Genomic DNA, 137,422 nt, shown 5'->3' on the forward strand with positions numbered 1-137,422 from the left:
CAGGGCGGGAGCAGAGGGCACGGCCTTGGAGTGCTCCAGCCAAGCTCCTGGCAGGGACGGCTCCTGCAGCACCAACTGTGCCCAGATGTGTTCAATGGCTCCTGCTCCCGCAGCACCAGCTGTGCCCAGATGTGTCCAAGGGCTCCCACAGCACCAGCTGTGCCCAGATGTGTCCAATGGCTCCTGCTCCCGCAGCACCAGCTGTGCCCAGATGTGTCCAAGGGCTCCCACAGCACCAGCTGTGCCCAGATGTGTCCAATGGCTCCTGCTCCCGCAGCACCAGCTGTGCCCAGATGTGTCCAACGGCTCCCGCAGCACCAGCTGTGCCCAGATGTGTCCAAGGGCTCCTGCTCCCGCAGCACCAGCTGTGCCCAGATGTGTCCAACGGCTCCCGCAGCACCAGCTGTGCCCAGATGTGTCCAAGGGCTCCCGCAGCACCAGCTGTGCCCAGATGTGTCCAAGGGCTCCCGCAGCACCAGCTGTGCCCAGATGTGTCCAAGGGCTCCCGCAGCACCAGCTGTACCCAGATGTGTCCAACTGCTCCTGCTCCCGCAGCACCAGCTGTGCCCAGATGTGTCCAATGGCTCCTGCTCCCGCAGCACCAGCTGTGCCCAGATGTGTCCAACGGCTCCTGCTCCCGCAGCACCAGCTGTGCCCAGATGTGTCCAATGGCTCCTGCTCCCGCAGCACCAGCTGTGCCCAGATGTGTCCAACGGATCCTGCAGCACCAGCTGTGCCCAGATGTGTCCAATGGCTCCTGCTCCCGCAGCACCAGCTGTGCCCAGATGTGTCCAACGGCTCCCGCAGCACCACCTGTGCCCAGATGTGTCCAACGGCTCCCGCAGCACCAGCTGTGCCCAGATGTGTCCAAGGGCTCCTGCAGCACCAGCTGTGCCCAGGAGTCACTACCTGGACTGGTGACACCAAGGGAAGTGCTCAGTGCCCAGGCACCAGCAATGCCCGAGGCAAACGACACCAAAGCACCGCACGGGGCAGCGGTTTGGGGTGTGCAGAATTCAGACAGTCTGTGTTAAAGCACCAAACCCCAAACACAGCTGAGAGTGGCTGTGTTGAGATTTTTTTTAGTCAGCAAGCAGAACTTTTGGTGCAAAAGAAAAAGAACCCAAGTTTCCCAGAAGTGCTGCAGCATCCAGGTACCTTCTGCTCCCAGGTGAACCGTCACCCAGACAACAAGGAGCCCCCCCAAAGAGCAGCACCCTCCCAGCTCAGCCAGTGGCCCTCCTTGGCAAAGGAGTTTCCCCAGTGTGCAGGGCTCTCCTCTCGAGCTCTGCAAGAACAGCAGGGAGTGCTGAGGATGCTCCTGAAGGACCTGGCAGTGCCTCCCAACCCAAGGGATCAGCCTGGCATGCAGAACTGGTACCTGCTGAATCCAGGCCTGCTCTCCAGCACAGGCTGTGGGGACAACAGGAGCCAGCCCAGGGCAAGGCAAACACAGCAGCTTGTGTGGCACAAAGCAGTCTGCTCCTTCAGGGGAGGCCTTGAGTGACAGCCTGCCAGGAACAGCTCCATGGAACAGGAATCCTGCAGAGGGATTTATTCTCTCTTCCCAAGCATTTTCCTAACGAGGAAAAAACCACCATGGAACTCCAACAGACAAACCAGGGAACCTGGAGTGGTGCTGGAGGCAAAGTCCCAGTCCCTCCCTCGCACCCAGAAGCGGCCAAGGGACGGGACATGTCTAAACCAGAACGAGATCCCAGCACACGTGGCTGCCAAAGATGCACGGCAGCAACGAGAGAGAAATTAGCATTAATTACCACTCCTTAAACCTTTTGCAACAGCTTTCTCCTGTTTCCCTCTGACCACCTCAGAGGCAGAGCACAAAGGGCAGCATTGCAGCTCGGTCCCTTCCCAACCAGCCCAGTCCATCCCAGCAGCAGCACAGCCAGAGCTACCCCTGCACTCTAAGTCAGCTGCAATAAATGCAAGGATCTCACAATTAGTCTTGCCCAAGCCATTGCTTGAATGCAAAAGGGTAATTTTTATTTAATAATGAGAGTGCTGGCTGACCCAGGAGACACTTGCACTGGCACACAAAGCCCACTGTGTAATTTGATGGGATCTTCTGATGGGCATATCTAATATTTCTGCATCCATCAGCAGCAAAGTGCAATCTCCTCCCACCACTCTCAGCTCTCAAACTGTGATCCAGCCATTTTCTTTCCTCATCCAGCCTTCCCTAAAACCCCCAAGTGAGGTCAGAGAACTGTCAGATGCAGTAAATCATTGTACCCCTGTCCCATGCTGTCACATACCTCCTGCCTCTAATGCACCTTCCAGGTACTGAAAGCATTTATGGAATACTGGACAGGGGGGGAATCTCCCCATGAAAAAGCTTCTCCAAGGTGATCACACAGTGCAGGGTGTTCTCTGCCTCAATTACCAACAATCATGTTGTTCCATCTGACTGGAAGCCTCTTGATAGTTCAAAAAAAAAAAAATCTCTTCAGTGTCAGTGCAACAGTGAGGATGTTCCAGTCTGAGCTGCATCAGCCCATGGACTGACACGACATTAATGGCCACTTTGACAGAGGAGAAGGGCTTGAACCTCTTCTGAAAAGTGCCACGAGTCAGGCCTTTATCTAAGAAGAAAGAGTGAGCACAGATTGCAACAAAAGATGAGATCCAAGAGTCCTGAACTGACCCCATCCCTGGGCCTGAGTCCCACAGAGCAGAGCCCGACGTGTGGCCCTGCAGCCCCTGCTCAACAGTCCAGTCTGACAGGGAGCACCAGCCATGCAGGTGAGGAGAACACAACAGCACATCCCTGTACCCACTGGAAGGAACAGTGTCTCACACCAGTGTACCCACTGGAAGGAACAGTGTCTCACACCCCTGTACCCACTGGAAGGAACAGTGTCTCACACCCCTGTACCCACTGGAAGGAACAGTGTCTCACACCAGTGTACCCACTGGAAGGAACAGTGTCTCACACCCCTGTACCCACTGGAAGGAACAGTGTCTCACACCCCTGTACCCACTGGAAGGAACAGTGTCTCACATCCCTGTACCCACTGGAAGGAACAGTGTCTCACACCAGTGTACCCACTGGAAGAACAGTGTCTCACATCCCTGTACCCACTGGAAGGAACAGTGTCTCACACCAGTGTACCCACTGGAAGGAACAGTGTCTCACACCAGTGAACCCACTGGAAGGAACAGTGTCTCACACCAGTGTACCCACTGGAAGGAACAGTGTCTCACACCAGTGTACCCACTGCAAGGAACAGTGTCTCACACCAGTGTACCCACTGCAAGGAACAGTGTCTCACACCAGTGAACCCACTGAAAGGAACAGTGTCTCACACCCGTGTACCCACTGCAAGGAACAGTGTCTCACACCCCTGTACCCACTGGAAGAAGTGTCTCACACCCCTGTACCCACTGGAAGGAACAGTGTCTCACACCCCTGTACCCACTGGAAGAAGTGTCTCACACCCCTGTACCCACTGGAAGGAACAGTGTCTCACATCCCTGTACCCACTGGAAGGAACAGTGTCTCACACCAGTGTACCCACTGGAAGGAACAGTGTCTCACACCCCTGTACCCACTGGAAGGAACAGTGTCTCACACCCCTGTACCCACTGGAAGGAACAGTGTCTCACATCCCTGTACCCACTGGAAGGAACAGTGTCTCACACCAGTGTACCCACTGGAAGAACAGTGTCTCACATCCCTGTACCCACTGGAAGGAACAGTGTCTCACATCCCTGTACCCACTGGAAGGAACAGTGTCTCACACCAGTGTACCCACTGGAAGAACAGTGTCTCACATCCCTGTACCCACTGGAAGGAACAGTGTCTCACATCCCTGTACCCACTGGAAGGAACAGTGTCTCACACCCCTGTACCCACTGGAAGGAACAGTGTCTCACATCCCTGTACCCACTGGAAGGAACAGTGTCTCACACCCCTGTACCCACTGGAAGGAACAGTGTCTCACACCCCTGTACCCACTGGAAGGAACAGTGTCTCACACCCCTGTACCCACTGGAAGGAACAGTGTCTCACATCCCTGTACCCACTGGAAGGAACAGTGTCTCACACCAGTGTACCCACTGGAAGGAACAGTGTCTCACACCAGTGAACCCACTGGAAGGAACAGTGTCTCACACCCCTGTACCCACTGGAAGGAACAGTGTCTCACACCAGTGTACCCACTGGAAGGAACAGTGTCTCACACCAGTGTACCCACTGCAAGGAACAGTGTCTCACACCAGTGAACCCACTGGAAGGAACAGTGTCTCACACCAGTGTACCCACTGCAAGGAACAGTGTCTCACACCCCTGTACCCACTGGAAGGAACAGTGTCTCACACCCCTGTACCCACTGGAAGGAACAGTGTCTCACACCCCTGTACCCACTGGAAGGAACAGTGTCTCACACCCCTGTACCCACTGGAAGGAACAGTGTCTCACACCCCTGTACCCACTGGAAGGAACAGTGTCTCACATCCCTGTACCCACTGGAAGGAACAGTGTCTCACACCAGTGTACCCACTGGAAGGAACAGTGTCTCACATCCCTGTACCCACTGGAAGGAACAGTGTCTCACACCAGTGTACCCACTGGAAGAACAGTGTCTCACATCCCTGTACCCACTGGAAGGAACAGTGTCTCACACCCCTGTAACCACTGGAAGGAACAGTGTCTCACACCAGTGTACCCACTGGAAGGAACAGTGTCTCACACCAGTGTACCCACTGGAAGGAACAGTGTCTCACATCCCTGTACCCACTGGAAGGAACAGTGTCTCACACCAGTGTACCCACTGGAAGGAACAGTGTCTCACACCAGTGAACCCACTGGAAGGAACAGTGTCTCACACCCCTGTACCCACTGGAAGGAACAGTGTCTCACACCAGTGTACCCACTGGAAGGAACAGTGTCTCACACCAGTGTACCCACTGCAAGGAACAGTGTCTCACACCAGTGAACCCACTGGAAGGAACAGTGTCTCACACCAGTGTACCCACTGCAAGGAACAGTGTCTCACACCCCTGTACCCACTGGAAGGAACAGTGTCTCACACCCCTGTACCCACTGGAAGGAACAGTGTCTCACATCCCTGTACCCACTGGAAGGAACAGTGTCTCACACCCCTGTACCCACTGGAAGGAACAGTGTCTCACACCCCTGTACCCACTGGAAGAAGTGTCTCACACCCCTGTACCCACTGGAAGGAACAGTGTCTCACACCCCTGTACCCACTGGAAGAACAGTGTCAGAGCAAAGCTGTTGCCAGGCAAACACACAGCCCAGGTGAACACCAGAGCAGGGGTAATTCAGGCAGCCCAGACGAGAGCCATGTTCAGCTTTTCCCACCGAGATCCTGGATTTTTGGAGAATCACATTCACAGGGAACACAGACACACAGCACACATTGCTCACGATGGGCTCCTCCCCACGACCTGTCCATACCAGAGGCCACAGCTGTGGCCACGGGACACTGCCAGGCCAGGAGCCAGCTCTGCCCTCTGGCACAGGGACAGGGCAGGGCCCAGCCCAGGGGTCAGCCCATTCCCACGGCAGGTTCAGTGTGGCCCCAGGGCCCAACACCCCCAGAGATGGGAGCAGGAGGAGCCTGGGGGAGGCAAACCAGACCCAGGACACGGCGAGAACCTGCCTGACCTCGTGTTGGGAGCTGCCCTGGGTCAGACACGCGGCAGCAAGAGCTGACAGCTCCAGTGACCACCAGTCCTGGAGTGCCAGTCCAGGCTGTGGGAGCAGCTGCAGTGCTGCCTCACCGTCCACAAACATCAGGATGCTGAGCCCAGAACACCAACACCAGCCGGTTTCCACAGCAACCCCAGCAATGACACACAGAGAGAGCTTCTGCAGTGCCTTCCTGCCTTAGCAAACAGTGTCGGCATCTGCTCCACAGCCTGCAGTGACACCGGGCTCAGGGTCTGTCTGTCCATCCATCCATCCATCCATCCCTCCATCCATCCCTGTGTGCTCCACAGCCTGCAGTGACACCGGGCTCAGGGTCCGTCTGTCCGTCCATCCATCCCTGTGTGCTCCACAGCCTGCAGTGACACCGGGCTCAGGGTCCGTCTGTCCGTCCATCCATCCATCCATCCCTCCATCCATCCCTGTGTGCTCCACAGCCTGCAGTGACACCGGGCTCAGGGTCCGTCCGTCCGTCCGTCCATCCATCCATCCATCCATCCATCCATCCATCCATCCATCCATCCATCCCTGTGTGCTCCACAGCCTGCAGTGACACCGGTCTCAGGGTCCATCCATCCCTCCATCCATCCCTGTGTGCTCCACAGCCTGCAGTGACACTGGGCTCAGGGTCCGTCCGTCCATCCATCCATCCCTGTGTGCTCCACAGCCTGCAGTGACACTGGGCTCAGGGTCCATCCATCCATCCATCCATCCCTGTGTGCTCCACAGCCTGCAGTGACACCGGGCTCAGGGTCCATCCATCCCTCCATCCCTGTGTGCTCCAGCCTGCAGTGACACCGGGCTCAGGGTCCATCTGTCAGTCCGTCCATCCCTCCATCCATCCCTGTGTGCTCCAGCCTGCAGTGACACCGGGCTCAGGGTCCATCTGTCAGTCCGTCCATCCCTCCATCCATCCCTGTGTGCTCCAGCCTGCAGTGACACCGGGCTCAGGGTCCATCTGTCAGTCCGTCCATCCCTCCATCCATCCTTGTGTGCTCCAGCCTGCAGTGACACCAGCTCAGGGTCCATCTGTCAGTCCATCCATCCATCCCTGTGTGCTCCAGCCTGCAGTGACAGCGGGCTCAGGGTCCGTCCATCCCTCCATCCCTCCCTCCATCCCTGTGTGCTCCAGCCTGCAGTGACACCGGCTCAGGGTCCGTCCATCCATCCCTCCATCCCTCCCTCCATCCCTGTGTGCTCCAGCCTGCAGTGACAGCGGGCTCAGGGTCCGTCCATCCCTCCATCCCTCCCTCCATCCCTGTGTGCTCCAGCCTGCAGTGACACCGGCTCAGGGTCCGTCCATCCATCCCTCCATCCCTCCCTCCATCCCTGTGTGCTCCAGCCTGCAGTGACACCAGCTCAGGGTCCATCTGTCAGTCCATCCATCCATCCCTGTGTGCTCCACCTCCATGGGGTACAGGTACCTGCACTGAATTACAGCTGATGGTTTCACGCCAGTGGGAGACGAAGAAACACAAATTCTGTTACAAGTAGTTCAGAACTGAACTGACCAGATTTCAAATAAAATCAAGCTCCATGACAGCAGCACAAGGGATTAAAGGTAAATTTTTATGGTGTCAGCAGGCTGATGGAACCACACAGGGTTTTGCTAATCAACCCAAGCCGTGTCAGAGGCATTTCTTTAATAATAATGTCAATCAAAAGAGTGACTGAAGTCGTGACTGAAATGCTTTAAAGTATGCCCCTGTTGCAATGCACATTTTGGACAATATTCTAAGGAAAAAGTGACACAGGTAGGCACAAAATATCAGAAGGTCTCCACAAGACTAGGAAACACATTAGCTACAAACTCCACCATCCTAACTCTGCAGACTAAAACATTTTCTCACACATCCTTAAGCTCTCTCAAGGACACGCTGTTTGGGAGGAGCCACCTGCAAGACAGTTTGGAGACAAAACACAGGAAGGTGGCCCAGAGGTCCTGAGCTTCCCCCAGGGGCAGTTGTGAAGCCCTTTGTGGGTGGGACACCAGGGGCAATGAGAGCCATGGTTGGTCACGGGTATCTCGTACGTTAATTGCTGCAGAGGTGCCATCCGTGGTCACGTGAGGGGTGTGTGTGTGTGCAGACTCAGGGGTGCACCTGGAAACCCTCCAGTAAAGGTGTCCCATCTGTCTTTCTCCACTAACACTGTTTCTGAGTGCCATTTCCACAGGAATTAGGCAACAGGCAACAAGGCCCAGCCCCATGTCACAGCTCAGGGCCACCCAGAGAGGTGCCCTGCCCGCCCTCCACACACACCCTCCCCAGGCAGCTCCTGCCACATCCCTCTGCCCTTCATCACCTTTCCCGAAGTTCCTGCAATTCAACAGCTCCACAGAGAGCTGGGATTCTGCCAGCACATCCATACCAGGCACAGATGGTCCCTGGGTGCACCAGGGAAAGCAGGATGTCCCTTCCAGCAGTGCACATCCTCTGGGGTCATGTGGGCTGCCCAAGAGGCCACCAGCACCAGCCCTCTGCTCAGATGGAGGTGCCAGGGAACTGGGGCTCAGCCACAGAGACCACCCTCAAGCACACCTGACCAGCACCAGCTGAACATCCTCAGCACATCAAACCTGCACCAGCTGAACATCCTCAGCACACCAGACCAGGATCAGCTGAACATCCTCAGCACACCAGACCAGGATCAGCTGAACATCCTCAGCACACCAGACCAGGATCAGCTGAACATCCTCAGCACACCAGACCAGGATCAGCTGAACATCCTCAGCACACCAGACCTGCACCACCTGGAGGCCCCTCAGCACACCAGACCTGCACCAGCTGAACATCCTCAGCACACCAGACCTGCACCACCTGGAGGCCCCTCAGCACACCAGACCAGGATCAGCTGAACGTCCTCAGCACGCCCAACCAGCACCAGTTAAGGACCACCTGGTCACCCTCCTTACCGAACTAGTAAAACCTGCAATAAATTTTTTTGAGAAAAAGAAATGGACACTGATCCAGTTTGTTCAGTCCAACAGACAAAATCATTTCAGTGACACGTCTCTGCTTTCCTTTAGCAGCAGCAATGAAACAAGATTTCACAGACACACAAGAGCTGGGAAGAGAAGCAGCCTGGCTGGTGTTCAGTAGAAAGAAATCAAACCCTGACAAAGTGAAGCAATGTCTCTATTGTCATTTCTCATTGACTAGAAAGTCAAATACTTTTGCTGACTTATTTCCAAAGCTGATGCCACTTCACATAAGTTCCTCCATGGTGTGAAGGAGCCCTGACATGCTGACTCTCACTGGAGGAGCTGGATGGCAAGCAGAGCACAACACCAAAAGAAAGAAAAATCCATCTGCTCTATTCCATTCAACATACCCCGAGCCCTCCTCCTTGCTCTCTTGGCAGGTGAAATGCTCCTTCACCCTCTGAGGCACCTGAGCACAGCCAGGACCTGCATGCCCAGCTGACAGGGACACGGGCACGGCTCCCGGGGCAGTGACACCAGGGCCAGCAGGATGGCACAGCCACAGACCCTCCCAACACACCACACACAGACACAGCCCGTGAGGGAGTCACCCCAGGACACCTTCTCCTGGGCACTGTCCACACTCCCATCCCTCCAGAACCCCGCCATGAACGTGCTGTGATCATCCACACAAAGATGCTTAAGGAGAGCCAGCCCTTGAACTGCTCTCAGTGAAGCCCAGCACCGATCACAGGAACACACTCCCAGCCTGCAGCCAGGATTATTCCACCCTGGAGCTGCCAGAGGAGAGGATGGCACGGCTGTGAGCTGATCCAAACTGTTCTGCTCCTCTCCAGCAGATAAACTGCAGGGAAACAGGAAAACCTGTCTCGAGCTGGCAGGACACCAATTCAGCCACGCTGATCCCTGCAGGCAGGCACAAAAACGAGGAGCTGGGGCTTAATGGCAAAGCTCAGCTCATTCCTCATAACTGCCAGTGTGCTCAGAACTGCAGATATTTCATCTGAGCACAGCCCAGGTTCCTAATCCTAGAAACCAGGTTCCTGACAAACACCTACAGCCTGCCAGTGCACAGGAACTACAGTCAAACAGAGGGAGGGAGGGAAAAGTGAACAACTACCAATGTGTACACCAAGTCTGTAGCCCAGGCAGGATATCACCTGGCAGACAGACATTCTGCAATACAGCTCAAGAATCAAGTTTCTGGATTTGTTTTGTTGAAGCTTTGGGGTTGTTTTGGTGGGCTGGTTTGTTTTTAACTATTTGAAATGCAATTAGCTTCCAGGCCTGTGCAATTTAACCACGTCTTATTTTAAAATTAATTACTAGTTAACGGCTGCTTCTCTGCAGAAAACAATCCCTTTCCTAAGGATTTGTTTTTCTTTCTTCTTTCTGGGAGGGGAGAGGAAAAGAGGCGGGACCAGGGGAAGGGAGTGCTCCAGTTCTGGGCACTGGGTGGCTGAGGGCCCCCATGCTGGAAACGCTGGTGTGCAGGCAGGTTAAACACCTCTGAGAGCTGCAGCTCCAGGTGGGCCCTGGCAGGTGTGAGCACTGCCCTGGCAGCAGCTCCAGGTCCCAACACCGGCAGTAAAACCACATTCCTCCCTCGCAGTGTGGGGGCAGGAGTCACCCAGCCCACACCACATTCCTACCCAGCTCACCCAAAATAACAGAGAGCACCACACTGCTCTGCACCTCCTCCCAGAGGGACACGGCTGCCCAGCAGCGTTTCTGCCCTGCCACAGTAACCCCTCCTCCAACACAATGAAACACGAGGAAGCAGCCGTGAAAAAAAAGATGGAGAAATTTATGGAAGTTAATGAGATTTCTGTTCAGCAACACCAAAATTTACCTGTAATTAAACCAAGCTACTCCTGCCCATTGCCATCACATCTCCAACTTCCCAGTGACTGAAGCTGTTAGATAATCCAGCCCTCACTGCTATTGCAAGGCCTGGAGGTTTCCAGCTCGCTCAGGAGTCCCAATTTATGTGCCACAGACTTTAATTAGGCAAAAGGACTTGGCCCCATCCACTCCTCTGGGGCTGAGGAGCTGCCAGTTCGGCCCAATCCAGCCCCCAGGCTGCCTGCACAGCACCACCTGATGTGGCCCCTGGTTCCTGAGGCACCTGCACAGACAGCCCACCCTGCACCAGGCCCTGTGCTTGGCTTAGGAAGGGCAAATACTGCATCCCACGGAACCCTTCCCTGGCTGGAGACACAGCTCCAACCCAGAGGCTGCAGGGGTGCTCTCCTCCTCCCCACAGCACCCCAAAATATGGCACTGATTCCCTTCTGACAGGGAGGCTCATTAACACCCGCACCATGCCTGGTTCTGTGTCCAAAACACACCCCAAAACCTCCCATCAGAGAGCTGCTTACGGTACCCCCAGAGCAGGCTGTGCCTGCAGAGTCACGACCTGCCCCTCAACTGGTGTGGGGCTCACAGTCCATGTTTATCCCCCGAAAATGGCCTCTCCCTGTGCAGGAGCAGAGGAGAACCCTGAGCTCCCATTCACCACTACACAGTGCCCTCCAATGGCCAGCCCTCCTCACAGAGCCCAGGAACGCTCAGCCCCCTTCCCAAAGGCAGCACTGGGAGCGCTGGTCCCACCACCTGCACAGGAGAGACCGGCCAGGGGAGACGGAGCCATCTCTAAACGGGGTATGTCTAAAACTGACACTTCTTCACTCCCTCAGACACACATTTTAATACAAGCCCCCTGAAGAGTCTTTACATCAATTTTACATTAAAACTAGAATTCACTTAGTGTCAGTACTAGTGACCAAAACAGGCTGATAACTCATAAAAGCAGGTTCGAAGTGTAGTCTCTCATAAAAATCTATTGACCTCCTGAGAACCACAGCCTGTTTTGTTATTCTGCCACACAAGGAGATCTGCAAGCCCTGTCATTTATGAAATGCTTCCTTAGCTGGACTTTTTAATCATCATTTAAAGTTTACACACTATCCCTGCAGCCAGTGCACTTAAGAGTCTATAAAGGCAATTCAGGGTTCTTTTCCATTTAAAAAGTCAATAGAGAAGTCACTATTCTGAATTGGGTATTGCCAAGACACTGTGAGTGCTGTGACCAGGGGAGGCCCCTCTCACTCTGGGGTGGCAGAGTCAGCTTTATGTAACTGGAGCATCCAGAGCAGCAACAGCAGAGCTCCTGCGTGAGGGGTCTGTGTTTGCTGCATCTGCTCCAGGACCACCAGGGGCTTCCACAGAACAGGCTCCCATGGAAAGGGTCTGTGTTTGGTGCATCTGCTCCAGGACCACCAGAGGCTTGTCCACAGAACAGGCTCCCATGGAAAGGGTTAGGGTTAGGGTTGGTGCATCTGCTCCAGGACCTCCAGGGGCTTGTCCACAGAACAGGCTCCCATGGAAAGGGTTAGGGTTAGGGTTGGTGCATCTGCTCCAGGACCTCCAGGGGCTTCCACAGAACAGGCTCCCATGGAAAGGGTCTGTGTTTGGTGCATCTGCTCCAGGACCACCAGGGGCTTCCACAGAACAGGCTCCCATGGAAAGGGTCTGTGTTTGGTGCACCTGCTCCAGGACCTCCAGGGGCTTGTCCACAGAACAGGCTCCCATGGAAAGGGTTAGGGTTGGTGCATCTGCTCCAGGACCTCCAGGGGCTTCCACAGAACAGGCTCCCATGGAAAGGGTCTGTGTTTGGTGCATCTGCTCCAGGACCACCAGGGGCTTCCACAGAACAGGCTCCCACGGAAAGGGTTAGGGTTAGGGTTGGTGCATCTGCTCCAGGACCTCCAGGGGCTTGTCCACAGAACAGGCTCCCATGGAAAGGGTTAGGGTTAGGGTTGGTGCATCTGCTCCAGGACCTCCAGGGGCTTCCACAGAACAGGCTCCCATGGAAAGGGTCTGTGTTTGGTGCATCTGCTCCAGGACCACCAGGGGCTTCCACAGAACAGGCTCCCATGGAAAGGGTCTGTGTTTGGTGCACCTGCTCCAGGACCTCCAGGGGCTTGTCCACAGAACAGGCTCCCATGGAAAGGGTTAGGGTTAGGGTTGGTGCATCTGCTCCAGGACCTCCAGGGGCTTGTCCACAGAACAGGCTCCCATGGAAAGGGTCTGTGTTTGGTGCATCTGCTCCAGGACCACCAGGGGCTTGTCCACAGAACAGGCTCCAGGCTCAGGTTTGCAGCTGAAGCCCCCCAGGGCATGCTGGCCCCCCACACTGCCCCTTCCCACCTGGCAGCTGAGGAGCCACCGCTGCCCATGAGCTGCTTCTCTGGCACATCAGCGCCTTCACCCAATGCCCTCCCAGTGCCCTCCCAGTGCCACAGTGTTCCCCCAGTGCCCTCCCAGTGCCACAGTGCCCTCCCAGTGCCACAGTGCTGGCACTCCAGTGCCACAGTGCCCTCCCAGTGTCCCAGTGCCGGCACTCCAGTGCCCTCCCAGTGCCCCAGCGCCGGCACTCCAGTGCCCTCCCAGTGCCCTCCCAGTGCCCCAGCGCCGGCACTCCAGTGCCCTCCCAGTGCCACAGTGCTGGCACTCCAGTGTCCTCCCAGTGCCCTCCCAGTGCCCCAGCGCCGGCACTCCAGTGCCCCAGGGCTCTCCTAGTGCCCCCACAGTGCCCCCACAGTGCCCCCCACAGTGCCCCCCACAGTGCCCTCCCAGTGCCGGCACTCCAGTGCTGCCTCAGAAGCCGAGCTGGGCCCCAGTGCAATGAAGGCCGTGCTCTGGAGCCCCTTCCCCAGCCTGGGCTCAGGAATCACGTCTGGCCGTGCCAGGGCAGTGTGGCAGCTGGTGAGCAGCAGGGACTCCACACACCGAGGCCACGGGGCAGGGAATGGCACCTGAAATCCACTGCAACCATCTGCAACACTGACACTTCCCCACAGCTCAGCATCCTGCTCACTTCCAAAGCTCAGGTTTGCTTGAGACGCAAAGGAGAGAGACGCAAAGCGGAGCTCCCGCAGGCCACTGCTCTGTCACCAAGCCCAGGGAGGAGGGAAAGCCTCGGCCCTTCCCCATCGATGGTGAGCAGGAACCTCCTCCCACTGAGGCCTCCCCAGCCCCACCTCATGGATCTGTTAACGTGACACCCGAGTACAGGGAAGGAGACACCCTCAAGGGAGATCATTCCACAGCAACAAATCCATCAGGAGCACGTAAACACGAGGCACCAAACCAACCTCCCATCCGCCTCAGTCTGAGGCAGTTGGCACAACCAGACAGTTCATCCATCACAGACTGAGCTGCACTCACCCTGGCACCACTGTGGCAAACCTTGGGTTATTCCTTCCCCTGACGTCAGCACAGGTAAGCCTGTGCTTTGCAGGAATTAATCATTTCATTCCTGTCCACAGGATCCATCTCCATCATACCCAGCCCCGGGTTTGCTCCTCTTTCCCCAGATCCCATCTCTTTAAAGCAAAGTGCCACAGAGTCTTCCGAGGCCTGAAACCCTCCAGGAGCTGTTCCTGAGGCACAAGGTTTGCCCACAGGAAGAAAGGTCAGGCTGCAGTGACTACATGCACAGCTACTTATCTGGAGGCATATGGGACTGTATCGCACGCACTGAGATATTTGCAAGAACATAAGGTCCTTTTTGACAAATTCTAAGGCATGACAAAATGTCATCTCAGTAGGAAGCTTCCAATTCCAGTTGATTCAATCACAAGCCACAGAAGTTGAATAGAACTTGAGAAGAACGCTGGAATTGCAGAGAGCAGTTTCAGAGACAAGCCTCTTTTTTCCCCCTAATATTTTAAAATATAAAAAGACATTCCTTCTTCAAGGATTTTGTTGTGAAGATCCATTACAACCTCAACCAAAAGAGACCCAAAGAGCTGCAAGGTTTACTTCCACCCAAGGCCACTGAGAAAGGGCGAGGGAATGTTTGTGAACTTGTTTGGAAAACATTCAAGCACAAGACTCTTGAGAACGAAACTGAAAGGAGAGGTGCATTTCATTCCCAAATATTTTCACTTATGAAGGGCTGTAAGTTTTTAAATATACTGATATTTAAGGACTGCACAAGAGTGCCTAAGCTTCCAGTGGCCTGTATAAATATTATTGCACAGAACCACAGAGAGGCCGAGGTTGGCAGGGGCCTCTGGAGGTCACCTGGCCCATCTGCTGCTCAAGCCAGAGCCGGTGGCCAGGCCCACGTCCAGATGGCTCCAACAGCCCTGAGGATGGAGCTGCGACAGCCCCGAGGATGGAGCTGCGACAGCCCCGAGGATGGAGCTGCGACAGCCCCGAGGATGGAGCTGTGACAGCCCCCGAGGATGGAGCTGTGACAGCCCCCGAGGATGGAGCTGCGACAGCCCCCCGAGGACGGAGCTCCGACAGCCCCCCGAGGACGGAGCTCCGACAGCCCCCCGAGGACGGAGCTCCGACAGCCCCCCGAGGATGGAGCTCCGACAGCCCCCCGGGAGGGAGCTCCGACAGCCCCCCGGGAGGGAGCTCCGACAGCCCCCGAGGATGGAGCTGTGACAGCCCCCGAGGACGGAGCTCCGACAGCCCCCCGAGGATGGAGCTCCGACAGCCCTGAGGATGGAGCTGCGACAGCCCCCCGAGGATGGAGCTGCGACAGCCCCCCGAGGATGGAGCTGCGACAGCCCCCCGAGGATGGAGCTGTGACAGACCCGGGGATGGAGCTGCGACAGCCCCCGAGGATGGAGCTCCGACAGCCCCCCGAGGACGGAGCTCCGACAGCCCCCCGAGGACGGAGCTCCGACAGCCCCCCGAGGACGGAGCTCCGACAGCCCCCCGAGGACGGAGCTCCGACAGCCCTGAGGATGGAGCTCCGACAGCCCCCCGAGGATGGAGCTGCGACAGCCCCCCGAGGATGGAGCTGCGACAGCCCCCGAGGATGGAGCTGCGACAGCCCCCGAGGATGGAGCTCCGACAGCCCCCCGAGGATGGAGCTGCGACAGCCCCCCGAGGATGGAGCTGCGACAGCCCCCCGAGGATGGAGCTCCGACAGACCCGAGGATGGAGCTCCGACAGCCCCCCGAGGATGGAGCTCCGACAGACCCCCGGAGATGGAGCTCCGACAGCCCCCGGGAGGGAGCTCCGACAGCCCCCCGAGGATGGAGCTCCGACAGCCCCCCGAGGATGGAGCTCCGACAGCCCCCCGAGGATGGAGCTCCGACAGCCCCCCGAGGATGGAGCTCCGACAGCCCCCCGAGGATGGAGCTCCGACAGCCCCCGGAGATGGAGCTCTGACACTCCCCTGGGCAGCCGGGCCCAGTGCTGGGGTCACCCTCACAGTGAAAACCCGGCAGGACGTGGACCTGATTTACAGTTCATTGTAACTAATACACTGAACTAAACCCTTTTACAGTTCAGGTTTACAAAGAGGTTGATCTGAGAACACAACATGGTGTGCCAAGGCAAACTGCAATGGTTGGCCTGTCCCCTGTGACTCAGTGATCCCCAGTCCTGAGGGGACACATCCTGAGTGTCCCAGTGCCCATCAGAGTCCCTGGGAAAAGGGAGCAGATGCCCATGTGGCCCCCCAGAGGGCCCAGTGCAGGCCCAGACCCTGCAGACACGCTGGCACACAGAGAGGGCTACCCCACACCCTGACTGTGCAGGCAGGAGGGAACTCTGCCTCTGGTCAGCAGGACACGCTGCTGGTTCTCGGGGAAGTCATTCTGCAGGTCCGACTTACGTGTAAACCACCGTGTTTCCCCATCAGCAAACATGCCAGGAGTGGAAGCCCTGCACAAGGCCAGCTCAGGGCTCTCCAGAAACATCTACAACAGAACTGCAAACTGCATCTCAAACCCAGGCAGGAACAAAGGAAATGAATAGCTTGAATACGTGCACCGACTCAGGCTCTCACAGCTAGAAGAGCTCTGCTTTTCAAAAGAACACGACATGCCAAGTCCAAGTCAGTGCCAATGGGAAGTCCTTACCCACACAAGCCAGCACGCAGTGAGCTGTCAGCACACCTGCCTTCCTCGGCCCTCCAGAGCTTTACCTTCACTGGAGCTTATTTACACTTGCCCTCCCGAGGGAAAACCTCCTCCTGTGCCGTGCTCTCCCTGCCCATCACCACAGACCCGACAGCAGCTCAGGTTCTTGGGATAAGGAGAGTGCAGGCCACCGGGCTCTGGGTATGGCCTGCACCCTTCTCCCTGCCCCTCCTCACCTCCATCCCTTTTCCACCCTATTTCCATTTGTGGGCTCCCGCTTTAGTGTCAGATGGTCACTGCTCCATCCTGAGAAGTGTCCAGTTCTCAGTCATTGCTGCAGCTGAGTGCCCAGAGCCTTGCTGTGCCCAGCAGCTCCTTCTCCAGCAGCTTGGCTTTACCTGGGTAGGTGAGTGGCAGAGGCACTTCCTTGCCACTGCTCCACAGGACAGGTCCCAGCACCAGCTGGCACTGAGCACCATGCCAGGAACAGCCCCTGCTCTCCCAGGATCCCTCCACCTCGGAGCCAAGGTGAGAGCGGCCCAGCCAGTGGGATTCTTTCTCCCTGTATGTGTTTCTCTTTAGCATTCTGTGCAAGTACCAGCATATGTTGAGGCGGGAGGCAGGAACAAAAGGCACAGCGAGCACAGCACAACAGAACAGGCAGTGGCAGCAGCAGCCCCCAGGCTCCAGAGGGATGTTCCCAGCCACCGACCCGGGACTGGCAGGATAGCCCCAGGTCACGTTTTCCTCACAGATCACACCTGCTCGTATGAGCAGGAAAGTGCCCCCAGTCAAATGTTCTGGGCTGCCCATACAGGGACAGCAAGCCCGGCTGGCCTCAGCTGTTCCTCAAGCCTGTGAGGGCCCCCAGCAACTGGGATGCCCTGGGAGCAGGCAGGATCCCCACAGAGCCCCCAGCACCCCAGGAGCAGGCAGGATCCCCACAGAGCCCCCAGCACCCCAGGAGCAGGCAGGATCCCCACAGATCCCTTGGGAGCAGGCAGGATCCCCACAGAGCCCCCAGCACCCCAGGAGCAGGCAGGATCCCCACAGATCCCTTGGGAGCAGGCAGGATCCCCACAGAGCCCCCAGCACCCCGGGAGCAGGCAGGATCCCCACAGATCCCTTGGGAGCAGGCAGGATCCCCACAGACCCCTTGGGAGCAGGCAGGATCCCCACAGAGCCCCCAGCACCCCAGGAGCAGGCAGGATCCCCACAGATCCCTTGGGAGCAGGCAGGATCCCCACAGAGCCCCCAGCACCCCGGGAGCAGGCAGGATCCCCACAGATCCCTTGGGAGCAGGCAGGATCCCCACAGACCCCTTGGGAGCAGGCAGGATCCCCACAGAGCCCCCAGCACCCCAGGAGCAGGCAGGATCCCCACAGATCCCTTGGGAGCAGGCAGGATCCCCACAGAGCCCCCAGCACCCCAGGAGCAGGCAGGATCCCCACAGATCCCTTGGGAGCAGGCAGGATCCCCACAGATCCCTTGGGAGCAGGCAGGATCCCCACAGAGCCCCCAGCACCCCAGGAGCAGGCAGGATCCCCACAGATCCCTTGGGAGCAGGCAGGATCCCCACAGATGGCTCAGCAGTGGGCCCGGGTGACACACGGAGCTGGCCCAGAGCTGCTCGGGGATTGCTGTCAGCCACCCCCGTCCTCACACAAAGGCTTATGGAAACAGCCCAGGGAGGAGAAGGTTCTCCTCTGGTGTGGTGCTTGCTGCCTACATCACCCAAGGCTCCAGCATCGCCCTCCCTTCTCCCTTACCTCCACACACATGCAGAGCATTTGCAATCACTGCCTTCAGCTTCATAAATCAACAACAGAATGAACACACTCCCCTCCTTCAGCAAAACACCCACTCCAGCCCAAAAACCTCCTTTCCAATGACAACTAAACGCTACAGTCCTCTAGACTGGATGCCACCGAAATACAGGTAACAAACACTGTCCATCAGCTACACAAGGCAAAGACTTTTTTTTCCAGTGTCAGTTCCTTCTACACCACAAACAGACTAACAGATCACCCGTCGTGTTCGGCCCCATAAAACCGGATGCAACGCTGTTACAGTTTTTATTCACTCCAGTAAAAACACAAGCGATATGTGCGCTGCTCCCAGCGGATCCCCTGAAGCCACAGCCCAGTAAGGCAGCCTGCCCGCTGCTGATGCTCTATCACACTGGCTGCTCAGGAAAGGCGCGCCTGACCATGGCAGCGAAACAAAAAAGGCATTAAAGAGCCTTTTTAACATTCGCGTAAGATAAACTGGACTGTTCGGCTCACGCCTTGTGATTAGTTTGGTTCTGCAGAAGACATCGGCCGATAAAGCCGGCACACGGCGGTTGGTTATCGCGGGTTCCACCGCGCTTATCGGTGCATCTGCGCGGGGCCAGGCGGTGTCTGACACGGCTGCGGCGGGGCCGCTCCGGCGGGGCCGCTCCCGGGCACGGTAGCGCTGCGGGACCCGGCGGGGCCGCTCCCGGGCACGGCAGCGCTGCGGGACCCGGCGGGGCCGCTCCCGGGCACGGCAGCGCTGCGGGACCCGGCGGGGCCGCTCCCGGGCACGGCAGCGCTGCGGGACCCGGCGGGGCCGCTCCCGGGCACGGCAGCGCTGCGGGACCCGGCGGGGCCGCTCCCGGGCACGGCAGCGCTGCGGGACCCGGCGGGGCCGCTCCCGGGCACGGCAGCGCTGCGGGACCCGGCGGGGCCGCTCCCTCCAGAGCTGCGGGACCCGGCGGGGCCGCTCCCGGGCACGGCAGCGCTGCGGGACCCGGCGGGGCCGCTTTCCCCAGAGCTGCGGGACCCGGCGGGGCCGCTCCCTCCAGAGCTGCGGGACCCGGCGGGGCCGCTCCCGGGCACGGCAGCCCTGCGGGACCCGGCGGGGCCGCTGCCGGGCACGGCAGCCCTCCGGGACCCGGCGGGGCCGCTGCCGGGCACGGCAGCCCTGCGGGACCCGGCGGGGCCGCTGCCGGGCACGGCAGCCCTGCGGGACCCGGCGGGGCCGCTGCCGGGCACGGCGGAGCTGCGGGACCCGGCGGGGCCGCTTTCCCCAGAGCTGCGGGACCCGGCGCAGCCGCTCCCGAGCACGGCCGCTCCCTCCAGAGCTGCGGGACCGGCCGGGCGGCGAGCGGCGGCTCTTTGTTCCCCGCCGGCCCAGGGCCCCGCGGGCCCCGCGGCCACACCTGCCGGGGCTGCGCTGCCCTCCCGGACCGACCCTCGACCTTCGCTCCCGCGGGGCCACGGCGCGCCCCGCACCCCCCGCACCCCGGCCCGGCCGCCGCCCCGACCCACCTCGTCCTCCGAGAGCCCGTACACCGGCTCCGCCGCCGCGGTCGCCATGGAGCCGCTCCGGGGCCGGCCGAGCCGCCGCCTCCTCCTGCTGCCGCCGGTGCCGGTGTCCCACGGGCGGCGGAAGGCGCCGGGAGCCGAGCCCGGCGGGAAGGGGCCGAGGCCGGGGCCGGGCCGGGGGCGGGGCCGCCCGCGCTGCCGCTGCCGCTGCCGCCGCCGGCGGGGCCGAGCGCGGCCGCAGGGACGGGGAGCGCCGGCGGGGCGGGGAGAGCGCGGGGCCGGCCCCGGGGCGGCGGCGGGAGGGGCGGGAGGGAGCGGCACAAGGCGCGGGGGCGGCACAAGGCGAGCCCGCACCGCCCTCAGGGACGGGCGCGAGGGGGGCGCGAGGGGAGACCGTGAGGGGCGCGCGGGGGGCGCGAGGGGAGACCGTGAGGGGCGCGCGGGGGGCGCGAGGGGAGACCGTGAGGGGCGCGAGGGGAGACCGTGAGGGGCGCGCGGGGGGGCGCGCGGGGGGCGCGAGGGGGGACCGCGAGGGGCGAATTGGCGCGAGGGGGGCGCGCGCAGCGGGGGCCGCGCGGGGCGGGGGCGCGCGCGGAGGCGACGCGCGGGGCGGGCGCCCCCCAGCGGGCGGGAGCGGCACCGCTGGAGCGGGGCTGGGAATGTGGCCCGGGATGTGCCCTGGGATGTGTCCCCGGGATGTGCGCCCGGGAATTGTCCCCGGAATGTGCCCCGGGATGTGCGCCCGGGAATTGTCCACGGGATGTGTCCCCGGGATGGGTCTCCGGGATGTGCCCCGGGATGTGTCCCCGGGATGTGCCCTGGGATGTGTCCCGGTGCGGGGCTGTGTCCCGGGCAGTGTCCCCGAGCGGGGCTGCGTCCCGGGCTGTGTCCCGGTGCGGGGCAGTGTCCCGGGCTGTGTCCCGGTGCGGGGCTGTGTCCCGGGATGTGTCCCGGTGCGGGGCTGCGTCCCAGGATGTGTCCCGGTGCGGGGCTGTGTCCCGGTGCGGGGCTGTGTCCCGGTGCGGGGCAGTGTCCCGGGCTGTGTCCCGGTGCGGGGCTGCGTCCCGGGCTGTGTCCCGGTGCGGGGCTGCGTCCCGGGCTGTGTCCCGGTGCGGGGCAGTGTCCCGGGCTGTGTCCCGGTGCGGGGCAGTGTCCCGGGCAGTGTCCCGGTGCGGGGCGGTCCCAGCGGGGCCGGGATGGGCAGGAGCGAAGCCCCCGCTGCCGGCGGAGCTCCGGAGCAGTCAGAGGTTGTCACTCGCCATCACGGTTTTTAGGGAAACGAAACGCTGTGCCACTTGGAGAGAGGGCACTTCTGGCCGAAATCAAGTCACGCTTCAGTTCTAAACTAGGCTTTGATTTGTTTGTGCCCCCGGCCGTGCCCCTCCCGCACTGCACTCCCATCTCCCGGGTCTCTCCAAGCGCAGCCTGACCGGACAATGGCAGCGCCACCACCTTTAAGCGCACAGGGTGTCACCAAAGCCACGTGGGCTCCTGGCACGGGCCAGCCCTGTCGGCACAGCCCAACTCAGGGGTGTCCTGGACACTCTGGGCAGGTTGTGGCTCCAGCAGCACCTCTGTGTGCTCAGACACCTTGTACCTGTTCCTGCTCCACGGGGAAAGGGGAAAGGAGATCCCTTGTCCCAGGGAGATTCCACAGCAGCGCAGAGGCCAGAAAGGATTTCTCCAGCCTTTGCACAGCCCTTGGTGGAGCAGGAGGGGTGTGACCTCTGCCCAGACAGCAGTGCCCTGGAGCTGGGCACGAGCTGTTAAAGTCCAGCCTGGGGAGGCATCAGCCTTTGTACTCCCTCCTGGCTGAAACTACACGTGGGGCAGTCGGTGCTGGCAGGTCTGGGCAAGGGGCTTCCCTGGGCCAGCCAAACTGCTCCTGTTTGCCCTGCCAAGGTACCCCCTGGACGGTTCAGTCCAGAGGAGCACCTGGCACCAGGCTCATTCCACAGGTCTCACGTCAAGATAAACTCAGTTTTAGTCCCAGCCTCAGCAGGTCATTCCCAGCTCCGGATATCACTTTTCCCCCATGCTTTTCACTCACCTACTCAATTGCCTTAACAGAAGTAGCTCCACCACTCCCATCCCCTGGATGCCACAGAAAGCCTGGATTTCAGGAGTCCTTTCAGTCAGTTCCACAAACACATTTCAGTTCTTTGCCTCCTGTATCTCCCTGTGCTGGCAGCTGGCACCAGGAGCTGGAAACCATCGGGATTGTTTCTGTTTCTGAAGTACAGAATGAAAAGGAAACAGGTCAGTGTATTTCAGCAGTGACTGGGCTGTATTCCCAGCACTGTACAGGGGTCATACAGGGGGATCTGGGAATGTGGGTCCTTCCTGCTGCTCCCAGGGCACTGCCAGGCCCCTGTGCCTCTGGAACCACAGCCATGGCTGTTTCCTTCCACAGCCAGCCAGCACTCCCAACAACAGGTGCTCCCCAGGGAAAAATACACCTTAATGAGCAGAGTGAAAGCATCTCTGATGCCAGAGCAGAAAATTAGTGCTCTCTGCCACTAAGAACCTGACTGGATTGCGAAGCTTCAGCACCAAATCTGGGCTGCAGATTACCTGTTTGTTTGCCTGTGAATGTTACATGCATAATTCCTCCTTGGAATTTTGTTTACAATAATGGATGGCCTTGGAGAGATGTAACTGATGTGAGAATGCTGATATTGGAAATCTCCAGGTGCAGCTCAGATGATTTATACTGGCCTCTTTATAGAACAAAGACCCATGAATTATTTACAATTTTTCTGAGAAAAATAGATTCAACATTATATTCTGGCTGGCAATTCTCCCTGGAAGCTGCAGCTCCATCCACCTGTGCTGTGCAGGGCAGGGAGCAGTGGGAGCCACGGGGGTGCAGCAGTGCCTGGCAGGTGTGGAGGGGCAGGAAACTCCCCACCTTGGGCTCAGTAAGTTCTAATAACCCTGCTCAGGGGGCTCCCTCTGTCCCCATGTACTCAGCCCTGTCCAGATCTCAGCAGATGTTTGAAATCTCTTCCTCAGAAATGCACTCCTGTGCTCTGCCTTTGTTCTAATACTGGCCTGATCCCTTCCCAGGTAATTATTTTCCCACAGGGAATCAACGACTTGGTGTCCCAGTCCCTGAGCTCCTACCCCTGCAGTGTTGGTGAGCCCAGAGCCCCAGGGAGGGAATGATTTCCAGTTATTGCATCAATTCCAATAAAATAAACTTTTCCTTTTTAACCTTTTATGTTTCTTATTAGTGAGGAAACATTCCTGGGAGTCTCCTGGCCTGTTCTGTGAGCAGGTTTTCCTTCCCAACCCTCGGGAAGGAGGTGGGAGCCACAGTCCAGCCCCACACTTGGTGCCCTCGGAGCCTAAAGGGGTTTGAACATGTGCAAGAGGCAGCACTTCTGCATTTCCTTGCTGACCCTCAGATCAACTGGATTTCTCTCCATTAACCTGGAAATATTTCCCAAACTATCCTGCATCAGTTGCACTTTAGAAGCAGTTAAACCAACACATCTATTAGTAACAGGAGCAGGTTCACTACAACGAGCAACAGAAAGAGAACTAAGAGGATGTTCCCAGCTCTGCCAACTGCCTTGTGTGGCCAAAAGGTGTGTAAGCACTTCAGTAAATCCTTAATGCCTACAGCAGTGTCCTGTGGGAAAGAATTCCTTACATTTCCCCATTCCAGGAGGCTCCTTTGCTGCAGGGGGAGTCACCCCGTGTGCAATCCCAGCTCAGTCCCTCCGGCTCTGGCTCCCGGGGCTGTGTTGGCACTCTGGGAACTTCCAGACACAGCAGGGAGTTCGTGGCACCTGGGCATGCAGGTAAAATAAAAACATGAAGCAATGCCATGCTGGGACAGACCTCCAGCACCTGCTCCATCCCTTCCCTGGAATTCCCAGGCACACCTGATACAGAAACGTGACCTGAACGTTCCCCAAGGAATGTTCAGAAATCACCAATAAAACACAAGGCTGGTGAATCACTGCAAACCCTCAGCCAGTCCCACTCCTTGCAGCCATTCTGCACTGCACAAGCTCAGCTATTTCCAGCATTTGGGGCTGTTCTCTCTTTTCCTGCTGGACTTAACTGTACCAGCTGTTACCCAAATATTGGGAGGTGCTACTTAGAAGGTCACTGTAACATGGCAGGGCAGAGACTTTACACTGTAAATCCCTCGTACTTTTAATCATCCACTGACAGCAGACACAAAGGAAATCCAAACAAACCATGATCTCCCCAAATACAGATGGTTTGGATTTTAGAGAATTGGCTTGGGCAGATTAATAGAGCCCGGCCTAAGCAGCAAATGCTCTTTAGGAAATGAGCTGGATGCCTCTGGCTCACCAAACAGCATTAGGAGAGCAAACTGCTGCCACAGCCTGCCCAGAATGACTTGCTTTTTGCTGCCCTGTTTATTATTTATTTATTCTGAACAGCTCTGGTGAAATACGAAATGAGAGTGCAAAGGTCCCCAAGCACTCAGGATTTAGAAATCACCCAGACAAGGCTCCCTTTGGTTTGATGTGGCATCGGCTGCTGGTGGAGTTTTATAATTCCTGTGTCTTTCAAATGAGCATTGCACTTCAGTGACTGCAAAGGGGTATTTCAAATGGTCTGTTCACACTCCATCACTCATTCCACAGAGCTTAACAAATCATAAAAGTAATAATGGCAAGGTACAGATTTTACCTGATTGGCTTTTCTGTCCCTGCTTTAAATCAGGGTTTGATGATTTCCACCGAGGAGGAAGTAAATCTGCCTCACACAGAGCTGTGCACTGACACACCTCAGCATCTTCAATATTTAATGCTGTTACTTAACAATCTTTTGCTGGAAAAAAGGCTTTTCTCACTGCAGAGCTTCTCAACGGCGATGATTTTTATCTTTCCTTCTGGAAAAATTTCCTAAGGAGTGTTAATATTTTATCAGGCTGCTGTTGGGCTGCCAGCATTGCCCCGAGTTCCCAGCACACCTTCCTGAAAGCAGGATTGAAATGGCTGGGGGCTGAGCAGGGCTCTGAACACAGAGAACTGGTAAAAGATTAACTATTTAGAGGTATTTTGTAATGTATTATTGACAATGTCATAGGAAACTCATCAAAGGTATAACCCAAGCTGAATCAAGCTCCCACAAAACATGAATTGTTAATCGTTGCTCAGCTCCCAGTGACAAGACAATACTGCAGGCATGAGCAAGAAGAAATGAACCCTGGACAAACTGGGACAATTTCTGTTTCTGTCAGTGATGGGGAGGTTACAGGAAGGGAAAAGCAACATTTCTGGGCTATTTAAAGGGTGCTAACAGAATTGCAGGAGCTGGTCTGGGAGGTGTGGTGCCAGGAGGGCTTTGAAAAGGGGCTGCTGATTGTTCTGCAGGGCCTTTGATGTACTCAATGCCTGTTCTTTGGCAGTCCGGGAACTCTTTAAGGGCTGTCCGTGCTGCGGGCGGGGGGGGGGGGGGGTGAGGAGGGGGCGGTCCCCCGAGCAGGGCCAGGCTGGGGGAGCCCCAGCTGAGCCGCTGTCACAGAGCAGGGGCTTTTGCTCCTGCTCAGGAACAAAGCTGAGGATGTTTTACCTTGCTTAGCTCATGAGCAGCCCGAACACATTGACATTTGCTCTGCAGACTGTTCCTTTCACTTGGATTTCGTGTTCTGCCCGTGTTTAGTTCACCCTGGGCTTGCTGGGACGAGAGTGGTGCTGGGAACACCAGGCAGACAAACCTGGGGAGAGCAGCAAGAAGAGAAAGGGAAAAATAGACCCAAAACCTTTATGGAGGTAAAGTCACTCCAGTTTACCCCGTGTCAGGCTCGGTGAGCAGAGTGACCCTCATCTGTGTGTGACACCCACACCCGGGGGGTGGGGGGCGAGGGAGGGAGAGCCCCCAGCAGCCCTGGAGATGGAGAGTCCCCCAGGAGCCCTCAGAGCCTCCCTGGGATGTGAGGAGAGTCCCTGCTCAGCCCCAGTGGGATGTGAGGAGAGTCCCTGCTCAGCCCCTCTGGGATGTGAGGAGAGTCCCTGCTCAGCCCCTCTGGGATGTGGGGAGAGTCCCACAGAGCCCTCAGAGCCTTCCTGGGATGTGAGGAGAGTCCCACAGGAGCCCTCAGAACATCCCTGGGATGTGGGGAGAGTCCCTGCTCAGCCTCCCTGGGATGTGAGGAGAGTCCCTGCTCAGCCTCCCTGGGATGTGAGGAGAGTCCCTGCTCAGCCCCTCTGGGATGTGAGGAGAGTCCCTGCTCAGCCCCAGTGGGATCTGGGGAGAGTCCCTGCTCAGCCTCCCTGGGATGTGAGGAGAGTCCCAGAGAGCCCTGCTGAGATGTGAGGAGAGTCCCACAGGAGCCCTCAGAACATCCCTGGCATGTGAGGAGAGTCCCTGCAGAGCATCCCTGGGATGTGGGGAGAGTCCCACAGAGCCCTCAGAGCATCCCTGGGATGTGGGGAGAGTCCCAAAGGAGCCCTCAGAGCATCCCTGGGATGTGGGGAGAGTCCCACAGGAGCCCTCAGAGCATCCCTGGGATGTGGGGAGAGTCCCACAGGAGCCCTCAGAACATCCCTGGCATGTGAGGAGAGTCCCTGCAGAGCCTCCCTGGGATGTGGGGAGAGTCCCACAGAGCCCTCAGAGCATCCCTGGGATGTGGGGAGTCCCACAGAGCCCTCAGAGCATCCCTGGGATGTGAGGAGAGTCCCTGCTCAGCCTCCCTGGCAGGACAGATGAGCACACACACAGGTGAGTCACACACAGGTGAGTCAGGCCCAGAGCCTCTAATCTCCAGGGCATCTCCCAAGCAATGCTGTCCCTCCTGTTCCTCTCCACACGCCACCCCAGGGACTCCAAGCTCTCCCTAATGCTCCCAGACTGTTCACCCCTTGAGGGAGGAAGGAATTCCAAAAGACTGGTGTCATTAACATTCAGCTCATCTCTCATGGGCTCTCATCTCTGGCAGTGGCCAGTGTGAAAAATGACCTCCTCCTGTTGGTTTCTTTATAACTTGAACTATTTAATTTGATTTCTCCTGATTCTTATATTATGGTGAATAGGGAATAATTATCAGCTGTCCATCTTCTCCAGAGATTTGGAACCTCTGACCCAGAACTTCTCCTTCAGGCCCCTTCCAGGCTGTGAACCTGTGGCAGACCCAGTTCCCCCAAGCACAGCAGCTTTCCTTCACTTGTGGGACCTTCAGATCCATTTCAGTTCCAAGCAGTGCCTTTGCAGTTCCCCATCCTCTTCCTCCCTCCCAGCCCGTTGCAGCTCTAGATTTGGTGTTTGCTGCTCCAGATTTGGTGGTTGCAGCTCCAGATTTGGTGTTTGCAGCTCCAGGTTTGGTACTTGCAGCTCCAGGTTTGGTGTTTGCAGCTCCAGATTTGGTACCTGCAGCTCCAGATTTGGTACCTGCAGCTCCAGGTTTGGCACTTGCAGCTCCAGATTTGGCACTTGCAGCTCCAGATTTGGTACCTGCAGCTCCAGATTTGGTGTTTGAAGCTCCAGATTTGGTACCTGCAGCTCCAGATTTGGCACTTGCAGCTCCAGATTTGGTACCTGCAGCTCCAGGTTTGGTGGTTGCAACTCCAGGTTTGGTACCTGCAGCTCCAGGTTTGGTACCTGCAGCTCCAGATTTGGTACCTGCAGCTCCAGGTTTGGTACCTGCAGCTCCAGATTTGGTACCTGCAGCTCCAGATTTGGCACTTGCAGCTCCAGATTTGGTACCTGCAGCTCCAGATTTGGTACCTGCAGCTCCAGATTTGGCACCTGCAGCACTGGCTGCCCACTAATGTGGCTTTTCCCAGCACACCCATCCTGCCCAAGCTGCTGTGCCCCCCAAGCCTGGCCCCTGCCACCCCACCACAGGGCCGTGGTGGGACACTGGGTGAGCCTGCAATGTTTGCTGAGGGCACAGCTCAGTTCTGGCTGGCAGATCCAGAGTGATAATCCCAAGGCAATGCTTTGGGAAGGAGGGAGGAGGGAAGAGAGGGGTCAGCTCCAGCTCTGCAGCCCTCCCTGTGGGAAGAGGACCACATGAATTTGGGTCTCATGGAAGGTTCCAGATGGTTGTCTTTACTGCTCATTCTCTGCAGGGATATCAGTAGGGAATTTGCACTAAAATCCCTCTGCAGACCCTTAAGGAGACGTTGCTGTGCTCAAGGGGGGAGCCCAACCTTCCCAAATCCTCTGTCCTTCCTGCCCAGCAGCACCAGCACAACCACCCCACCGGTCCCTGTGGGATTCCAGGTCAGCCATGCATATCTCTGGTTTCAGGGTGGGGATTTCCCCTGAATTTTGGGTTTCACAACACCACTGTTTGGGTTGCAGCTGATAATTATTTCTCCTCCTGTGTCTGCAGGGCATGGAATGGCTTCTCCCACTCCAAGTGCCAAGTGCAGCTCAGTCACTTTGGGAAAGTTTATCCAAGTTAGGACAAGTCCTTCTCTTCCCTCTGGGAGGCTTTGGAAGCACAAGGACATCTTTTTCTCACAGAAGCTGCTGCCAGGGGGCTCATTACCCTCAGCCTCTCACCCTCACCAACATCTTCCACCTCAGTGTCCCTGCTCCTCATGCCCAGCTGGGACTGTGGGATTCATGGTCAGCAGGCACAGGGACCCCACAAACAGCAGGGGAGGAAAGGTCAGACTGTCCATCTCCAGAAAGTCCATTTCCACCCACTCCCATCTACTCAGGAATGTAAAACACAGTGGTACCTCTGTGAGAAATGTCCAGACTGATGGGAAAAGCCCTGGAAGTGGAAGGCAGGAAAGGTAATTTGATAACCCAGCCCTCCTCCAGTGCTGTCAGCTCCCACCAGTGGTGGACACATCTTAGGGCTATCTCTGCTTTCAAAGTCGTCTTTCTAAAGAATTTGTTTACCTCAAATTCAGATGACCTCCAGTATTTGCTTCTCTTAGAATTCAAGGCAGGTCAAAGTCACAGCCCCCCCTGATTGTGCCTGAAGGAGGAGTTTTGATCCCCAAAACGTGACCTTTAGACCCTTGAAGGTGTGACAAACATACAGCTCATAACAGGCAAACTACTTCAAGGGGGTTTGGCAAGAAATTTCAGCTCCCCCATCTTTGTTCCCATCCAAGAGAGAGGTTTGATCTCCCTCTCCCAGCTTCAGGGAGGAGCTTTGCCATTTCTGTGCCTTCCTTCTGTGAGTCAGACAACACTGACAGCTGTTCCTGAACAGAGGGGTAACATCCTGCTCCCAAACAACTTCCAACCACATCCACACAGGGCTATGAAGATTTGGGAAAAGTGACATTTTGTTTTCCCTCCAGGTGGTGTCCCCAAACCAAACATTTCAGAAAATAACTGTTCTTGGAAAGAACACATTCATTAAAAAAGCCCAGTAATAACCAGGGGGCCCTGGCAGATCCTCGGGCACAGAAATGAGCAGGATCCCTCTGGAGGGATGGAAGATTCAGCTCCAGCCCCCCAAAGTGCTGGCCAGGATGTGGCACCACCCCACCAGCTCACACTGAGACATTCACACATCCCTGCTCAATGAGCTGTTTGGTTCCATTCGGGGCTGTGTGGCTTTAAAAACATCTGTGTGTTCAGCCAAGGCCAAGTGTCCCAGCACAGGCCACGAGCTGAGCTTCCCAAGCAATTCCCAGGAATGCTGTGGCAATGGATTCTGCAGCAGCAACACTGCAGAGTGCTAAACAATGTCTGCGTTTCCACGGGATTTCCACGAGGGTGATGCAGCAGGGAAGTGAATCAGCCCATCTGTAGGTTTGGGGAATTGTCTTTACAAACAGTTCCCTGGCAGGAGGAGGGGACTGGGAGGAATACCATGGAAGCAACGATGTGCAAACAGAGCTGGAACATTTCCCTCTGCTTTCTCACCCTGTTTGTCCAACTTCAACTCCAGCTGCCCAGCAGGTCCCCACAGACTGGGTGTGCTCTGGGGCAAGGAGGGTCTCTCTTCAAAACACGAGTTCAGAACCACCTAATGATTAATTCCTTAGCCCTGACAGCACAGGAGAGTTCTGGCATAGGATAGGAAGACCAGCTAAGAAAATCCATATCCCAGAGGAGTCCTGGAAGTGCTCAGAGTCAGCCTGTCAAGGGGCCCAGCAAGGCATTTCCCCCTTGGCTGCAAAGCCCACACAAGACTTGGCCCAGCATCCCCCAGATGGACACGCTGAGCACCAGGGAGGAGGGAAGAGGAGAAGGAACAAACAAAACAGAGCAGAGGGAATTGAGAGGAAGGGATTAGTTAGAGGAGGATGGGAGGAGTGTAGTGAGCGAGAGGGTGAGTAGGAGGAAAATGAATCTGAGCTGTAGGCGGGTGAGAGGTACATAAAGCCATGAAGATGGTACCAGATTAGAGTTGTGAGTCAAACACTGAAGCATGAAACAAGTCTACAAAGGGTATCCCAGATCCCTCTAATTCACACAGAGACTCCTGCAAAGAGCCCCTCTGCTAGAGATCTGTCACACAAAGCCAGTGTTCATCTGCTGGGTTTGGGAATGCTCACAGGAGAGTCACATCCTGAGGCACATGTGGAGGGTGACACACGTTCCAAATGTGCCCAAAATGCAATAAAGGACAAGTGTGGGATTAGACATTGTGCAAAAATGTAAAAACTCAAGTGATTTTGAAAGGTCTTACCGTGGAAAAGGAGGAATTTGTGTGGCTCATGCTTCCAGAGCATGTTCAGGCTCTGAAGAGGAAGGAGCTCCATCCACCCAGGCAGTGAATTACACTCATGGACATTTTGCCTTCATCAAACACAGAGGAGTTCAGCCACTTACCCTGGCAAACAAAAACAGCCAGCACTGGATTGTGTGAAACCTGTGATGTTTTCTCTTGCCTTAAAACCTTATCTGAGTTACTATTTATTTCTGTAAGATTACACTTCTTTATAGCACCCTCTGAACTGCTTGGCCTCAGGGATGACATTCAGCCCTGACTGGCTGAACTCCACGTGGAGACTGTTCTGCTGGTGCTTCCATGTCCACCTCCATCTGGGGTGCTGGGAGGGAGGGCAGGAGGGTGCAGTGGGTGCCCCTGCAGGGATCAGACAGTGCCAGTGGCAGGACACACTCCAGGGAAGGGATCACACACCTCAGGGAGGGGATCACACACCTCAGGGAGGGGATCACACACTCCAGGGAGGGGATCACACACTCCAGGGAGGGGATCACACACTGCCCAGGGAGGGGATCACACACTGCCCAGGGAGGGGATCACACACTGCCCAGGGAGGGGATCACACACTCCAGGGAGGGGATCACACACTGCCCAGGGAGGGGATCACACACTGCCCAGGGAGGGGATCATACACTGCCCAGAGAGGGGATCACACACCCCAGGTAGGGGATCACACACTGCCCAGGGAGGGGATCACACACTCCAGGGACGGGATCACACACTGCCCAGGGAGGGGATCACACACTGCCCAGGGAGGGGATCACACACTGCCCAGAGAGGGGATCACACACTGCCCAAGGAGGGGATCACACACTGCCCAAGGAGGGGATCACACACCTCAGGGAGGGGATCACACACTGCCCAGGGAGGGGATCATACACTGCCCAGAGAGGGGATCACACACCTCAGGGAGGGGATCACACACTGCCCAGGGAGGGGATCACACACTGCCCAGGGAGGGGATCACACACTGCCCAGAGAGGGGATCACACACTGCCCAGGGAGGGGATCACACACTCCAGGGAGGGGATCACACACTGCCCAGGGAGGGGATCACACACTGCCCAGGGAGGGGATCACACACTGCCCAAGGAGGGGATCACACACAGCCCAGGGAGGGGAAAGGATCACACACTGCCCAGAGAGGGGATCACACACTGCCCAGGGAGGGGATCACACACCTCAGGGAGGGGATCACACACTCCAGGGAGGGGATCACACACTGCCCAGGGAGGGGATCACACACTCCAGGGAGGGGATCACACACTGCCCAGGGAGGGGAAAACACACTGCCCAGGGAGGGGATCACACACTGCCCAGGGAGGGGATCACACACCCCAGGGAGGGGATCACACACTGCCCAAGGAGGGGATCACACACCTCAGGGAGGGGATCACACACCTCAGGGAGGGGATCACACACTGCCCAAGGAGGGGATCACACACTGCCCAAGGAGGGGATCACACACTCCAGGGAGGGGATCACACACTCCAGGGAGGGGATCACACACCCCAGGGAGGGGATCACACACCCCAGGGAGGGGATCACACACTGCCCAGGGAGGGGATCACACACCCCAGGGAGGGGATCACACACCTCATGTACTCAAACCATGCTCAGAACAGCAAACTCCTTCTCTGTCACAGAGATGAATCTTCAGCACCAAGGAAGATGCACAGATCTGGTAGAAACCCCAAGTCTGAGGCTACTGAGGTTCAGCAGGTTGGCATCTCTGTGCCAGATAAATGTGTTTTGCTTGTCTGTTCCTTAAGTTCTGGACAGAGCTGGTTCTGCTGACACTCAGGGATGGCACAGGGAGCTGGGGACAGCACAGCACAGCCCCTCTGACACTCAGGGATGGCACAGGGAGCTGGGGACAGCACAGCACAGCCCCTCTGACACTCAGGGATGGCACAGGGAGCTGGGGACAGCACAGCACAGCCCCTCTGACACTCAGGGATGGCACAGGGAGCTGGGGACAGCACAGCACAGCCCCTCTGACACTCAGGGATGGCACAGGGAGCTGGGGACAGCACAGCACAGCCCCTCTGACACTCAGGGGATGGCACAGGGAGCTGGGGACAGCACAGCACAGCCCCTCTGACACTCAGGGGTGGCACAGGGAGCTGGGGACAGCACAGCACAGCCCCTCTGACACTCAGGGATGGCACAGGGAGCTGGGGACAGCACAGCACAGCCCCTCTGACACTCAGGGATGGCACAGGGAGCTGGGGACAGCACAGCACAGCCCCTCTGACACTCAAGGATGGCACAGGGAGCTGGGGACAGCACAGCACAGCCCCTCTGACACTCAGGGATGGCACAGGGAGCTGGGGTAGCACAGCACAGCCCCTCTGACACTCAGGGATGGCACAGGGAGCTGGGGGCAGCACAGCACAGCCCCTCTGACACTCAGGGATGGCACAGGGAGCTGGGGGCAGCACAGCCCCTCTGACACTCAGGGATGGCACAGGGAGCTGGGGACAGCACAGCACAGCCCCTCTGACACTCAGGGATGGCACAGGGAGCTGGGGTAGCACAGCACAGCCCCTCTGACACTCAGGGATGGCACAGGGAGCTGGGGACAGCACAGCACAGCCCCTCTGACACTCAGGGGTGGCACAGGGAGCTGGGGACAGCACAGCCCCTCTGACACTCAGGGACGGCACAGGGAGCTGGGGACAGCACAGCACAGCCCCTCTGACACTCAGGGATGGCACAGGGAGCTGGGGACAGCACAGCACAGCCCCTCTGACACTCAGGGATGGCACAGGGAGCTGGGGGCAGCACAGCACAGCCCCTCTGACACTCAGGGGATGGCACTGGGAGCTGGGGTAGCACAGCACAGCCCCTCTGACACTCAGGGATGGCACAGGGAGCTGGGGACAGCACAGCACAGCCCCTCTGACACTGAAGGGATGGCACAGGGAGCTGGGGACAGCACAGCACAGCCCATCCAGCTCAGGCTCCTCAGAGCTCCTCTGCCAAACCACCATTTGCAGGAATTCTGAGAGCAAGGTGGTTGCCCTTTACATGCAGCCAAAAGAATAGGAAACAGTGATCACCCAGAGCCCAACTGTGCTGTTTCTCCAGGGCCACAGGCTGAACACTGCAGGGAACCCAATCCCAGCCTCCCCAGCCAGGACTCAGGCTCAGCTCTGCAGAGATGTGTTGAATTTTCTCGAGTAAGGCTGATAATGTGGCATCTGTGGGAGCCTGTGCAGCTCCTTTTCCCACTGAGTGGGAGGAGGACTAGTAGAGAGAGAAAAAGACATCAGTGAGGTATTCTGTGTTGTCAGAAGCTCAGGCATGTGTAGCTCTGGATGGCTGCACATCCTCAGGAGTCCCCAGTGGGGCTGTGCTTTGGGCAGCCAGAGCTGGATGCACTTTCTGTGGGCACACACCTACCCTATAAATACATTATGGAACAGTTTTTGGCCCAAATAGCAGCATTTTTGGAGAGGCTGCACAAATTTAATGCAGATGTGTCTGCATCAAAAGTGCTGGCATTTTTATAGCCCACCACACATGAAGCATAAATCCCATTTACCAGCAATGCAGAGCTCAGGCATTTCCACTGTGCTCACTTGGGGAGTTTAATCAAAGCAATGTTGTCACCATCTAACATTATCAATCAGCCATTTTAAGAAGTAATGGGGGCTTAAAGTAGGATGAGTGGATGGATTTCCAGTTGGCTCATGCTTCTCTGCATATTAATTTTCAGTCTTGAATAGAATCCTAAAACATCCAGAGCTGGAAGGGACCCACAGGGATCAGCAAAACCCAACTCCCAGCTGGCCAGCACAGCCTCTCCCTCCCTCCCTCCCTCCCTCCCTCCCTCCCTCCCTCCCTCCCTCCCTCCCTCCCTCCCTCCCTCCCTCCCTCCCTCCCTCCCTCCCTCCCTCCCTCCCTCCCTCCCTCCCTCCCTCCCTCCCTCCCTCCCTCCCTCTGTCTGAAATCAACCTTTCCCACAGCTCCACAGGAGCTCTACTTTGTCATTTCTTTTCTGGAATAACAACCTCCCCTCAGTTTCAGGCCTTGAGCCAAGTCTATAGGGAGCAGCACTAACTTCATAGGCACCTTTCTTGGTACACAGCAAGAGAACAAGGACCAAAGGAATTTCTGTTCCCTGTGCATGTGCAGCCTGCAAAAGAACCACGGAATGTGTTGGCCAGGAAGAAAAGCAGGAAGCTGTGGCAAGCCTTTTAGGAAGGCTGTATGTGGTCACTGCATTGTAATGCCTCCAAAATATGTAAATATAAATGTACATATACACACAGCCACAGCTGCTGGGACAGGCCCACTATGAACATGTTACTGAAATGATGTGGAGAGGTGGCTCAAAGCAGCAACTTCCCTCCCAGCCAACCAAACTGACTCACTTTCAGGTGTCTCTGGCAGAACAGAGGGATGCTGAGCTGTGCTGGGTCCTGCAGGACTGAGTGTCCCAGGGCAGGACTGGCTGCTCCCAACCACCAGTGGCTCCTTGGCTGTGCCCTGCTGGAAACCTGCACCTGGAGCTGGGTGTCCTCCTACAAACTGCCCCTGAAACAAGGAAAGAACAACAAGTCACACAACCTGCTGCTCCTGTGGGGTCTCAAAGCTGTGCCTGCCTGCCCTTGCAAGGGAGCAGCTGCAGGGCAGGGTCAGTGGCAGAATAACCCATCAGGGGCACGTGGATGCATCGCCTGCAGCCACAGTTTGTCCCTGGAGTTCTTCATTCCTTCTCCCTAATGGTATTCCCTGTCTGCCAGAGTGCTCAGCAGCATTTCAGTCACTGCAATCTCTCCACTAGCACATCTCTCTTGGAATGGCTTCAGAGATGATTCAGTCTTTGCACAGAGCTTTGAATTTGTCAGTATATCACAGAGCCCTGCTTTCCCCTCTAACACCCTGCTGTACCACCTGGCCTTCCCCTGGGGATCCCCTGGTGCCACGGATTTCCATGGCATTGTGGCTGGCATTGCCTGGCACACTGACTGGTTTTCCCCAGGTTTTCAGCCAGTCAGGAGAACACTGATCATCAATGTGCCTGATCTGGAACATCATCCCAAAGCAAACCCCACACGAAAGGCTCTGAGGGATGTCTCAGGAATTCCTGATCCCAGAGGTGCCTCCAGGGAAGCACCAGACATGCCCTTTGTGAGCCACAGAAAATCATAGCAGGGTTTGTTGCTGCCTCAGTCAAGCCAACATACGTTTCCTTCCATCAGAAAGTATAAAAGCAGCAAATTACCCCAAATGGGCCCAGCTTTGTGCAGCCAACAATGCAAGTCATAGAATCAATAATATCCCAAAACAATTGCTCAGAGCTGAACAAAGGGATGCACTGGGTGAAAGCTAAGCAGGAATAACACTCCCTTAGGGAAAGGCTGGTGACAAACCACAGAGGACAGCTCACTGTACAGAGTGCAGGAGGGAGAGTGACTGCCAGGAATCCCGGATTCTGAGCTGTGGCAACACAGACTCAGAGGGAGAGGGAAGTGGAAAACCAGCTTTCTATTGTAAAAAACAATAAACACAAAAAGGTGACTTCCTAAGTGTACTGTGATGGGAACATTTCAGTCTTCAGAAGGGTCTGGAGACCAATCTGTGAGCAAAACTCACCTTTCCAGTGAAGTTCCAAACGGGAACCTGGGAAGGAATGAAGTGCTTGAACACCTGCCTGGCTCCAGAACTAAATCACTTCAGCTCTTCTGGGGGAAAAGAGAGAGAAAGGAAATCAAGCACAAATACAATGAAAACAGGCAGAGAAATCAGGTCACTCACTTTTTAGTTCCTTGGTCTTATCCTTATTTTCAGCTATCCCTGTGAGGGTGTGAGTGTGTTCTGCTGTTCTGAGGTACCATTGACCCCACCAGCACTTGTAATTCCCAGACCCCAGTAACTCTCACAAAGCCCTGCAACAGGTGAAGCTTGGGCAAAACTTATCCATTTTTCCATTTCCTCCTGCTTCCTCAGCAAGTCCCGGGTGACAGCACAGAGAGCTGAAGCTTTCAAAGCATTACTTTGAAGCCAGATGTGCTCTGTAAGGAGCTGCAGCCACCGCGGGGCCAGCCAGGCAGTCCATGCTGCTCCACACCCGGGCTCAGGCCGGGAATTCCGCGGTGTGGCTCCCCATCTGTTGGCAGGAGCGAGCAGTGACAAGGCAGCTCCTCAGGAACACGGACCCGGGCTCACCTGGACTCGAGGTCTCCTGCTGTGTCCTGATCTAACCCCTGGTTTCACTCCTAGTGCTCCCTGCACGGGAAACATCCCTGGCGTGCTCGGTGCCAAGAGGCTTTGCAGGAGCAGGGGCTGGTTCCAAATCCCTGGGCACAGGATTGAGGGGTCACAGCCAGAGAGGGAAGGGATGGGAAATAACACTTATTGAACACTCGGGGTAGGTTAAAGCTCCACAGTCCACATCCATGCCACGGATTTGCACTGGGATGTGTGTCCATAAGGCAGAGAACATCCCTGAGCCAGGCACGCTCCAGAGCAGGCTCTGCTCCCTCTGTGTGGAATTCCCTGTGGAGCTGAACTCACCCAGCACGGCCAATTAACAATTCACTGGAAAGGAGCCTCATTTAAAGCCGAGCTCTCCCTGACAGGGGCCAACCTTGAGCAGGAAAGTACCTGGATAGTGAAATCCTTCCCAGAGAAACCCGTGTACAAACACAGGGGCCAGTGGCTCCTCTCTTAACATTATTGTTAAGGTTCTGCACAAACCACCCCTCCTGTTGATTTTAGTGCCCAGTATTGCATCTGAAATCCCATCACTGTGTGAGGGGGCAGGAAGGCACAGGCATCCTCTGTCCTGAGAGCTCCCTCCACAGTTCTGCCTGCCACTGATTTGTTGGCTCCTTCACTTGCAGATATTGACTTCAGGAAACTGAAGGCTCCCAAAGATCTGGACTCAGCCTCTTTGACACCAAAGCAGGGCCTTAGCCCAGGAAGACCTCTGATATATCAGTTTGTCTGAAAACTTCTCACTTAAATGGGGGAAAAAAGGAAAAAGAGGAGAAACCCATATTTTCACATAGAACTCTTCTAGAGTACAGCATGGCCAGTGTGTTTTCTGCCCACAAACTACACAAATTGTAGCATCTGCTCTCTCCTCGAAATAACAATATTCAAAATTGCCACCTAAATTACTTTTGATTCCAGAGTAGCTTAAAGGTATAAAGAACTAAACTGTTTTTGCCATCAGGGTTAATTGATGGAGAAACCAATGGAAAGATGAACAGGGAGAGGATTGAAGGGAAAGAGAAGTTGCATCAATTATCTCTTTTCTGCATGGTAGGAAATGATTCAAATGAATGAATAAATAGGTGTTCCAGAACTGCTTATATATAGAATTACTCTCAGATTGGGTGTGGTGAGTCCTAAACCTGACAAAAGGGGACAAACAGGAGCAGGGGAAGGAAAGGAGAGAAGGAGAGTGGGACAGAGGAGTGTGGTTTTCACTGGGACATGTTGCTGTTTTGAGGCACAGGGGCCCGTGTGAAAGGTGAGACTGAGCAACAAGGGAGAGGAAGGAAGGATAGAGGAGAAAGATCCAGAAGCAGAACTGGAGATACTGCTGGGACTGAGCAGGACCAGGGGCTGTGAGGGGCAGTGGTGGACGCTCCTCCTCACGGTCCTGACCCCCAGAAGAGCTGCTGTTCCCCTCAGACACTCACCTGAACTTCAGTAAGTGTAAAACTAACATTGGGCTGGGCCATTAATCACTCTACAGCCACTAATCACTGTTAAGGAGCCTTTTTATCTCCAATAAACTCCTTCCTGTGCAAGCAGCTACCTTGTGGAAATTGAGGCTGAAGCCAAGTGTTCAGCCCCAGACAGGAATTAATGTCCTGGGCACAAATGGAATTACCAAAAGGCACGAGAAACCTCTGCTGTTTTGTTAAGCCAAAATGTTCCCGATTTTTAATTAACTTTGGTTTTATTCCTGAGTGAAGAATTCGAGGCAGGCAGTAAAAGAGAAAAGTGCTGAAAGACACAGCACTGGAACCCAGCATCTCATTTTAGGCCGAGGTAAAAACAACCCTGTCTGAACAAGACTTTTCTGGCACAGAAAAATTGAGTATTGTTGCTGCTGAAAAGTAAACCAGGAGATCTCTCCCATACCTGTCAGTGCACAACAAAGATCACTTTTAGTACAGAGCAGCAGCCCATCATCACTGTGGGAGACAGTGAATAGCTTTCATTTTTTCTCTTTAATCAGATCAGTAACCATGACTGCATTTCACTTGCCCCAAATTGCATTATTTGTGAGCAAAAGTGCAGATGGCAGGACTGATTTATTGCCACCCCTGAACATAACCACTTTGGCTGTTAATTAACGAGCAGAATCATCGGTCTCAGTGTTAACAATGACTCCTGAGCATCCTCCATCTCTCCAGTCCTTCCACAAAAGGATTTGGGAATCAGGAGTCCATTTGGACTCTTTCAAAGGCCAAAATGTTAAATCCTATACCCCTTCCAGAGCTCTCTGCAATGTTGAACAGTCCAGCAGGTAATGAGGGATAGAACAACCCTGTGATTCCAAACAGTGCCATGAGGGAGGTCCCACCTAAGGCCGGAGCTGGACCACATCCTGCCCCGGGCTGGGGCTGGGGCTGGGGCTGGGGCAGGGACCTCCGGAGCCACCGGCCCCGCACACAGCATGTCCCCTGGGTGACACAGGCACGGCATCACGGCACCCCCGTGGGTGACAGAGCCCCCCACCCCGCACACGGCATGTCCCGTGGGTGACAGAGCCCCCTACACCGCACACGGCATGTCCCGTGGGTGACAGAGCCCCCCACCACGCACACGGCATGTCCCGTGGGTGACAGAGCCCCCCACCCCGCACACGGCATGTCCCGTGGGTGACAGAGCCCCCCACCCCGCACACAGCATGTCCCGTGGGTGACAGAGCCCCCCACCCCGCACACGGCATGTCCCGTGGGTGACAGAGCCCCCCATCCCGCACACGGCATGTCCCGTGGGTGACAGAGCCCCCCACCCCTCACACGGCACCCCCGTGGGTGACAGAGCCCCCCACCCCGCACACGGCATGTCCCGTGGGTGACAGAGCCCCCCACCCCGCACACGGCATGTCCCGTAGGTGACAGAGCCCCCCACCCCGCACCACGGCATGTCCCGTGGGTGACAGAGCCCCCCACCCCGCACACGGCATGTCCCGTAGGTGACAGAGCCCCCCACCCCGCACCACGGCATGTCCCGTGGGTGACAGAGCCCCCCACCCCGCACACGGCATGTCCCGTAGGTGACAGAGCCCCCCACCCCGCACCACGGCATGTCCCGTGGGTGACAGAGCCCCCCACCCCGCACACGGCATGTCCCGTGGGTGACAGAGCCCCCCACCCCTCACACGGCATGTCCCGTGGGTGACAGAGCCCCCCACCCCGCACACGGCATGTCCCGTGGGTGACAGAGCCCCCCACCCCGCACACGGCATGTCCCGTGGGTGACAGAGCCCCCCACCCCGCACCACGGCATGTCCGGGGTGCCCGGAGCCGCCGGAGGGTCCCGCCGCCCCTGCCCTGCCCCTGAGCGGGGAGGTGGCGGCGGGAGCGGCCCCGCCGAGCCGTGCCGAGCCGAGCCGTGCCGAGCCGTGCCGAGCCGGGGCTGGACACGGGGCCGGCCCCTCCCCTGCTCCCCGCCCGGCGAACCGGGGGAACCCGTCGGGCCGGTCTGGCGGCGGCTGCCCGAGCAGTGCGAGGCCGGCGGGGCGCGGGAGGCGCCGGGAGCGGAGCGGGGACCGCGGGGACAGCGCGGACAGCGGGCACAGGTGCGGCCGGGCCGGGCCGGGCCGGGGGGCTCCCGCCGAGGGGCGGCTGCGGGGCGGGGGCTGCCGGAGCGGGGCTGCGGGGCCGGGGGCGCGGGGTTGCGGTGTGTCCATCGCATCCAGGGACACCCATCGCATCCAGGGACACCCATCGCATCCAGGGACACCCATCGCATCCAGATGCGTCCATCGCATCCAGGTAGCCCATCGCCCCCGCAGCTGCCGCGCTCGGCGGTCCGGGATCGGGGCAGGGCTGTGACCCGCCCGCCCCGCCGCACAGGAGGGGTCGGGGCTGGCCGCGGGCACACCCGGAACGCCTTCCCTTCCCTACCCTTTCCCAGAACATCCCCTGCTCGGAGCGGGCAGCGCGGCGCGTTGTTTCGGGGATCGAAGGTGTTCGCAGCCCGTGCCCGGCGGGACAGCCTGGGGGGCAGCGCCGACCCGAACCCTGCGGGATCCCCGTCCCGCACTCCCACCGCGGGTGCCCCGCCGGGATCCTCGGGCTGAGCGCTCAGTCCCTCCGGCCGGGAAAGGCAAGGAGAGCGCAGGAGTTTGGTGGGAGGAGAGGTAAGACACGGCACGGGCAGCTCGGCTGTCCCGGCCTCCCGAGCCCCGCCGGGCATCGCTCCCGTGGCCTTGGGCTCCTGGCCCTGCTCCCGGCTCTTTTCCCATCATATCTATAAATGATAAAAACAGCCTTCAGGGCTGAGGGGTCATTACTTATTAGACAGTGTTTATACAGCCCTCAGAGCAGCAATAGGTGTCTGCATTAAGGAATAGTAATTCTGCAACAGAAAATACTGGAAGAGTCACTTGTGAGGTCAGTGACTCGCTCGGAAAGAATATTTTGACCTCAAAGAAAAGCGGTGTCTTGGACCTGTCACCTCCTGGTTCGTGCCTGTAGCTTAAACAGCATCCCCTTCTCGGAGTGGGGATGGAGCTGTGCTAAATGGAGCAGCTAATGGAGCATTTCAGCGCGGGCTCGGGTGTCAGCAGGAGCCGTTTGAAACCGAAGAGGCCGAAGGAGCCTGACAGGGAGCGGGGCTGCGATGGGGAACAGCGCGGGGTGTTTGATCCCCACTCCGAGGGGTCGGGGATGGGTAGTGCAGAGACCTGGGAGTGTCAGTGGGGTTTGGGGTGACCTGGTCCTTGAGCAGCCCCCACCTGTGTGGCTGCTGCTGCTGCTGAGCCCGGGCTTAACCCCTGAAAGTGCCTGTGCTGGCTCAGGCTTGCTCACAGTTTTGTCTCGTTCTGTGTTCAGATTTGTCTTTCTCGTCAAAGCCTCGTTCAGGACTAGAGTGGCATTTGGTCATTCCGTGGTTTCCCTACTGATGTGTGGATGCTCTGGTACCTGTCCCAGGCCTGTGTTTGTCTCTTTGTTAACTTGTAGGTATCATAGAGACTCTTTCTGGTAACTTCTAAACTGTTCTCACTTCCTTTGCCATGTGAGGCAGCCTGTCACTGTTCTGGCCCCTTGCTTTGCAGTCTGGGATGGTGAATTGCAAAAGCCACTTGCTCTCTTTGCACTGAACCTATTTTTAAAGGAGCCTCAAGGTGTTTCCCTGCTCTGCTGTTGTTGTGGCTGTTGTTTGAGGGCAGAGGAATCCCCTTGGCCTGAGCAGGAGGTGCTGCCGGCACTTGAATGTGGGGAGGGGGTTGATTGGTGTTGTTTCAGTTCTGAGGGGTTCTAATGTCCCTCCTGGCCTGTGTTAAAGGAGGTGTTTTGTGCAGCTGTAACTGAAGGCAGGATGTTGGCCAGGAGCTTCTGAAACCCAACCCCGGCTCTGTCAGTGACTTACCCGGTGCCTGGGGCAAATCACTTACCCTCTCTGTGTCTCTGTGCCTGTCGGGTGAGGAACGTGGTTCTCATTAGGGACCACAGGAGCTCTCAGTGCCCTGCTCTGTGCCACCTCTGCCTTTGGCAGGCTCACAGAATTCCTGGGTCACGTGTGCTGGGTCTTCCTCACGTGTGCCTATAGAAATTAGAAATAGGCTTTAAATTTGATGGTAGAGACGGGCAATTTCAGCAAGTTCAGGGTGCTCTTGGTTACAAAATGCCACAGAGTGATGCACAGGGAGATGTAAAACTAAAGCACATAACTGGAAACTGAAAAAAGCAGTGTAGAGAAAACAGGAAATAAATCAAGGAAAGAAGTATTAGCTGAAGTGATTTTGTGCCTGAGAGGAGGGAGAGGAGCAGCATGGAAGGGTTTGGAAAACTAACCAGAAATCTCTTTTCCTTAAGAAACTTTGTAAGGCAAATTAATTTCACAATTTGCCTAAAGAATGTTTTTGTTATTGCACGCACATGAGGTGGAAGTCAGCCAAGAAACCATTTTCTGCGTTGTTTTGTTGCAGATGGAGCCTGATCTGAAGCTGGGGACAGGATTCTCCGTGGGCAGCCAGTGGCAGCATCTGTAATGCAGCCTCTGCCTCCATCACAAACTCCACTGGATAAAGGTCAGTTCAGGAAAACAGCTCCCACGTCCATGGCAGATGCTGCCAGAAAAGGTGTATTCCTGTAATCCCCAGCCTTGGGAGCAGGAAGTAACCCTTATTTTTTCCAGATAAAAATACCTGGTGTTTTTGATGGGGAAGGTGATATCCAGGAAGAGAACTCTATTTAAAGTTTCAAAAGTCCTCCATGCCAAACAATGTGATTTAAGTGTGCACAGAAATAATTCTTTCTCTATTAACCCCAGGATAGGCTGTTGTATAACACGAACCTTGAGAGCAATGGAACACCCTTGAAAAGCAGGTTGAAACCCCTTCAGTGCATTGGAACCTGCAGCTTGAGCAAAGGTTACCAGGTGTCTTATCTTCTGCAAAGATAGTGTGTCTTGCCTTGGACTTTAAATGATGGGGTTCTGCTGATCTGTTAATGAGAAATCCTAGGGCAGATAATGGGTAAAATGATGATTTTGTCCCTGCAATGGCCCATCTTCAGCCAGCCTTGTGTAACCTCAGGCACCTGGGCTGGAGGCCGTGGGCCTCCTTGCTGGGATGATTTCATGTTAAATTCTTGGTGACCAGTTAATTTCTTCCTTGTGTCAAGCCCTGTTGGCTCATAGGGATCAATTGATTATATTGGAATGTCCTTCATAGTCATTTTCATGCACAAAAATGTAGAAGTTTTAATAAGTAGCTACACTGGGGAGTTCACTGTGGCCACTGTTTTTTATTTTTATTTTTTTCCCCAGGATTGGTCTTGGTCACTTGTCAGTGGCACAAAACTTGTGCTCTCCTTTTCCTCTCTCCAGAGGGGCTCAGGGTTTTGCTGCCTCAGCTTGCTGGGCTGGGTCTGCAGTGTGTTCAGTGCAGAAACTGCCACTTCCCTGCAGCCAGGTTTGGCCAGAACAGCTTTTGGGAGTGAGATTTTCAGAGCCTGGTGGTACCAAAGTGCCCCAGTTTTACAGTGGTGTTTGTCTCCTGATGGTGCAGATAGTCAGGGTGTTTGTGGCATCCAAGGAGGGATGGGAGGTGGTTCCCCCAAAGAAAGAAGTGTGGACGTTACAAGGCTGGGCACAATTAAAAAGTCTGTTGGAGCTGGAATTGGTCCTTGATCCCTGCAGCCTCCAGGGCAGCTGAAGTGTCTGTGTGAAGGTGCTGTTGGGTGTCAGAACAGCCACTCTGTGTTTATAAATGGAGTGTGTGTTTGCAGGCACACACACGTGTGTGAGTGAGGGGCTGGTGCAGGGCAGCCCCTGGGGACACAGCCAGGCTGGCTCAGCCCACACCTGTCACCTGCAGAGCAGGATCCCCAAGGCTTCTGCTCATGGTGTGACTCTGGAAGGACCGTGTGACCCTGTGTTGTCTCTGCTGTGAGCAGATCCTGGGCTCGTGTGACCCTGTGGTGTCTCTGCTGTGAGCAGACCCCTGGCTCGTGTGACCCTGTGTTGTCTCTGCTGTGAGCAGATCCTGGGCTCGTGTGACCCTGTGGTGTCTCTGCTGTGAGCAGACCCCTGGCTCGTGTGACCCTGTGTTGTCTCTGCTGTGAGCAGATCCCAGACTCGTGTGACCCTGTGGTGTCTCTGCTGTGAGCAGATCCTGGGCTCATGTGATCCTGTGTTGTCTCTGCTGTGAGCAGACCCCTGGCTCGTGTGACCCTGTGTTGTCTCTGCTGTGAGCAGATCCCTGGGCTCGTGTGTGACCCTGTGTTGTCTGTGCTGTGAGCAGATCCCTGGCTCATGTGACCCTGTGTTGTCTCTGCTGTGAGCAGACCCCTGGCTCATGTGACCCTGTGTTGTCTCTGCTGTGAGCACATCCCAGACTCATGTGACCCTGTGTTGTCTCTGCTGTGAGCAGACCCCTGGCTCATGTGACCTTGTGGTGTCTCTGCTGTGAGCAGATCCCAGACTCGTGTGACCCTGTGTTGTCTCTGCTGTGAGCAGACCCCGGGCTCATGTGACCCTGTGGTGTCTCTGCTGTGAGCAGACCCCTGGCTCGTGTGACCATGTGGTGTCTCTGCTGTGAGCAGATCCCGGGCTCGTGTGACCCTGTGTTGTCTCTGCTGTGAGCACATCCCAGACTCGTGTGACCCTGTGTTGTCTCTGCTGTGAGCAGACCCCGGGCTCCCCAGGTTTGGGATGTGCTGCCCTGGCATGTGCAGGTGCACAACTTCACCATGAGCATTTTATCTGCAGCCATGCTGTGAGTTTCAGAATTTTTGGGGTGACTCTGAGTCAGGTCACCCCAGGCACGTGCTGGCAGGTGCAGGTCACAGTGCAGGGAAGGTGTGTAGGGTCAGCAGCTCCCAGGGTGGTTTGGGCACACTGATTCCAGGAAAGCAGGTGTGGCCCAGGGTGCCATGGACCTGTGGGGCTGTGGCAGCTCTGACAGATGGGCAGAGCTGTGCTGATTGCTCAGCCCTGTAGAGGAGGGTTGGCTGGAAGCTGCCCCACGTGCAGGGCACGGTGTGAGCTGGGCTGTGCCTCTGTCAGCTCCAGGAACCACTGTCTGTGTGTCTGGGCAGAGTCTGCGTGTCCATGGCACCGAGCTGCAGGCTGTGCCACTTCCCCATGGCACCAGGAGTGCTCAGGGAGGTATCAGGGGCTCACACCGGGTATAGACCACAGGCTATGTTGTTTTTATAGCTGAAAGTGCAAAGTGCACTCAGGTGGCCTGGAGGAGCTGAGGTTTGAGTCTGCTTTGGTTTACTGATGGAGACTGTGTGGATGAGCAAGAGCCTGTCTCCAGCCTCAGCTGGCTCCCAGCAGGTACCTGAGCTCCTGAGCCTGCCTTTCTCCAGGGCACTCCATGGATACAACAGCCAGTGTATTTCAAAGCAAATGACTGAGGGAAATCACCCCCTTGAAGATACAGGTTTTGGGTGTTCAATTATTTTAAAGGAGTCATTCAAGGAAGTGACTGAACTGTTGTGTTTGAAGTAGCTGTACAACTTGATCAGCTTCAAGCAGGTAATTTGCATGGCAATCTCAGCAAAGCTCAGTGTTTGGAGTGAAGGTTATTTCCTTGGCCTGTTGGTGCTGATTCATGCTATTTTGAGTAACTGCTGTTTTCTTTGCCTCTCCAAATGTCATAAAGATTAACTGGAAGGTTTGGTTGTTCAGCAGATCCTTCTATCTGCCTGTCCAAGCACTTGTAACCAGCATCATCTTTGAGTAACATGTGCTCCATCCCATCTGTGGGAAGCAAATGTGGTTTATGACTTGCCTGTTTCCCTGTAAAAGCTCTGGTTCCAGGAGCTGAGGATACATTTCAATGAAGGCTGATACTCCCTGAAAGCCTTTGGCAGGGATCACTGAGGGGACAACAGAAGGCAATATCCTGCCTTGGGAGGGTCAAAAGGAGCTGGGGAAGCTGGTTGGGTTATTGGGCTGGAAGGTGGGTCGTGATCCAAGAGTGGATCCTGGGCTGCCTTTGCACTTCCAAACTTCAGTTCTTAAACACTGTTAGAGCCATTCCTTAAATGTGTGTCCACAGACAACCAACCACTGTGAAACCTCTCAGGGCATCAGGTGGGGTGTGGACTCCAGCCCCCCAGATCCAGGTATCTGCTCTGTGGAGCCATCCCAGCACTGTTTGGGCTCTGATCTGTCTTGGGTGTGGGGGTCACAGCCCTGCCAGCCTCCATTCAGTCGCTGCTCCCTGCCAGGCTGTCCTTCCATGCTCCCTTTCCAGCTCAGACTCTCCATCACTGGTGAGGTGAGCAGTGTGGTCCAGCTGGAGGTGGCAGAATAATTACTGCTGTCTCTTAGGCAAAGTGTAATTGGGGTAATTGTGCATCTGCCAGAAGGTCCTTGGGGGCCCCCACCCCAGAGGGTGATGTCAGACGTGGTTTTGTGGTAGATTTGGGAGCTGGTTCTCAGCCCTCCTGTGAGTTGCTTTGCAATGTTGGTTTCTCCAGTAGTACATAGTAAATAAATAAGTCTGATATGTCTGAGGGTCAGACTTTGCTTTTTTTAGTACCTGGTTAAATCAGAGAAATATCTTGCAGTAGCTCTTTTGTCCTAAGGCTTGAAGTGGTTCAAAAGAGTCTCTCTGAGATGCATTTTGTACTATTTGAGTTTGCTTTGTGACTCTTGCTTAAAATATTGGTGTTGCTGTGTTGAGAAAGAGCAGTCCATGGCCAGGGTTGAGCAGCTGTTGTACCTGGCACTGTGTGAGCGTGGGAGGTTGTGCAGAACAAAGAGGAGCTGAACGTGCAGCTTGAGAGGGCTGACAGGTGTGCAATGGTTTGGCTTGTTCTGCCTCACTTGGTAGGTCTTTAGAGCCCTGACAAATACAAATAACAACTTCAGTAGCCTTTGAATCCTCTTGCTGTACGTGTCCCTTGTTCTAGATGGATCTGTGAACTTTTAGGGCCACTTTGAGTGGTGATCTGATTTGCAGCATTAAAGTTACAGTCCTGGTGACCCCAAGTTCTCTGAGCAGTGTCATGTTCAGTGACTCTCCAGAGGAGAATTTAGGGTAAGATTGTTTTTGCTTGTTGTTTATGATTAAGTGGGTTTTTTACAAGGTTTAAGTTATTCCCAATTAGCTGGTCCTTGCCTGAGGCAGGAGCAGACACAAACCCTGAGTGACTGAAGCACTGTGGAATTTGTCCTTTCCTAAGTAAACTGGGGCAGGTACAGTTAAACTGGTGTTTAGTGCTGCTTCCATCTCCTTCACCTCCCCATATATCAATACTGCCCTGGGATCAGCTGGATTTTCCAAGCTCAGAGCCAGAGCTGGGAGCTGGGCAGGGTGACCTAATGCTGCTCTAGACTGAAGTGTTGGTCAGTGGAAGGGTTTCTGCTTTGTGACTTACCTGAAACAGAGTGAAATCCCCTGTTTTCAAGCTGGGAACTAGAAAATGAGGGCCATGCAGCCAAGAACCAGCTTTTATAAGTGTTCTCTGAGCATTTTATCAAGCATTATCTAACAACTATGTTGCTCCATCCCAGGCCCTCCATGACCCGTTTCCACAGTCCTCAGAACAGTGACCACATCAAAAATCAGCCGTGGCTGCCTCTCTGCTTGCCATGTTCATTCACCCTTGGTTTCTGCTGTGCTTCCTGAGTCCTCTCTGCTTGCCATGTTAGTTCACCCTTGGTTTCTGCTGTGCTTCCTGAGTCCTCTCTGCTTGCCATGTTCATTCACCCTTGGTTTCTGCTGTGCTTCCTGAGTCCTCTCTGCTTGCCATGTTAGTTCACCCTTGGTTTCTGCTGTGTTTCCTGAGTCCTCTCTGCTTGCCATGTTAGTTCACCCTTGGTTTCTGCTGTGCTTCCTGAGTCCTCTCTGCTTGCCATGTTTGTTCACCCTTGGTTTCTGCTGTGCTTCCTGAATCCAGCTGCTGGTGGATGTGCTCTCTCATCTCTTCCCTGCTGCCCCAGGATTAGTTGCCATCTCTGCTGCTCCTGCTCTGTCCTGTCAGTTCCTCCGTCTCCCCTTTCACGTCCTGATCGCTCTCCACCTTCCTCTGAACTTCTGACATGGCTCTGCCATCCCAGCCAGCCCTTTGCTTCCAGACAAGGTGTCAAGAAACTTAACTCTAAGCCAATTTGTCGGCTGTCCCTGGAGGGCTGCTCCTCCCTGGGAGCCGCAGCACCTCCGTGCTCTGCCGGCTCCCAGCCAGCCCCGGGCGATTCCTTTGTCTCCTGCAGGAGATTCCTTTGCCTCCTGCAGAACGCTGATGGGGCGCCTTCAGCACAAAGCACTTGTGCTGCCTGCAGGGCAACATTTAATGACATCTCTATTAGTTTTCCAGTCTGTAGTTAAGTTCTTGGAGGAGGAAAAGTGCCTACAGTTAGTTTAGTCTTACCCCAGCAGATCCGAGCCCTGCTGTCTGTCTGTTCCCAGTTTGTTCCCACTCTGTTCCCACTCTGTTCCCACTCTGTTCCCAGTCAGCACCACAGGCTGCTGCTGGTGGCGTTGTAGGAATTTCCATTTAGCCACGCATCTGTGATGGAAAACAAAAGCTGTGTGGTTTTGACATCTCATCTAACCCCTTGCATGATTAATTAGCTCATTAATCATTAATCAGTTAATCAGTAAAGATTAATAGACTAAGGGCTGAATCTCTGTGTGCCAGGGTTATGAGCTTGTTCTGTTTGCTGTAGAGTGAGTCAAAGATCCAGTGGCATTCTGTGTTCCCCAGACTGTGTGTGAGGAGCTCCAACTGCTCCCCCAGCAGTCCCCACGTGAGGTGTTAATAGGGCAGAGAGAACAACGGCAGCAAAAAGAGGAGAAATAAACCAAAATACCACAGTGAGGTATTCGGGGGCCTGAGTTGGAGCTTGGATTTCCTGCACCTTGAGGTGTATTCCCTAACTCCAAGGCTATTTAAGAAAACAAATCATCCTCTCTGTAGAAGTGTCAGGTTCCACACCTGTGTTAGTGACCAGCTGTCATATTCCTGGCTACTCCCACCACGGAGCAGCCTCCGACAGCTTGGGTGGGTCTTGGGAGAGGTTGTGTTAGTTCCTGTTCAGTCAGCCCGGGGGTTTGGTGTGTTTGGGCACTGGCACAGAGCGTGGCCTGCCCGGGCTCCCTGCCAGCTCCCTGTCACTGGAGCAGCACAGGCAGTGCTCATTAATATTTATGTCTCTCTTATAGGAGGTATTAAGGAGGGGAGATGATTCAGCGTTGCAGAACCAGAGTGAGGTGGATGTCAGAGGGTTTGGTGTCAGCCCCACTGGCTGCTGGGTTTGTTGGCAGAGGCAGTGCCATGGTGGGGAGGCAGGTCCAGGGGCACGCTGGGAAGCTCTGGTGTGGTTCAGGGTTAGGATCGGGCCCAGCGACAGCTGGAGAGGTCCAGAGTTGAGGAAGAGCTGAAGGGACATGGCCATGGCCGCAGCTCAGCTGGAGACTGGCCCTCCTCTGGTGAGCCTCAATGTGTCCCACGGTGTCCTCGGGTGTTTGGACACATTTGGAGATGTGGGATGTTGTAGTGACAAACAGTGACATTCAGCCTGTGGGGAGCAGAGGCGAAGTGAGGCTGGGCAGGCTGGGATGGAGGACCAGCAGTGTGAGCCCTCGAGGTCTGGCCTAGGGCTCAGTGCCCAGTTCCATGTCCCACTGTGACTGAGCAGGGCTCCAGCTCCTGTGGCCAAGCAGGGCTCAGTGCCCAGTTCCATGACCCACTGTGGCCAAGCAGGGCTCCAGCTCCTGTGGCCAGGCAGGGCTCAGTGTCCAGTTCCGTGTCCCACTGTGGCCGAGCAGGGCTCCAGCTCCTGTGGCCAAGCAGGGCTCAGTGCCCAGTTCCATGACCCCCTGTGGCCAAGCAGGGCTCCAGCTCCTGTGGCCAAGCAGGGCTCAGTGTCCAGTTCCGTGTCCCACTGTGGCCAAGCAGGGCTCAGTGCCCACCTCTGAGTCCCCCTGTGGCCGAGCAGGGCTCCAGCTCCTGTGGCCAAGCAGGGCTCAGTGCCCAGTTCCATGACCCCCTGTGGCTGAGCAGGGCTCCAGCTCCTGTGGCCAAGCAGGGCTCAGTGCCCAGTTCCATGACGCCCTGTGGCTGAGCAGGGCTCCAGCTCCTGTGCCCCAGGGCTCAGTGTCCAGTTCCATGACCCCCTGTGACTGAGCAGGGCTCCAGCTCCTGTGCCCCAGGGCTCAGTGTCCAGTTCCATGACCCACTGTGACTGAGCAGGGCTCCAGCTCCTGTGCCCCAGGGCTCAGTGCCCAGCTCCGTGTCCCCGTGTGGCCAAGCAGGGCTCCAGCTCCTGTGCCCCAGGGCTCAGTGCCCACCTCTGTGTCCCACTGTGGCCAAGCAGGGCTACAGCTCCTGTGGCCAAGCAGGGCTGAGTGCCCAGTTCCATGACCCACTGTGACTGAGCAGGGCTCCAGCTCCTGTGGCCAAGCAGGGCTCAGTGCCCAGTTCCATGACCCCCTGCGGCTGAGCAGGGCTCCAGCTCCTGTGCCCCAGGGCTCAGTGCCCAGCTCCGTGTCCCCGTGTGGCTGAGCAGGGCTCCAGCTCCTGTGCCCCAGGGCTCAGTGCCCAGCTCCGTGTCCCCGTGTGGCTGAGCAGGGCTCCAGCTCCTGTGCCCCAGGGCTCAGTGCCCAGCTCCGTGTCCCCGTGTGGCCGAGCAGGGCTCCAGCTCCTGTGGCCCGCAGGGATGATGTGATGTGCCCAGGAGACAGGTGTTTGTGGCTGCCCCATTCCGGTGTCCCGCTGGAGGTGTGCTGCCTCTGGAGCACACAGTGTTCCCTGGGAGGGCACGTGTAATTACATGTGGCAGAATGGGAATGAAGGACTGGCTGGGACAGTAACCGCCCTCTGGTCTGTGCTGGAGAACTGAGCCCGTGCCCTGCGCTGTTCTGGGGAAACTGTTTCAGATGTGGGGTGAAATGAGAGGCGAGGTTTGCAGCCCCTGCTCCGGGCAGCCCTTTCCCTGACCTGTCCAAAATGCTGGCAGGGCATTAGCAGGATGATCTCGGAAAGGGACTCGGAGACCACCCTGGATGAGGACTCGCAGCCCAACGATGAGGTGATGCCGTACAGCGACGATGAGATGGAGGATGAGCTGGACAGTCGGCAGCCCGGGGCTGAGCCGGGGCAGAACCAGAGCCAGAGGGGCCCCGCCGAGAGCCGAGAGCCCGGGAGGAAAGGTAAATGGTTTGGGGAGCAAATATCCTGGATGGGCCCCGTGGATCCACTGGGCCTCTGTGCTGTTGTCAGGCAGGATTTGGAGCAGCTTCTCTGACTCTGGAGGAGGAATTGATGGCAGTTCAGTTTAACAATGTCAGAACGAAACTGAGCTCCATTCCAAACTGCAGCCAGAGTTCTGTGCCACAGGTCCTTGTGTAAGCTAATGAGCTGCCTTGTGACCTCCTCTTAATTAAGGCAGGCCCTGGATGAACATGTGCTCTGGGAACTGCTCGAGCAGAGCTCCAGATACTTGTCTTTCCCATCCTCTGGAAACTGGCACCATTTGCTGTGTTCAGTCAGTGGTTTCCCTGGATTTCTGCTCTCTACGGCTTGCACAGAGCAGGTTTCCACCTCATTTCATATTTTGTAGCCTCATGAGATTCCTGAAAGGTGAAAGGTGAGTAGGAGGAGTTCAAAGGAACCAGCAGGTGCAGCCTGTGGTTGCTGCCAGTGTAGGAACATCAGTGGGAGGAACCTTTCTGCTTCTGTCCTGCACCTCTGCTCAGGGACCTGCTGTACCTCCCCTAAATACACCTTTGTCAGTGCTTTTAATTTAACCAAGGTCTGATTCATTAACACAGATCCCTTCCTGTTTGGGTGGCAACAGGCAGCAGTTGATCACCTCTTGTTTTATAACCATCTATAATGTGATTGCATTTTATAACCACCTATCACATGTTAAGTTTTGGGGTTTTTCATGATGACATCCTTTAAAGATGATGAATTACCAATGCAGTTGCCCAAATATTAGGTATCAGTACCAGAGTTTAAAGTAATTTTGTGGAACTTCCTTCCTGCAGTTTTATTTCAGACCTAATTACCCAATTTCCTGTCGGTTTTACCAAGACTGCAATGTTTTTGGAACGTGGTGAAGAAATGTTTGTGTAGACTTGTTTACAATTTCTTCAGTCCTGTCGTTTTGACAGAATTTAATAACTTTCTCAATTCATACTTTTTGGTAATGCTTATAAACTTTTAACCCCGACCCTGGTCCTCCAAGGTAAATATTTTTGTTATCTCCGGGGCTTGTGAAGAGCTTGTAGCTTTCACTTCCAGCGTGTCTGTTCCAAGCCTGGAAAAAAGGGGCTGTGTAGTCCCAGGAAAGGTCCCGATCTGTCAGCCCAGAACTTGCTGTAAGGTGGATGGGAAACAAAAGGCTTTGCACGTGGATGTGAAGTGTTCCTCAGGCACGAGGCGCTCCCAGGGGCACCTCCAGCACTCCCAGCGGTGCCAGCCCCCTCCTCTGCCCCGGGGAGTTTCACCCCTGCACCGGGAAGGGCTCCCATTGAGGGAAGGGGAGATGCTCAGCCAGTGAGTCAGGAAAGCTGCATTTCAAAACCCTGCCTGTGTCACCCTTCCCAGACAGACAGAGCTCCTGGGAGCTGCCTCCAAACCCATGGAATGGGATCCACTCACCCTTCCCAGACAGGCAGAGCTCCTGGGAGCTGCCTCGAATCCATGGAATGGGATCCACTCACCCTTCCCAGGCAGGAGCTGCCTCCAAACCCATGAATTGCGATCCACTCACCCTTCCCAGACAGACAGAGCTCCTGGGAGCTGCCTCAAACCCATGGAATGGGATCCACTCACCCTTCCCAGGCAGGCAGAGCTCCTGGGAGCTGCCTCAAACCCATGGAATGGGATCCACTCACCCTTCCCAGGCAGGCAGAGCTCCTGGGAGCTGCCTCAAACCATGGAATGGGATCCACTCACCCTTCCCAAACAGGCAGAGCTCCTGGGAGCTGCCTCGAATCCATGGAATGGGATCCACTCACCCTTCCCAGACAGGCAGAGCTCCTGGGAGCTGCCTCAAACCCATGGAATGGGATCCACTCACCCTTCCCAGGCAGGCAGAGCTCCTGGGAGCTGCCTCAAACCCATGGAATGGGATCCACTCGCCCTTCCCAAACAGGCAGAGCTCCTGGGAGCTGCCTCGAATCCATGGAATGAGATCCACTCACCCTTCCCAGGCAGGCAGAGCTCCTGCGAGTTGCCTCAAACCCATGGAATGGGATCCACTCACCCTTCCCAGACAGACAGAGCTCCTGGGAGCTGCCTCAAACCCATGGAATGGGATCCACTCATCCTTCCCAGACAGGCAGAGCTCCTGGGAGCTGCCTCGAACCCATGGAATGGGATCCACTCACGCTTCCCAAACAGGCAGAGCTCCTGGGAGCTGCCTCGAATCCATGGAATGGGATCCACTCACCCTTCCCAGACAGACAGAGCTCCTGGGAGCTGCCTCCAAACCCATGAAATGGGATCCACTCACCCTTCCCAGATAGGCAGAGCTCCTGGGAGCTGCCTCGAATCCATGGAATGGGATTCCTTGGTGTGGGCAGCCCCGAGTTCGTGGCTGTGGGTAGCAGGGGGTCTGTCCTGCAGCACTGAGGGCAGGAGAGGCAGATGAAGGATCTGGCAGGAAAAGAGGTGGCCTGTGAAAGAGAGGGCATGGAAAATTACCTCAGTAGTGCAATTCCTGTTCCTGAGTTTCCATGCAATCAAACAAAACTGATGGCTGAGGAAATAAAATGAGCACTTTAGATTTGTCCCCTATTTATGGGTGTAAATGGAAACCATGGCACAATATATCAAATTATTGCTTTCAAAGATGACCCGACCTCTTCATTTCTAGAAAGACAGAAACCCGGAGTGTTTGGTGCTTCTCAGGTGTCACAGAAACAAAGCAAAAGAGGGGAGAGAAGGGAATTCAGCAAGAGTAAATGTTACTCTGCAGGTTTTCGGTTTCCCACAGAACTTTCAAATTGTTAAGCAACACTTCTTCCTACCTCCGATGGTTTTTGAATTGCTAATAAAGACAAATAGCCTGGAAACGTCTTGAATGGCTTTTTTTAGCACTCCTCACTAAAAGCAGGTACCAGCCTTTCTTCAATCGAAAGTGCCTTTAAAAATGGATTTGAGAGAAAGCCCCAAAGCGACAGATTGTGACTTGTTTGTAACAAGTTTTGACCCATTTTGTCACTTCCAGACTGCAGCTGGCAAGTGAAAGCCAACGATCAGCGCTTCTACGACCAGCCCGGCTTTAAGAGAACAATCTTCCTGTGCTTCAAAAAAAGCAAATATGCCGTAAGTGTCTTACCCCAATGAGGTGCGAATTGCCAGGGGGATGTTCCCTAATCCCGGCGCGATGTCTGGAATGGCTGTGAGTGGGGTAAAAGCCACCGGTCACACTTCCTTAGGGGTTGGGATTTGTGAATTCTCACGTGGTCGCTTTACCTACAAATGTGCGGCTTTGTGATGGAAGAACCCGCTGTGTGAGTGACATCTGGGTTTCTCCCACAGGGCAACGCAATTAAGACGTACAAGTACAACCCCATCACTTTCTTGCCTCTGAATCTGTTTGAGCAGTTTAAGAGAGCAGCCAACTTCTACTTCCTTGTTCTTCTCATTTTGCAGGTAAGGCAGACAGAGAACACTCACTGAGAGGGGAGTTTGGGCTCAGTAATATTCGTGGCACAGTTCAGGGCTGTCCTGTCAGGGAATTGAGGGGCAGCATCTGCTGTGGAGACCAACAGAGACCTGCAGCAAATCTGTGTTGGCTGGAACGGGCTAATGAAGAGTTCTGGGATGGGCTGTTACAGAGCTCATGAATTTCATGAGGAAAAGACGTTTCTTGGGTTCAACCCGTGAACCAGAAGCACCAGCAGAGTATATGAGTGCCTGTAGTTTTTCAAAAGGAGCTGCTGCTGAAATGGGGCAGCACAGCCAAACTTGTCCCAGAGAGTTTTGTTAATTTTCTCAGCCTCAGTTAAAATTCCCTCTGATGTGTTGGTTTCTTTCTCATGCTCTGGTCAGATCACTATGAAATGCCTCTGAGCTGAGCTTGATTGATGCCCCTGTGCGGAACTGATTTAATTGCTGTTTTGCAGTCGATTCCCCAGATCAGCACCCTGGCGTGGTACACGACGCTGGTGCCCTTGCTGTTCGTGCTGGGAATAACGGCAGTCAAAGACCTGGTGGATGACATTGTAAGAGCCTGTGCTGCTCCTGCGGAGAGCAAAGCCCCCAGCGTGGCTCCTTCGTCCTGCTGTGACACGCGGCAGGCACGACATTCTCTGCTCCCTTTCAGGCTCGGCACAGGATGGACAACGAGGTCAACAACAGGACATGTGATGTCATCAGGGACGGCAGGTTTGTGTGTGCCCTCCTGAGCTCTGTGAGTGATGACTGGTTGCCCTGTTACTGAGCTTTGCCACAGATCTGAAGCTGGAGGTGACAGCAAAGGTTCTCTGATCTCTGCTGCTGTGGGAAAACCCAACTGAAAGTGGAAGAGAATTGCCCAAAGGAGTAATTCAATATTAATCCTGGGGCACTAAATCTGTGCTAAGAGCAACTTCTTTGGAGAGAAGGACAGGAATTCACATCTAGGGGAAGTGGGAAGAGAAGAGGTAGATCAAGACTTCTGAGCTACAGATCTCAAAAGAATTGCAGTTTCCAAAAAGGAAACCCACCCTCTCCCAAGAGGGGATGTTCTTGTCCTAAGGGAAGTTCAGTATTGTAAGATATATAGACTGCAGAGTGTTCTAGATAAAAGAGCAATAATTATTAAACTATCTTGATATTAGGTTCAAAACCACAAAATGGAAAGATATTAAAGTTGGTGATATCATTCGTCTGAAGAAAAATACTTTTGTTCCTGTAAGTGCTTCAGATACTTTTGTTTTCTATTTCTAGAGTTCTGTGGCAATCTTGACCTGGATTCATTTCATGTCTGTTTATTTGTCTTCTAGGCTGACATTTTACTGCTGTCCAGCTCAGAACCCAACAGCCTGTGCTATGTGGAGACAGCTGAGCTGGATGGGTGAGGCTCTGCTTGGGGATGTCGTCAAATGTTGGACAATGTGACGTAGGAAGAAAGGGGGAAGGACATGGATTTATTGTTTCCCTTTGGAAAAGGTTGCCCAGAGAAGTAGTGGCACCTGTGGCACATTGATTGCCTTCATTTACTGTTGTTCAAACGTCTCTCCTGCCCCTGTGGTTGAAATAAAATCACCTTTTTATCCTTTCTTCTTAGTGAGACTAACTTAAAATTCAAAATGGCCCTTGAGGTGACACACAGGCAGCTTCAGGAGGAAAGTGCCCTGGCAAGCTTTGATGGTTGGTACAGTTCTGTCCTTAACCCTGTTCAAACACAGCTGAAACAGTTCACAGTTCAGTGAAAGTAAAGTAAAGCTGCTCCTTCTTGTGAATTAAACATATTCCCCTCCAAATTTTATAGGTCTCATTGAATGTGAAGAGCCCAATAACAGACTGGATAAGTTCACAGGAATATTATTCTGGAGAAACTCAAGTTATTCCCTGGATGCTGATAAGATCCTGTTGCGTGGGTGTAAGATCAGGAACACGGATTTCTGCCATGGAATGGTTATATTTGCAGGTGTGTGATGTTTTCTCACAGAGAGCACACCTGTAGAGTGAAAGGCATCTTCATCCCATAGACATCCACTGCATTTCCTGCCTGAGTTTGCTAGAACAGCAATACTGGCACTGCTGTTTTTAGCATATCTTTCCCTTGGTGTAATTTTTTGCTCTCTCTTTGTAGGTGCTGACACAAAAATAATGAAAAACAGTGGAAAGACGAGATTTAAAAGGACAAAGATTGACTCCCTTATGAACTACATGGTTTATACTGTAAGGCTTTTTGTTTCACATTCCGATGGCTGGGTTTGTTTTTGAGTGAGTAGTGAATGCAGAGTGAGCTGCCTTTTTCCTCTGTGTGTGTAATTAGGATGTCTCCAATTGTTTTGCCCTGCTGAGCTGGGGTGGGGTAGGAGGAAATCTGAAAAGGTGCTTTTGTAGGAAAGGTTTGCTCCTTTTCTTCTGACAAACACCCGCCGTGGGCCGTTTGGACTCGGGGATTTGGGATTCAAGCTGAGCAGATATTTCTGGAGCGTGACAGGCCCCTGTGCCCCCTGCAGATCATCGTGGTGCTCATCCTGCTGTCGGCTGGGCTGGCCATTGGACACACCTACTGGGAGCAGCAGATCGGCAACTCCTCCTGGTACCTCTACGACGCACAGGACTTCAGCCCTCCCTACCGGGGCTTCCTCAACTTCTGGGGGTACATCATCGTCCTCAACACCATGGTTCCCATTTCCCTCTATGTCAGGTAGGGCCACCCCTGGGGAGGTGCCATCCTTTGGGCAGGGGAGCTGCAGCTGGCACTGAGATCGTTCCCTCCCTGCCATGCAGTGTGGAAGTGATTCGCTTTGGCCAGAGCTACTTCATCAACTGGGACCTGCAGATGTACTACCCCGAGAAGGACACGGCGGCCAAGGCCAGGACCACCACGCTCAACGAGCAGCTGGGGCAGATCCAGTACATCTTCTCTGACAAGACTGGCACCCTCACACAGAACATCATGACCTTTAAAAAGTGCTGCATAAATGGCCAGAGATACGGTGAGTCTGTGCAAAGCCTGTGCAGAGGAGGAGGAATTTTAATCCTTAGGGGAGATCAGGGGCATACGAGTCCTCTTAGTTCCAACCAAACTTCCACAATTTAGCCCTGGCATTGAGTAAAGCTCCAGAACAGCTGAATTGTTGGGGTTTTCCCACTGTATTCGCGTTTACAAAGTGGAAGTTGATGGACTTGAGTGGAAACTTCCCAGCAGAAAAGCCAAAAGTTGGTTACCTACAAAATTATTTACTTTCACTAAAATGCTTTGGGGACAAACTCAGGAAACAGACAGGGAAATTTAGTAAGAGTGGCAGCTTCTCCTTTTGCTGTTGCTTCCATTCCTGGTGCAGCACACACTGCAGAGCTGTTTCACTCTCCTGCGCTGTAACAGCGCTGTTCTGGTCCCTCTGATGGCCGGTGCTTGCCTTGCAGGAGACAGCCGGGACAGAGCGGGGCAGCCCCAGAGCCACCCGGAGGTAGGTCTGTGGAACGGGAACCCTCCCTTGGCACAGCACGGGGAGGTGCAGGTGGGCACCTGGGGTAACTCAGACTCTCTCTTGCCTTGGTCTCTAAGCAGCAAGTGGATTTCAGCTGGAATGCGTATGCAGATGGAAAGTTCTTGTTCTATGATCACTACCTGATAGAGCAAATAAAGGCTGGAAAGGAGCCCGAGATTCACAAGTTCTTCTTTCTGCTTGCCATTTGTCACACGGTCATGGCTGACACTTCTGATGGTCAGTGTGGGCTTTTTGTTGGTTTTTTAACTTGTGTAGGGGGAAACAATTATTGAGATTCAGGGATTGCATAGGGGAGAGGTCAAAAATTAATGGTTAAGAGAAAAGGAGTGTTAGGCTGCTCTTTGAAATGAAACAAAACCAAATGTACAGGTCATCAGCTATTGAATTCATGGGTATGAAACATAAGGTTGGAAGACTCAATTAATACATGGAAGAATATTTTACTCCCACCTTTGTGAGATCAGGAAACCAACAGTGTCCTGTCCTTTCTTGCCCTTGGGGTTGTGTCCACTCATTGCATTGGTGTCTGTGGCCAAGGACTGGTCTTTTGGAGCTTCTTTTGAAAATGCTTAAATGGCTGTATTGAGAAGTCCATATACTGAGGCAGAGCAGCTTTTGCCTTGGTCCCTGGAGGGAGGCGGGTTCAGGGCTGATCCTGGTGGCCAGAGGGGTCCCCAGTCCCTGTTCTCCGTGGGTGCTGCTCTCGGGGCTGCAGCAGTGCCCAGGTGTGCCCTCAGGTGTCTCCTGGCTCTCCTCCAGGTCAGCTCAACTACCAGGCAGCGTCCCCAGACGAGGGGGCCCTGGTGGCGGCCGCCAGGAACTTCGGGTACGTGTTCCTGTCGCGCACCCAGAACACCATCACGCTCAGCGAGATGGGGGCACGCAGCACCTACGAGGTGCTGGCCATCCTGGACTTCAACAGCGACAGGAAGCGCATGTCCGTCATCGGTGAGCTCTGCCAAGGGTCACTCGGGTGTCCCGGGGAGAGGGGTCAGAACTGACAGCTGGGGACACAGTCCTGAGGCACAGTGGAGTCACTGAGCAAGAGCTGTGATCTCGTAGCTTTGGTGCTTCACTGTAGGCTGAAATGACTCTTCTCTACAAGTGTGCTCTAAGGTTTTGTGCCACCCCTCCTGTTTCCCTGCACAGTGAGAGAGGCCGGAGGGAAGATCAGGCTGTACTGCAAAGGGGCTGACACGGTGATTTATGAACGGCTCCACCCCAGCAACCCAAAGAGAGAAGCCACAGAAGAGGCCCTCGATGTATGTTTGCATTTTCTGTGCCCTGTTTAAATCAAAACTTGTGTATTTCTGGCAATAATGGCATTAATTTCCTATTAACACAAAGACAGACCTGCAGTTATTCTGCAAGTTGTGCTTGTTTTGTCAAACTTACTAAATGCTCGTGGTCTTAGCTCTTACATTTGGATTGCAAATGAGGAGTTTTCTTTTGTGCATATGTGTGGGCTTTTATCATTTTTCAGGTCTTTGCAAATGAGACTCTCAGGACTCTCTGCCTGTGCTATAGAGACATAAGTCAGGATGAATTTGACGTGTGGAATAAGAAGTTTGTGGAGGCCAGTTTAGCTACAAGTAACCGAGATGAAGCTCTGGACAAAGTGTATGAGGAGATAGAAAAAAACCTGATTGTAAGAAGCTGTACATTTTTAGTGTACTCCTATTCTTATATTAAAAGAAACAGATTTTCTTTTTGCTACTAAACACCTGTATTGCAAATTCCTTCAGCTGCTTGGGGCAACAGCCATTGAAGACAAACTGCAGGATGGAGTTCCAGAAACTATCTCCAGACTCTCCAAAGCAGACATTAAAATCTGGGTGCTTACTGGTGACAAAAAAGGTGGGTTTCCTTACAGTCAAAGAGCTAAAAACATGAGGAATTTTTCCTGTTCATCCACACTGTGGTACTGAAAGGGATTCTCATACTGAACCAGAAAACAAAAATTACTGAGGAGCACTTCAGTTGCTTCTTGCTGCTCCCAACAGTTCCTCATGACAGAACTTTCAGTAAATACTTCCCTCTCTTTTTTTTGTTTTTAGAAACTGCTGAAAATATTGGCTTTTCTTGTGAACTCTTAACAGAGGAAACAGCTATCTGCTATGGAGAAGAAACCAGGCAAGTGAAAACACAGATGATTTGCTTTCCAGGATTTGCAGCCTGAGACTGGCCAACATTAAAGTTTTTCCTTGGTTCTCTTGTAATAGACTCCCCCTGTCTTTCCAGTGCTCTCCTTCAAACTAGGCTGGAAAACCAGAGGAACAGGGCAGGATCCAGTACCCATTCCTCTCTCAGAATGAATGAGCCCTTCTTCCAGGGCAGCAAGGATCGGGCTCTCATCATCACTGGCTCCTGGCTGGTATGTACAAAGGCTGGTGGGGATTCTGGGGGCACCACCAGGCCCCGGTGCTCCTCCCCAAGGACTCTGTTCCTTTGTCTGCACAAGCAGTTCATCAGAATGCCAGAAGTGAGTGCTGGGAGCATAAACCTCAGGAGTGTTGTTGGGCAGTACCTGGAGTGGGACTGGACACGGTGCAGAAGGGAACACAATATCTTTTGTTACACAGAATGAGATCCTGCTGGAGAAGAAAAAGAAGAAAAAGAAACTGAAGCTGAAATTCCCCAGAACAGCAGAAGAGAAGAAGAAGCAAGCTGAGAAGAGGAGGAGGGCTGAGGCCTACAAGGAGCAGCAGCAGCAGAACTTTGTGGACCTGGCGTGCGAGTGCCGGGCCGTGATCTGCTGCCGCGTGACGCCCAAGCAGAAGGCCATGGTGGTGGAGCTGGTGCAGAAGTACAAGAAGGCTGTCACCCTGGCCATCGGGGACGGCGCCAACGATGTCAACATGATCAAAAGTAAGGCAGCTGCAGCACCCTCTGGCTGGGACACATCTCCTCTGCCCTGCTCCTGCGCTCTCTCCACTGTCCCTCTCTGCTCAGAAGACTCTTCCATCTGTGTCCCTGCCATGGGGCTTTCAGCTTCCCTTTCTGAGGAAGCCCTTTAGGAAATGGTTAGTGATTTTTCCTGATCTATTTTTTCTTTTACACATTCCCTGAGAAGGGACCTGAATTCCATCATTGTGGGTGGCAGCAATGTAATAAAAAGACCAAAGCAACAGCTTGGCTGCCCTTCTCTGGAGGCATTAGCAATGCTGGGTTGCAGCTGCTGCTCTTCGAAGCACTTCTCAGGAGATCCCACTGAGAAGAAAACCTCTGGAATAGGGTTTATGTCCCTCAACTGCCTGGCCAGTTTGATCAGGGCTTTGCTTGCCGTGTCTCATTACTTGGCTCTCCCTTTGCCAAATTTCCCAGGTCCCTTCTGACAGAACAAGGACTGAGAGAGAATCCAGGTGACAGTAGAGACGTGCCCCTATTCTTGTTGTTCCTGTCCCTTTGTCCAACCTGTGGTGTGGTGTTTGTGTCTCCCAGCTGCCCACATTGGGGTTGGGATCAGTGGCCAGGAAGGGATGCAGGCTGTCATGTCCAGCGACTACTCCTTCGGGCAGTTCCGGTACCTCCAGCGCCTGCTGCTGGTCCACGGGCGATGGTCCTACATCAGGATGTGCAAGTTTCTGAGATACTTCTTCTACAAGAACTTTGCTTTCACCCTAGTCCACATCTGGTACTCGTTCTTCAATGGCTTTTCTGCCCAGGTAGGAAGGTCTCCTCGTGTGGGAAAACAACAAGCAGATGCTCTGTCAGGGTGGAACAGCAAAGGCTTAACCTGGGAAGTGGTGGGAACCTGGAGCTGTCCCCAGTGATTTCTGCAGGAGAGGAGGTGATGAATACTGAGTTAGTAACAAGCAGTTGGGTGTGATTGCAGAGCTTCAAAGGCAGGATGGTGGTTGGAAGGTTTGTGAGGAGTGAGGCAGCATTACACAGCAGAGCCTTGAGCCAAGGTGCTGCTGCCTTTGGGTGAACACCGAGCCAGGGAACTTAAAGCCACAGGAGAGCATGGGGGAGTTTCCTCAGGAACTCGAAGGGAAGGAAGGGATAGAAAGAAACCACTGACTGCTGCAATTCCCCCTGCTTTGCAGACAGCCTACGAGGACTGGTTCATCACCCTGTACAACGTGCTGTACTCCAGCCTGCCCGTCCTGCTCGTCGGCTTGCTCGACCAGGTATTGCCACGTGGTTACACCGGATGAGTCCAAAGCCAGCTGCCATCTGGTCTTTAGTTACATTGACATGGTCGCCTTGTCCATAAAACAAGGGGAGTGTGTTTGGCTTTGTGGCTTTTAAAAATGTCTTCCTGCTGCATTACTCTGTGCAAAGCCCTGCTATTGGAAAGGGAAGGGGATCTGCCATTCCCTTGGGGACACTGCATAGCTGAGCTTCTCACTCTGAGAACAGCACATTGCACCAACTTTCCTTTTCTTCCCCCTTTTATTAAGGACGTGAGCGACAAACTGAGCCTTCGGTTCCCCAGATTGTATATTTTGGGCCAGAAGGATTTACTTTTCAACTACAAGAAATTCTTTGTAAGTTTGCTTCATGGAGCTGTAACATCACTGATCATCTTCTTCATCCCCTACGGAGCTTACCTCAAATCTATGGGACAAGATGGAGAAGCCCCTGCAGATTACCAGTCCTTTGCTGTCACAGCAGCATCTTCTCTGATATTTGTTGTCAATCTGCAGGCAAGTAAACTCGGTTTCCTGAGCTCTGGTGCTCTGAGAACAGTTTCTGCTCATGGTTCTAAATTTCTCTAATAAAAATGTAACTATGCTAAAAGTAGCTGACATGGTTTGGAGTTAATAAACTCATTTGGCACGTTTGTTTGCTCTCAGATTGGCCTGGATACATCTTACTGGACTTTCGTTAACGCTTTCTCAGTATTTGGGAGCATTGCACTTTACTTTGGGATCACGTTTGATTTTCACAGTGCTGGCATCCACGTTCTCTTCCCTTCTGGCTTTCAGTTCACAGGTCAGTCCTCCTGGTTTGTGGTTCTTGGTCCTGTCTCACCCAGCTTTGTCACAGACTAACCCTGGCTGTGTTTAACCGCAGGAACTGCTCCGAATGCGCTGCGACAGCCGTACCTCTGGCTGACCATGATTTTATCCATTGCTATCTGCTTACTCCCTGTCGTGGCCCAGCGTTTCTTATCCATGACAATCTGGCCTTCAGAAAGCGACAAAGTGAGTGAAGTCTGTGTTATTTTGGGGAACTTGGCAGGTATTTACTTTCAGGAGTTGGTGTTGGTGCTGAAACCCGGGCTGGTGGAAGGTGTCCCTGCCCATGGCAGGGGCAAGTTGGGCTTGAAGGTTCCTTCCAACCCAAACCAGTGTGGGATTCTGTGATTCCATGAGAGACAAATAAGTGATGGTGCCCTTGGGAGAGCAACACAAGCCTGGAGCTTGGGTCCTGTGGGAAGGGAGGGTGGTCTTGGGGCTGGCCAGGGGCAGCAGCTCAGTGAGGGCTGATTCATTGCGTGCTTTGCTCAGACCTGGTGACAACACAGAGACCCCACGAGGGTACTGAGATTCCCCAGTATGGGCTTAACTGGGCTGGGCTGCAGCGCAGGGTGAGGTGTCAGTAGGGGTCAGGTTTTGGCTGTCTCTGCCCTGCCTTGGGCTGGCACACAGGTGTCAGTAGGGGACAGGTTTTGGCCACCTCTGCCCTGCTGTGGGCTGGCACAGGGGTGTCAGTAGGGGTCAGGTTTTGGCTGTCTCTGCCCTGCCTTGGGCTGGCACAGGGGTGTCAGTAGGGGACAAGTTTTGTCTGTCTCTGCCCTGCCTTGGGCTGGCACAGGGGTGTCAGTAGGGGACAGGGTTTGGCTGTCTCTGCCCTGCTGTGGGCTGGCACAGGGGTGTCAGTAGGGGACAGGGTTTGGCTGTCTCTGCCCTGCCTTGGGCTGGCACAGGGGTGTCAGTAGGGGACAGGGTTTGGCTGTCTCTGCCCTGCCTTGGGCTGGCACACAGGTGTCAGTAGGGGACAGGTTTTGGCTGTCTCTGCCCTGCCTTGGGCTGGCACACAGGTGTCAGTAGGGGACAGGTTTTGGCTGTCTCTGCCCTGCCATGGGCTGGCACAGGGGTGTCAGTAGGGGTCAGGTTTTGTCTGTCTCTGCCCTGCCATGGGCTGGCACACAGGTGTCAGTAGGGGACAAGTTTTGTCTGTCTCTGCCCTGCCTTGGGCTGGCACACAGGTGTCAGTAGGGGACAGGTTTTGGCCACCTCTGCCCTGCTGTGGGCTGGCACAGGGGTGTCAGTAGGGGACAGGTTTTGTCTGTCTCTGCCCTGCCATGGGCTGGCACACAGGTGTCAGTAGGGGACAGGTTTTGGCCACCTCTGCCCTGCCATGGGCTGGCACAGGGGTGTCAGTAGGGGACAGGTTTTGTCTGTCTCTGCCCTGCCTTGGGCTGGCACAGGGGTGCCAGTAGGGGACAGGTTTTGGCTGTCTCTGCCCTGCCTTGGGCTGGCACACAGGTGTCAGTAGGGGACAAGTTTTGTCTGTCTCTGCCCTGCCTTGGGCTGGCACAGGGGTGTCAGTAGGGGACAGGTTTTGTCTGTCTCTGCCCTGCCTTGGGCTGGCACAGGGGTGTCAGTAGGGGACAGGTTTTGTCTGTCTCTGCCCTGCCGTGGGCTGGCACAGGGGTGTCAGTAGGGGACAGGTTTTGGCTGTCTCTGCCCTGCCTTGGGCTGGCACAGGGGTGTCAGTAGGGGACAGGTTTTGGCTGTCTCTGCCCTGCCTTGGGCTGGCACACAGGTGTCAGTAGGGGACAGGTTTTGGCTGTCTCTGCCCTGCTGTGGGCTGGCACACAGGTGTCAGTAGGGGACAGGTTTTGGCTGTCTCTGCCCTGCCATGGGCTGGCACAGGGGTGTCAGTAGGGGACAGGTTTTGGCTGTCTCTGCCCTGCCTTGGGCTGGCACAGGGGTGTCAGTAGGGGACAGGTTTTGGCTGTCTCTGCCCTGCCGTGGGCTGGCACAGGGGTGTCAGTAGGGGACAGGGTTTGGCTGTCTCTGCCCTGCTGTGGACTGGCACAGGGGTGTCAGTAGGGGACAGGTTTTGTCTGTCTCTGCCCTGCCGTGGGCTGGCACACAGGTGCCAGTAGGGGACAGGGTTTGGCCACCTCTTCCCTGCCGTGGGCTGGCACAGGGGTGTCAGTAGGGGACAGGGTTTGGCTGTCTCTGCCCTGCTGTGGGCTGGCACAGGGGTGCCAGTAGGGGACAGGTTTTGGCTGTCTCTGCCCTGCCGTGGGCTGGCACAGGGGTGTCAGTAGGGAACAGGTTTTGGCCACCTCTGCCCTGCCTTGGGCTGGCACAGGGGTGTCAGTAGGGGACAGGTTTTGGCTGTCTCTGCCCTGCCATGGGCTGGCACACAGGTGTCAGTAGGGGACAGGTTTTGGGTGTCTCTGCCCTGCCTTGGGCTGGCACACAGGTGTCAGTAGGGAACAGGTTTTGGCCACCTCTGCCCTGCCTTGGGCTGGCACAGGGGTGTCAGTAGGGGACAGGTTTTGGCTGTCTCTGCCCTGCCGTGGGCTGGCACAGGGGTGTCAGTAGGGGACAGGGTTTGGCCGTCTCTGCCCTGCTGTGGGCTGGCACAGGGGTGTCAGTAGGGGACAGGTTTTGGCTGTCTCTGCCCTGCCGTGGGCTGGCACAGGGGTGCCAGTAGGGGACAGGTTTTGGCTGTCTCTGCCCTGCCGTGGGCTGGCACAGGGGTGTCAGTAGGGAACAGGTTTTGGCCACCTCTGCCCTGCCTTGGGCTGGCACAGGGGTGTCAGTAGGGGACAGGTTTTGGCTGTCTCTGCCCTGCCATGGGCTGGCACACAGGTGTCAGTAGGGGACAGGTTTTGGGTGTCTCTGCCCTGCCTTGGGCTGGCACACAGGTGTCAGTAGGGAACAGGTTTTGGCCACCTCTGCCCTGCCTTGGGCTGGCACAGGGGTGTCAGTAGGGGACAGGTTTTGGCTGTCTCTGCCCTGCCGTGGGCTGGCACAGGGGTGTCAGTAGGGGACAGGGTTTGGCTGTCTCTGCCCTGCTGTGGGCTGGCACACAGGTGTCAGTAGGGGACAGGTTTTGGCTGTCTCTGCCCTGCTGTGGACTGGCACAGGGGTGTCAGTAGGGGACAGGTTTTGTCTGTCTCTTCCCTGCCTTGGGCTGGCACAGGGGTGTCAGTAGGGGACAGGTTTTGGCTGTCTCTGCCCTGCCGTGGGCTGGCACAGGGGTGTCAGTAGGGGACAGGGTTTGGCTGTCTCTGCCCTGCCGTAGGCTGGCCCACAGCACAGGCCAGGCAGTGGTGGTGCTGTGCTGACCCAGCCCCGCTCTGTGCTGTGCAGATCCAGCGGAACCGTCGGAAGTACCTGCTGGAGGAGCAGCAGTGGCGGCGCCGGCACAGCCCGTTCCGCCGCGGGGTGTCCGCACGCCGCTCTGCCTACGCCTTCTCGCACCAGCGCGGCTACGCCGACCTCATCTCCTCGGGCCGCAGCATCCGCAAGAGGAGGGCCCCGCTGGACGCCGTGCTGGGCACAGCCCCGGGCGCCGGAGACTCCCGGGAGACGAGCTGAGGGACTGTGGGATGCGGATTTTATCCCAGTTTATCCCAGTGATTGCACAAAACTGTTCTAGGCAAACTCAGGATCTTTTTTAACCAAATGGCATAAGGATATGAGGATTTTTATGTCTTATCACAGAATTTTCAGCGTTTGGACTCCTGGGAACACAGAAAGGCCAAGAGTTCTCCATGGAGCTACTGATCCTTGTGTGCCTGCTCCGTGTGGCAGTGAAGGACACGCATGCTGGGAATGGAAACCCAGCAGGGTCAGTTTTTAGGAATTGCAGACTTTTCCCTTTTTAATACTATCTTGGTATGAAACTGCAGCTACATTTCATATTTGCCTTTGAAAGCTCTTTCCCTGGTGTGCTCCATTTCATTAACTGCTGAGACATCGTGGCACGTGGGGTGCTCAGCCTTGGGAGAGGGCCCTGGACACTCCCAATGGAGCTGGCACAGCTGAGCTGAGGATGTATCTGGTGATAAACTTCAGCCAGTGTCAGACTGGATTAGAAATTAGGATAGATCTGGTGCCTGGGAGCTGCCCCTGGAGCCGGCACAAGCTGTTCATTTCAGTTCTGGATACAGTGATGGGTAACTGGAAATCAGTCACTTCCATTGGAACACACTGTACTTGCTGGTGCCTCAATTCTTACCGTGTAAAAAGTGTTTTTATCACTCTCTTTACATTTGCACATTCTTTACTCGAGTCGAGATGTTTGAAGGTTTCATCTACTTCCCTCTCCCGGACTAAGGTTGATTATTGAAACGGTTTTATAGTAAAAATCATGACCCACAGCTCGCGTTCAATGGAATGTACATTTCAGAAGTGCAATGCAATAAATACTCTCAAGTTTAGTCGTGTTGCAGCGGTGGGGTGCGGTGGGCGGCGCGGTGGGCGGTGCGGGAGCGGTGGGCGGTGCGATGGGCGGTGCGGTGCGGGAGCGGTGGGCGGTGCGATGGGCGGTGCGAGCGGTGGGCGGTGCGGAGCGGTGGGCGGTGCGGGCGGTGGGCGGTGCGGGGAGCGGTGGGCGGTGCGATGGGCGGTGCGGTGCGATGGGAGGTGCGGTGCGGTGGGCGGTGCGGGAGCGGTGGGCGGTGCGATGGGCGGTGCGGTGCAATGGGAGGTGCGGTGCGATGGGCGATGCGGTGCGGTGGGCGGCGCGGTGGGCGGTGCGGGAGCGGTGGGCGGTGCGATGGGCGGTGCGGGAGCGGTGGGCGGTGCGATGGGCGGTGCGGTGGGCGGTGCGGTGCGATGGGCGATGCGGAGCGGTGGGCGGTGCGGTGCAATGGGAGGTGCGGAGCGGTGGGCGGTGCGGGGTGGGGCGGCTGACGCAACCCGGTGCGGGGTTGGCTCAGCAGCGCCGTGATGCAGTTCCTGTGTCGGGCGGCCATGGCGGACGAGGTGCTGGGGCGGACGGCGGCGATGGCCCTCGGTGAGAGCCCGGCCGGGCCCGGCATCCCCCGCATTCCTGCCCCTGTACCCCTCGCACCCTTCGCATCTCTGCATCCGCCGCACCCCTGCATCCCCCGGATCCCCCGCATCCCCCGCATCCCTTGCATTCCCTGCATCCTCCGCATCCCCTGTACCCCCTGCATCCTCCGCACCACCGCCCCTGCATCCTCCGCATCCCCTGTACCCCCTGCATCCCTCGCACCCTCGCCCCCGCTTCTCCTGCGGGTCTCGGTGCCCCGGGGAGCGGCCGTGCGGGGCCCAGGGCGGTGCGGTGCGGAGCAGCCCTGGCAGTGCCGGTGCCGAGCCCAGGGCGGTGCGGGGCGGGTATGGGAGGTGCGGCCGCTGAGCAGCCCCGGGGAGCGACCGTGCGGGGCCCAGGGCGGGGCGGGCACGGGCCGCGGTCTCTGCGCTCCCGGTGCGGATTCCCGGCCGGCAGAGCCCAACGCTGCTCTGCGCCCCGGGCGGTGCCGTCCCCACCTCTCTGCCCTTCCCTGCACGAGGCAGGAAGCGGAAGGGATGCTGCGTGTTCCCGATGTGCAGTTCAGCACCTCGGGAGCGCTTAAGGCTTAGGGAACACACTGCAGGGATTGATTTTACAATGGAAAATGTGAAATAATTCTGGTCCTGTCTGACCAGCTGGTGCCTTTGAAGATGTTGTATCCTGGAGAGGTTTGGGGCGGGAGGGACCTTTAAAGGTCACTTTGTCCAGCCCCCTGCAGTGAGCAGTGTCCAGTTTCCTCCTCATAATTTAGCTAATTGCCCGTATTTGTCGTGTATCCCAGAAGAGCTGTATGTGTCTGAACGAGAGGGCAATGACTCCACCGGTGATGGGACACAAAAGAAACCGTTCAAGACTGTGTTAAAGGTAAGTGTGGAAAACACCTGCTTTGTTTGGAACAGTGTGGAATATACTTCGGGCCAGTGATGGCCCTTGTATTTTTAATGTGGATTTCATACCTGTTTTTGCAGCCTGAGCAGGAGCAGGATGCCTGCTCAGACTCTGTGAAGATGATTTGAGTTCACTTCTGTTATTTTCTGCTGCTTTTTAGGCACTGATGACAGCAGGAAAAGAGCCATTTCCTACGATTTATGTGGATTCCCAAAAAGAAAACGAGGTACTGTGGTATCAGAGCTTCCTAGTGGGAATTATTTTACTGCTTCTCAGTGTGAATGGACACAGTGTAATGTTCTGTGTTCTGCTCTCCTTGGATTCCTTAGAGATGGGCCATCATTTCCAAGTCACAGATGAAGAATGTCAAGAAGCTGTGGCACAGGGAGCAGATGAAGAATGAAGCCAAGGAGAAGAAGGAGGTATGCTGCAGAGGGAGCAGAGCACCTTTGTTTTGCATGAACATTACAGTGTCATTGTCACTGTGTGTCACTGTCATTCCTGCCCCTCCAAAACAGCTGCAGTTGGTTCCTGACCCCAGTGCTGTTGTTTCACATGTTATTTACAACTGGCCTGGTTACAGCTGCTTAATAAGTTCCTGTTTTTAACCAGGCAGAAGATCTCTTGAGAAGAGAGAAGAACCTGGAGGAAGCCAAGAAGATTGTTATCAAGAATGATCCCAGCCTTCCAGAGCCCAAATGTGTGAGTATGATCCTGTGCCTTGGCACACAACCTGTGCTGCAGCATCGGCTCAGCACAGGACTGTGTGTGCTCTGGGGTGGGCCTTCATGAGCCCTGTGTGCAAGAGGGGACAAATCACTGCCTTGTTTGATGCTTTTATTCCTGACAGGTGAAAATCAGTGCTCTGGAGGCTTACAGAGGGCAAAGAGTGAAGATTTTTGGCTGGATTCACAGGTTACGGAGGCAAGGTAGGGCACGAGCATTACTGAGCCTGTGCAGGGAGATGGAACAGGACAGTGGCCTTCAAAATTTGGCCACAGGATGAGTCCAACAGCACCTAGTCCGAAATTGTTAACCATCATTTAGGTGTCCTCTTTGGTTTATTGCCATGGTCACTGAAATGCTGACAGTTGCCCTGATGTGTGAGCATAGAGACATTTCTTAGCTGGAATCCTGTGGGATGTTTGGTTTGGAGTCTGGTCCTGCAGAATTCCCTCAAAACACTTGTTCTGTGTTTTGAGGTAAACCTACCAAGTGAGGAGCTAACCAGCAGCTGCTTGTAGTGAAATCAGCAAATTTCTTCTCTTTTTAACTAGGGAAAAATCTGATGTTCATTGTCCTGAGAGATGGCACAGGGTTTCTTCAGTGCGTTCTTTCTGATGAGCTGGTAAGTTGTGATGGTTTCATTCTGGTCTCTCAGTAATTGAAGTGTTCATACCTAATCTGGTTTTCTTTTATGTGGGTGTTGGGAAGTTCTAAACCTACTGACTCAGTTGTGTTACTGTTCAGTGTATCTCCTACCACTGCAGTGTGTCAGTGTGGGAGCTGTTTAGAAGTGACTGTGAGTTAATTTGTCTGTGCCTCCAATAGATGCCACAGGAAATGTAGGACTAAAAGCCTCCTTACCTGTGCCTGTGTCTCTTTCCCTGCAGTGCCAGTGCTACAATGGGCTGGTGCTGTCCACGGAGAGCAGCGTGGCAGTGTATGGCACACTGAACCTCCTGCCCGAGGGCAAGCAGGTATGGCAGCTCCTGGGGGTTCTGCTCCTCCTTAACTGGGCATCGCTGTCCTGGGGGGAGCAGGGGCAGAGGTGGAAGGAATCTTAGATTATTGCAGTGGGAATTCAGTTCAGAGCAACAACAACCCTCCCAAAGCTGCCCTGTCACCCCTGGTCTGGAGTGGGACAGGTGACCTGTGTGACTGTTCTGCTCTTACCTGAAACAATTTTCCACTGATGGGCATTTCCAGGTCTGTAACAGTGGAGAATTAGGTTAAGTAAACTACATTAGTTTCACTTTCTCTAACAGATTCATTCAGTTTTTGTTCTGTGAGTTAAGAACTAGGGATTTTACTGAGCTGAGTTTGTAGGCCCTTTACCCTGTCTCAAGAAACATTACACTTGGAGTGTTACATTGCTTCAGACAGTGTTTCTGAGACACATTAGTGTTCGAGCAAAGCAGCCCCTCACTGTGTCTGCCTGTGTGTGCAGAATAAGGCCCAAGTGTGAACCTTTGGTGGTGCTCTGTGGATAATTCACTTTTCTGCTAAGCCATGCACCACAGGCCAATTCTGGCACGTTTTGCCAGTGAAATTGGGGTAGGCTGAGTTGTTGTAGTTGTCCCTGCCACTGGGTCCTGTCCCCAGGAGATCAGCCCGAGGTGAGGGCTGAGCTCAGTTACTGTAACCCCACATGATTACATTTGTGGGTTAGCCTTTGAAAATCTGAATTCCTACCCTGAAAATACTGCAAATGAATGAAAAATGCCACTTTCAGGGATGTAAGGTGGCTGTGACCCACATGGGGGAGATCGTGGGAGCAGAACTCAGAGTCATCCAGTGCCACCCCTACCATGGGCAGGGACACCTCCCACCAGCCCAGGGTGCTCTAAGCCCTGTCCAGCCTGGCCTTGGACACTCCCAGGGTTGGGGCAGCCACAGCTGCTCTGCCCAACCTGTGCCAGGGCCTGCCCCCCTCACAGGGAAGAATTCCTTCCCAGTATCCCATCTAATCCTGGCCCCTGGCAGTTGCCCTTGCCATTTTTCCTGTCACTCCAGGCCCTTGTCACAAGCCATCCTGTGGCACACAGGGGACGTTTCGCCCAGTGTTTGTTTCTGTGCCCCTGGCAGGCTCCGGGAGGCCACGAGCTGAGCTGTGATTACTGGGAGCTCATCGGTCTGGCCCCGGCAGGAGGGGCTGACAACCTGCTCAACGAGGACTCGGAGGTGGATGTGCAGCTCAACAACAGGCACATGATGATTCGAGGTGAGAACATGTCCAAAATCTTCAAGGTGCGCTCCATGGTCGTGCAGGCCTTCAGGGACCACTTCTTTGCCAATGGGTACTATGAGGTGAGTGTGTGTTCCACGGTGTGCCTGCTCTGGTGCCCTGACTCTTGGGTGCTGTCACCCGTGTCCTTGCTGCTTCCCTCAGTGACAGCCCCTGTTCTGCCACAGATCACACCACCGACCCTGGTCCAGACGCAGGTGGAGGGAGGCTCCACCCTCTTCAAGCTGGATTACTTTGGGGAGGAGGCCTATTTGACCCAGTCCTCCCAGCTGTACCTGGAGACCTGCCTGCCGGCCCTGGGAGACGTGTTCTGTGTGGCTCAGTCGTACCGGGCAGAGCAGTCCAGGACCCGCAGGCACTTGGCAGAGTATGGGCACTGACAGCTGTATTTCCTTTACAAATGGGACAGAAGTGTGTGTTTGGGTGTGGGGTTTTTTAAAGAGTTTATTTCGTATAGATGTGTTGCTTGTACGTGGCTTTGTGATGGTGTGACTCTGTGTTTCAGGTACACTCACATCGAAGCTGAATGTCCTTTTATAAGTTTCGAGGATTTGCTGGACCGTCTGGAGAACTTGGTGTGTGATGTTGTAGACAGAATCTTGAAATCACCTGCAGCAAGTCTCCTGTACGACCTCAACCCGGTAGGCAATGGGAATAGCCAAGAAAATAGGATTTTTAGCCTTTTCTGATCAGTGTGTTCCTTTGGGGAAGGCAGTACAATGAGAATATTAAGTAACATCAAAAGAATGAAAATGCTGCCAGGCTGGTAATGACTTCCAGAGCAGGGAACTGTGGGGCAAGCCCTGTTGGTGAGCTCCAGGAGCCAGCAGTGTGCCAGGATTTATGGCAGTGTGTGCAGTACCAACATAATGAAACCTCCATCCCAGAGCCTGGAATATCAGTCGGCTGGTGCTTGTGGGTGGAGCACAAGGGAGTGGTGAAACAACTGGTGTTTCACTTCCTCCCTTCATGGAGCTCTAAAGCTGCCCTTGTTTGGAAGAGCCCCTTTTTCTTCTGCCTTTGCACAGAAGATTTGGCTTTGAGAAAACCCTGATCTCCATCACAGTGTGCACAGACTGTCTCATCCCTGGTGTTCTGGCCTGTTTTACTGATAAACAGAAACCCAATAAGCAGAAATGTCCTGTTGTGGCTCTTTGCTAACAGCAGTGAATTCCTACAGAGCAGGAATTAGCTGGAAATATTCTGTCAGAGCTTTGCTGGGGTCAGAAGGGTTGTGTTTTGTTCTCGCTTTTCAGTACTGAGCTCAGTTTGTTTATTTAATAAGTAGTAATTTGATGATGTGTGAGCTGGGAGAGGAGTGTGTGTGCTTCAAGTCTGGACATGCTGACCAACTGGAAAAGTATTCTTCTTTAATGTGGTGCTCAGCCACCGGTGTTTGCTCTCGCCCACAGGGCTTCCAGCCCCCCAAACGTCCCTTCCGGCGCATGAACTACGCTGAGGCCATCGAGTGGCTGAGGGAACACGATGTGAAGAAGGAGGATGGCACTTACTACGAGTTTGGGGAGGTACGTCCTGCTGGGAGGTGTGTAGTGTCATGCAGGAATGCAGGTGTGAGATGGTATTTCACCTGATGTCCCTGAGCTTTGGAATCACAACCTGTGTTGTCACCTGCCATCTGTTCCCTGTCCTCTCTTCTCCAACACCTGAGACAGTTGTTTGAAGGAGCTCCAGAGAACTTGATGGTGTAGCCAGGATTTTTTTCCCTCAGTTTTCTCTCTGAGACATTGGTGAGATTAGATTTTAACTGAACAGATTTTTTTCCCAGGACATGTATGTTTAATATATAAATGTATTTCTTTTAAGATAAGTTTGTTTTAAGAATTCAGATCCATTAGGATAGTCTGAAATTACCTTTGTTTCGTGCCTGATTCATGTGGGACTCGTACATGGGAGTAGTTTTGGTGTTCAGTATCAGCAAACCCTCCTCTACCCGTAGGATATCCCCGAAGCCCCCGAGAGGCTGATGACAGACACCATTAACGAGCCCATCCTGCTGTGCCGCTTTCCCGCAGAGATCAAGTCCTTCTACATGCAGCGCTGCCACGACGACCCGCGGCTCACCGAGTCTGTGAGTGCTGTTTGCCTGCTGCTCTGGGCTTCCTGCAGCGGGGAGCGTGGCTCTGAATAGTGCTCCAGGCAGATCCTTGGGGGATCCTTGCCTTGGCACGGCGTGTTGGGGCTGTTTGCCCTCCCCTCCTGCAGCAGCTTCCCTGTGAGTGTTGGACGCGCTGTGTGTGCCTTGCAGGTGGATGTGCTGATGCCAAACGTGGGGGAGATCGTGGGAGGCTCCATGCGCACCTGGGACGGCGCGGAGCTGCTCGAGGGCTACAAGAGAGAGGGCATTGATCCCACCCCCTACTACTGGTACACGGATCAGGTCGGTATGGCAGGGACGTGCTTCTTGGCACATCCCACGGGTGGGGCTTTTCCTCTTAGGAGGGTTGGTTTGTTTCTGGTGGTGTTACTGCAGCTATAAATAACAGGAGAATGTGCACTACGCACTCTCTGCTCTGAATTTCACAGAGAAAATACGGCACGTGCCCTCACGGGGGATACGGTTTGGGGCTAGAGCGGTTCCTGACCTGGATCCTGAACAGACACCACATCCGAGATGTCTGTCTCTACCCACGCTTCGTCCAGCGCTGCAAACCTTAACAATCCTTGGGAAAAACTCCTGGAAAATGAGCAGCTGATGTCTGGGAGAGAATGTTACATTCTGCTGCACTACAGCCTGTCTGAGAACAGCACTTCCTGCAACCTGCTGCTAGTTCAAATACCAGTTTAGGATGTGAAAAGGAAAAGAAACAACTCTCTTTTTTAAAAGAAAAATGCTACTAATTAAGTGGAAGAAACCTTAGAAAAATTGTTTAGCTGCATCTGTGCTCTTGAATCCACACAAAACAAAGATCCTGATAAGTTATCATTTAAAACACAAGATAGGCTTCTGCTTTTAATTTCTGAGACTTAAAATATGCTGGGCATTTGATTATTTTGTTTTAAAATTTGCTTTAATTTTAATCTCTTGGCGTTTCTTGTTGGGGAAGTCAGGAGTTCAGGCTCTTGAAGTTCCCTAATAGTGCTCTCCGAGAATGATATGGAGAGACACGAACAAAGGATTAAAATGGGAATGATTACGTTGAGCTCTGCACTCTTTAAGCTCCTGCTGATTTTAATGGGGGTTCTCTGAGCTGATTCAGTAGCAAGGTGTGGAGAACAGTGCACAGAATTCCATTGTGAGAGGTGGGTTTGGGGTTTTTTTTTGTTGTTTCAGATTATTTATTGCTCAGCAATGCTGAGGCTTTGCTCCCTTTCCCAAGAGCTGTGGGTGAACCACTGCGGTGGGTCCAGGCACACCCAGCCTGGACTTGGGTGTGTGGGGGGTTGTGGTGCCTTTTGCTCCCCATTTCAAACTAGAAATGACTAAAGATCCAGAGGAACTGGTACCTGAAACACTGTTGGATTTCCACGGTGTCCAGGCAGTGCTTTCCCACATTGCACTGAGGTGTGTACACAGAGCAGCTCCCTGTGGTCCCCTGTGCTCCTGCAGCTGAGCAGCCTCTCTGGCTGTGACCAAGTTACCAAACAGGGTTAATGAAATACTTCATGTCTTCACTCATCTGTATGGGGTTTAGTCATAAATAGAGCAGTTCCTTTTACCAGAGAGACAAAAAAGGGTAGAGGCATCATGTGCCACCTGCACTGAGACTTGAGCTGGGTTTGCCATTCACTCCTGGAACTGTTGAGCTGTGGATATCCATATTTTTGTAGTAAGTGACTGGTTTTCCTCATCTTGCATGTTATATTAGCTGGTCTAAATCAGCAGTGAATAAATGATGGCAACAGAAGCTGGTGTGCAAGACATTACTTGATGTATAATGTCTGCAGCTTTCACTGAGCCTTCAGAGCCTATTGCTTGATATGGTGTGGACAAAAGCCCACAAGTTTTCAAGTGCAGTAAACACATATCCCAACAACTGGCATGCACTTTTTTTTCTTTTTAAACTAAATCCCCATGGATTAACTTAAAGGCATGAATTTTTGTAATTAGGAGGGTCACTTCATCTGTCCAGTTGTAGAGGAATAAATGAGAATAAATGTGCTGCTTCAGTGAGGACTTGCCAGGACAGCAGCTGGGGGAGCAGCTTGGGCTTCTGGCACCATGTAAAGACTTTATAAAATAATTTCCTTCTGGTGCCTGAAGTGATGGGATGGGAAAAGGATTGGGAAAACATCATTGGCTGCGATCACTTTTCAGTCAAACGTGGCAGGGCTGAGCTGCTTGTAAAGGTTTAAAGCCTCTGTATCAAGGGAACTACTGGAGGAAGGACTGGGGATTTAAGAGGTGCTTGTGGATGAGGCAGATCAGATAAGGAGCTTAAAAGGTGACTGGGATGAAAGATGCAGTGGAGACAAACCTGCCAGAGACTGCTGTGGAGTTCTCTCTCTGGTGGTGGAGAGGAGGGTGTGGGATCTTGGAAAGGTGCTGCAGCTCTTGCAATACAGGAGTGCTTGGACTGACTTTCATTAGAAAGGGAAAATAAGCCTGCAGAAAAGGAGAAAATATGCAATCAGAGCTTGGATTTCTCATCCTCCCTTTGATTTTCTCTCATGGTATGTCCATGCAGTTGGGAACTGGTTACACTGGGCTGCCAGCACTGGCTCCAGGACTTGTCAGCCTTGTCCTTGGCAGCTTTGAGATGACTGTCCTGTAGCTTTGATTAGATTCCCTCTCCTTACATGCACTATTTTATGTTTATCTATGTTCAAGCTCACCTGGTCCCCCTTGGTAAGGACTTCTGGAGGAGAAGCACTGAGAGCTGGCTCTGCCCTTGGCCCTTCCATGAGCTGCTGTCAAAACTGCTGCTGAGGAGACATGGAATGTAAACCACATGTTACTGTGCAGGGTAACTGCTGTGGTGTTGGCTTATTTGTGTTTAGAATGATAGTATCATAGAATTACCAGATGTGGAAGAGACCTTTAAGGTCAACAAATCCAACCATCAGCCCAGCACTGTAACTGCTAAACCACTAAACCACATCGCCCAGTGCCAGATCCAGATGCATCAAACACCTCCAGGGATGGTGACTCCACCACCTCCCTGGGCAACCTATTCCAATGCCTTTTAAAAATCCGTTTTAAATCGTGTTTTTTCAAACGTTCTGCAACTCGGAGGTTACTGTGCAAACCGAGGGTCGCTCGCCCTGGCTCTGTGGGAAGGTGGCACGGGGACTGCGGAGCGGAGCCGGGGCCAGGCGGCCTGAGGGGCGCGGGGACAGCTTGGGGACAGCGTGGGGACAGCTTGGGGACAGCTTGGGGACAGCTTGGGGACAGCGTGGGCACAACGCGGGGCTTCGAGGACAACCGTGCGGGGCGGTGTTGGAAGTCCCGGGGCGGTCCCTGAGGCGGTCCCGGGGCGGTCCCTGGGGCGGTGCTGGCAGGCCCTGAGGCGGGGCCGGGGCGGTGCTTACGGTACCGGGGAGGTGCCGGGATGGTCCCTGAGGCGGTCCCGGGGCGGTGTTTGCGATGCCGGGGCGGTCCCTGAGGCGGTGCCGGGGCGGTCCCGCCAGTCCCCGAGGCGGTCCCTGAGGCGGTGCCAGGGCGGTGCCGCCAGTTCCTGAGGCGGTCTCTGAGGCGGTCCCGGGGCAGTCCCGCCAGTCCCCGAGGCGGTCCCGCCAGTCCCCGAGGCGGTGCCGGGGCGGTGTTTGCGATGCCGGGGCGGTCCCTGAGGCGGTCCCGGGGCGGTGCCGGCAGTCCCCGAGGCGGTGCCGGGGCGGTGTGAGGCGCTGCGAGGCGCGGGCCGGCGGCGCTGGCGCTGTCTGAGGGAATGCGGGCGGCCAAGATGGCCGCTGCCGCCGCCGCCGCTGCCGCCGCTGCCCGTCACGGTGAGTGCGGGGCCACCGCGCTGTGTGCGGGACGGTGCAGGGCGCGGAGGGGCCCGGCCCGGTCCCCGCGGGGCTGCGAGGGCGGCGGGGCGGCCGCGCCGCGTTACACAACGCCCCAAAGGCGCCTTTCGTAACGCTGACCCGCACCGGGGCCGCTGCTCTGCCGGGGCCTGCGGCGGGGCTGGGCACGACCGTGGTGGGGCTTCCGTTGAGGGCTGAGTGCGATCTGTGGCTGAGGGCTGCGGGACTCGGGGATGCCCTCACTGCGGGGTCTCTGTGGGGCTGCGGGGCTCGGTGTCCCCTCACTGCGGGGTGTCTGAGGGGCTCGGTGTCCCCTCACTGCGGGGTCTCTGTGGAGTTGCGGGTCCCGGGGGTCCCCTCACCTGCGGGGTCTCTTTATACCTGAGGGCTGCGGTGCTCGGTGTCCCCTCACTGCGGGATCTCTGTGGGGCTGCGGGGCTCGGTGTCCCCTCACTGAGGGGTGCCTGAGGGGCTGCGGGGCTCGGTGTCCCCTCACTGCGGGGTGTCTGAGGGGCTGCGGGGCTCGGTGTCCCCTCACTGAGGGGTGTCTGAGGGGCTCGGGGGTCCCCTCACTGCGGGGTCCCCTCACCCGCGGTGCACGCGCCGTCTGCTGCCGTCAGGCGCAGCTTCTCGTTGACTGTGGTTTTATTAATTTTCCCTCTCTGGAGTGCAATTTCAGCGGAGCCGCTCTGCTGTTTGAGGGCGGTCCTGGCACAGCCCTGCCCGCTCCGCAGGGACTGGCGGGGACTGTGCGGGATCTATGCGGGCACAGGGGCAGTGCCAGGCGGGGTCTGTGTGGGCACAGGGACAGCGATTGTGTGGGGACTGTGCGGGCAGAGGGGTAGGGACTGTGCGGGCACAGGGCAGGGACTGTGCGGGGACTGTGCGGGCACAGGGCAGAGGGGCAGGGACTGTGCAGGGACTGTGCGGGCACAGGGCAGGGACTGTGCGGGGACTGTGCGGGCACAGGGCAGAGGGGCAGGGACTGTGCAGGGACTGTGCGGGCACAGGGCAGGGACTGTGCGGGGACTGTGCGGGCACAGGGCAGAGGGGCAGGGACTGTGCAGGGACTGTGCGGGCACAGGGCAGGGACTGTGCGGGCACAGGGCAGGGACTGTGCAGGGACTGTGCGGGCACAAGGCAGAGGGGCAGGGACTGTGCAGGGACTGTGCGGGCACAGGGCAGGGACTGTGCGGGGACTGTGCGGGCACAGGGCAGGGACCGTGCAGGGACTGTGCGGGCACAGGGACAGGGAATGTGCGGGGACTGTGCGGGCACAGGGCAGGGACCGTGCAGGGACTGTGTGGGCACAGGGACAGGGAATGTGCGGGGACTGTGCGGGCACAGGGACAGGGAATGTGCGGGGACTGTGCGGGCACAGGGACAGGGAATGTGCGGGGACTGTGCGGGCACAGGGACAGGGTCTGTGTGGGCACAGGGCAGGGACTGTGCGGGGACTGTGCGGGCACAGGGCAGGGACCGTGCAGGGACTGTGTGGGCACAGGGACAGGGAATGTGCGGGGACTGTGCGGGCACAGGGACAGGGAATGTGCGGGGACTGTGCGGGCACAGGGACAGGGTCTGTGTGGGCACAGGGCAGGGACTGGCGGGGTCTGAGCCGGGGCTGCAGTATCTAACCATTTTTTTCATTTTTTTTTTTAAGTAAATATTTGAAAAGAGCCTTTCAGGCATCAGCAATGCTTGAATGGAGGTTCTTTAGTTGCAGCCTTTTATATCAACTCATTCACAGCCCTCCACAGCTACACACTTGTAATCCCGAGTCGGCAGCTGGATTGTCATTGATTTCCGCAGGTTTTGAGGCCGTTCAGCGCCTGTTCAGGAGGTTATTAGGGAACTGTGAGCCGTGAGAGGCTCAGCCCAGCGGGTGGGTCGCTCTGTGCTGTCGGGGCTCAATTGCCGCGGAGCTCCCGCGGCCCGACGGGGCAGCGTCGCACGGAACAATGGCCGGGGAGCCGGGGCTGCAGCGTCCAACCATCCTCTCCAAAGGGAGCAATCCACACTATTGTTACACTAAAAAAATGTCACATAATGACTGTGAACTCCCGAGGAGAAGGAAGTGTACTTTTCAAAGGACAGGCTGTGACCAACATGGAATTGCATGGAAAGGGTTGGAAGCAGCCTTAAAGATAATCCAGCTGTGTTCAGCTCTGGGGCCTCTGACACAAAAAGGATGTGGAGCTGCTGGAGTGAGTCCAGAGGAGTTCGTGAAGATGTTCCAAGAATTGGAGCCCTTCTGCTCTGGAGACAGGCTGGGAGAGCTGGGGGTGTTCAGCCTGGAGAGGGAAAGCTCCAGGGAGACCTTGGAATCCCTTCCAGAGTCTTAAGGGGCATCTAGAGAGCTGGAATGGGAGGTGGATGTGGGAAGACTTTACTTGTAAAACCCTGGGTTTTGGCTGATGCTTAAATCCAGACTACTCCCCATCACCTGGCTGGGTAGTGAGAAAGGAGGTGGCCACATCTGCAGGTAAACGGATTCTGAAATTGCTGCTCAGTGTTCCTGACACAGGGGCAAACAGGAGCAGGGGTCCAACCTACCCTGTGGAGGTGGTGCAGGAATGCAGAGCTTGTGTGGGGTCAGCCCAGGGGTGTCTGTCCCACCAGGAGTCACAGCCTGACACACTGATTCCTTGCTGTCAGCACTGGTTGCTCTGTGTTGTCACCAGTTATTTTGGACTTAGGAGTGGAGCTTAAAGGTTAGGGAGGTTTTGGTTGGGTTTTTGGTTGCTGCCTTGGATCTGCAGAGCTGTAACTATACAGAGCACTCAAGGAAAGGCAGAAGCTTTGATTTCCTGACTTCCTTTGATTCCAGGGCCTGGAGCTGAAGGGAGAAAATGCTCTGAGTGTGTTTGTGTGGCTGGGGAGGGATTAGTGCTGTCCTGGTGAGGAGGCTCCTCAGCCAGGTTGTAAGTGTGGTGTGATCTCTCCTGCAGTGCTGAGGAGCTGCCCCAGCTGTGGGTGCCCCTCAGTGTGATCTCTCCTGCAGTGGTGAGGTTTGGGTGCCCCTCAATATGCTGTTCTGTCTCCTGCAGTGTCAGGAGCTGCCCCCAGCTGTGGCTGCCCCTCAGTGTGCTGTTCTCTCTCCCGCAGTGCTCAGGAGCTGCCCCAGCTGTGGCTGCCCCTCAGTGTGCTGTTCTCTCTCCCACAGTGCTCAGGAGCTGCCCCCAGCTGTGGCTGCCCCTCAGTGTGCTGTTCTCTCTCCTGCAGTGTCAGGAGCTGCCCCTCAGTGTGCTGTTCTCTCTCCCGCAGTGCTCAGGAGCTGCCCCTCAGTGTGCTGTTCTCTCTCCTGCAGTGTCAGGAGCTGCCCCTCAGTGTGCTGTTCTCTCTCCTGCAGTGTCAGGAGCTGCCCCCAGCTGTGGGTGCCCCTCAGTGTGCTGTTCTCTCTCCTGCAGTGTCAGGAGCTGCCCCTCAGTGTGCTGTTCTGTCTCCCGCAGTGCTCAGGAGCTGCCCCCAGCTGTGGCTGCCCCTCAGTGTGCTGTTCTCTCTCCCGCAGTGTCAGGAGCTGCCCCTCAGTGTGCTTTTCTCTCTCCCGCAGTGCTCAGGAGCTGCCCCTCAGTGTGCTGTTCTCTCTCCTGCAGTGTCAGGAGCTGCCCCAGCTGCGGGTGCCCCTCAGTGTGCTGTTCTCTCTCCTGCAGTGTCAGGAGCTGCCCCTCAGTGTGCTGTTCTGTCTCCCGCAGTGCTCAGGAGCTGCCCCCAGCTGTGGGTGCCCCTCAGTGTGCTGTTCTGTCTCCTGCAGTGCTCAGGAGCTGCCCCTCAGTGTGCTGTTCTCTCTCCTGCAGTGTCAGGAGCTGCCCCTCAGTGTGCTGTTCTCTCTCCCGCAGTGCTCAGGAGCTGCCCCCAGCTGCGGGTGCCGGTGCGATGGCAGGGCCAGGCCACGGCCGCGGTGGTGACAGAGAGTGCCAAGCCACAGATCCAGCCCCGGGAGCGGTAGGTGTGCTGGGTGGGTGCTGCTCCCAGGCCCTCTGGCTCTCCCTGATACATGTGCTGCCCTCCCTGCTGAGGGGCAGCCACGGGGCCTGGGCTGGGTGGGGTGGGTGTGATGGTTTATCTGCCTGGCTGCACTTGCCCAGCCTCGTATGTGCAGTCCTGGGGCAGGGGCAGCCCTGTTCCTGCAGAGCTCAGTGGGGCTCTGGCCCACGACAGGCCTGAGACAGTGCAGGAGCAATGCAAGAGCATTAATTATGGTTATTATTTGAGGTTCTGGTTCCCGCTGCCTGGGTTTTATTCAGCAACCTCCTGACAGACACTCCAGGAGGCAGGGATTGGAAGCTGAGATCCCAGACCATTGCCACAGGCCTGGGCTCCTCTCAGTGCCCTATTGTAGGACTTTGGTTTAAAAAGATGAGGGCAGAGCCCTCTGGACAACCTTGGCTCTGTTCACTCAAGAAGTGAGAGATCCTGGTCCTTGGATTTCCTCCAGCAGGGGAAACAATTCCATGGAGAAATGGGGGGAGAGGTGTGATCAGCAGCCGTTCTGTAAAGGCTGATTCCTCCCTCTGCTCCATTGAGAGGGACATTGTCCTTACAACAGAGTGCCAGACCTGCACCTGGGTAGAAATTCCACTGGGGGAAACCCAACCCAACCAACAACCCAAACAGAACCAGCCCTGCCATGACTTTGTGTGCACAATGGCTCCTTGCTGTGTCACTGCTGCAGGACATCAGATGTGTCCCCACAGGAATGAAGACAAAGACCTGTGTGGGTGGCTCATCTGTTTTCAGAGAATGCTGCTGTTTGTTTGGGTTGGAATCTGCAGCTGAGACCATTCCTTAGACCCTGTTTTGTAACCACCCTCAGGGCCTGCATCCTGAGACAGCTTTGTCAGTGTGTTTCCAGCTAAACTCTGTTACAAAGTGGGTACTTTGTAAAAAAGCAAAGATCGTGTAAATACTTGTCTCAGGCCGTTGTAGTTCATGTGTTTATATAAGCAGGAGGAGCCTCTGAGTAGGAGCTGCCTTTGCAAAGGAGAAATGCAGGAGAGTAAGATTGTTTTGTCATAGTGATAAAAATAGAAGGATTTGAAATCTCTCTTGCTTCCATAGGAAACCCAAAACAGGGATCTTGATGCTGAACATGGGAGGCCCAGAGCGGCTGGATGACGTCCATGACTTCTTACTGCGTCTCTTCCTGGACAGAGATCTGATGACGATGCCGGCTCAGAAGTGAGGAGCCCTGGGGTCTGCTGTGGCACAGGCAGGGTTGGCTCTTGCCTACAGGCATTTACCTTCTGTGCAGAGCTGCAGTTCCTGGGACAGTGTCATCCTGGGAGCAGTCAGTGCAACAAACAGTGTTAGAAATAGTTGTGCCCAGGTCGTTCCCTTCTAATTGCAGATCGAGGTGTGGGAAGTGGGATGGGGTATAACATCCAACAAACCCCACAGGTGGAATGTGGGGTGATTGCCACAGAAATCTCGCTCAGCAGAGGTGTGGGGAGAGGGGAGGTGTGTGGGGAGAGGGGAGGGGGTGTGGGGAGAGGGGAGGGGGTGTGGGTTCTGCCACTGACTCCTGTGCCTCTGGAATGCTGCAGCAAACTGGCCCCGTTCATCGCCAAGCGCCGCACTCCGAAGATCCAGGAGCAGTACAGCAGGATCGGGGGGGGCTCCCCCATCAAGAAGTGGACAGCAGTGCAGGGAGAAGGCATGGTGAAGCTGCTGGACAGCATGTCCCCTCACACAGGTACTGCTGGGATGAGCTTCCAACAGCTGCTGTGGCTCCCTGTGTTCAAAGGGTGTGCTTGCAAAGCAGCTTGGGCCTCCTGGTTTTCATTGTGGGATGGTGTGGATCTCAGTCCTGCTGGGGAATCATGGCAAGGATAGTGCAGAAGGCTTGGAGAGAAAGGGACTCAGTTAATTGTAAATTCATTAGTGAAGTGTGAGCTCACAGAGTCACCTCTCTCTCCTTTGGTTACAGGGAGAGGACTGTGACAGACAAAGTGTGTTACTTTCAGGTGTCCAGAGGCAGGTGCCAGCAGTCTCTGTGCTTGTGCACCACTGCCAGGTGCCACACCTTGCCCTGTGAACCCTGCCTGAACTGAAGACAAGTGGTTGAACCTTAGATGGAGAGAAAGGGGAATGTATTTCATGTGAACAGCTAAGGCAGCCATGGGAGAAGGGGTTGAGAGTGGTGATCTCAGCAGCACAGTTTGCAGGCTGGAGAGAGGTCAGCTGGAAGGAAAGACAAGGCTCTGTACATGAGCCCTGCAGGGCCTGGCTCAGTGATAGCAGAGCCCCACGTGGGGTGCAGCAGGAGATAAGGCCAAACAGTTTGGCTGGGGTGGAAGGAGATGCTTTCCTTGCCAGTCCTTCATGATGAGAAAACTCAAAAGGTGCAAACAACCTCCCTCCTTTCTCTCTGGGTCACAGAAACCCTCTGAACTTTGCTCTCTCCCAGCAAGGAGCTGTGACTTGTGTGTGAAAATGGGAGCACTGAACATTTGTAATAGAAAAGCTGCTGAAGTGAGAGAAGCCAAAGAGGGGAGAGATCTCTCCATTCTCTTCAGCTCAGCAGCTTTACCAGGTGTGGTGCTGCAAGTCTTCTGCTCCCTCTGGTGTCCATGACCTTTGCTGATGTGCTGCTGCTGTGGCAGGGAATCCCCTCCATGTCTGACAATACAGGTTATTTCATTCCAAGCTGGTTTGTAGTTCTTTGTGGCACATGTCTCAGGCTTGGACAGAAAAGGTTAGAACAGGAGTTTGAAGTCTGCTAGAAGGGTCTGAAGGGTGAAAAGTGAAGCTCTTGGAAGGCTAGAACCAAATTTGTTTCATTTGTTCAGCATGTAACATGTCAGTGGTGCCTTCATTCGTGTGATGTTTAGTCCATTTTTCCACAGATGAGACTCTAGCTTAGTTCCAACTGTGGTCCCTGCAAGTACAGTCAGAGCCCAAGGCCTGCTGTGGCTCCCAAAGCAGGACTGTTCTTGGAGCAGGAGGCCCTGAAGGCTCAGACTTGCAGCAGGTTCTGCAGATAAAGCTGGGAAGGTTTATCTGCTTCTCCCAGTGTCCCACTCCCACTTCTGTTTGGTGAGCACTCTCTGTGCAGTCACACCCACCTCTGCTCCTCTCACACCTGATAAGTCCTTTGGAGGCTCCTTTTTTACCAGCTGCAGTTTAACGATGGGATGTGCTGAGCTCTGCTAACCATTTCCTGCAGCATTCCAAGTGTCCTTGCAGCCCTGCAGCACCCTGTGTTCCCCCAGAATAGCTTGGAGCAGCTGGATGTGCTTCCAGGCTGATCAGATTGGAATGTTGTGTGCTCACAGGTCGTGCTTTGGGAGTGCTGAGCCCCACTAATGAGTAACTGGGTGCTGGTAGGATGTGAAACGTGTGGCAGAGGAACAATTTTAGGGTCATTTTGCCTTGATCTGCAAGAGTGCTGCTTCCAGGTTGGCCATGTTTTTCCCCAGAATGCCCTTTTTAGGTTAAACTCCTACTGTCCCTGCTGTGGTTAGTCAGACTTTTGTCCTTAATGCCATTCAAAAATGTTAATGAGGTTACTGGCTCCAAGGACTCCTGAAGTTGGGTTATTATTTGCTGCTGCTCCCGGCTGGGAGCTCTCCTGCCTCCTGCAGAGAACTGGGGCTGACTGAACCTGTTTGCTGAATCCTGCATTAATGTATGGAGTGGAGCCCAAGCATGGGACATCTGCTTCCTTCAGAAACCTGCTAAATGTTATTTCAGAGCCAGTGACCCGGAAACCCTGAAAAAGAAACTTTGCTTTTGTTCTCCTGAGAACCTCTGTCTTCTGCTTAAAAAAGGAAAGCAGCAAACCTCCCCTCCCTGCCCTTAGCCAGGCCCTGCTCCCAAAACTGACACCCAGAAGATTAGAGATGGAAAACCCTGAAATATCCCTGAAGAGCATAGTGTTGCCTCCAAAATAAAGTGATTAAAGCCATGAAGATTTCTGTGAACCTCTCCCAGAACCAGGATGGAAGAACACGTGTCCCTGTTTCAGTGTCACTGCCCTCCTGCACCAAACAATAGTCCTGGTCCTTGGGGGTTTGGTGCCACTGGGGCAGGGGAGGCAGCTGGAGCTGTTGTGTCTGTGTGAGGACATCCAGGTGTTCATTTAGTGACACTTTTTACCAATGCATCCTTGAAATCAGGACTTACCCAGTGCAACGTCACCTCTGCTGAACTCAGGAAAGGCAGCAGAGGCAAACCACAGGATAAATCACTTTTAAATTCCAATCACAGCAAAAAGAGGTACCAGAAAATTGCTTGGCCTTATCAAGATGGGTTTATATGGCAATGATTAGAAAAGTAGCCGGGAAATTATCACAGGTTTATTTCAGCAGCTTCAGCCTGTCTGGTTCTTGCATGTTTTACACATGACTGGTGTGTTGCTGTGGGTTCTCATCTCTGTTGTGCCATCCCCTTCCCTGTGGCAGCACCTCACAAATACTACATCGGGTTCCGCTACGTGCACCCCCTGACGGAGGAGGCGATCGAGGAGATGGAGAGGGACGGCATTGAAAGGGCTGTGGCCTTCACCCAGTACCCCCAGTACAGCTGCTCCACCACAGGTGAGAATCTGAGCAGGGCAGGGGCAAACGTGGCTGTGACCTCTGAGAAATCGTTTGCACTTGGTAAGATGGGTACATTGTGAGACCCTGGATACAATGGCTCCCATTTGAGGCTCTCAGCTCTGGTTTACAGTTGCAGTTTAATTATGCAGCATTTTTAACTGTGTTAATGCCTTGCTGCCAAGCTGTTCCAGCCTTACAGGTGGCTGATGGCCTGCCTGAACTTGTGTTCTCCATCCTGTGTTTCAGGAAGCAGTTTAAATGCCATTTATCGCTACTATAACGAGAAAGGGGAGAAGCCGAAGATGAAGTGGAGCATTATTGACCGGTGGCCCACACACCCCCTTCTCATTCAGGTGTGGATTTGAAGCCTTTGAGGTTTTTGTATTTTCTGTTAAAAGTAGAAAAAGTGCTGGGGAGGGATAACAGGAAGGCTTCAGAAGGGTGGTGGCACTCCCCAGACAAGCTGCCTCAGCACGGTGCACACGGAAGGGAATCTGGGAGTTCTTAGGGAAATGTGCTGCCTGTCTGGGTCACTGAGAGCAGTAATGCCTGCCAGTGTTCCTGCCTCAGGCCTCTGCTTTTTGTTCCTCTGAGCAGTGCTTTGCTGATCACATCCAGAAGGAACTGAACCTGTTCCCTCCGGACAAAAGGAAAGACGTGGTGATCCTCTTCTCGGCTCACTCGCTGCCCATGTCTGTGAGTTACCTCAGGCTTTCCTGCCACTGTCAGCCTGAGCTGTGCTGGCTGAGGGGAGGGCGTGGGCACACACATGCCAGGCACGTGTGTGTGCCCTGGCAGAGAAAGGCCTGGTGTGTTTGTGCTGCAGGTGGTGAACCGTGGGGATCCGTATCCTCAGGAAGTGGGAGCCACAGTCCAGAGGGTCATGGAGAAGCTCAACTACTCCAACCCTTACAGGCTCGTCTGGCAGTCCAAGGTGAGTGCTCAGGGAAGCTGAAGCAGAAAAACCCTGTGCAGGGTTTTACTGAACTGAAAACACTACACCTTTATTTATATTTTAATTTATTTTAACCAAAGTCTTGTTCAGGCCTGCCCAGGTTCTGTTCCTTTGGGGTTTAATGGTGAGAGTGAGAAGTACAGTCAAAAGCAGAGACACACCAATAACTCTCTGTCCTACCCATAATCTGGTCTGTGTGGTCCTGCCTAAGAACACAAGAGTGTTCTTTGTAAGGATGATTTAATGAGGGTTTTTTCTTGATTTCCCCGTTTTTGTTGCAGGTTGGACCAATGCCTTGGCTTGGCCCCCAGACAGACGAGACCATTAAGGGGCTGTCCCAGCGAGGGAAGAAGAACATGTTGTTGGTCCCAATAGCATTTACAAGTGACCACATTGAAACCCTGTATGAGCTGGATATTGAGTATTCCCAGGTTTTGGCGAATGAGGTGAATGATTTGTGGGTTTTGTGCCTGTCTGGGCAGTGCTGCTCTGGAATTACTTCTCCTGGGTTGCAATTTGCTTTGTAGCTGCTTCTTGCAATATGATTCAGGGCAAGCTTTATTTTTGTGCAAATTGAAAACTAACCTGAACTGGCTTAACCACAAAGCAGGTGGGAATTTGTCTTTCTAGATTTAACTCTTTAAAAATGTTTCTTTTTACTGTTATTGCCAAAAAAGAGTCACTGATTCTTGGCAGCAAGGAGAAATGTTACATGATAGTAATTATGCTTATTAACAAAGCATGGTACTGCCCTTAATTTGTCATTTTGGGGAAAACTTCTGAACGAAGTAGGAAGAATTTGAAGCCTTACCTAGTGAAGGATCTAGCAGATCTAACTTTTTTTTTTCTTTCTCATTTTGATTCAGTGTGGAGTTGAAAACATCAGAAGAGCAGAGTCTCTCAATGGAAACCCGCTGTTCTCCAAGGTATGTGCTGTGTAGCAGTGGCTGTGGAGGGTCTGCAGTTGTGTTTCCTGCTGCAGTATGGATGTTTTCTTGTAGCTTGAGCTATTTTGAGCTTGGGAGCAGCAATGGAACGCCCTGTCCCTGCCCTGTATATCAGAGTGATTTCCTCTAGCACAGTGTGTGGAGTTTTTGCTAGGAGGGGGTGTGCAGTTTGGCAGCCTGGCTGGTGCCTGGGTTGTGAGGCTGGGACTGCCCCCTCTGACTGTGCCCCCTGCCCTGCAGGCCCTGGCAGACCTGGTGTGCTCCCACCTGCAGTCCAACGAGGTGTGCTCCCGGCAGCTGACCCTGTGCTGCCCGCTCTGCGTCAACCCCGTCTGCAGGGAGACCAAGGCCTTCTTCACCAGCCAGCTGGCCTGAGCCCAGCAGGGCTGCCCTGCATCCCATGGGAGCTGCTCTGGACTGGGAAACAGCCCCAGGGAGGGGCAGGGCTGCCCTGCATCCCATGGGAGCTTCTCTGAGCCCAGCAGGGCTGCCCTGCATCCCATGGGGGCTGCTCTGGACTGGGAAACAGCCCCAGGGAGGGGCAGGGCTGCCCTGCATCCCATGGGAGCTGCTCTGAGCCCAGCAGGGCTGCCCTGAATCCCATGGGAGCTGCTCTGGACTGGGAAACGGCCCCAGGGAGGGGCAGGGCTGCCCTACATCCCATGGGAGCTGCTCTGAGCCCGGCAGGGCTGCCCTGCATTCCATGGGAGCTGCCCTGAGCCCAGCAGGGCTGCCCTGCATCCCATGGGAGCTGCTCTGAGCCCAGCAGGGCTGCCCTGCATCCCATGGGGGCTGCTCTGGACTGGGAAGCTGCTCCAGGCAGGGGCAGAGCCACCCTGTGTCCCATGGGAAGCTGCCCTGGACTGGGAAGCTGCCCCAGGCAGGAGCAGAGACCCCCAGCCCCTCTCTGTGACTCACTCACAGGCTGGTGGTCTTGCTGCTGTGGACCTGGGACAGCACAGAGAACTTGGCTTTGGTTTAATTTTTCTTATGTATTTTTTGTTTGAGAAGAGTTTGTAGGAAGTAGGGAAATAAGGGCATTCCTCCTGTCAGGTGTGAGGAGATCTGGTGTCCCCAGAGCCTGATGGGACTCAGCCTGAGCCCAGCAGTGCACACTGAGCTTTGTCACAGGTAGCTTCTATTTCTATGCAGGGTTTATTTGTGTGCAGGTTGGTCATGAGTGCACTAACTTCAGCTTGCCAGTTATTTGGGGTTTGCTTAAGGTGCAGTCTGACCAGCACAGTCACCAGCTGTCTCTTCTGAGAGGGACTTTGCAGCTGTCTTTGGGGACTCTGGAGATCAAGTAACTTCTAATGCTTTTTAATCATGTGTATATATATATACTTTTTTTTTAGGGCATAAAGATAAGGCTTTGTTTTGTTTGGTTTCTCCTGCCAGAAACTTCCAGTGAAAGCTTAGCTGGGATTGTAGAACGCACAAAAATTGTTTACATTTTATAGGAAAAACATTTTCATTGTCTGCAGGAAAGCATCTGAAGAGCATGAATTGAAAGGAATTGGGCTGTTTGGGTGATACTGAAGAACATGCTCCATTGAAACTGAGTGTTCCAAATCTAGCAGGAGCATGTATGGAAACATGCTGGCTTATCTGTTAAGCAGAATGGCTTTTTAAATTATTTTTATTAAAAAGGGCTTTCTCTGTTTGGTTAAGTAAATTTAGGAAGTCAGGCTTGCTCTCCAGAAGGTTTATAGATCTGCTCTGTGCTTTCTACTGTGCCACAGTGCTGTGGTTTCTGTGGGATACCTATGGAGTGCCATAGGTGGGATTGATCTGACTTAATTGCTGTTATTTAAATGGAGATGATCAGTCAGGAGAGATTCACATTTGTACATTGCAGAGGCCTGGGAGGGCAGCCCCAGCCCCAGGGGCTGTCACCCCTCAGCCCCCACGCTGGGCAGAGGGACCCTGGCACTGGGTGTCCCCTCGGGGGCACAGGGACCTCCCCTCCAGGTCAGGGCAAAGCTGTGACCCTGCTCTGTGGGACTGAGCCATACCTGTGGGAGTGCAGCTGTCACCCCTTGGGTGCACCTTTACTTGAAGTCCTTAGCACTGAACTGCCAGGATGGGGCAGTGCAGGCTGGTGCCTGGGAACTGCTGTGGCTGGGAAGCCACGCTGCTCATGCAGGTTGGTCTGCTTAGGTAAAGGGATGAGCAGTTGGATCTCTCAAGGACAGTGTGGAAGGAGAGAAGAGGCCTCTCGTGGTGTATCGAGGGTTTATCTTGTTCTGTCCTGCTGGAAGGACTGAAGATGGGACACTGAAGGACTGGATGGAGGCTGTGCTGAGCAGCCTGTGGGCCAGGTCCTGTTGTGGAGTGGTCTCAATCCCTCCTAACTCTGGAGAGCTGCTGTCCCCACTGCCCTGCTGCTTCCCAGGGTGAGACAGACTGAGACTCCTGCGGTGCCAGCACCTCCTGCACGCCGCTGTCCCTCGCAGAACTGTCTTCCTTCACCCTTCATGCCAGTGCCTGTGTCCGTGGCAGGGAGCCAGAAGCATCTCTTCTCCCTCTCTTGCTCCATCCTCGCTCTCTGCCTGCTGCCTTGGCAGGAGAAAGGAGCACAAATGTTCAGTATTTCTGGGAACACTGGCCTTACGTCTCTTCTTGGACAAAGAACTTTCTCTGTTCCCCCTTCTCTGTGTGACTCTTTGTTTTCCACTGACCCCTACCCATGTTATCAAATCTTTCCCCTTACTCCTGTTTCCTCCCAGCTGGAGGGAACATGGACCTGTGGGTGGTCCAGGCACATATGCAAGTGTGGAAAGGGAAGGTTACCTTCACGTGAACCTTGTGATGCTATAAATACAGACTGGCTTTTCATTTCCAGGCTGGAGAGAGCCCTGAAAGTACTAACTGGCACTGATTCTGAGGCATTATGTTTGTCCCCACTAATAAAAGGTACTTAAAATTCACTTTTGGCTTTTCTAACCACAAGTGGCATAATCACTGTGTTGCTGCTGTTAGACCATCGTGTAGGAATCACTTAATTGTCGAGCTTTTAGCAGATGGGGCCTGTCTCCAGGAGCTGGTGGTGCTGTTTGTTGTCACAGCATAGTTTTAACAGAGGTTTCTGAGGAGTTCTTCTCTCTCCCACTGGGCTGGGTGAGTGCCTGTCCCGAGGAGGGGTGACTCCCATCTCTGCATGTGCCTTCCTCAGCCCTGTGCCAGTGGTGTGTGTGCAGCTCCTCAGTTTGCAGTCCTGCTCCTGCCTGTGGGTGTCCCATGTCCCCCCCTGCCAGGCTGGACCCCTTTGGTGCTGCTCACTCCAGCCCCAGAGCCCTTCCCACACCTGCAGCATCTGGGACACCAGCCCAGCAGGATTGGTGTCACCAGTGACACTCCTGTGGCAGCACTGCAGCCACAAGTGCTTCTTGCCTGTGTGTCCCTGACAAAAAGCAGGGAGTGGAAGTGGCCCTGAGGGGTGGGTGAGGCAGCACTGCATGCCAGGGCCTGGAAGGAGCTGAGTCTGTGTCTGGGGTGGAGCAGTGGGGGGCCTTGGGGATGGTGGGGTCACTGTCCCCCTGTCCTGGCTGCTGCCACTGGCTGGGGTGGCTCCTGAGCGCAGGTGGATCTTCCCACCAGCACTCCCAGCATTGTGGAGCTCTGGCCTCAGGATATGGACTGGGAATGGAGGAGTCAGGAACAGCCCTCAGTGTCCTGAGGGAAGAAATGGAAAGTAAAGGGGGTGAGGTTCTTCTCCTGATTTCATTCTCTGTTGTTTGGCTTTTTTCTCTTCTTTATTGGATTGAAGTTTTTCTCTTTTGAGTTCCTCTCTAACCTCTCCCTCACTCCTGGCTGCATTTTGGAAAAGGTGGAAGCTTCCAAAAGGTGCTGTGACACCAGAAGGTGTGTGGATGGTGCCTGAGCTGGTCCCCTGTCCTCTCCTGGAGAGGAGACTGGCACAGCTGAGTTCAGAAGGGCCAGGCTTTTCCTAGGAATACCTGAAAGCTCAGTGTCTTCTCCCCTTCCACCACCCTCAGAGAGCTGGGATTCACCGTGAAGTGTAAGCTGCAAGTGAGAGCAGTTCCTTTGATTCTGTTACTGCCAGATGTGCACAGATTGTTGCTTTTAGCCCCACATATGCATTTCAGATTAACCAAGGACTTCCACTGATGTAACAGCCAATCTGGAAAATCCTACTGTGTGTTGTTTGCCATGAGGATGGAATCTCGATTAAACTTTTTTGGAAGAAATAACTGAGCCATGTGTCTTTCTAACAGCCCTTTTTGCCGGTGTTTGGGGTCCTCTCTGCACCCCCTGAGTCAGGCTGAGGGGAGTTACAGCCCCTGAAGAGGCTGGAGAAGACAGTGACTCAGGGATTTGCCCTGGTTTGGATCCCACCTGTGTGGATAATTTATTCCGTGGTCTCTGGGCAGCTCCTTGCTGATGTTACAAATTAAGTGTTTGATTGATTATTTTCTGGAGCAGTGATTGGAGCTGTTGGATGCTTAAGCTGATCCATTAGTGAGCTCTTGTTACTGAGTTGTGATGGAGGAGGGTGAGATGGATGGAAGGTGGGAAGAACGGAGGGCAGCAGTGATGGTCCTTCCTTCCTTTCCTCTGGAATCTCAGCTTTGCTGTTCTACCTCTGAACAGGGATTGGGCTGTGTGAGCGTGGCAGAACTTTAACCATGTCATGTTTGAATCCAAAACGATCTCTGACATTGTGGGAGCACTTTTCCTTCCCTCCTTCCTCCAAAGGGCTCACTCTCCACCTGCCTTCCCACCTGGCCGTGTTTCTCCTTGTGTTTCCACGAGCAAATTCCCAAGGGTGTGTGGGCTGTGCTGTGTCTCTCATCCTGTGTGCAAGTACTTGTCTCCAGCAGCACAACCTGGGGAGCACTGGGAGAGGGATTTATTTGTGACTCAGCATTTCAAGCCCTCAGGAGCAGGTTCTGCTCCTGCCTGTGGGGCACAGGGATTTGTAAATTTGTAAAACCTGCCCTTTGTTTTTTTCTCCTGCTAAATGTGTGCTCAGCAGTAAGTGCCAGGAAAAGGTTATTTAATTTGAATGCACTGGCCTGGCTGGACAGCATCCTTCTCATGACTGCATGAGATGGATTGTGTGTCTGGAGATGGATCATCTCCAGGATGCACGGCCTTTGATCCCCTGGGCTCAGGGGTTGCTCCAGGAGTGCTGCCCGAGACATCTGAGCCTCAAAGGCCAAGAGATCATGAGGCCATGAGGCAGGGAGGGGGTGCCAGGACCAGGCTGGATGGGGCCTGGAGCAACCTGGGATAGTGGGAGTTGTCCCTGCCCGTGGCAAAGCACATTGTCCACCAAGCACTGGAGAGCGACATTACCGGGATGCTTGGAATGCACAGGAAGGCTCAGGTACCCTCCCTGTGCCTTGGAAAGCTGGACCCGGCAGCTGAGAGAGCAGGAACACTGGGCAGAGCTGAAGGCAGAGCAGTGCCAAGCCTGGCAGGAGCCATTAGGAGCAGCCCCCCTCCCTCCCTCCCTCTCTCCCCAGGCAGTGCTGGGACACCGAGAGGACTGGGAAGGCCTGAGGCTGCAGCAGATGGATCAGCTGGGGCCGGGATCAGCTCCAGGGCCGGGCTGGGGCTCACAGGCACCGCTGGACATGCAAACACACCTCTGGAAAGGGCACTGCCAAGCTTTGTGGGGGCACAAGGTCCTGCTCAAGGAGTCTGGAATTCGTGCTGGGCTGTGAACTCAGTTGCTGCTGTTTTGGCAGGAGGATGGTGTGGTCTGGAACCCCTGGGAGGGTCGGGAACCTCTGGTGCCCTGGCAGGGCTGGCCTTTGGTGCTGTCCACGCAGAGGGGGCACACAGGACCCTGCCCTCGCTGCCCGTGCCCGTGGGGACAGGGTGGCTTTGTTGCTGGGGGCTGGTTTTCCTCCAGGAATGATGGAGAGGGAGCTGTCATGCCGAATCCGGAGCCCTCGCTCATTCTTTTCCTGTCATTTTTAAGGATGATCCATAACGTGTGAACATCACCCGCAATCGAGGCCTAATTGCATTTCTCCAGCGAGCAGGCGGCGCTTCCAAGGAAGCTTAAACGAGCACTTAAGGGATAATGCTCGGAGCGGGCCGGGCTGGGAGGGCTCCTCACAGCCAACTCCCCCAGCGCTTTTATCCCGGAGTTACCGGCCCTTTATGGGCTACGATTGTCTTTTACTGCCGTGGATTTCTTTGCTGTCAGGCGGGAGGGAAGGGCTGTGTAACATGACCCAAAGTGGTCTTGTTTGTTTTAATCTGCTGGTTTAATATCTTATGGCTTCCTGCCATTATCCCTTTCTGAGCCGGACCCTGGAGTGGCTCGCGGAGGTTCGATGTGGCGGCTCCCCGTGGGCGCAGCCTGTGCGGGCAGAGCTGCCCTTGGCTTGTTCTCTGACTGGGGGCATCTCCTGCCCTGCCACGCTGCCCATCCCAAGTGTTTTTCCCTCCTGGTTGGTTGGTGAGGCACCTGCATCCCACGCGTGCTGGGGATGTGTATCAGTACAGCAAAAGCTCCTGCTGTTTTCCCGCAGACAAACGCACCTCTCCCATCCGAGCCCTGGTGCGGGTGTGCGGCTCTCCCTGCGTGCGGGCAGCTCTCCCTGCAGGCCGCCTCCCAGGCAATTCCCGAGGGAATTCCCACGGGGCTTCAAGCGCTGCAGGGCGTTTGGATCGGGAGAGCTGCCGGCACTTCATCTGCATCAGCCGGGCCCGGCGCGGCGCTCCCTGCGGGTCCCTCCCGGCACATCATTACTGTCAGGTTCATCCTGACGGATGCGCTGCTGTTCCCGGCACTGCCCCAGGAGGAGCAGGAGGAGGAGGAAGAGGAGGAGGAAGCGGCAGCCGCTCCTGAGGGCTGGGCTGCTCTGCCCTGCAATGCGGGGAAGGTTTTGGGGAGCGCCCCGGGGAGCAGGGACACCATCCAGCCTGGCTGCCCTGGGGTGTCCCTGCACCTCTCTCATGGAAGTGCTGGTTTGGTGGTTTGTTTTTTGTCACTGGTGACAAATCCGAGGGGTTTTAAAGCATTTTAACGTGGAATAATCGTGTGATCCCTGGCAGGGTTAGGAAATGGCGAGTTGAGGGGAATTCACAGAAATGAGCTCCAACGGGACAGGGAAGCTGATCCCTTCCCCAGGGGTACGGAGTCAGCCCTGGCACTGGGAAAAGCTGGTGCTGGTACAGCATCCCAGCCTGGCTGCACTCCTGCCGCCCACCCAGCCCATCCTTCAGCTTTTTGGCAGCTTAATGAAATGGTCCCATTTCCCTCTTCCAGCTGGGCCCAGTGCTAAGTGCCTGGAAAATGCATTCCCAAGGGAACGATCCCGCAAGTGAAATGGAAATGACCCGCCGCGGCTGCATTAGTCTCGGTGTCACTGCCTTTCCCTCTGCTCTTACAGTGATTTCACCCTTCCTGTGCTCAGCTGCCATCCCTGGGCTCCTGCCCTGCCCTGGAGGAGGCTGGAGCCCTGCATGGAAGGGGGTTTGGGAAACCTCCCTGAGCCAGAGTGTCCCTCCATGGGAAACATCCCTGACCCAGAGTGTCCCTCCTGGCTCAGCCCTGGCAGTCCCTGGAGTTTGGGGGCATGGAGGGCTCAGGGCCCCCCTGTTCCCCAGCAGTCTCCTCCACACCCCAGCCAGAGGGAGAGGGAAAGGAGCCTGGAAGAGCCACATCCTGGGCTCTGCCACACGAAGTGCTGAGGAGGCAGCTCTGCCTTCATCTGTGCCGGTGGCCACTCAGCAAAGTGAAAGGGAGCAGCGTAAATCTAATTAATGGCAGAGTCTGGCTCGGTGGCGAGAGGGGGACATGAAGGGAATGAGCATGAAAACAGATTCTTTTAGTGAGTTTATTAACCCCAAGGTTAAACAGTGGTGCCAAGGTTAGATCCCAGATAATAAAGCCTGCAGTGCCTTTTGCTGTGCTGGGGATGGGACACAGCAGGGCCCGTGGGGGTCGGGGGTCCCTCCCGTGCCCTCCCAAGCCTGGCCCTGCCCCTGGCTCTGGGTGGGCAGAGGGATGGAGCTGGAGAGAGCTGGGGAGGAAAGGATCGGTTGTATGTTTGGGGTTTTTAAGAGAAACACAGGAAAGTGCTTTTCCTTGTGAATTTTGTTTTGCTTTTGGTTTGCTTATGATGAGATTAGTCCAGGAGACAAAACAAACCAGACTTGGCCATAGCTGGGGTGAATGAATGACTGACTGACTGAATGAATGAATGAAGGCAAACCTGCTACATCCTCCTTGCTGTGGAATTTCAGCTCCAGGAACCTCCTGCCTCCTCCTAGAGCTACTTCAGGTAACGAAAGTGCAATAATGTACTTAATTTGATGGTAATTACATTGCATCATGTAGCTCCATGACTTACAAAAATATAAAGGGATTTCTCCTTTACCAAACATCATTGGAGAAGATGCCAGATCTTTTTCCAAGATCTGCTCACACTGGGCCAGGCCCTCCGTCCCAGGTAGCATTTTGGGATGTGCTCCTGTGTTGGGTCCTGCATTATTCTGGCTGTGCTCAGCTCTCCTCCCCCCCTGAGAGCAGTCACAGCCCGAGCCCAGCCTTGGCTCCACTCCCACCACGTGTGGGACTGGGCTGTGGTGCAAAAAACCCTGGAAAGAAACAGGAACTTTTGATTGCACAAGGAAGCAAAAGTGTTGTTTTCCTCCTTTATTGAACTTTGGCAAATAATATGTGTGTGGGGGTTTTACATCAATAGCTATAAATAAAACTTTGAAAGCAATGTAATACTTGTCATTGAGATAAAGGACATCTATTGGCACAAATCAGTGAGTAAAAACCCTTTAATGATAAAATAAGGTTCACTCTTTAGCTACTTCATTTGTCTGAAAAACTCAGCTTACACTCAGTTCAACATATCACCTTCCACAAAGTTAAAAAATGACATAAAATGACATAATAAAATAGACCTTAAATTTCATAATACAAGTACCTTGGCAAATTCCAGCCAGCTGGGGCAGCTCGTGCCCTGCTGTGCCCTTGCCACGGCCTCACATACCCCTCGTTGCCTTTGGACTGAGAAATGCAGGTGTAGGTTTTACAACAGCCACGTTTGGTGAGGAGTGGTGGGATCTGCCGGAACCATCCCGGGTCTGCTTATTGCGGAAGAACATGGAAAGCTTTCTGGAAGATTAACCACTGTTACAATCATCACCTGTCTTACAAAACCCCTGTTGAAAGTTCTCGTGGCCGTTACTGTCTTTGGCAGAGAAAAAAGGAAAGAAAATAACCCGACCATATTACACAGCTTTCATTATCATCACAACCTACCCAGTAAGGCCAAACCAAAACGTCTCTTTGCACTAATGAAAGCACATCTCTAATAGACCCTCAATGACAGACGATAGAAACACTCTAAGGATGGACTCAGACGCCTCCTCAGAGGGCTGTGCCTCCCCTCCCCAGGACACTCTTCCACACAGAGTGAAGTATACGGAGCAGTTGGTTTGGCTTTATGTCCAGGGTGACTCAGGGGGACAGCAGGGCTTGGAAACTGGACCCAGAGGGGAAACACAACCCATTTGGAAAGGGGGGCTCGAGCCTGAATCCAGCTGTGTCATGGGGGACAAATCAAAGGGGTATAAAGCACCTTAATAAATACGTTAATAAACCCGACCCCATGGCAGAGGGGGTGAGGGAGGGGCTGCTCTCCCCTCTCCAGCAGGAGCAGCGTGGGAGTCTGCCTGGACTGCTGGGATGGACACCCATCTCAGGCCTGACCCCTGGGACAGGGACAGGGACACCCATCCCAGGCCTGACCCCTGGGACAGGGACAGGGACAGTGACAGTGACACCCATCCCAGGCCTGACTCCTGGGACAGGGACAGGGACAGTGACACCCATCCCAGGCCTGACCCCTGGGACAGGGACAGGGACACCCATCCCAGGCCTGACCCCTGGGACAGGGACAGGGACAGTGACACCCATCCCAGGCCTGACCCCTGGGACAGGGACAGGGACAGTGACACCCATCCCAGGCCTGACCCCTGGGACAGGGACAGGGACAGTGACACCCATCCCAGGCCTGTCCCCTGGGACAGGGACACCCATCCCAGGCCTGACCCCTGGGACAGGGACACCCATCCCAAGCCTGACCCCTGGAAGAGGGACAGGGACACCCATCCCAGGCCTGACCCCTGGGACAGGGACAGGGACACCCATCCCAAGCCTGACCCCTGGGAGAGGGACAGGGACACCCATCCCAAGCCTGACCCCTGGGAGAGGGACAGGGACACCCATCCCAGGCCTGACCCCTGGGACAGGGACAGGGACACCCATCCCAGGCCTGACCCCTGGGAGAGGGACAGGGACACCCATCCCAGGCCTGACCCCTGGGACAGGGACAGGGACACCCATCCCAGGCCTGACCCCTGGGACAGGGACAGGGACACCCATCCCAGGCCTGACTCCTGGGACAGGGACAGGGACACCTATCCCAGGCCTGACCCCTGGGACAGGGACAGGGACACCCATCCCAGGCCTGACCCCTGGGACAGGGACAGGGACACCCATCCCAGGCCTGACCCCTGGGACAGGGACAGGGACACCCATCCCAAGCCTGACCCCTGGGAGAGGGACAGGGACACCCATCCCAGGCCTGACCCCTGGGACAGGGACAGGGACACCCATCCCAGGCCTGTCCCCTGGGACAGGGACACCCATCCCAAGCCTGACCCCTGGGACAGGGACACCCATCCCAGGCCTGACCCCTGGGACAGGGACAGGGACACCCATCCCAGGCCTGACCCCTGGGACAGGGACAGGGACACCCATCCCAAGCCTGACCCCTGGGAGAGGGACAGGGACACCCATCCCAGGCCTGACCCCTGGCACAGGGACATGGCTGGGAGAGCACTGCTGATCCCACACTTGTGTGTCCTGCTGGGCACAGTGTTGGCACAGCAGGTGGGATGGTTGGGCCGAGCAGGAGTCCCCGGTGAAGCCAGGGCTGGGCACCCATCCCAGCCAGTCCCCCTGCCATGCCCAGCTCTGCCATAAAGCCAAAGGAACTCCTGAGCCTGGGGACAAACGCACAGTCGGCTCCGTGTATTTTCACGTGACTGAACGAATCAAATGGGCTGGGAAGAAGCTGCCAGTTGGCCAAAGCTCCTCAAATAGAGTTTCATGGAACTGGAGGTGAATTTGGGTCTGTGTTGGACACAGCCAGAGCAGAGCTGGCCTGACAGCAGCCCTGAGCACCCGCCGGGGTGGGACCGGCGCGTTTCCCAGCACCAACACAAACACAACTGCGAACAGGGAACAGGCTCCATGCACAAAGAAACACCACCAACAGAAACACCTCGTCCCAAACCCAAAGGAAGAAGTTGCCATTAAGAATCACGATGCATCACACTGCTAAGGGTTTGCCTCATGCATAAACATGGCAGCGCTGATTGGCAGTTGCTAATTATAATCATAATACTACACCGTCACACAGGACAATCAGCTCTTCAGACCAAGTAGCACAAATGTAGAAAATAATCTTTTTTTTTTTCCTCTTTTTCCTTTTTTTGCCTTTTTTTTTTTTTTCCCAACAGAGCAAATGAACACAGATTGTTTCTTCAGCAAAATCTGAAACTGTAAACTTTGGGCTCATTCTGCAACTTTTCCCCAATCCATAATAACAAAAAACCCCAACGGGAAGAAAGACCGACGTACATTTTTAAGCGCACCTTCTCCGTCTAGTACAAAAGCACAACCTAAAACGTATAAAGCTTTTTTCTTCCTTTTTTTTTTTTTCTTTTTTTTTAAATCACAGTTACCAAAAAGAAACAGTGAATAATTTATTACATACGCTATAATAACATTACTCTAAACAGCTACTCTCTATGAGGTATATCTGAGGAAACTCGGTGAGGGATTGCACGGTCTGCGTTGCCAACATGCCCAGTTTGTGATAAAGCTTTGGAACCCTGGAGAGAGAGGGATCAGGGAGGAGGAGGAGGAGGAGGAGGAGAGCCTTTGGTATCGTCAGGAGTCTGTTCTTTGCAGGGCTGCATTGCAAAGCACCACAGTACAAAGCCCACCAGGTACGATTCGGTGGCCCAGTTAAGCCGAGGTATTCACAGGAAGAATTAAAAAAAGCACAGAGAGGTCTAGACTGGCAAAATCGTTGCTTTGGTTCAAGCAAGGCACTCGTCCCATGGTAACGTCACTCTGCAAGTGAGGCTGAGTCTGGAGAGAGCCGCGGGGCTGTGGGGACCCTGCGGGGACCTGCCAGCTCTGGGGACAGTCTGTGTCCCCGGGCACGGGGAACGGGGGCTCCCCCTGCCCAGAAGGCATCCTGAGAATCATTATAGCTTTGTGGTGAAGGGACACAGCGAGGGAGGGGAAAGCACACTGGTCAAGCCCAACTGCTGCCAGTACAGGCTTAAAGCCCCAAAGAAATACAAAATAAAAGGCAACACTTAATTAAAGCGCAGTGTTTGTGAGGGGCTGTTGGTGACCTCTGGGAATCCAGAGGCAGATTCCTTAGGGAAGGGCTCTCAGCAGCTGAGCCCCCCTGGGCTGGGTCTGGGGGGCAGAGCAGTGTGGACTGAGCAGAGCCCAGGGCTGGAGGCAGCTCTGCAGAGCAGGGGTTCAGTCCCATAACCAGCTTAAAACAGGCTCCAGGGCCCAGATGCCAAAGGGCACCACTAATTCCCCAACCAACCAATCAACTTGGAAATAATCACTCAGGAACTTGATGCTAATGGAGCTTAATGTAGCCTCACTTCATTGCTAACTTGAGAAAAGTAATTAATTGATTTTTATGTGAAAACTGTAATTGCAAACAACCACAGGTGAGGAGGAGGAGGAGGAGGGAGCAGCCCCTGGATCTGCTGTGTCCACTGGGCTGTGTCCCCATGGAGGGCACAGGGCAGGAGAAACCCCTCCCTGGAGCCCAGGAGGGCACAGAGCAGGAGAAATGAACCCCTTCCCCTGCACTGGGCTGTGTCCCCATGGAGGGCACAGGGCAGGAGAAACAAACCCCTTCCTTCCCCTGCACTGAGCTGAGTCCCCATGGAGGGCACAGGGCAGGAGAAACCCCTCCCTGGAGCCCAGGAGGGCACAGGGCAGGAGAAACCCCTCCCTGGAGCCCAGGAGGGCACAGGGCAGGAGAAACCCCTCCCTGGAGCCCAGGAGGGCACAGGGCAGGAGAAACCCCTCCCTGGAGCCCAGGAGGGCACAGGGCAGGAGAAACCCCTCCCTGGAGCCCAGGAGGGCACAGGGCAGGAGAAACCCCTCCCTGGAGCCCAGGAGGGCACAGGGCAGGAGAAACCCCTCCCTGGAGCCCAGGAGGGCACAGGACAGGAGAAACCCCTCCCTGGAGCCCAGGAGGGCACAGGGCAGGAGAAACCCCTCCCTGGAGCCCAGGAGGGCACAGGGCAGGAGAAACCCCTCCCTGGAGCCCAGGAGGGCACAGGGCAGGAGAAACCCCTCCCTGGAGCCCAGGAGGGCACAGGGCAGCAGAAACCCCTCCCTGGAGCCCAGGAGGGCACAGGACAGGAGAAACCCCTCCCTGGAGCCCAGGAGGGCACAGGGCAGGAGAAACCCCTCCCTGGAGCCCAGGAGGGCACAGGACAGCAGAAACCTCTCCCTGGAGCCCAGCCCAGCCCTGGGCTCTGCTCACCCCAGCCCAGCCCTGGGCTCTGCTCAGGCAGGAACACAATAATTAGTGGTGCTAATTGCTCACAGTGGCTCAGGGCACTGCAGAGCCTTTCCCAGGGCTCAGCCCGGACTCAGCCCGGACTCAGCTCCGGGTCAGCACAGCCACCCCCGGGCCACCACCCGGCGTGGGATGGCTCAGCCTCCGCCCCCTGGGCTGGCAGGAAGGCAAAGGGAACACAGACAGGGCGTCACCAGAGCTGGCAGCTGCCAGGGCAGCGTTTCTTTGGGAATGTGGGCTCAGCTGAACGTTACTGAGGGCGGGAGGGGGCGGAGGGAGCTGTCAGAGAGCACAAGCAGAATGCAGACCGCACAGAGAAAGAAATCTTTGGTATCTTTGGTATCATCCACACGATTAAAATTACAAATGGAAAAGTCAGTGAGGTAGCCTCTTTGGTTCTCACTAGAAATACAAAGGTTTTTTCTTTTTTTTCTTTTTTTTCTTTTTTTTCTTTTTTTCCTTTTTATCTTTTTTCCACACACAGAAGTTCATTCTTGGAAGCAGATAGTTTAAGGGTTTCTCTCTTTTTCCTTGGCATGGATTATTTTCCTCCCAGCTTAAGTTTTAAGAAGCCACAAAGTTCAGGCAAAGTCTCCCAGTGTCTTTTTTTTTTTTCTCTGTTTTTCCAAGCAGTTTTAGGTTTGAATATTCCTTGCTTGTCCTCAAAGTTTGCTCTGCTGTTCTTAGAGGAAATCAGCTGAAGTGCTTCATAGATAATTCTAAATCAAAAATAAAAACTCTACAAGGGCATCCTGGGGTGATGATGAATAAGTTAAATAAATAATTATATTATAAAAGCTTCACATGCCATAATAAAGGTTGCACTTTCCAAACGGATGGGAAGAGATTAACTTAAATAATTTAACCTTTGACACTTAAATAATTAAAATTAATTATAAGAAGGCATTAAAACTAAACTCCTGTTCCATGGAACGAGTTGTTTCCCCTGTCTAACAGAGCTTGGCTGCAACACCAACTCTTCAGTGTATTTACCACCAGGCTTGGCATCTCTGATGCACTGCAACAGTCAGATGGACAAACAAGCAAAATGAATCCCAAATGAGTTCATAAATGGGTGAATTAAATAGTTAGAAACAGCTGACATGGGAGCCTGACCCTGCAGTGTGCACTCAGGCCAAACTCCCACTGAAGGTGAAAGCTCAATGAAACTCAACGGGATTCAGAATGAACAGAGATCTCAGGACCTGCCCTAAGACAAAATAAATAAATTACATTATTGACAGATAATATAGCGGGACAAAACCCACAAGTGTCTGGAAAAAAAAATAAAACCATCTTAAGCTTTGCCTTTTTAAAAAATTTAAACAATAAAAATTCCCCTTAATAAATATAAAGGAGGCGAAGTAGAAACTTTCCCCATGTCTTAAAAATACTTAGGAATTGTGACAAGCAAGAAAAGCATTGGCTGTGTCCAAGCCAGCACACTCTGTCATTACCATGTCTTCCTTTGGGAGAGGAGATTCCCATTCCCTCTGCAGGGCTGAGATTCCCAGGGCTGGGATCCCCATTCCCTCTGCAGGGCTGAGATTCCCAGGGCTGGGATCCCCATTCCCTCTGCAGAGCTGGAATTCCCAGGGCTGGGATCCCCATTCCCTCTGCAGAGCTGGAATTCCCAGGGCTGGGATCCCCATTCCCTCTGCAGGGCTGGGATCCCCAGGGCTGGGATCCCCATTCCCTCTGCAGGGCTGGGATCCCCATTCCCTCTGCAGGGCTGGGATCCCCAGGGCTGGGATCCCCATTCCCCCTGCAGGGCTGGGATCCCCATTCCCCCTGCAGGGCTGGGATTCCCAGGGCTGGGATCCCCATTCCCTCTGCAGGGCTGGGATTCCCAGGGCTGGGATCCCCATTCCCCCTGCAGGGCTGGGATCCCCATTCCCTCTGCAGGGCTGGGATCCCCAGGGCTGGGATCCCCATTCCCTCTGCAGGGCTGGGATCCCCATTCCCCCTGCAGGGCTGGGATCCCATTCCCCCTGCAGGGCTGAGATTCCCAGGGCTGGGATCCCCATTCCCCCTGCAGGGCTGGGATTCCCAGGGCTGGGATCCCCATTCCCTCTGCAGGGCTGGGATCCTCAGAGCTGGGATCCCCATTCCCTCTGCAGGGCTGGAATCCCCATTCCCTCTGCAGGGCTGGGATCCCATTCCCCCTGCAGGGCTGAGATTCCCAGGGCTGGGATCCCCATTCCCTCTGCAGGGCTGGGATCCCCATTCCCCCTGCAGGGCTGGGATCCCATTCCCCCTGCAGGGCTGAGATTCCCAGGGCTGGGATCCCCATTCCCCCTGCAGGGCTGGGATCCTCAGGGCTGGGATCCCATTCCCCCTGCAGGGCTGGGATCCTCAGAGCTGGGATCCCCATTCCCTCTGCAGGGCTGGGATCCCCATTCCCTCTGCAGGGCTGGGATCCCCATTCCCCCTGCAGGGCTGGGATCCCCATTCCCCCTGCAGGGCTGGGATCCCCATTCCCCCTGCAGGGCTGGGATTCCCAGGGCTGGGATCCCCATTCCCCCTGCAGGGATGAGCGAGGTTTGCTGGTTGAGTCCTTCCCAGGTCTTTGGATTCAGCTGTGGGTAAGGGAGATCCAGAATAAAGCTATTCAACCGAAGTCCTCGAGCACATTCCTTGTTCCCTGGTGGGTGAGTGAAGCAACATCCAAGTTTCTGGACAGTTGAATCCATCTCGGCTGTGCCCGTGGTTGTAACTCCACGTCCCCGCTCTGGGAGATGTGGGACACTCTCTGCACACACCAGTCTTTTGCAGCAGGATAAATAAAGCAACAGGTTACATTACACAGCTCTACAGATTCATAAATACGTGGTATAGAAAGGGGACTTATCTGTTTGGGTTTGGTTTGGGAGCAGGGAGCTGCTCCCACATCCCGGGATTCCAACGCTCCTCCTCTCAGGGAGCTGCTACATAAAGGCCTGTGAGGGGGACAGTGAGATGGAAGATGCCACATGGGCCATGAGAGGTGCAGGGATAAAAATGCAGCAGGATTTGCAGATGGAAATGGTCTGTGACTGTTGATACATTTGAGTGCCCAGCCCAGAGCAGCCTCACCAGTGTTGTTTCTTCCCCAGCCATGAACAAACACTTCCACCATTTGGAGAGAATGAGTGACTTCACTGAGGAGAAACTGGTAAATAATTGTAAAAGAAATCTGTAAGTAACTTGTACCTGATCCAGCTCCCCTGTGCTGGGGCTGTTGGGCTGAACTCTGGGCAGGAATAAGAAGCCCTCAGGTGAGGTGTCTGTCCCACAGCCAAGCACGTGCTCAGAGCATGACCTGGGCTCACTCCCTGCTGATCCAATGCCCTTCCCTGCCTGGCAGCTGCAGGAAGGGAGGGTGAGGAACGGGCACGGGGGTTTGCACTGGGCTGTGGCATCTCCTGCCTGAGGGAAGGGATGGACACCTGGCAGCCCTGCAGAGTCTGGGGGCACTGCCAGCATCAGACACCTCCCCTGAGGGCAATGCCATGTTCAAAATGCACATGGAGAGGCTGCTTTGATGGACACCTGGGTGGGAATGGAGGGGAAAGCTCAACCACCTCAGCTGGGCCTGCTCCACAGCCTGCTGGCTCCAGGCTCCTCTCTCTCAGATACTGGGTTTGGGTGAGGAGCCCTTGGTACACCCTCAGCCCGGACCTGAGCCACATTTTGGCAGCTTTGCTCCATGGCTGGCCACGGGCTCCTCTGTGGAATCACTCCCTACCTGCCTGGAAACCTCTGCTGAGGGATGCCTTGACTTCCAGGGCAGGCACGTGCTGCCAGTTCAGCTGGGAGGATCCTGAACTGCTCTCCAGAAACCTTCCCTGCCCTGAGCAGACAAGGCTTCTGGACTTACTTTCTTTCTTTTCTAAGTGCAATCACTGGGAAATGACAGCAACAGTCCTGGGAAGCAGTTAAAAAGCAGCCCTTGTTTAAAGGCAGAGAGGAGCAGGATGGTACCACTGTGGTCTGACTTGGGGGATAAATTTGGATGATTTGGATCATCATGACCTGGATCAACAAACATTCCATGTCCAATATGTCAAAGCCAGCTCCTGAACTGCCACAGGAACTGCTGAAAACTCGATTTTGGAGCAGGGCTGTGGTGCTGCCCAGCACTGACAGGGACAGAAATCACACCCATTGCAAGGGGAAGAGCAGGAAGGGGGAGGTTTCTGTGCCCATGTCACATACAGGAGGGTGGCTGTTCACACACACAGGACACAACACTCAGGTCACACCCAACCCACGAGTTTTCCTGGAGGGAGGGCACATACCAGTGTAGTATCCCAGCATCTGGCACTTGGAGTCCATGCAGCTCTTGGGGAGGTGGGGCAGAAACAGGAGAACATAAACAACCCACGCCTGGGCTGCACAGACTCAGAGGTGTTACCTGTCCAGAGAGCAGTGGGGCTGTGCATTCGTGTGCAAGAGGAGAAAACAAACAGAAACACGAGGAGTGAGGATCCTCATCTTTGGTATTGTAGCTGTTGAGGTTTTGGTTGCTCTGTTCCTTGTTCTTTTGAAAAAACTGCATAGGCACAAATTAAAGACAATCTTCAACTTTGAGATGACTGGAGTTGTCAAATGAAGCAGCAATTGTATACTGGCTTTGCTTTGTCCTCCTTCCTGTCAACCCTTTCTTTGAGATCTGCTTCCCAAAACGTCCGAGGTGTCTGTAAAACAGTGTGGGACTTGTTTGCTTCCTGACGTGCTTCCTTGGTTTGGTTTTTTTTTTTTAAATTTTAATTTTTATTTTATCTTTCAGTGGAACAGTTTGTTGCAGAAGAATTAGGTGCAGAAAACGTTTCTTTGGTTTCGATTAAGTAGCACATAAAAAAAGTCTCAAGTGTCTCTGGAGAGCCAGGACCGCGCTGGGTGCCCGGTCGGGGGCGGCTCCGCTGCAGGGGCACAGAGAGGGCTCGGGGCTGGGGGGCTTCCCAGCACCACCCACCCACCCACCCACCCCAGCCATGGCGAGCAGAAAGGGCAGGGGTAACATCTTTGGCTTGCAGAAATCCTTTCTTTGGTGTGCTGTTCCCGCCGGCGCCGGCGGCGGGCGGGGAAAAGGAATTGGGGATGTGATGGAATCGCTGCGGCACGTCTGAAACGGTCAGTGGCATCTGGAGGGCTTGTCCTGGGGCTTGTTCCTGCTTGGAAGTACCACAAAATACCGAAAAAATGAACAAACCCACGGTGAGCACTGAAAAAGGTTCAGCAACAAGGATGTTGCCAAGGAGAAACCAAAAAGGGTGCAATAATGACCTAAAAAAACCAAAACTTTTCAAAAGGTTGTGTTTGCTCCAGGTCCTGTAGCAGTTCCATCGACCTCCTGAGTGTGCATGAGGTACAAACACAGCCCCTGGGCCGAGCTGACAGCTGTGCTTGGGGCTGCCGTGTGCCAGGCTGCAGCTGGCACAGCGCCGGGAGCCGGGGCGGGCCCAGCGCCGCAGCCACGACTTTGTGCTTGGTGCTCCGGGCTCGAGGGAACTGAATCTGATCCAACGACAAACCGGTTCAATCAAACCAACCAACCAACCAAAAACTGGAATTTGATCTTTGCTTTCCCTTAAAACACTTAACAAAAGCCATGCCTGAGTTTCAAAACTTGGGTTCTTCAGTGCCAGCCTCTGCTCCGTCCTCGCGGGGCGTGTGGCCAGCACACGGCAGGGCCGGAGCTGGAGCTCCTTCCAGCCGGGAATTCCGGGCTCAGGAGGAACTCTCCTCCTCAGGAGCGACTGCCCTGCGTTTCAGACCTGCCTCGCCTGTCCTGAGCTTTGTGTTGTCCAGAGGGAGGTTGGGGTGGGACTCGCCTGCTGAGACTGACGGGAGCTGCGGGATGTCCTCGGGGACAGCCGGGCCGGGGGTGGGCTGGGAGGATTGTGCTTTAGAAGTCACCAGTGAAGGGCCCTGCGGGAAGCCGCCCTCTCTGCCGTGCCAGCCGTGCCAGCCGTGCCGGCCGTGCCCCTCAGGCTTTGGGACAGGAGCCGGGGGCCGAGGAGGAGCCCCCGGAGCTCAGGTCGTCCTGCCACTTCTCCAGGCTGCGCCGGCGGGCGTTCATGAAGAAGTTGCTGACGGTGGTGAGCTCCAGGCCCAGCTGCTGGGAGATGGTGATCTGCATCTCCTTGGAGGGGCGCTTGTTCTCCTTGAAGATGGCGAAGAGCGTTCGGCGCTGCAGGTCCGTGAACACCAGGCGCGATTTCTTCTGTGAGTTGTTCCGCTCTTTGCTGGGCTCCTGCTCTTTGCGTTTGCAGGCTGGGAAGGGTGGGCAGAGAACAGAGAGAGAGAGGGTCAGGGTGGGCCCACAGACCCCTCCAGCCACCCTGGGGACGGGCACACGGCGGGTGTGACACCGGCTGGGACGCGGCAGGTCCAAGGGCTGCATTGGCACTCACACCCCCAGAACCTCCCAGCAGGAGACTTTTATCCCTCTAAACACTCCAAAGCAAACCCTGCTCAAAGGTTGGGTGGCAGCAACTTTGTGTGACCACCACGGGGAAACCCCAGTCCCATGGCATGGGTGGCCCCACGTGGGCCAGCTCAGCCTTCCAGAGGGGGGTCTGGCACCAGCTCAGCTCAGTCCTGCCCCTCCAGCCTGACTTCTGCAGTGCCATTGTCACCCCCCAGGGCACTGCTCCTGTCCCCTGCCCAGGGTTCTCCCAGGGCTGAAGCCAGAAAGGCCTGTGGGAGCTCAGGTCAGGCCATCGCTGTGCTGAGAGAGGCTAATGGAGCCTGAAACACCCCCATTAACAGCTCCCTTATTTATCAGCACAGAGAGCACAGCCGGTGCTGAAACCAACCCCGCTGACAGAGCTCAGCCACACTTAAAAATAGCCCAGCCAGGCTCCTGCACCGGGCACGGGCAGAAAATCCATATGTTGACATGGCTGGGTAATGTGCCTGCACAGAACAGGCCCAGAGAACTGATGAGTGGGCAGGGTCTAAACAGCCCTGTTAAATAATTCTGCAGGTCTGGAATGTGGAATGAACCTGGCCCAAAAGCAGAACTCAGACAGGGGAAAGGTCTATAATTAACCCCAAGTGAGGGCAGAGTGTGGCCCAGTCAGTGCCCACTGAGCAGCTCCCTCTGTGCAGGGAAACTGCAGGAAACTGGAGCATTTTGTTGGAGTGGCTGATCCCAGCCCTGAATTCCAGTGGCTGCAGCAGAGGGAGGTCAAGGTCAGACTCCAGAATACCCCAAAGTGCAAGAGAGGACACTGTGCAGTCAGGTCCAAGCCAGAGCCAGGGGCTGGGGGGTGTCCCTGGAGCAGCTGCCGGGGCACAGGGCACTGGGAGCTGTGGGAACAGCAGCAGGGAGGGGATGCTCCTGCCTGGACACGCTGCAGGTGTCCAGGTGAGCCTGTTCTGTGTCCCAGTGGTGGCCACAGCCAGGGCCCCGAGCTCAATAGCCCAAAGGCATCAGGAGGGAGGAATGTGGGCTCTGACTGCACCCCTAACACCCCACAGAGAACATCCTGCTGCCTGTCAGAGCTGCAGAAGCAGATCTGAGGCTGGATTTACTCTGCCATGTGTCCAGAATCCACAAGGGGATGTCCCCAGTGCTGGAGACGTGACGAGCACCAGCATCTCTGCTGCAGCTTCTAAAAGGTTCCGGGACACTGGGACGAGTGGAGTGTTTCTACCATCACTAATTTATGTCCAGAGATACTCTGGGTTTTACAGTTATTGGTATCTGATCATAAATAATGCAGAGGGATGTGCTTTTCGATGCATTCAGTAAATACTTTCCTTGAACTGTTGAGGTTGCTCTCGAAAGGCCCCCCAAAGGCAAAGGCTGTGCCTCGTGTGCCTCTCTCAGACAGAAACCTGGGGGAGCACTTTAATAAAATCAGGAGCTTTTCTGGGAAAAAAGAGAAAGGTTTGAACAGTGGAGGGAAGGGAAGGGACGGTCTGGATTCCAAGCACAATTTGATTTATCAGCTGTGGTTAAAACTGAACATGTTCTATGGAAGAAAATGGACAACTGGTGAGAACTGGAAGCCAGAAGTGTGGAAAAAAAGAAATGTAAAAAGGTTCTTTCTCCTTTTACCCCAGACTAAAGATGCTTTTACACTGAGACAACAGAGGAAAAGCTCAGCAATGGGCAGTGCTGCCTCCCTTAGCAGGGACTGAAGTGGAACCCCATGATTTGAGGGGTGTTCAGAGGGACCTGATGCTGCAACACAGTGAGTATCATCACACTCCATGTCCCTACTAATAGTTATCTGTCTGATGGAACCAAAGCTGCTCCTCGATTCCACCCCCTCAATGTGAGGGAAATGGAATTACTCTGGTAATGCTGAGCACAATGAAATGACCATCAAAACGTTTTCCAAAGGTTTAAAATGTTTTTCTTTCGCTGTGATTCACTTAAAGCAGCCCCTTGTATATGCCTGTTACTACAATCTCTCAAAAACTAGGCCCCAGCAATCAATTTGATTACCTCTCTGAATTAAGTATGCATGCAGGAGGGAGAGTGGGATCAATACAAATTAGGTTAAGTACTCCACTGTGTACAGAATCATTATGGGACACGGAACAGTCGGAATGAAGATGCAAATAATCACATTGTCGGGGTGGGCAGGGGGTGCTGCCCCTCCCAGCTGCACACACACCACACTCCTGGTCTCTGGAACCCCAGCAATGCCCCTGATGGCATCTCCCCCAAAAACCAGCTGGGATGTGTGGCCCCAAGTGCTGATTCTGTCCTTCCACAGAAGATCTGCCTTTACTGGAGGTTCCTTTGCTCGCTCACTGAAAGCTCCTGTAACAGTGAGGTGTTCCCTGCCTGGAGATCCAGGGATTCCTGCAATGCTCCAAAACCAGGGCCCAGCCTGCCTGTTTCCCCTGGTGTTTGTGTCCCTCTGATTTTCCTGTCCCACAGGGAACACTGACCCTCTCCAGGCCCTGCATCCTCAGCTTTGGGAGAAGCAAAGAGGAATTATTTTGGGCATGTGGCTGGTTTATGTTTCCCCCTGACACACAGAGCAGCTCCCAGGCTGTTTGTGTCCAGCCTCCTGTAAATCTGCTGGAGGGCTGGAATTGGGCTGTAAATCCCTGCAGGGCTGCAACACCCCCCTCAGAGAGGGGGCTCTGACAGGGGCTCTGAGCACCTCCCTCACTAATAAGGAATAATAAATAATAGATGGGATAGGGCCAATCTACTGCACTCCAGGGCGAGGATGGGAGCGGGAGGAAGCAGGACCAGGGAACAGCCACCCCAGGCCATGCCAGGCTGCCCAGGAACCCTCTCCAGGCTCAGGATCCTCCCAGCTGAGCTCTCAGAGTCCTTCATGTGTAACCCTGGGAGATTTATGCTTCCCCTTCTGCTGGAGACTCTCCCTTTGAATCCCCAAATAGTTTCCAGCTGAACTATAACACTGAACAGTGACAGGGATTTATATTCCCCTTGCCAGGGCTCAGGGATGCAGCCAGACCTTCCCCATTCCCACATTCCCAGAGCTCTGCAGCTCCAAGGGATGCACCAGCACAGCCCTGAGTGCCACACCAGCTGGGACCTTCTCCTCTGGAGAAAGGGATGTGCCTCAGGCAGCTTTTCCAAGAAAGGGCTGGGGATGCAAAGCTGAGGTGGGTAAGGCAGCCCTGAACAGGAGCCTGAAATCTCCCTGCAAGGGGAAGGAGGATCCAGCAGGCCCTGTGTGTGCTCCTGTTTGCAGAAATTCTGTCCCGTGGGGGAAAGCAGGACACGACTAGTTCCTCTCACTGGCTGTTATTGAGAGGGTGGGTTTGAGGAGAGGAGAGAGAGGGAGAGGGAGAGGGAGAGGGAGAGGGAGAGGGAGAGGGAGAGGGAGAGGGAGAGGGAGAGGAGAGGAGAGGAGAGGAGAGGAGAGGAGAGGAGAGGAGAGGAGAGGAGAGGAGAGGAGAGGAGCAAAGCTCTGCCAGCTGACCTGGGACAGCCTGGCTGTGCTGCCATCCTGGCTGTGCTGCCATCCTGGCTGTCCGTGCCCTCCTGGCACCTGAACACACATGGCAAGAGCAACCCTGGCAGAAGGGATGGATGTTCTTCACACACTCAGCTTCCCATTCCCTTCCTCCCAGGGATTCTGGAAGCTCAGCAGAGGGAAATGTCCTTCCTTTGCCCACGAAGGTGGAGGTGAGGAAGGTGGGGAGAGGGGCCCTGGATCCCCCAGCACAGCAGGGGAAGGATAAGCAGGACCAGCCCAGGGAACAGGGACAGACAAACAGGTGTGTGGAAGCTCCCTGAGGATTTCCTGCTGCTCTTCCTGCCCCTCCTGCAGCCAGAGCTTTAATGCCTCACACAGGGCCCTGCTCCCTGCCCATTATGGGGGATGAGAACTGCTGGAAAATCACCACAGCTCATAAATATGTTCCCTCTTACTGAGAGATATTTTGGTCTCGGAGACAATTTGTGTTTTGGGAACCTGCCAGCCTCTATTGCTTGCCTAATAATTCCTTTGTGCAGCATTTACCAGTGGCTTGAGGTCCTTTTTCACAGTGGAGCAGTTTGATTTTATAGCTCAAAAACCCCAAGCAACCCCCAAACGCTCCAATTTCTTTTTTGATTGCATTTCTATCAGCCATCAGCTGATCTTATCACTGAGCCCGTGTGAGATCAGCCTGTTTGGTGTGATTTCTGTGGGCCAAACCCCTCTCTAAATCAGGGGGCCTTTTATGCAAAGGCTGCAAGATTGATAGAGCTGGATAGAAAATCCTTTACCTTGGAAAAAGAGATGGACACGAGGCTTTCCTGCACACTCAGTGCCAGAGCATGACAGGCTTTTTTTTTTTCCAGAGGAGACAAGGTGGGAGCCTTAAATACAAAGTTAACAGGAGGGGGGTCTCCTTTTTTGCTGTGTCTGGTGGGGATAAGATGAGCCCCTTCAAAGAGAGAGGGAAGAACCAGCACCAGTTGCTGGAAAATAAAGCCCTTTGGCAAAAATGCTTTCACCTTGCCAGAAATAAATTGTGGCAGTTTTCACCTGCAGAGGAGTATTTGAGTTTGGGGTACCACAGTTCAGAGGGTGACAGGCAAGAGGTACAGGAAAAAACAAGATGTAGGAAAATATTATAAGGAAATAGTGAAGAAAAGCTTCAGAATGAGTAACATCAAGTGATCAATTAACTGTGTCTTTAACAACACAGAAGGAAAAATACAGAAGTGAATTGAATGACAAATGTGCTCAGATTTAACCTTATCAAATGATCAAGAAACTGATAAAAGCTGTTTGCTGCACCAAAACAGGGCTCAGATTTCTGCAGGGCAGAAGAGCCTTCAGAAATGGGAGTGGAGCAAAAAAAAGCAGGGGCAGGTTATTATTTTGGGAAGTTGGTACAGGAGAAATATAATTAATCACCTGGCACCACAATTTACTGCTTGGATTGTTCAAACACAACCACTAATCTATGGCTGAAGAGAGCACTAATAATTCAAGCCACTAAGCACCTTTCAAAGAACCTTCACGTACCTGTACATTTAGTTCAACACTAAGAAATAGTTTTATATAGAGATATATATAAATAACATGCTTGATACAGATGTTATTAAGCCTCAATTTTTAGCTGTGGCTACAGACAAGGAAATAGTCTCAAAACTCAGAGAGAGAAGAGGCAGAGGAAGGGTGGGTGAGTGCCCACAGCCCCCCTGGCATCAGCTGCTCTGGGACCCCTCTCCCTGGCGCTGGGGTTTGGGGTTCAGGGGGTCTGGCCTGGGGGTTTGGGGTTCAGGGGGTCTGCCCTGGCACTGGAGATTTGGGGTGCAAGGGGATCTGCCCTGGGGGTTTGGGGTTCAGGGGGATCTGCCCTGGGGATTTGGGGTTCAGGGGGTCTGCCCTGGCACTGGGGGCATGTGGAGCTGCCCCCCTTGTTTCTGTCGCCCACGGCTCGCCGGGGTCTGGGACAGGGACAGTCCCTGGGGGTCCCGTCTGGCCCCTGCCCCTTCTCTCCTCCCTCTGTCCCTCCGTCCATCCGTCCCTGCCCCGCCGCTGTCCGTGGTGCTGACGGTGCCGCCGCTCGCTCGGCCGGCTCTGGGCCCGGCCCGGGGCTTTGCGCGGCTGAATCCCCGCCGGTGTTCGGTACCAGAGCGATCCAACATCATCGCTACGGTGGTTCCGCCTCGGGGAAGGGAAAGCGGCGGCGGAGCGCCCTGCGGAGCCCGCAGGGACGGAGGGACCCACGAGCAGGGAGGGAGGGCGGGCGGAGGGCCCGGGCAGAGCCCCCAGACCCCCGGCCCGAGGGGCTGCCCCGGTGGGGAGGAGCAGGAGCGGCGTCAGCAGCGCTTTTGGGGACGGGGCCTCGTCCGGGCAGACCGAGAGCCCGGGGGCGCTTCTCGAGGGTCCCTTTGCGGGACAAGCGTTTGTCCGACCCCCCAAACCCCCGTCCCTGCCCCGGGGCAGCGCAGAGGACACGGGAGGGCACTGGCCGCTTCCCCCGGGGGGACACAGGGACCCCAAACCGGGAGCAGGGGACACGGGAGGGCACTGGCCGCTTCCCCCGGGGGGACACAGGGACCCCAAACCGCGAGCAGGGGACACGGGAGGGCACTGGCCGCTTCCCCCGGGGGGACACAGGGACCCCAAACCGGGAGCAGGGGACACGGGAGGGCACTGGCCGCTTCCCCCGGGGGGACACAGGGACCCCAAACCGCGAGCAGGGGACACGGGAGGGCACTCGCCGCTTCCCCCGGGGGGACACAGGGACCCCAAACCGCGAGCAGGGGACACGGGAGGGCACTGGCCCCTTCCCCCGGGGGGACACAGGGACCCCAAACCGGGAGCAGGGGACACGGGAGGGCACTGGCCCCTTCCCCCGGGGGGACACAGGGACCCCAAACCGCGAGCAGGGGACACGGGAGGGCACTGGCCGCTTCCCCCGGGGGGACACAGGGACCCCAGAACGGGAGCAGGGGACACGGGAGGGCACTGGCCGCTTCCCCCGGGGGGACACAGGGACCCCAGAACGGGAGCAGGGGACACGGGAGGGCACTGGCCCCTTCCCCCGGGGGGACACAGGGACCCCAGAACGGGAGCAGGGGACACGGGAGGGCACTGGCCGCTTCGCCCGGGGGGACACAGGGACCCCAAACCGCGAGCAGGGGACACGGGAGGGCACTGGCCGCTTCCCCCGGGGGGACACCGGGACCCCAAACCGGGAGCAGGGGACACGGGAGGGCACTGGCCGCTTCCCCCGGGGGGACACAGGGACCCCAGAACGGGAGCAGGGGACACGGGAGGGCACTGGCCGCTTCCCCCGGGGGGACACAGGGACCCCAGAACGGGAGCAGGGGACACGGGAGGGCACTGGCCCCTTCCCCCGGGGGGACACAGGGACCCCAGAACGGGAGCAGGGGACACGGGAGGGCACTGGCCGCTTCCCCCGGGGGGACACAGGGACCCCAGAACGGGAGCAGGGGACACGGGAGGGCACTGGCCGCTTCCCCCGGGGGGACACAGGGACCCCAGAACGGGAGCAGGGGACACGGGAGGGCACTCGCCGCTTCCCCCGGGGGGACACAGGGACCCCAGAACGGGAGCAGGGGACACGGGAGGGCACTGGCCGCTTCCCCCGGGGGGACACAGGGACCCCAAACCGCGAGCAGGGGACACGGGAGGGCACTGGCCGCTTCCCCCGGGGGGACACAGGGACCCCAGAACGGGAGCAGGGGACACGGGAGGGCACTGGCCGCTTCCCCCGGGGGGACACAGGGACCCCAAACCGCGAGCAGGGGACACGGGAGGGCACTGGCCGCTTCCCCCGGGGGGACACAGGGACCCCAAACCGGGAGCAGGGGACACGGGAGGGCACTGGCCGCTTCCCCCGGGGGGACACAGGGACCCCAAACCGGGAGCAGGGGACACGGGAGGGCACTGGCCGCTTCCCCCGGGGGGACACAGGGACCCCAGAACGGGAGCAGGGGACACGGGAGGGCACTGGCCGCTTCCCCCGGGGGGACACAGGGACCCCAGAACGGGAGCAGGGGACACGGGAGGGCACTAGCCGCTTCCCCCGGGGGGACACAGGGACCCCAAACCAGGAGCAGGGGACACGGGAGGGCACTGGCCGCTTCCCCCGGGGGGACACAGGGACCCCAGAACGGGAGCAGGGGACACGGGAGGGCACTGGCCCCTTCCCCCGGGGGGACACAGGGACCGCAGAACGGGACCCCTCGGGGCTCCAAAGCCGCACTGACCTCCCGCACCTCCCTGCACAGAACCCCCGACCACCGGCCCTGGTGCAGCAGCCTTGAAGACCCCCAAGAAGAGCTAACAAGCACAGAAATAACGAGATTAAATGAGATCAGAAAAGAATAACAACATTATTGTATATCTTCTCCAACAAGAAGAAATGCTAAGCACACCCCTCTGCTACAGCTCCCACAGGGAAAGAGGGATTTCCCTCCAAGGACAGCAGATTTTCACCCCATTTGGGAAAAATGTCCAGCACTATGCGGCAAAAAGCTGGTGGGGATCTTTTGTTTTTCAGAAATCTGAAATAGCTCAGGTTTTTTCCCCGTGCTCAGAGGGATTTAAGCAAGCGAGTAAAGGAAGCACCGAGGCAACGGGGCCGCTTATTCACACGTGGTAATAAAAGGAAATTAAAATAATCGATTTCCTGAAGGGAAAGGTAATTTGCAAAGGTCTTTCCCACTCCACGGGGAATCCGTGCCCACTCGGCGCCTGAGCTCTCTCCAAACTTCACTCCTGGATGCAAAGGCATCCAGGGGGACTGGGAAAGGGCAGAGCCAGAATTCTACAGGCACAACTCTGTGTGTAGCTGCAATCCCCGATTTTCTGCCCTATATGTAGGGAACCCCCACCCGGGACCGGTGCTGGGAAGGAAAAGCACCAGCATCATTACTGGAAATGAGCCGGCTCAGGTTCCAGATCAATGAAAACTGGGTCCATGCGTTGATGCTCCTGTTGCCAACATTAATGCTCTTTTAATCATCTAAACATTATCTGCATCGATTTCCCCCTGGATACGCGTTTGTTTGTGAAGGCGACATCGCCGCGTGCCCGGCAAGATCCCCAAACCCGTTTTGTGTCTCTGCTGCTCCTGCCACAGCCACCCCTCGGCTGCGAACAGAGCGGGGCCGGTGCCCGCGGCGCTGGAAGGGACGGGAGGAGCGTGTCTGACCCGCAGCACCGGGCAGGGATTGCGGCCATCCATCATTCCCGGCTCCTCGGCCCCTTCCCCGCCGCATCCCATCCCCGTGTGCGGGGACTCTGCGCCCACCGCCCCACCGCAGAGCCCCCCGTGTGCCCCTGGCCACCACTCCGGGTGCGCCACAGCCCCTGCCCACGGGGGTCACTGTGCGCGGGGGTCACCCTGCGCGGGGGTCAGTCTGCGCGGGGGTCAGTCTGCGCGGGGGTCAGTCTGCGCGGGGGTCACTGTGCGCGGGGGTCACTGTGCTCGGGGGTCAGTCTGCGCGGGGGTCACCCTGCGCGGGGGTCACTGTGCTCGGGGGTCACCCTGCGCGGGGGTCACTCTGCATGGGGGTCACTGTGCGCGGGGGTCACTGTGCGCGGGGGTCACTGTGCGCGGGGGTCAGTCTGCGCGGGGGTCACTGTGCTCGGGGGTCACCCTGCGCGGGGGTCACAATGCTCGGGGATCACTGTGCTCGGGGGTCAGTCTGCGCGGGGGTCACTGTGCGCGGGGGTCAGTCTGCGCGGGGGTCACTGTGCGCGGGGGTCAGTCTGCGCGGGGGTCACTGTGCTCGGGGGTCACTGTGCTCGGGGGTCACTGTGCTCGGGGATCACTGTGCGTGGGGGTCACTGTGCGTGGGGGTCACTCTGCGCGGGGGTCACTCTGCTCGGGGCGGCATCAATCGCAACGACAGAAGGACGGGCTCGGTGACACAACTCCCCCCGGGGTTGGTCTGTCGGAGCAGAGAGCCCCGGCCCCCGCACGCCCCGCGCTGTCCCACTCGTGTCCGCCGTGCCACAGCCCACCCCGTGCCTGGTACCCTCCCCGCGGTGGGAGGCAGAGCCGCCCTGCCTGCCCTGCCCGCAGTACCGACCTGGGGGCACCCCCCGCGCTGCGGGCACCCCGCACGTCCCGCCCCGCTGTGCCCCGCACATCCCGCCCCGCTGTGCCCCGCGCTGGGCGCTGCCGGGGTCGCTGCGCGGGTCGGTGCGGGGGTCTGTGCCCCGCAGAACAATGGGGGCTGCGCTGCCCCGCGGCCGCGCCAGGGGGAGCCCGCGCTCCCTCCGCGGACAATGCGGCCGGGCCGGGGCTGCGGGGGCTGCGCGGGGGCTGCGCGGGGTCCGGCCACCCGCTCGGCCCCGCCTGTCCCGGGACGCGGAGCCCCCGCAGCGCCGGGAGCGGCAGGACGGGATGCTCGGGGAGAGCGCGGGGACGTGCGGGGCGCGCAGTTTCAGCACCGGGCCCTGGAGAGCAGCCCCGGCCCCGCCGCCCGCAGCGGAGCTGTCCCCTCCGCCGGTCCCGAGCCCCGCATAGCCCCGCACAGCCCCGCACAGCCCCGCCGGCCCGGGCCGCGCTGGCTGCGGGAGACGGGGACCGGCCGGCCCCGCACTGGCCCGCACAGCCCCGCGGGGCACGGCGGAGCGCGGGCCGGGCCGGTGCCGGCGGGGGACGCGCTGCGGGGCCGTGCGGACCCCGGGGGTCGCGCTCCGCTCCCCGCACTTACCTGCGAGCCTCAGGGCCGACATCCTCTGGAACTCCGGCTCCTGCAGCCACTTCCACATCCTGCGGAACGTCTCCCGGCCGGACTTGAGTTTACTCCAGGGCTTGGGGTTCCGCAGCAAGTCCGAGAGGGTGCCCTGCGAGCGGCACAGCACGCGCTGCGCGAAGATGGCCTGCGGGATGCTGTAGCGCTTCAGCTCCGCCGTGATCCTTTGTGCCACCTCCTTGGTGTTGATCTCCTCCAGCTGCCCCGCGCCGCTCCCGGGCGGGCCGTGCGGGGCGGGGGGCGGCCGCTCGCGGTCGCGGTCGCGGCCGGGGGGCAGCGCGGGGCCGTGCGGGGCGGGGGGCGCGGGGTGGTGCGCGCCGTTGAGCGGGGGCAGCATGGCCGGGGGCGTGCCGAGCCCGCGGGGCACGGGCAGCGGCGGCAGCGCCTCGAAGTTGGGGCTCAGCATCTTGTCGGGGCCCGGCGCGCCGTAGCCGTGCAGGGCCTGCTGCGAGCCCAGCCCGGTGCCCAGCCCGGTGCCCAGCGGCGACAGGCTCTGCCCCACGGCCGGCACCTCCTTGTAGGGCCCGTACAGGCTGTTCACGGCCGGCAGCCCGCGCTCGTCCCGCATCAGCGCGAAGCCGCCGCCGGCGCCGCCCGGCAGGCGCTGCTGGTGGTGCGGGTGGTGGTGCGGGTGGTGCGGGTGGTGCGGGTGGGCGTGCGGGTGGTGGAACTTGTCGGAGACGGCGGAGATGGGCGGCAGCGGCTGCAGCGGCGTCAGCGTGGTGTAGGTGCCGCTCATGCCCATGCCGGGCGGCGAGGCCTCGCAGGGCACGCTCATGGCGTGGTGCAGCGGCACGGGCAGCTCGGGCCGGTACTCGGCGGCGCCGTCCAGCAGCGCGGCCATGCTGGGCACCATGGCGGGCCGGGCGGCGGGGGGCAGCTCCTGGTGCGGGGGCGGCCCCCGCAGCGGCCCCGCGCCCCGGTGCGGGCTGGGGCTGCCCATCAGCTCCGGCTCGTGCCCCGCCGCCCCGTGCAGGGGGCCCAGCGGCTCCATCGCCAGCTCGGGGTTCATGGCGCACGCTCCCGGCTCCCCGCCCAGGCAGCGCCGCCCGCCGCGCCCGCTCCTCATCCGCTGCTCATCGGCTCCTCAGCGGGGCCGCGGGGCCGCCCCGCACCCGCACCCGCACCCGCCGGCCCCGCGGGCAGCGGCGGCTCAGCCGGGCCCGCCCCGCGCCATGTCCTCCCCGCGCCGCCGCCGCCGCCGTCTGCGGGCGGCCGGAGCAGCTCGGGAGCAGCTCGGGAGCAACGCCGGACCCGCCCCGGCCTCGCACGGACCCGCCCCGGATCCACCGCCCCGCCCCGGCCCCGCCGCTCCGCCCCGGTCCGGATCGGCCCCGCCCCGACCCCACCGCTCCGCCCCGGTCTGGATCGGCCCCGCCCCGGCCCGGATCGGCCCCGCCCCGGTTCCACCGCCCCGGTCCGGATCGGCCCCGCCCCGACCCCACCGCTCCGCCCCGGCCCCGGCCCCGCCGCGCTCCATCCCGGACCCACCGACCAAGAGGGGCGGGGCCAGCCCGCACCGACCAATGGGAGCGCCGCTGGTGCCGGGGGGGCGGGGCCTCGCGCCGCGGGACCCTTAAAGCTGCGGCGGCCCCTTCGAGGTGGCGTGGGAGGTACCGGGGGCATCACCACCATCACCATCACCATCACCATCACCATCACCATCACCATCACCATCACCATCACCATCACCATCACCATCATCACCATCACCATCACCATCACCGGCACCGGCACCGGCACCATCACCGGGAGCGGCCGGGGCTCCTCCACCACCCGCGGCACTGACAGCACGGCCGCAGCGGCGTGGCTTCTCTCGGGAGACGGTCCCGCAGCCCCGGATCCCGCAGCCCCGCATCCCGCAGCCCCGGTCCCGCAGCCCCAGATCCCGCAGCCCCGGTCCCACAGCCCCGGTCCCACAGCCCCGGATCCCGCAGCCCCAGATCCCGCAGCCCCGGTCCCGCAGGCCCAGATCCCGCAGCCCCAGATCCCGCAGCCCCGGTCCCGGCAGCCCCAGATCCCGCAGCCCCGGTCCCACAGCCCCAGATCCCGCAGCCCCGGATCCCGCAGCCCCGGTCCCGCAGCCCCGGTCCCGGCAGCATCAGATCCCGCAGCCCCAGATCCCGCAGCCCCGGTCCCGCAGCCCCGGTCCCGCAGCCCCAGATCCCGCAGCCCCAGATCCCGCAGCCCCGGTCCCGGCAGCATCAGATCCCGCAGCCCCGGATCCCGCAGCCCCGGTCCCGCAGCCCCGGATCCCGCAGCCCCGGTCCCGCAGCCCCGGTCCCGCAGCCCCGGTCCCGCAGCCCCGGTCCCGGCAGCCCCAGATCCCGCAGCCCCGGTCCCGGCAGCATCAGATCCCGCAGCCCCGGATCCCGCAGCCCCAGATCCCGCAGCCCGGTGCTGTCGTTCTGTCGGCTGTGGGTTGTTAGCTCTCAGTCGCCCGAAATGCGGCAGCCCGAGGGCTCGGGGTCACGCAGCATCCCGGTACGGCCGCGGATCCCGCGTTCCCGTGCCCTGCTCCGGGCCCTGCCACCCTGAGGGACCGTGTTATGGGAGCTCCCAAAAACCCAGGGCAGAATTCCTGCTGGGAGGCACCGAGGGCACCACTCAGTGCGGGGCAGTGGCCAGTGCCAGAGGTGGGTTGGAAGAAGTTCTTGGGAATGTAATTCACGTTAAGGAGCGAATACCCAGAGCTGAGCCGAGCCCGGATTCCCATAGTTTGCATCTCCACGTATTCCATGGGAGGGCAGAGTCTGACCCACCGCCCCACGCTCGTTGTGCTGCACAGTGAAATACAGGGGACATTCAGCAACACCTCTGGCAACTCCTCTGTGACGTTTTCCAGTAAAACCAGCCCATCAGTGGCCGTGAGCAGTTCAGGGAAGCACAGCAAGGAAGAGGCGGACGCGGCTGAGTTTTACAGACTCCCAATGCACAAGAAACCATTTTATTTAAAAACAATGCATTCAATATCGGGTTATGGCACATGAGTCAATGCTGCAGGCACGTCACACGGCGGGGCCAGGCTGGGAGAGCTCCCGAGCTCTCCACACGATGCTCAGGACGAGGGCAGGGCGCTGGCACGGGAAGCCAGGGCAGGGTGGCCCCGGGGCTGGGGACACCCCTGGCCAGGTCCCAGCACTCCCAGCCCCTCTCAGGAGGCTGTGCAGGTTGTGAGGACGGACACCAGTGTCCCTCCCACTGGGTGGGGCTTTGCTGCCCACCTGAGACACACCCCGGGCCCTGCTGAGCATCAGCCACTTAGAAATAAACAGTGTTCTTTTCTTATATGGCCATTAATAATGGAACTTTTATTACAATTATGGCGTTTTTTCTTTTTTTTTTTTTTAAGTATTTCTCTTTTTTTATCGAAAACAACTCCATCAGGCATTGGACTGTAGAGCCATTGCAATAAAGACACATTCACTTACAGAAAACCTGCCTTTCCCATACGCCCTGTTTTTGCAGCCCCTGTTCACAGTTAGTTCTGGGTCACAAACTCTTGGGTTTGGTTTCCTGCACAATTAAATTCAGGAGCCAAAATGCCTGTTTTCCTGTGCCTTCACTGGGGAGATGCAAGCAACAAACCCCCCCCAGGATGGATGAAAGAAGAAAGGGAAGGTGAATTCCCAAACTATGTACACCCCAGCACCCCCTGGCCGTGGGTCCTGGGCCCCCATCCCAGTGGCACAGGGGCAGGGGCAGGATGTGGGCACTGGGCACTGTCCCTGCAGCCCGGGCTGAGCAGGGTCTGTGTCCCCATGGAAGGAGCTGGGCAGGAGGATTCCCCTGGATTTTGGAACCTGAAATGTTTTGGACTAACAAATATTGATCCTCTGTTGGCTTGTCCAGACTTCAGTCATGAGAGGGAGAATTCTCCCTGAGCCACCAGGAATTCCTGCAGGAAGATTTGGGGCCAGACAGAGGGAAGGGAGAGCCCGGCCAAGGTGATGCCACGTGCAGGGGCCACTGAGTGTCCTGAGCAGGGAGGCACCTTCTAAACAGCAATTAAAGAAACACCAAGTGCCTGGTTCATTAATGGAGAGGCGTTTCTGCCCCAGAGAGCCAGCCCCAGAGCCCCTCTCCTCCTCAGCCACTGTCCTCTCCACCCCCTTCCAGCCTCTCTTCCCCCTCAGACCCCACCAGGCACAATAAAACTGCACGTTTGGAGGTGGTTTTTCCACATTGCAAACAATATTGATAGCAAGAAGCAATTTACTTTGGGCTGTGCTGTGCCATTGATCGTGGGGCAGGACTCCCCATCCAAATCAATGGCTCTGAAATGTTCACTGTGGGGCTGGAGCATCGATGGGGAGTTTGCCTTGAAAATCAATGACAGAATATGGTGCTCGGTCAATAATTTTTCTGTATTCCCCTTTCCCAATATTTGCAGCCTGTTTTGTGCTTCCCCCTCTGCTTTTGGTGCCTCTGGAAAGTTCTGGGGGTGGTGCCAGGACTGTCCTTGGGACTGGCAGGGGGTCCTGTCCCTCTTTCAGGTTCCAAACACTGCCTGGAGCACCCCAGTCCCTCCTTCCCCGTCAATATGATGATAACAGTTCACATTTTCTTTAATTTGCTGCTTAGAAACGATCACTCTCTGCAGGAAATGGATACAGGGGCTCTGATAATGGCTGGCATTAGCACGAGCCATGCTGGGGCTGGGCCCTCACACAGGACATCACCAGGTGAGAACATCAACTCCTGGAGCACCATCTGGCACTGCCAGGGCACCACCGGGACTGCACAGCCACAGACTGCAGGGGCTGTGCCCTGCTGAGCAGAGGCCATGAGGCAGGGGCACCACTGCCAGGGCACCACTGGGACTGCACAGCCACAGACTGCAGGGGCTGTGCCCTGCTGAGCAGGGGCCATGAGGCAGGGGCACCACTGCCAGGGCACCACTGGGACTGCACAGCCACAGACTGCAGGGGCTGTGCCCTGCTGAGCAGGGGCCATGAGGCAGGGGCACCACTGCCAGGGCACCACTGGGACTGCACAGCCACAGACTGCAGGGGCTGTGCCCTGCTGAGCAGGGGCCATGAGGCAGGGGCACCACTGCCAGGGCACCACTGGGACTGCACAGCCACAGACTGCAGGAGCTGTGCCCTGCTGAGCAGGGGCCATGAGGCAGGGGCACCACTGCCAGGGCACCACTGGGACTGCACAGTCACAGATTGCAGGGGCTGTGCCCTGCTCAGAAGGGGCCATGAGGCAGGGGCACCACTGCCAGGGCACCACTGGCACTGCACAGCCACAGACTGCAGGGGCTGTGCCCTGCTCAGAAGGGGCCATGAGGCAGGGGCACCACTGCCAGGGCACCACTGGGACTGCACAGCCACAGACTGCAGGGGCTGTGCCCTGCTCAGGAGGGACCATGAGCACAGAAGCAGCACAGAGCCCTGGGCAGCGGGGCTGGGGCAGGAGGGGTGGCAGTGCCAGCAGGAGCAGCTCGGCACGTGGGGCAGGAGGGGTGGCAGTGCCAGCAGGAGCAGCTCAGCACGTGGGGCAGGAGGGGTGGCAGTGCCAGCAGGAGCAGCTCTGCACGTGGGGCAGGAGGGGTGGCAGTGCCAGCAGGAGCAGCTCTGCACGTGGGGCAGGAGGGGTGGCAGTGCCAGCAGGAGCAGCTCTGCACGTGGGGCAGGAGGGGTGGCAGTGCCAGCAGGAGCAGCTCTGCACGTGGGGCAGGAGGGGTGGCAGTGCCAGCAGGAGCAGCTCTGCACGTGGGGCAGGAGGGGTGGCAGTGCCAGCAGGAGCAGCTCTGCACGTGGGGCAGGAGGGGTGGCAGTGCCAGCAGGAGCAGCTCTGCACGTGGGGCAGGAGGGGTGGCAGTGCCAGCAGGAGCAGCTCAGCACGTGGGGCAGGAGGGGTGGCAGTGCCAGCAGGAGCAGCTCTGCACGTGGGGCAGGAGGGGTGGCAGTGCCAGCAGGAGCAGCTCTGCACGTGGGGCAGCACGAGCTGACTGCACAGCCCTGCCCTGCTCTCTTCCCTACAAAACCCAGTTGGAAAATTCCCCCTGTTCATCCTGCCTGTTCCAAGGGGCTGGGCTTTGGGGCTCCTCTCACCCACAGAAGCCAATTCCATTTCTCCTGGTGGTTTAACTTGACAATAAATGGCCAAACAGTGTCAGACAGATGGGAATGAACAGAATGGACAGGCCTCAGCCTCCCTAGTCTGGACCAGGATCTGTCTCAAATGGAATTAAAACACTGAAGTATTCCAAGAGCAATATAAACACTTAGCTAAGGTACAAACCATATCGTGACCTTCTTCTCCTTGTTGTTCTTTAAAAAATGTAAAATTCAGTAAACAGGAAAATACCCAAGCAGTGGAACTCTGGATCCACTCAGAGGAATGTGAATTCCCAGTGGCTTTTCCGTCAGCCACGGCAACGCTGAACTACTGAGAGCAACAGAGACAAAAGAAGCAAAACCTTTTAAAACCAGCATTTCTAGTTCTGACGGGGAAGGAACAATAAAATGAAGAGATTTAGGGGTTTAATGGAATGCTAAAATATGAAAAGCTCTTAAAACATACCGAGAGGCTTATCTAGAAATGCAAAACATTTCAACTTTGCTGCTGCACAAATCACACCCACAGAACGTGAGGAAAGCTGCTGCACTGCTAAATATGCTGAACCCCCTGGCTGGGCAGTGTCTAAAAAGCATCTTTAAACTATGGGAAAGATTTTTAGGGTGGGTGTGTTTCCCTTTCAGAATTCTACCTGGAGGATGTTTCATTTGGGTTTGGGCACTTTGTCGACAATCATTTGGCACTTGGAGCTGTAGGTTCTTAGGCACAATGCGACAAGGTGAGCTTGGCCAGTCCCTCCCCGTGCATCCTGTAGAGCAGCTGGAACTCCGCGGGCAGCTGGTGGGACTCCTGCCACTTGGTGGTGAACTTGGTGCCCTTCTTGTCGTAGTAGTGGTAGGGCAGGTCCTCCCTGGTGTTGGGGTCGAAGCCGAAGGGCCAGAAGCCGTAGAGGTGGATCTCCTCACAGACGGCCGAGGCCAGGGTGTACATGAGGATCCCGGTGCTCAGCCTCTTGGGGGACAGGTGCTTGTTCCTCCAGTACCTGGGGAGGCAAAGCTGTGTCAGGGGAAACCCGCCCAGAGACAACCAGAGCAACAACAGAGCTGCAGCAGCTCTGAAAATGAGCAGCGTCAGACCCCGACCTGCCAGACTGTGCCAAGAGAATGCACAAGAGGTGCTTTTGTACCATTGTACTGGTTGCATTGTGGCAATCTGAATGCCAGGCAAAGCCACCCACCTGTTCACGTGCTGCATGATATTCCCTGGCCAAGCCAGCTGGACCTTCAGCTGCCCTCTGTGCTCAACGAAGAAGTCAACCAGCGTTCTCGTGACCGTCGCCGACGTGTGGAAGAAAAAGGCAGGGATCCAAAGGATGGCCCCATCCAGCTTTTTCAAGCTCAAGAAGAAGTTGTTGCGGTCTTGAATGGTCAAAAGGTTGTTGTAGTACTTCTCCAGGATGCTGGGGTTGAAGGTGGTGAGGTTGGTTTTCCTCCCAACATCTTTCTGGAAAGCCTCAGTCGGAGCGAAGTTGCACCGAAAGACAAAGTCGGATTTATCTATTTCCTGCCCACACTGGCTCCCAGTCAGGATCCCACTGTTCCCCACCACGGCACAGATGTTGTAGTGCTTGTTGAGGATGGGAGACACGTCAGGCAGCAGAGACCTGAAGTTATTGCTGATGGAGAACACGTACTTGTGGCTGGAATAGTCGTAATGCATCAGCTGCCCGATGCGGACGCTGCTCTTGGTCAGGGAGAAGTTCTTGATGACATCGACGTGCTGGAGGATTTCTTGCCTGAAAGGAAAGAGCAAAAGAACAGAACACATGGAGTTACATTCCCCTCTTTTTGCTGTGGATTTCCCTTCCCTCTAGACTTATTTAAGTGTAATAAAGCAGTTCCCAGAGCCACGTGGTTTCAATGGATTTGAAATTAATATAAATAGGAATTAGGGACGTGGCTCTTCACCTCAGGCTCTGCTTGGCCCTTGGGGCTGGTCCTGCTCTGACTGACACCAGCTGAGGCTGGGCCTGTGCCCCCTGGAATCGTGTCAGGACTAAAACATTGGATGGCTGTGGCAGCTGAGGGAGCAGCTCATGGTGCACCTGCCATGGTCACCCTGGGGTGGGGGGTGTGACCCTGTCCTGGCTGTGCCGTGACCTGGGACTGGTGGGCAGGTTCCTGCTGGGTACTGGGGCTCCATTTGTTTCATTCCCAGTGCCCCATCTTTGCCACGAGGTGTGTGAGGCAAAGCCAAGACATCCAGTAGAATTCACAGGAGGTGATTTATAAATATATATATATTTATGTTGTCATTAACAAGCTTTGAATGACAAAACCAAGCGAGAGCCTCTGTCTCCATCTCTGCAAATATAATTCCTTGATGTGTCATTTGGGCAGTTTTACAGGGGTTATTAGGGATGCTTACAAAGCAGACAAAACCAACCCTGCTCAGGAATTTCCCTAGCAGGGCATAAAATTAGAAACCCAATAGCACTTTATTTGCTCATGTTTATGGAAAACAAACAACCTTTCCTCCAGCTCTCATCCTCCAATGTCTGAGCATTAATGGAGTCCCACTGGGTGCCCTAATTATGGGCTCTGGCTGACGGACAAGTGCAAAGGCAGCTCCTGAGGCATCAGCTAAAATACCAGAGGGGTGGCACAGGGACAGGCTCGTGGAGCTGGTGGTGCCAGCAGTGGGTGGCCACTGTCACACAGCCTGGGATGTCCCGAGGAAAGAGACGGGACAGGCAAAGTGCCACCTCCTCTCTGTGCCCACGGCTCCTGAGGGCGGGGGGCAGCACGTGGGGGCGCTGGGAGGGCATTATTTGTCCTGCTGTGCTTGCAGAGAGGCCCGATGGGAGCAGAGGAGCCCAAACCTCACACTGAGGGTGCAGCAGCCCCAATCCTGCCTGGCCCCAGTTCGGGCTGCCCAGGTGGGATAGGAGAGCTGGGAGATGGTCCCTAGAGCAGCAGGACAGAATTCCAGCCCAAGAAGGCAGTAGCTCTCTTCAGTGGTTTATTTTCCTTGGTAGGAACGTTCGATCCGTGTGCTCAGTAAATAGATGAGGAGTGCGGGCTCTGCGCCGCCCCCGCAGCCGGAGCGGAGCCGCAGGCAGGAGCATCCCTGTACTTGCTCAGAGCTGCCGGCAGCGGGGAGCGCTCCCTGCGCCTGCTGGGCCCTCCAGGAACACGGATCTCATGGCTGTTCCAGCCCTGGGTGCCTCCAGTTTCCAACGCCAGGCGCTTATCTTGGAAGTGGGAAAGTGGGGCACGTTCTGGTTCAACGCTGTGAGCTTGGAGTGCTGCTCCAAATAACCAACCCCCCGGGCAGCCAGAGCCGCCTGGGAACGCTCTGAGCGCTGCAGCCTCTGCCTGCGCCGCTGCGAATCCGACCCTCGGGGCTCAGGGCAGTCCCCGGGAGCGTTCCCTGCCAGCCCGGGGGCAGGGGCACCCCGCAGTGCCCGGGGTCGCTCTCACCTCTGGTGGGCGAAGGCGCTCCGGTTGAAGGCCCACCTGGAGGGCCTTTCCTGCAGCTCCTGGCTCAGGGAGTTGGTGATGGGCACGAAGGAGGGGTCCAGGAACTTCAGCGCGAACTGGGACCTGGGGAAGGGCGCACAGGCAGCGACCCAGGCAGTGCCTACAGGGGACACCCCCGGGGACACCCCCGGGGACACCCCCGGGGACACCCACGGGGACACCCACGGGGACACCCATGGGGACACCCCCGGCGACACGGAGACAGCCCCGGGGACACCTCCGGGTACACCCCCGGGGACACCCATGGGGATACCCCCGGGGACACGGAGACAGCCCCGGGGACACGGAGACAGCCCCGGGGACACGGACAGAGGCAGCCCCGCGACACAGAAACACACGGGACCCCCCCCCCACACACACACAGACCCAGCACACACACACGGACCCCCGGGGACACGGACAGAGGCACCCCCGCGACACAGAAACACACACACACCCCGCACACACGGACCCCGCAGCCCGTCCCCCCGGCCGTGCCCGGGCCCCACGGCCGCCGCATCAGCACCGCGGACAGCGCCGGCTGCTCCCGGCCGGGAGCGTGGCTGTTCGGGCCGTGCGGGGCCGTGCCGATTGTACCGGGCCGGGCCGGGCCGTACCGGGCCGTACCAGGCCATACCGACCCGCCCCGGGCCGTGCGGGGCCGTTCCCCGCGCCCACCGCGGGTCCCGAGCCCTCCCCACGCCGCAACATCCCGGGGCTCCGCTGTGCCCACCCCGGTGCCCCCTCCGCGGTCCCTCCCACTCCCGGGGCCGGGGCCGGGGCCGGGGCCGGGGCCGGGGCCGGGGCCGGGGCCGGGGCCGGGGCCGGGGCCTCCATCCTGTCATCCTTGCCACCCTGGGCCATCCCTTCCATCCCTGCCACCCCTGGCCTTCCCTGCCACTCCTGGACCTCTCTGCCACCCTGGGCCATCCCTTCCATCCCTGCCACCCCTGGCCTTCCCTGCCACCCCTGGACCTCTCTGCCACCCTGGGCCATCCCTGCCACCCCTGCCACACTGGGCCACCCCCGCCATCCCTGTCACCCCTGCCCCCCGTGCCACCCCCGCCTCCCCGCGCATCCCGCTCACCTGAACCCCGCGTGGAACATGTACATGCGGGGCCCTGCGGGGCCGGCGGCGCGGGGCGCCCCGAAGATGTTGTCCTTCTTGAGCGAGACGTAGCTGATGAGGGAGAGGATGAGCAGCGCCACGCTGAGCATGACGAGCCCCAGCACGCTCGCCACCCGCACCATCTTGCAGCTCCGCATGCCGGAGGCGGCCCCGGCGCTACATGGATGGGCACGGGGGCGGCGGCGGGGCCGGGGCAGCGCCGGCTCGGCGAGGGAAAATGGAGGGATGCGGCTGAAATGAAATGGCAGCCGGCAGCGCCAGCCCCGGCAGCGCCAGCCCCGGCCCCGGCAGCGCCGCCGCAGCGCACCCGAACCCGCACCCGAACCCGCACCCGCCCCCGGCCCGGCCCGCCGGGGCCGCCCCGAACCGCCCCGAGCCCCGGCGGGGCAGGGCAGGGTAGGGCAGGGCAGGGCAGGGCAGTCCCGGCAGGGCAGGGCAGTCCCGGCAGGGCAGGGCAGGGCAGTCCCGACAGGGCAGGGCAGGGCAGTCCCGGCAGGGCAGGGCAGTCCCGACAGGGCAGGGCAGTCCCGGCAGGGCCGGGGAGCCCCGACAGGGCAGGGCCTGGGAGTCCCGACAGAGCCGGGGAGCTCCGACAGAGCCGAGAAGTCCCGACAGGGTCAGGGAGCCCCACGACAGGGCCGGTGCTCCCCACGGCAGCTCCAGCTGTGCCTGAGCCCCGAAACAGATGCAGGGTTTGCCCCAGCAGGTCCAGTGCCATTCGAACAGTCCCTTTGACCCCCAACAGCCCCAACGTCCCCCCCCAAACCCCAGTGCCACTCAAACAGCCCCTGTGCCACCCCAGCAGACCCAGCACCACCCCAGGCAGCCCCAACATGTCCCCCAACAGCTCCAGTGCCACCCAGAAACCCCCTGTGCCCTCCAACAGCCACAACAACCCCCCCTGACAGTACTGGGGTCTTCTCTCCAGCAGTGCCCGGCATATGGCCCAGGTGTGCCCAATCTGCCATCCCCAGTGTGCCCCCAGCAGCCCTGGGGTGCCCAGAGAGCCCTTCCCACTGCCTCGGGGTGCCCCCAGCAGCCCTGGGGTGCCCAGAGAGCCCTTCCCACTGCCTTGGGGTGCCCCCAAAAGCCTGGGGTGCCCAGAGAACCCTCCCCACTGCCTTGGGGTGCCCCCAGCAGCCCTGGGGTGCCCAGAGAGCCCTTCCCACTGCCTTGGGGTGCACCCAGCAGCCCTGAGGTGCCCAGAGAGCCCTTCCCACTGCCTTGGGGTGCGCCCAGCAGCCCTGGGGTGCCCAGAGAGCCCTTCCCACTGGCTTGGGGTACCCCCAAAAGCCTGGGGAAGGAGGAGGGGGCCCAGCCTGGCATCCACAGGGACCTCCCAGCAGGGCCAGTGCCACAGGGATGCCCCAGCCCCTCTGGTTGTGTGTGGAGAGCTGAGTGTGGCTCAGCTATGGGGAGCCCGAGCTGCTGGGGACCCTGTGGCTGTGCCTGGGTGGGCACTTGTTGTCCCCAGCCCCCAGTTCCTGTGGCACTGGAGGGCACAGGTGGCACACAGGGAGCTGCAGCAGCCCGTGCTGGGCAGGGCAGAACCAGAGCTGGCTCAGAAGAACCTCATTCTTTAAAAGCCTCTTTGGGGCACAGGTCATTAAACTGTCCCCTAAATCACACAGCAAATTCCATGTGAACTCCAAGAGAGCCCGACCTCAGCTCCGAGGAGTGTCCCTCCCCAGCAGGACTCCTGCAGGCTGCGCTGCCCCCACTGCTCCTGCCAACTCCATTTTCCCCTCACGAAGCTTCCCCCTGCCCGCTCTGCCTCCGAGCCCCGAGTTCACTGAAGTGCCTTATAAATAATAAACAGTGTCTTTGTAGCCTCGTCCTTGCTCTGGGCTAAATCCTCCTCCCTGCTCTCCACGCACGGAGCTCTCTTTGAAGAGCAGGAGCAGGAGCAGGAGCAGGAGCAGGGCTGGGCTTTGTGGCACAGTGTGGATCTCCAGCCTGCGCTGGGAGTTCAGCCCGAGCACGGCCCGAGGTCATCCCTCTCCTATGGGATGCCTGTGGCTTTAGGGGAGAGGGAGAAAAGGCTGGGAATGTTGGGAATTCCAGTGGTTTGATACGGGTTTTCATGTGACTCACGTGGTGCCTGTTGTCCCCCCCCCCCGGTGTGTGGTGTCCCCAGCTCTGATAGTGAAGCCTCAGCCTGCCCAGGATAAACCAACCCCAGGTTTTGCTTTAGGAATTTTGGAAATCAGTTCTGTAACATTTAATGTTGCCCCCTGTAGTTTCTGACTGTGTGTCCTGGGGCTGGGAATACACTCTGGAGTGAGACTGGGCAGCCCTGGTGGCACAGACCTCTCCTCTCTCCTGGCACTGGGAGAGTTCCCAGGAACTGGGCTGGAAAGACCATTCAGTGCCACTTCCCTGACACGGGCAGGGGCACCTTCCACCAGACCAGGCTGTTCCAAGCCCTGTCCAGCCTGGCCAAGGGGAGGGGCAGCACTGCCCTGGCATCACCTCCCCTGGGCACAGCTCAACCTGGAGCTGCAGGAGGGAGGCCGAGGGCACTCCAGCCACAGCGTTGGACCCGTTTGCCCACGAAAATGAGATTTGGGAGGCCATTGGAAAGGTGTTTGGGTAGGAAAGGTCCAAAGGCTGCCGCAGCCTCTGCTGCCCCTCCGGGAGCCCCGCGGCCAACAAGTTGCAGTGGAAACAAAGGCAGTTCTTGCTTCAGATTCTTCGGAGATAGCAAATATGTCAGGAGCCCCTGGAGAGGCTGCGAGTAAATGAATCAGTGCTAGAAAGTGAAGGATCTCATCCGTGCTGAGCGGGGAAAAGGAGCCCGGAGCAGGCTCGGCATTGATTTTCCCGTAATTGACAGCGCGCGGCTCGCCGGGGGCTGCGGCGGGAGCGGGGCTGGGCTGGGCAGCGGCTGTGCCCGAGTGTGGGCACCAGGAGAGGGGCTGGGCAGCGGCTGTGCCCGAGTGTGGGCACCAGGAGAGGGGCTGGGCTGGGCAGCGGCTGTGCCCCAGTGTGGGCACCAGGGCTGGCTGTGCCCCAGTGTGGGCACTAGGAGAGGGGCTTGGCAGCGGCTGTGCCCGAGTGTGGGCACCAGGAGAGGGGCTGGGCTGGGCAGCGGTTGTGCCCGAGTGTGGGCACCAGGAGAAGGGCTGGGCAGCGGCTGTGCCCGAGTGTGGGCACCAGGGCTGGCTGTGCCCCAGTGTGGGCACCAGGAGAGGGGCTGGACAGCGGCTGTGCCCGAGTGTGGGCACCAGGAGAGGGGCTGGGCAGCGGCTGTGCCCCAGTGTGGGCACCAGGGCTGGCTGTGCCCCAGTGTGGGCACCAGGAGAGGGGCTGGGCAGCGGCTGTGCCCGAGTGTGGGCACCAGGAGAGGGGCTGGGCAGCGGCTGTGCCCGAGTGTGGGCACCAGGAGAGGGGCTGGGCAGCGGCTGTGCCCCAGTGTGGGCACCAGGAGAGGGGCTGGACAGCGGCTGTGCCCGAGTGTGGGCACCAGGAGAGGGGCTGGGCAGCGGCTGTGCCCCAGTGTGGGCACCAGGAGAGGGGCTGGGCAGCGGCTGTGCCCGAGTGTGGGCACCAGGAGAGGGGCTGGGCAGCGGCTGTGCCCCAGTGTGGGCACCAGGAGAGGGGCTGGGCTGGGCAGCCCTGTAGGCACCAGACACGGGCTGCTTTACCAGCTGCCATGAGGACAAGGGGCATGGAAGGCCGTGTCTCACGCTGCCAGCGACTTCCCTCTGCCCTGGCACTGCCCTGGCACTGCGGGTGCACCGAGCCCTCAGCTGGTGGCAACACCCACCCTTGGGCCATCGTGTTTGCTGGCAAATGCCCTGCAGGGCATCTGGTTAGCTGAGTTTGAGGCTCCTGGGAGGAACGTGCCTTCCATGTGAAACCTCCCATGGGCATCTGCAGTGCCAGGGTGTGGGTGGTGGGACAGATCCCACTCCATGTCCTGGTGCAGACCTCGGGCAGCAGGGAGGGCACTGCTGGCACAGCTGGGTGTAAGGAGCTGTGGATCCTGTGCTGGGCACAGGGTTGGGACAGGGACAGGGACAGGGGCTGGCTGTGCCCAGAGCAGCGTTGGCATCGTGTCCAGGGCAGGGCAGGGCAGGGCAGGAGGGGCATTCTGCAGGCCCCACCAGCCTGTTGCCAACAAGAAAATCTCCATCAGATGCATCTGACGGGGGGTTTGGTGACCTTAGAAAATTCCGAGGAAGGGGAGAAATGAAACAGAGAGAAGCAGGTGGTGCTTTGGTGAGGAGCAGCACGGCCACACCACAGAACAGGAAGGAGGAGCAAAGATCCTTTCAAACCTGACAAAGGAACCACCCACTGGGTCGGGGGTGCACTCAGGAAACGTTCCCACTCTTGGACTTATTCATGGAAATGGGACCCAGTTGTTTTAACTGCACAGGAAAGTTGTGCTTTGATTTGTCCCCCCTGAAATGCCCCTTTTCCAGGCTGTCTTTGCCATTGCCCTCCCTCCTCTGAAGCTGCTCTTGGGGTCTCCAGGGTAAGGGGGGGTGTCTCTCTGCCTCACTGCACCCCAAGTGGCTTTGGAGTCTCTGTAGAACCAGGAGCTTGGCAACCTGCTGGGCTGGGAGGAGCCAGGAATTCCTTACCAGGAGCCTTCTCCCTCCTCAGCCTCGCTCAGCAGCTGAGGCTGCTCTGCTGTGGCTCTGCCTGGGGGGAAAACATTCCTGGGGGAGGGTGGTGAGGGGTGGGCACCTGCAGAGCCTGGCACCGGGCTAATGAACCCCCCGCTAATGAACCCCCTGCACCCCAACCCTCACAGCAGTGGCAGCTGCCACAGGAGCCAGAGCCAAACAGGAGGGCACAGAGGACACTGCCAGGGGTGCCCAGGGACCAGACAGGACCCTGGTGGGACCCAGGTGGCATCCCTGAGGAATCCAGGCAGGACTCAGGCTGGAATGGGGTGGGATCCCAACAGGATGTGTGCAGGACCAGGTATGACACTAATGGGACCCTGGCAGGACCCGGGAGGGATCCAGGAGGATCCTGGCTGGACCCAGGAGGAATCCAGGCTGGACCCTGAAAGGATCCAAGCAGGATCCAAGCAGGACTCAGACAGGACCCAGGCAGGATACAGGAAGGACTCAGGCAAACCCAGGCTGAACCCAGGAGGAATCCAGGCTGGACCCAGGAGGGATCCTGGCTGGATCCAGAAGGAATTCAGGCTGGACCCAGGAAGGATCCTGGCTGGATCCTGGAGGAATTCAGGCTGGACCCAGGAAGGATCCAAGCAGGATCCAAGTAGGACTCAGGCAGGACCCAGACAGGATCCAGGCAGGATCCAGGCAAACCCAGGCAGGATCCAGACATGATCCAGGCAGGACCCAGGCAGGATCCAGGCAAACCCAGGAAGGATCCAGGCAGGATCCAGGCAAACCCAGGAAGGATCCAGGCAAACCCAGGAAGGATCCAGGAAGGATCCAGGCAAACCCAGGAAGGATCCAGGAAGGATCCAGGCAAACCCAGGCAGGATCCAGGCAAACCCAGGCAGGATCCAGGAAGGATCCAGGCAAACCCAGACATGATCCAGGCAAACCCAGACATGATCCAGGCAAACCCAGGAAGGATCCAGGAAGGATCCAGGCAAACCCAGGCAGGATCCAGGAAGGATCCAGGCAAACCCAGGAAGGATCCAGGCAAACCCAGGCAGGATCCAGGCAGGATCCAGGCAAACCCAGGAAGGATCCAGGCAAACCCAGACATGATCCAGGCAAACCCAGGCAGGATCCAGGCAAACCCAGGCAGGATCCAGACAAACCCAGGCAGGATCCAGGCAGGATCCAGGCAAACCCAGGCAGGATCCAGGCAAACCCAGGCAGGATCCAGGCAAACCCAGGCAGGATCCAGGAAGGATCCAGGCAAACCCAGGAAGGATCCAGGCAGGATCCAGGCAAACCCAGACATGATCCAGGCAGGACCAGGCAGGATCCAGGAAGGATCCAGGCAAACCCAGGCAGGATCCAGGAAGGATCCAGGCAAACCCAGACATGATCCAGGCAAACCCAGGCAGGATCCAGGCAAACCCAGGCAGGACCCAGGCAGGATCCAGGCAAACCCAGGCAGGATCCAGGAAGGATCCAGGCAAACCCAGGCAGGATCCAGGAAGGATCCAGGCAAACCCAGGCAGGATCCAGGCAGGATCCAGGCAAACCCAGACATGATCCAGGCAAACCCAGGCAGGATCCAGGCAAACCCAGACATGATCCAGGCAAACCCAGGTAGGATCCAGGCAAACCCAGGCAGGATCCAGGCAAACCCAGGCGGGAGGGTCCCTGCCCGCGGCAGCCCCAAGCCGGCGCTTTCCCTGAGTCACTCCTGCCCGGAGCCCCGAGGTTCCTGCTGATGCAGCGCCGGGGGCTCTAAATGCTTTGTTGAACGCCTGCCCGCTGTGCCTAAGTGCTTTCAGCCCGGGTGGCTGCTGAATCGGGTTTCCTGGGACAATTATTTGGAACATAAGTACCCAAAGTCTGCTCGAGGCCTTTTCTAAGTGCTTACGCTATTCTGTTTTAAAACCCTGGCACTGCCTCCCCGTCCCTGCGGTCAGCCCGGTCCCAGAGATGGACTCGGTGTAATTATATTTGGAAAAACGCTTGCTGGACACAACGGGCACGTCTCTCCCCCGGAATTTCAAACGTGCACTGTTTTCTCTCAGGCTCTGGCAGCGCCAGGAGCCGGCTGAGTCCCAGCAGGAATGCAGGAGAATTAAACCCCAAGACTCCTCAGGAAACAGGGGGGGACTGCGGGGAACACGGAGAGAACGGCCCCAGGAGAGGGGAAGCAGCAACTCCCGGTTATTGGGCACCCCTCCCCAGTTAAACACCAGGCAGGGACTGCAGGACTGAAGGGCAACAGCCACTGGTGTGTCAGATATTCCCATGCCAATTGCTGCGCCTTCTTCCCAAAGGAACATGCCAGGGATAGAGGGCATGCCAGGGGTACAGGGCACTGCAGGGATACAGGGCACTGCAGGGATGCAGGGCATGCCAGGGATACAGGGCACTGCAGGGATACAGGACATGCCAGGGATACAGGGCACTGCAGGGATACAAGGCACTGCAGGGATAGAGGGCATGCCAGGGGTACAGGGCGTGCCAGGGATACAGGACATGCCGGGGATACAGGGCACTGCAGGGATACAGGGCGTGCCAGGGGTACAGGGCACTGCAGGGATACAAGGCACTGCAGGGATAGAGGGCATGCCAGGGATACAGGGCATGCCAGGGATACAGGGCACTGCAGGGATAGAGGGCATGCCAGGGATACAGGGCACTGCAGGGATGCAGGGCATGCCAGGGTTACAGGACATGCCAGGGATACAGGGCACTGCAGGGATAGAGGGCATGCCAGGGATACAGGGCACTGCAGGGATGCAGGGCATGCCAGGGTTACAGGACATGCCAGGGATACAGGGCACTGCAGGGATGCAGGGCATGCCAGGGTTACAGGACATGCCAGGGATACAGGGCACTGCAGGGATAGAGGGCATGCCAGGGATACAGGGCACTGCAGGGATAGAGGGCATGCCAGGGATAGAGGGCATGCCAGGGATACAGGGCACTGCAGGGATAGAGGGCATGCCAGGGATACAGGGCATGCCAGGGATACAGGGCACTGCAGGGATGCAGGGCATGCCAGGGATACAGGGCACTGCAGGTATACAGGGCATGCCAGGGGTACAGGGCATACAGGGCACCATGGGCATACATGGCACCACAGGGACACAGGGCACTCTGCCCAGCTCCTGCCATGCCTCCCACGAGCTGGCACACGGCCGTATCCCTCGGGATGTGCCCGCCTGCCCGTGCCAGCCGATCTCCCCAAGGCCAAGCTGGGGGCAATCCTGCTGCAAAGCCCAGAGCTGGGAATAGCCGGGAGTGACCAGCGGGGTGCCCACAGTCTGAGCCGGGAGTGACCAGCGGGGTGCCCGCAGTCTGAGCCGGGAGTGACCAGAGGGGTGCCCGCAGTCTGAGCTG

The 137,422-nt window shown here is 56.5% G+C and overlaps 6 protein-coding genes across 21 annotated transcripts in view; 3 read left to right on the plus strand and 3 right to left on the minus strand.

Moving 5' to 3' along the window:
* NEDD4L (NEDD4 like E3 ubiquitin protein ligase) overlaps positions 1–19,962 on the minus strand; it is a 108,283-nt gene extending 88,321 nt beyond the window's left edge. For all 7 annotated transcript variants that reach the window (XR_011700031.1, XR_011700033.1, XR_011700036.1 and 4 more), the window contains exon 1: positions 19,828–19,962. Coding sequence is in view for 1 of the 7 variants with exons in the window: in XM_071581714.1 (XP_071437815.1) it covers positions 19,828–19,875 (48 nt within the window). In the remaining 6 variants the exon portion in view is untranslated. The remainder of the gene's footprint in view (positions 1–19,827) is intronic.
* Positions 19,963–40,130: 20,168 nt separating this feature from the next.
* ATP8B1 (ATPase phospholipid transporting 8B1) lies at positions 40,131–67,620 on the plus strand. 4 transcript variants are annotated; one of them, XM_071580406.1, is made up of 30 exons: positions 40,131–40,244; positions 40,583–40,808; positions 42,600–42,701; positions 51,095–51,287; positions 54,317–54,414; positions 54,631–54,744; positions 55,218–55,316; positions 55,418–55,479; positions 55,914–55,986; positions 56,079–56,149; positions 56,363–56,445; positions 56,567–56,725; positions 56,891–56,979; positions 57,267–57,457; positions 57,541–57,749; positions 58,180–58,223; positions 58,322–58,481; positions 59,025–59,213; positions 59,415–59,527; positions 59,749–59,913; positions 60,011–60,122; positions 60,323–60,398; positions 60,507–60,639; positions 60,848–61,133; positions 61,707–61,930; positions 62,315–62,398; positions 62,672–62,917; positions 63,068–63,206; positions 63,288–63,418; positions 66,554–67,620. In XM_071580406.1, the coding sequence occupies exons 4-30, from the start codon at positions 51,107–51,109 to the stop codon at positions 66,779–66,781; spliced, it is 3,759 nt and encodes a 1,252-aa protein (XP_071436507.1). In that variant the 5' UTR covers positions 40,131–40,244; positions 40,583–40,808; positions 42,600–42,701; positions 51,095–51,106; the 3' UTR covers positions 66,782–67,620. The 4 variants fall into 4 exon arrangements, with proteins under 4 accessions (XP_071436507.1, XP_071436506.1, XP_071436509.1 ...); XM_071580405.1 differs by lacking the exon at positions 40,583–40,808; XM_071580408.1 differs by lacking the exon at positions 40,583–40,808 and having other exon boundaries at positions 58,325–58,481.
* Positions 67,621–68,107: 487 nt separating this feature from the next.
* On the plus strand, positions 68,108–75,242 carry NARS1 (asparaginyl-tRNA synthetase 1). Of its 2 annotated transcripts, none has more exons than XM_071581239.1 (15): positions 68,108–68,204; positions 69,007–69,089; positions 69,274–69,339; positions 69,443–69,535; positions 69,726–69,815; positions 69,964–70,042; positions 70,391–70,461; positions 70,727–70,813; positions 71,922–72,143; positions 72,249–72,448; positions 72,587–72,722; positions 73,494–73,607; positions 74,039–74,170; positions 74,348–74,479; positions 74,626–75,242. In XM_071581239.1, exons 1-15 carry the CDS (start codon positions 68,138–68,140, stop codon positions 74,755–74,757), a joined length of 1,704 nt encoding a protein of 567 aa, XP_071437340.1. In that variant the 5' UTR covers positions 68,108–68,137; the 3' UTR covers positions 74,758–75,242. The 2 variants fall into 2 exon arrangements, with proteins under 2 accessions (XP_071437340.1, XP_071437341.1); XM_071581240.1 differs by having other exon boundaries at positions 69,010–69,089.
* Positions 75,243–77,605: 2,363 nt separating this feature from the next.
* FECH (ferrochelatase) lies at positions 77,606–110,471 on the plus strand. 6 transcript variants are annotated; one of them, XM_071579915.1, is made up of 11 exons: positions 77,606–77,985; positions 81,846–81,951; positions 83,068–83,187; positions 83,553–83,701; positions 86,412–86,546; positions 86,796–86,902; positions 87,147–87,245; positions 87,376–87,483; positions 87,786–87,950; positions 88,371–88,430; positions 93,944–97,443. In XM_071579915.1, the coding sequence occupies exons 1-11, from the start codon at positions 77,928–77,930 to the stop codon at positions 94,142–94,144; spliced, it is 1,308 nt and encodes a 435-aa protein (XP_071436016.1). In that variant the 5' UTR covers positions 77,606–77,927; the 3' UTR covers positions 94,145–97,443. The 6 variants fall into 6 exon arrangements, with proteins under 6 accessions (XP_071436016.1, XP_071436018.1, XP_071436019.1 ...); XM_071579917.1 differs by lacking the exon at positions 93,944–97,443 and adding an exon at positions 110,153–110,471 and having other exon boundaries at positions 77,609–77,985; XM_071579918.1 differs by having other exon boundaries at positions 77,610–77,985; positions 96,570–97,443.
* ONECUT2 (one cut homeobox 2) lies at positions 107,692–119,835 on the minus strand. The gene is made up of 2 exons (XM_071579914.1): positions 118,725–119,835; positions 107,692–108,352 (listed from the first exon to the last, which is right to left on the minus strand). The coding sequence occupies exons 1-2, from the start codon at positions 119,833–119,835 to the stop codon at positions 108,066–108,068; spliced, it is 1,398 nt and encodes a 465-aa protein (XP_071436015.1). The 3' UTR covers positions 107,692–108,065.
* Positions 119,836–124,580: 4,745 nt separating this feature from the next.
* Positions 124,581–129,788, minus strand: ST8SIA3 (ST8 alpha-N-acetyl-neuraminide alpha-2,8-sialyltransferase 3). Its single transcript, XM_071581396.1, has 4 exons — positions 129,405–129,788; positions 128,279–128,401; positions 126,034–126,591; positions 124,581–125,838 (listed from the first exon to the last, which is right to left on the minus strand). The coding sequence occupies exons 1-4, from the start codon at positions 129,581–129,583 to the stop codon at positions 125,556–125,558; spliced, it is 1,143 nt and encodes a 380-aa protein (XP_071437497.1). The 5' UTR covers positions 129,584–129,788; the 3' UTR covers positions 124,581–125,555.
* Between the last annotated feature and the right edge of the window lie 7,634 nt (positions 129,789–137,422).

The sequence above is a fragment of the Pithys albifrons genome, chromosome Z, assembly GCF_047495875.1.
Source record: "Pithys albifrons albifrons isolate INPA30051 chromosome Z, PitAlb_v1, whole genome shotgun sequence".
Classification (NCBI taxonomy): Eukaryota; Metazoa; Chordata; class Aves; order Passeriformes; family Thamnophilidae; genus Pithys; species Pithys albifrons.

Excerpts from the sequence above, each read along its gene's own strand:
- ST8SIA3 (XM_071581396.1), bottom strand. The coding sequence starts at position 129,583 with ATGCGGAGCTGCAAGATGGTGCGGGTGGCGAGCGTGCTGGGGCTCGTC. Across the intron at positions 128,402-129,404 it reads ATGTTCCACGCGGGGTTCAG|GTCCCAGTTCGCGCTGAAGT; the intron begins GTGAGCGGGATG and ends GCCCTTCCCCAG. Across the intron at positions 125,839-126,033 it reads ATCATGCAGCACGTGAACAG|GTACTGGAGGAACAAGCACC; the intron begins GTGGGTGGCTTT and ends TTGCCTCCCCAG.
- ONECUT2 (XM_071579914.1), bottom strand. The coding sequence starts at position 119,835 with ATGAGGAGCGGGCGCGGCGGGCGGCGCTGCCTGGGCGGGGAGCCGGGA. Across the intron at positions 108,353-118,724 it reads GTCGGCCCTGAGGCTCGCAG|CCTGCAAACGCAAAGAGCAG; the intron begins GTAAGTGCGGGG and ends CACCCTTCCCAG.
- NARS1 (XM_071581239.1), top strand. The coding sequence starts at position 68,138 with ATGCAGTTCCTGTGTCGGGCGGCCATGGCGGACGAGGTGCTGGGGCGG. Across the intron at positions 69,536-69,725 it reads AAGCCAAGGAGAAGAAGGAG|GCAGAAGATCTCTTGAGAAG; the intron begins GTATGCTGCAGA and ends GTTTTTAACCAG. Across the intron at positions 73,608-74,038 it reads CTTACTACGAGTTTGGGGAG|GATATCCCCGAAGCCCCCGA; the intron begins GTACGTCCTGCT and ends CTCTACCCGTAG.
- ATP8B1 (XM_071580406.1), top strand. The coding sequence starts at position 51,107 with ATGATCTCGGAAAGGGACTCGGAGACCACCCTGGATGAGGACTCGCAG. Across the intron at positions 56,446-56,566 it reads TGCCCTGGCAAGCTTTGATG|GTCTCATTGAATGTGAAGAG; the intron begins GTTGGTACAGTT and ends CAAATTTTATAG. Across the intron at positions 58,224-58,321 it reads AGCCCCAGAGCCACCCGGAG|CAGCAAGTGGATTTCAGCTG; the intron begins GTAGGTCTGTGG and ends TTGGTCTCTAAG.
- FECH (XM_071579915.1), top strand. The coding sequence starts at position 77,928 with ATGCGGGCGGCCAAGATGGCCGCTGCCGCCGCCGCCGCTGCCGCCGCT. Across the intron at positions 83,188-83,552 it reads ATGACGATGCCGGCTCAGAA|CAAACTGGCCCCGTTCATCG; the intron begins GTGAGGAGCCCT and ends GGAATGCTGCAG. Across the intron at positions 86,547-86,795 it reads GTACAGCTGCTCCACCACAG|GAAGCAGTTTAAATGCCATT; the intron begins GTGAGAATCTGA and ends CCTGTGTTTCAG.